Here is a 144,179-nt window from a genome sequence, read left to right on the forward strand (position 1 = left end):
TCTGAGGTGCATTTTGTTTGACACCTTTGTCTTTGAAAAAAAAAAAAGTCAGGTGCACAAAGAATAGAGGAAGAAGAAAATATCAAGTACAACGAAATAGAAATGCATCCTTATAGTGCAAAGCTGTCACCTTATAATAATCTATTTCAAGACCTTGAGTTATTTTTATTCATCAGACTCTCGTCAACTCAAAAACATTATACACTTTGGATCCTCTTGCATCATCTGTTTGCAAAAGGGTATTTACAGGCACACTCACACTGAGAGAGAAGGAGCGAATACATGTTCCACAAACACTTTGCTGATTCATTCGTCCGACAGTGAAGAGGATAAAAAGTCTGTCTTACCTAACTTCTGTGTGGTCTGCCTATGTCAACACTTGGCCACTGTAGTTTCCTCCAGGTCATACGCAAGACTATTATCACGTGCAACTAACAGTCAACAGGTCTGAGTCAGAATGCGTATGGAAACAAATATTTATCCTGCTCTGAGGGCTTTGTTAGAGTAGGAGAAGTAAAATAGAGAGTTGACAATGATGGGAAGTGTAAGTGTGCATTTTATCTATTGTTATTTGTAGCATAACTGTGTCCTTTCATATACATATAAAAAAACAATGGCAAAACTAGCACAATGCCTGACAGGAAGTTTGCTGTGCTTTCAGGACAACCCCCATCATTTTGAGAAGTTTAGCAGTGCCGGAGGCGAGCTCATTTCACTTCCTGTCTGTCTTGTGGTTTATCTCATGGATGATTCTTTCACCTGCGTCACAGAAGAGGCAAAGCAGCAGCCCCATCACTACTGACGGAGGGAGTCGAATGAGATGGAGGAAAGGGAAGATGATATATTGGGCACTGATTGGGTCACAATGGGACCTTTGTCCTTCTGTCTGCCCTGTGATGATGTCACATGGGCTCGTTAGAGGAAGTACATCTACTTAACTTCCCCTGCAGCTTCTGGTCTGCTCCTCCTGCATTATTGCCAGCTGCCTTGAAGCATGTTCTGTTCAGACTTCCTGTCAAGAGCTGCTGGGCCCAGAACTATGTAAACATATTTGTCAACCGACAGCAATAAAAAATACCTCACACACTTAGACCATTCAGGGATGGATGTTAACAGTTTGAAGCACTGGGCTCACAGGCCACCAAGCCTCTTCTTGTTTTCAGTAAGTGATGGAATAACTTTTGTGGCCCCAGGCAATTGAGCCATGTTTTATGTTGGAAACTGCTGTTGATTGTTTAGCTTGCAGACTTTCCCTACAAATAATTTTTCATATGCAGAAATATGAATACATTTCAGAATATTATAGACTATTCAGAAATTTCACTTTGCACAATGTCATCTCTTTGCTACACAACAGATTTACCACAAAACAAATTAATCTCAAAAGTGAACTCCTAATTGCACAATTATCCATCATTGAGATGATAATACCGCATGATTCATCCAGTAAAAGAGGCCGAGGATTTCCTACAGGCACACAAGAGCTGCGCAACACTGAGAAATCTCCTGAGTTACAAGATTATGAATGTCAGTTTGAAAAATCACTTATTTGGCTTTAATTTAGTTAAATAGCTTATGGAGTCTTTGGATGGAAATTGCATTGTCTGTAATAAGCAAATGACTGACTGCTGTGCATGGGGCAGGCAGCAGGATAGCCTGTAATGAGGGGAAACCAGACGAGGAGCTTGATATTTGATTTAACAGACCGCCAGAGAAGCAAGGTGTTTGCTGCTGTAGCACCTCTTCTGTCATACACTACAATTATTCTGGGGCAGTGGCTCTCTTTTTCTTGCCTACAGGCTTGTTATTATAACAGAGTTACTATACAGGAGCAAATCATTTTTTCCCACATTTCGCTCAACATTCCTGCTTGTGTCTCATGATGCACTAAAGGTCATGCATGTATGTATTTTCTCAGTGAGGCCTGCCTCTCAGGGGAGAGCTTGTTATCTGTTGTCTGATCAGGATATCTCAAGGAAATTCTGGTTTGGCGGAGGGACGATTTGTCTTCTGTTTCCACTCGTCCAAGAGATTCTATCAGCTCTAAAGAAGATTAGTGCACCGATTGAAAGACTGAATTTGACATTTATAGTCATCAAAATTAACTTTTTCGCAGATGGTCCAGTTATTTAGGACATTTGCCTACTCTGACAAGTGACACAAAGACATCACATATTCGACATGACAGGCCCAGCTGCTCACTTGGAGTCAGCAGATCCGCTCATCAGACAAGAAACCATTACATGAATGTGCGTTTGAGGTAAAAAGCGGGTTAAGCGTAGCTTTTACCTCCCTTAACAACCTTCTGTCTCTATTGCTGCTATTAGCCAGATTTTATTAGTCGCACGACCTTCTTTATTGATCATTCCTTCCGTCTGGTCACAGTGGAGCAACCTCACACAACCCCGAGAAGTTTTCTGCAAAACGGTGACGTGTGCCAAAATAAAAACTTTCCAAGAGCTCTTTTGTTTTGGATTTCTTTGTGTGTGTGGAGGGGGTGGGGGTTGCTGTAGCACAGCTCAGCTTACTCAGCATGTCTTTATGAGGCATTACTGCTTTATTGCAAGAAGCTCAGCATGGAGTTTTTCCACTGAAACCTGAAATCAGGGGGTATATATTCAGGAGAACTGGGTGTGGTCATGACTTTGTGGGTGTTTATTGTGAAAATGCATCGCATATGCTCAACATATTTCTCATAATCCTACCTCTTGATTTTATTCCCCCTTCTACTGCACAGCTGGAAATGCAGAGCACCAAGATTAAAGCCAAAAAGCGGATGAGTTATGGAACTCCTGGGCATCAACTTCCCATCTCCTTCTGCTTTTTCGTCTCTCCGTCTGGCTCCCTCTGACTTTCTGCTTCTCTCATTTCTGCCGGCTGTTATGATAGTTAGTTTTTACAGCTAGCAATGTAAGAAGTAAGTTCCCATCTCAGCTAAGACGAGACTTTACCTTCCCCCCTCCACCCCCCCGACCTCCAGCTCCCTCCCTCCTCTCAAACTGAGAAACTCTTCTGTACGAGGATATGAGTCAATACAGCTGGCAACATTTGACAACAGAATAAAAGAATCTTGTATGTGTAGGTAAGAGTTTTGGGGGCGTTCAGAGTGGGGGGAGGTATTGGATGGGAAGCCTCTTCCCCTCACTGGCTTGGCCCCTCATAGGTTTTGAATGTGTTTCCTGACACACACACGGATACACAAACACACTGAGTCATGAGGCATACTGTGGGCTAATTCAGTACTGGGCACTCATGTTACTGCCTCCTTTTTGTGGAAAGGGGAGAGGGGCTTGAGGGGTGTGGGCGGAGGATGGCTGGGGGAGGGAGGGGAAAGCAGAGAGGGTAGGCTGGGACTCTTTGGCGGGGGCGGAGAACAGAGGGAGCTTTGGGACAACGGTGGAGAGTAGCATTGTAAGTCTGGCTGTGTGAACACATGAGAAAAAAGCGAGACAGAAGATGGGTGGATCAAAGAGACATGACTTCAAGGAGTGAAGTAGTATGTGGAGCAACAAAAGATCGTTTCAGCTGACCTGGACACAAACAGGAAGAAAGGGAGGGCAGAGCCGTGGTGAAGAGAAGACAGAAAACTTGTCTGAACAAGAGGCAGAAAAAGAAAATAACTGAGGAGGCGTGCTCTCATTCACCCAAGGAGGGAGAGAGAGAGTCAAACCAGACAGAGAGAGAAACAGAAAGAGCAGAGGAGTGGGAGGAGGAGGAGGTGGGGTAAGGTAAGAAAGCAAAGAGGCAAAAGATTAACACTCCTGAGAGAGAAAGACAGAGAGAGTGAGCCGGGGACAATGAGCCGATGAGGGGGGAAGAAAATCTTGACAGAAAGCAGATAAGGGGTGATTGCTGAGGAAGGCGAAGCAAAGAGGGAGTAGAAGAGACAGAGGGTGAGGGAGCTAGTGGGTGAAGTTAGAAGGAGGGGAGAGGTATGAGGGGACAGCCCTTGAAGTCACTCTTCTCTTTGGTGTTAACTGTCTTCTTTCTGGGGAGCCTGCTGACCACACTCATCTGGTACATGGTCGACAACAAGTAAGTGTGAAGCTGCCTTTACCAGCCAACTATAGATACACACAAACACACACACATAGTTCATTCAATCTAATCTATCGCTTTTTGTGTTTTGGGTCCTGGAGGTGTGTCAGTGGGGATAAAAGATAAAGACGCATGCTGGGTTTTGACAAGACTACAAGACAAGGGTGGAGCAGTTGATAAGATTGGACAAAAATAGAAGCATTTTTGGTTTTCTGCACTTTCAAAGTCTTTTTTTCACTTCCACTTGTATTAACCCTTTATAGTTCTGTGTAGTTAGTGTTAAATGAGTCTGGAGTTGAAAAAAAAGTAGGTTTTTTTTGCTGAAACATCACACAAGGCACCATCTGTGCTTCAACATCATTATTCATCTCACAGTACTCAGCAATCGAAACAATCAGTGATGTGACAATGATGTTGTGTTGTTCCTTTCGAAAGTTTTCATGAGAAACATCTAAAGTACTTGTCACAGTCATACAAGCAACACATACCACAGATATTACAACATGTAGACGCAAAGAGACACAATTCTCCCCCTGAAATGTAACTGGGTAGCAAAGGTCTCTGCTCTTTCGTTTGTACACTGGTTGTTCATTTATGGCGTATGAAGCTGGCAGATTTACCACAGCTCTTCTCTATTGTCAATTGGAGATCCCATAATGCACAACTTGATTACTCTATTTACTTATTGATGTTTTAAATTTGTGTATACAGAACTTCTTGTTGAGCCACATTGTTATTTACAGAAAAGCATACACTGGTAAGATTGCTTTATTTAATGAATATATGGTTGTAACCAAACAATACAGCTTGCAAGTCAGTTTTATCTCTGGCATCAGCACTTAACTCACCTGTCCTGTTCTTTTCGTGCTGCTCCACAGCAATGTGGAACCTCAGAAGACGCCTCCTCAGAAGAAAAGCGCCCCTGAGTCCTCTGACCCTTGTAAAGGCTGCAGGTGAGAAAAAACACAGTCTCTGCTGGTTTTGTTTATGCCATGTCAGCGCTGCTGGGATTACACACTTGACTTTGTGTGCGCATGTGTATGTGTGTGTTTCACAGGGAGATCATTGACAAAGTATTAGAGCGTTACTCTCAAACCTGGAAAAAGCAGGAGGACAATTACCAAAAATTCAGGTAAAGTCTTACGTCGTTTATTTGATTTTTTCTTTCATTTTAGAACAACTAAACAAAAAACAACCATAATCCCAAGACGGCAAATAATTGTCCACACATGCACAGATACGTTAGAATTGTCTGTACATCATCACAGTCTAGGGATGTACTACGAGTGCAGTTTAAAAGGTTGTTTTAACTGTACATGAAGCCACGCTCAAGAGGGGCACACAAATGAACATTTTGGCAGTAGCAGAATCCATTTGCTTTCTGATAAAATCAAAAAAGAAGTCAGATCTCAAATTAAAGACAGGGCACCATCATTGCACCATCATTGCACCATCATTGCACCGCTTCTTAAAAAAAGTTAGATTTTCATTTTGTAACCCTTTTAGCTATAACAACATAAAACAAAGTGTGTTGGGTCCCATGGTCATTGAGTTTAATCTGGACCTCTCTCTCTCTCTCTCTTCTCTCTCTCTTTCATTTTCCTAACTGCCTGATTGCTCATTCAGCCTGAACCAGGACGTAGCACCGAATTCTGGGCCACCGCCCTTCCTCTCCGTATTCATACACCTTTTGAATTTTTCTTTACAGTGTCACTTTTCTTTCTTTCACGTGGCTCTAGCTGAGATGAGAGATGAATCCGAGTGCAGGGGCGGACTAAAGCCTTTAGACAGTTTTAAGAAGAAGGAGACATACTTTATTCACTCCTGGGAGGAAATACAAATTTGTTCACTCTGTTGTCACATACTCAGGCCCGAAATAGACACACATGCACAAACAGTGCCTATACATGTCATACATTAAATGGAGAAAATATGAGAGTGACAGTGTTGCCCCTGGACAGGTGCCCTGAGCAGTTGGGGGTTCAATGCCTTGCTCAAGGGCACCTCAGTAGTGCCAAGGAAGCAAAGTGGCACCTCTCCAGCTATCAGTTCATGTTCCATATTTAGCTCATATGGGGACTTGAACCTGTGACCAGTTGTTGCCATATTTCATTGTTTTAGATTGCTTCCTTTTTAGACTGTTTTTTTAATTGTTTGTACACAGTATGCAAATACACTGCACTAGCACTGACAAAGTTGTGTGATGTTGTATGTTGATTGTCATCGTAAGTAGTGATACTGAGATTGCTGAATCTCAGATGCTGAAATCGCTACTGGTTATTACCTTGGTTTCCAAAAAAAAAAGTGGCACTTCTTCTGCAACTACATGGCAATACCTGTGACCAATCACACCTGAAGCACTTTTTGCACTTACTAAGGGTTTTTTCCTTAAGTCTAAATTCTTGCTTGTGTTGTACATCGCTTTGGATAAAAGCGTCTGCTAAATGAAATTGTAGAATTGTAGAATTGTAGACACTGTTCACTAACCTTGCTGTTGCTTCTCTGATTAATATCTTATATTCTCTAGGACTATCTAACTATCTAGAGAACTTTCAGAACACATAATGTATCCAGGATGTCTTTGCTTTTTATATAGCTCAAAAGAAGAACAACTGAAGACATGGAAAGAGAAGTGGAAATGCAAACTTTGGTCATAGCAGAGGAACCTACATGCAGTTGTTAACCATGTGGTCTAAATATAACACATGTTAAGGCCATGTGAGTCATGGTAAAACAGAGGGACCTGAAGCATCCAGGACTGCTTTCAGTCAGCAAGGGCTTTTAATGGGAAAACTTTTTTTATAACCTAAACAAACTGCTTATTCAATTACCTGTTCAATCTATAAAGCTTTGTGTACAGCCATTCCGACCGTCTTATGTTAGTTAACAGCAGCCTTGTGGTTCCCCAGATCTCAGCTGAGCAACAAGTGCCATGGTTTTGAGAAGGCCATCGTTACCCAGGCAAACACTCCTGTGGGATCCAAGATTGTGTACGATGGGGAAAAGAGGAGGTCCTTGCAAGTGACCCCAGAGATTTTCAGCACCTTTGCAAAGGTATACTTCTCATTTGGGAAAATTACCACCATTACATCAGCTGTTTGTTTGCTGTCTTTATTGTTCCACTACTGAGATCATTTCACTGCTTTGCTCTTGCATGTTCTGCCAAAGGTCATGTGTCTACTCACATGTTGGCTCCTTGACACACACATTGCTGTTTTATTTTTGGTAAGGGGCTCACAAACTCAGACCAGATACTTTTCCTGAGCTGGTATCAACTGCTGAGCTGTACACACATAGATGCATAAAGAAATAGAATGATAAATGGGAATTGTTGTTAGTTTAATTTTGACAGCATGCACACATCAGTTGGGCTGTAAAGTGTGTCACACTCACTAGCTTGAGAAGTCTGTTTTGGCCTACTGTTGCCTTTCATGCGTTAAAATGTAAGGACATCTTTGTACAGTGAGTGGATGTATTTGGCAATGTTGAGGGTAACGCGTTACAAAGTTAGCACTCAGATTACTATTTTGTCATAACGCAAGTTTTGCGATAGTCAGTTATTTAATTACGTTTTCAAATAACCAATATCACAGCAATTCCCTGTTTCTCTTGTTGCCAATAATTGCATACTTGTTGAAACACGATGTAGGGCCTAACATTACTGTAGCTACTTCCGAATGAGGTTTTTTTTTGTTATTGTCAAGTTTGAATAAAGTGTATTTTAAAATCATGAGCAGTCCAATTAAATGGGAGTGCACAGATTGGCACACACAGCTGTCAATCATGCCGATAACCACATTTTTGTAGAATTTAATACCTCATTAAAACTGAATGTTTAAAAAAAAAAAACTATCACTTGAACAAAAACCAGGGTGATGAGAACTACCTTTAGTGATAGAAACCATCTATTGGAAAATTTTATTTGACGTACACTTTGAACTTTTAATTAGGCCTTTGTCCCATTCCCATTCAACATGGAGGAGTCGGGCTTTATTACCTATACTGCAGCCAGACACTAGGGGGCGATCGAGATTGAAAAGTTACACTTTGGGTGAGCCGTCATGTTTTCCATCTTTATATACAGTCTGTTGTTTAATCACAGGTATTATGAGTAAATGTCTTCAAATGGTTAATGTTATTCCTGCTAAGCTAAGCTTCGTCTGTAGTGGTCAGTATGTGGTGAGCCAGTTAAAGTGTACACTACAGAGAGCACTCCTGATGTGAACTGTACTTCTATATTCTTCCTACAGATAAGCTGACTACAGTAAACACCCTGGCAATAGAGTGGTGAAGGCATGACATATTTTTGTAGGCCAACCAGGAAGTTGGCATTGTACTGGTTCCTTCATCAAAAACCTAATGTGATTTTTGAATGGGATTTTCAATTATCGCTAAAAATAAACTCTATGACAAGTTTATGATACTTTTTTGTGATTTTGTTTAGCATGTAATCTTGTCCTGTTTTTTTCCACTTTTTTTTTCTTTTGTTAATTTACAATTTAAATTGTACGTAATTTTCTTGGAATTTTTTTAAAATTATTTTCTTGCTAATTTTTGGTTAATTTCATGTTCTTCTTTCCATATTTTTGAAAGAAATCAAGCCAATTTGCTCAGGTTTCAAAGGGTTAAATGGCCAAGAAGGGATCATAAAACTAAGCAACATAATATTCATATATGCTTTCCTATGAAAGAAAGACTTAAGAAAGGATTTAAAAGATGCTAATGATTTAGTAGATCTGATTTTAATATTTACTCAACAAACAGTCCAGTCTGAGCCACGTAACCTGCAGATTCTGGACTTCGCACTCTCTTACGTGCTCCCTCCTTTGACAGGAAGTCGCCCTCTAGTAGCTTCAGCTGTGTCTAACCGCAGAGCATCACCAGCTGAGTTTTTGTTTATCGTATTTGCTCGAAGAGTAAAGGACTATGTGAGGTAGTAGTTAAAGGTGTAGGAGCCAGTAGAGTAGATGTAGTGGTCAGTATGTGATGAGCGAGTTCAAGTGTGTGTGCTACCGAGAGCACTAAACTGTACTTTTATAATTTTCCGTCAGGAAATAAATGTGTTGCACTGAGAGTGAGCGGCTTATCATCCTCAAAAGTGTAACATACTGTATAGTCAGATTCAATCTTGCACTGCATTGCCTACAGTTTTCCAGGTGGCACCCAGATTTGAACTGGGGACCTCTTAATGTGCACGCAAATGCTCTTCCACTGAGTTGTACCTCGTGCTGATAATAAGCTTGTGAATCCTAGCATAGTGAGGGAATGGCCCATGTTGCTTTTGCCCTTAATGTGGCTCCTTCACACACATGCTATATCATAATCATGATAAATGTTGTTTTTTTAATACATTATGTTGACTACAGGAGCATCCGTTCCCAAATAAAACATGGGACACGTGTGCTGTCGTTGGGAATGGAGGGATTCTGGTCAACAGCAGCTGTGGACAGATGATCGATTCAGCTCAGTTTGTTATCAGGTGAGAACAGTTTCAAGTGTGGGCCGATGACAACCAACAAAATGAAAGTAATCTCTGTTTAAATTCTATATGACGATCCCTATAATCTCCTCTCTTACCTGTTTAGGTGTAACCTACCTCCTTTGAAAAATGGTTTTGAGAAACATGTGGGCATCAAGACAGACCTGGTGACAGCAAACCCAAGTATCCTCCTAGAGAAGTGAGCAGGAGGTTGAATCTTACTGCATGATGTAATGTTCCTTTTGTCTTGTTGCTTGACATAGGCTGTATATTTTCAGGTACGGGGCTCTAATGGGGCGTCGCCGTCCATTCGTGGAGAGTCTGCAAAGCTATGGCAACTCACTGCTGCTCCTTCCTGCCTTTTCCTATGGCCACAACACTCCTGTGTGCTTGCGTGCCGTCTACAGCATTGAGGACTTTAAAAGTCCCAGCCGGCCCATCTTCTTCAACCCTGCCTACCTCCAGAATCTGGCCCTCTTCTGGCGCTCCCAAGGCCTACGAGCAGTGCGGCTCAGCACCGGCATTATCATGGCAAGCCTGGCGCTGGAACACTGTGCCAACGTGCATCTGTATGGGTTCTGGCCCTTCAGTAATCATCCACATGGATTCCATGCCCTGACGAACCACTACTACGATGACAGACAAACTAAAACAAAATTTCATGCCATGCCGGCTGAGTTTGACCTCTTGTTGAAGCTGCACAGTCAGGGGGTGCTCAAGCTTCACCTGGGAGATTGTCAACCTGGTGAAAAGTAGTTCCAGACCCAGGGGCAGCTAACTGGACAGGAGCAAAGTGCCTTCATTGTAGTTGAATGAACAGACAGATATTTTATGCTGGTGACACAGTCAAGTGTGTCCAAGCCAAATGGACGCTTGGACTTAACTGTAAATGCTGAGTTGGCTCATGAGCAGCCAAGACATTTGCACTGAAATTAAGATGCAACAATCATAGGACTGTAAAGATTATGTAAACAGTCTTGTAGTGTATCTAAAATTGTATTTATTACCACAAATGTTCCAGCTGGAGTCTGGAAAGAGTTATTTTGAATTAAGTGGGAATCCTTTGTGGGGGTCAACATTATAGTGCCTTCTTTCAGATCAAACTGAATGTATTTTGAGGAAAATCAAATACCTCCTCTACGTGAAGATTGTCTGGCTAAAACACTTTTACATTTAAAGAAAAATAGCCACACACTGAATGCAATGAATCTTTTGACATTTAAAAAAAAAAGAAAACTACGTCAGACGATTAACCACTTTGAAGAAATATTCTGTGAGCTGGTCGAGGGGAGATGTATGGTTCTCACACACGATTGTTAAGGACAGGCTGCTGCTGGTTGTGGATGATTTCTTTTGTTCTCACTCCATGTCACTGGCAGAGCTGGATGTGAAGTGTCTGTAGGTGTAATGTCCCAGGTGCCTCATCTACCTCACCTCCATGGCTGCTGCCCTCTGGGGGCTGAGAGAACCTTAATGAGTGAGGCTCAGAGCCAAGGACTAAACAAAACAACTACAGAAAGAAACAGGAATAATAACACTACTAAAACCAGGAGGTCCCTCCTCACAAAGGTTACCACGGTGAGCCCGTGTAACAATGCGCAACCCCTCGTCACCACAGCGACCAGACATGGATATGCGCTGTCACAAAGTGGCAACATTCACATACTGGTACAATGGTAGTTTGGAAACCAGTACTTTTAAAGCTGAGAATGATCATGAATTGTGCATTATGCATGAAAATTGTTGAGTTTGGGTGAAGACTTTGGGTGAATTTGCATCAAGACTTGTGCAACTGGGAGTGATGTCTTTCATGCTGATACTTAAAAAGTCTTAAAAGTGATTTTTGTCATCTAGAGAAAAACTGAATAAGCTGTAGATGACCAAACTTGAGAACTCTTTGTGAGCCAGTTTTAAAATCTTGTGTTGTTGGTGAGGGAAAATGAAAATAAAGTGAATAAGTGAATAAATATTTATAACAAAAGAGTTTTTGGTTTGGAACTAGTGGCTGGAGTGCCATTCACTTGTCTAAGGCAACAGTTTTCCCACAGATGTCTCAACTTGCATAATTTAGTGTTTTTGAGCTATTAAGTGCCCAAAATGTCAAAATGTGTCATCAGAGAGCAGTATTTCTATATGCAAACTGCACATTTGGCTGGAACACCAAATGGTACAGTGATTTACTTGCATAGTTTTGTGAAGTGCCTTTATATGCATTTCTCTATTATTATTATTATTGTTATTATTTTTTTTTACACCTCAAACAGCATTTTTTTAAACCATATGTAAGCCACATGTCAGTGTAGTGTGCTTGCAAATATAGTAATGTAATCTTCCACTTCACTATTTTTGTTCTGCATGTTCTGCTGTTTGGCACCAGACAGTTACCAAGTGGACCACACATAAAAAACATCTGGATGATGCTTTCACAGACTGAAAAAAACATGGAAGCCTCGGAAAGTACTGGATTTTTTACCCTATTCTCTTTGTTTTTCACCGAGAACACAACAGAATAAAACTCTTTTGGGTATAAAAAAACAAAACAACTATTCTTTGAGGCCACAAAATCAGTCTTTCCTTCATTGTCTATGGTGCAGCTCCAGACTTTATACTTGATGACATCACAAGCTTGAGACTTAATTCTCTGGTTTCTGGCTTTGAGAGAGATTGGCCTATGTTCACAAATATTGATCGAACCTTGCTGCAAGCAACATCTTAATTTAGGTAGTGTTTCTCTTAACCCTTTAAATCCTGGATTGACATCAGTTTTCTTGTGCGTGTTCAGATGCCTTTTAAAAGCAATGACAAACAATAAATGATCATTTAAAAAAACATGGAGAAAAAAAAGACAATCAGCATTGTTAGAAAACTATTTCAAAAATAAGGAAAAAAATCAAGAAAAGTATTATTTTTCTAATTAAGTATTTAAAATAAGATTTAAATTAGGTTACAGGTTATTTCATTTCAGCACTTTTTTCAGGTCATGTCCTGTTTTTTTCTTTTGTTAATTTTAGGTAATTTTCTCAACACTTTTAAAGTTATTTTCTTTCTAATTTTTGGTCAATTTCTTGTTAATGTACTCATTGCCTTCTGTTCATATTTCTGAAAGAAGTCAAGCCATTTGCTCAGGTTTCAAAGGGTTAAATGGCCAAGAAGTGATGATAAAACTAAACAACATAATATTCATATATGCTTTCCTATGAAAGAAAGACTTAAGAAAGGATTTAAAAGATGCTAAGGATTTAGTAGATCTGATTTTAATATTTACTCAACAAACAGTCCAGTCTGAGCCACGTAACCTGCAGATTCTGGACTTCGCACTCTCTGACGTGCTCCCTCCTTTGACAGGAAGTCGCCCTCTAGTGGCCTCAGCTGTGTCTAACCGCAGAGCATCACCAGCTGCTTATTATCCATTTATACTTCAGTTTGTTCCCTTGTCTTTAACAAAGCACAATAAAGACTTAATTTGAGAAACTTTGTTCACAGGGGAAGAATTTAATGAGAGCTGATTGTCCTTCAGGGGAGGAGACTGACACTAACTGGGAAACTCTCAGTAAATCACCAGTGGCTTATTGGGATGGAGCGGAGCCAGTGTCAATCACTGCTCTGGAGAGCAGCTGACTGAAGTACTTCTGGTGATTTATGCTGCTGCTGCTGGCTGGCTTGTTGAACAGACATGTGGCGCCAAGTGGTGAAAAAACCAATCAGAAAGTCTTTCCCAGAAACATAGATTTAACCCCAAATATCCAGTGTGAGAGTTGGGCGCCAGACTGGAGAATTTTCACAGTCCCACCCTGTCACATTAAAAAATGTTAATTCAAACCAGTTGGAGAAATAACCCAGATAGCTTCAAGGATATTAAATTAAGGCTGGGATGTGGTGTCATATTGCATCATATCATTGGGGTACAGCACAGTAAAATCTGGTCTGCACTTGCAGAAAGGATCAACAGCAAATGCACTACCATAAAAAAATAAATGTGATTAGTTTCATTGAGGCATTCCAAGCCTCATCCCAATTAATAAGTATATGCTCATTGTAATGACCCAGCTCAAAGGGCCACAACAAAAAGGGAGGCACACCATAGCAAAATTGAACAAAATATATTTATTTAATCAAATTAACCAATCATACCAAATAAGACCAAATTAAAAGTAAACGTAAATATTTACAGCATGGAGTGTGGAAGTCAATAGTGTCAGTAGTGTGTGTGTGTGTGTGTGTGTGTGTGTGTGTGCACACGCGTGCGTGTGTGTGCACGCGTGCGTGTGTGTGTGTGTTGCATGAGTGTAAAATGTGCGCAGGTGCTGTAAAGGTGCATAAGTGGAAGGGGGAGATGCAGCAGTCAGAGACAAAGAAAAACCAAAAACCCTCTCAGGTATTCCTCGTTGCACTAACGATCACTTGCCTGAGAGGAGAGAACAGTAAAGTCAGAGATGACAACACAACAGCAGAGGTAGGAGTTATTTTAAAAAATCAGTTAGTAAGAAATGCTGAATGATTTCTAAACATTCAGTTTTTAAAATTAGTAGCTAATTGGAACAAACATTGAGCCCATAATGCATTGATGTAATTGAAAGCCTGACAGACTTAGATGATCTGTCATCATCACAAGCTGAAGTTCAGCTGTCACCAAATGAACTGCCAAAGTGACAAACGAAATAACACAGTGTTACATGAGTTAAAGCGGCATTTCTTCGGTCTCCTGAGTTGTTCCTGCCAGTGACACAACATCAGCCCATGTGACTGTAATTCTCCTGATAGCACTGCAGAGACCCCCTTACTCTCCACCAATCACAACCAAACACAGATCTCATACTGACAACAAGAACCAGACAATACTCAGCGATTCAACAATGAGAACAATTTCAACAACAATTTTCTCACGGCTCTGATTTACTTCAGTAGGAAAAGAAATCTTTTCCTGTGCAAGTGTTTTCATCAAAAAATATGAAAAATAGCTCTGCCAGGGATACAAGAATGGCACTCAAAGAAAGGCACATTTTGCAAAAGGAAAAAAAAATGTCAACACAAATCAGAATCAGTATGAATCAGAGTTTGTATTGGTAATACCTGTTTTTATTGTCACTTTTCACATATCTATAACCGTATGCAACTGATTTTAAATCAGAAAGGAAGAACTGTCTGAATGAGGGTGTTGTTTCAGCACACTACAACTAAAGAATTAAATAAACCTGTTGACAGCCAGGCCACATCTATTGAAAAACAGCCAAGAATACATTTTTCCAGGTACATTTTAGAGAGACATGGTTTCCTCAGAACTGCAAATATGCAGAGGAGAATAAATAAACCCAGATACAAGGAGTTGCAAAAGCTATTTCTGTGCAGTGAGCATACTGTTTTCTTTACCTTTTTTCCCCCCCAGTTACTCAAAAGACAGAAGAGAAAGGGGCGACACAAATGCATAACTGTGCGACAGACTCTTTTACCTGGATGGCTGCTCACATTTCTTTCTTTCTAATAAAACCAGACAAGTCTGAGCCACATAACCTAGAATACTTTTGGAGGTTTTAGGCCAAGCTGCCAGTCTCAGGAGCTGAAGCCTGTCAGTACCATGGCACAGTCTCAAAACAAACTTCCCTCGTCTCTTAAGTGCTTCCACCTTTGACAGGAAGTCGCCCTCTAGTGGCTTCAGCTGGCTCTAACAGCAGAGTGTCACCATCTGCCTGTTATTCATTACACATCCATGATTTACTTTAGTTTGTTTCTCTGTCATTTAAAAAAATGCAGTAAATACTTTGCTCACAGGGAAAGAATTTAAGGAGGGCCAATTGGCCTCCGGGAGAGACCGATTGGGAAACTCTCTCAGCTTAGTGGGGTGGAGCAGCCTAAACCCCGACAAACAATCAATGGGGTTTTTCCCCTTCTGAGCTTGAAACTTAACAGGGTTTATCAAAAGACACTTTTCCAGATATTCTTTTTGGAGAAGATATATGCAAAGACTGAAAGATCTATTGAGGTCAGAAAATATATAAAAACCCAGTAAATACATTTTTAAGGATATGGGTATTGTATACTATTAAAATTGACAACTGTACTATCACAAACACATGTTCTCCATGAGAGGGCCACCTACTCATTGGGGTTATTTTATTTGCCAATCTAAGCATGAACCTGTGAATCTCCTATTTGCATAACCCAAACATTGTCTCCAATGCAAATATATCCTCTTTTTATTATGTGCATGCTGAACTTTCGTGTCCCTCTTATTGGGTGGAGCTCTACTTTTGTAACTATGTTAGGGTTGTCAGTTTGTCTGTGTTAACAGAAGAAAAACACGGACAGACAGAGGATGGATATTAAGTGGATCAGAGAGACGTGACAAGGATTAAAGTCTGATGTGGAACAAGGGATGTTCAGTTTCACCGAGAAAGGAAAGACAAAGTCAAGGTGCACAGAAGACAGAGGCTGAACAAGAGGCAGAAGACTGAGGAGAAAGCAGAGAGGTCAAAGATTAGCACCATTACAGAGAGAGTGTGTAAGAAAAGAAGGTGAGTGGGCTTGCAGGTGGAGTTAGCAGGAGGGAAGAGTCATGAGGGGACAGCATTTGAAGCCACTGTCTTTGGTGTTCACTTTCCTCTGTTTTGGGAGTCTGCTGAGCACTCTCATCTGGTCCATGGTCAAGACCAAGTAAGTGTGTATACTTCCCAACCACCAAAAGAACACACGCGCATGCACACACACACACACACACACACACACACACACACACGCGCAAATGCAAATGCAAATGCAAATGCAAATGCAAACATTAAATGATGGAAACGTTTTTGAATTTTGGGTGCTGGAGGTGTGTTAGTGGGAGAAACACTTAAAGAAGCATGTTTTGACAAGACTACAAGACGAGAATTAAAAGAATATGTTGATGATGCTGTGGAGAAATAGATGCATTTTGCAGTTTTAACACTCGTGTCATTCTCTTTGTGAAGTTATACTGAGTGCGAAATGACTTTAACGTGGTGGATTAACTCTTTTTGCCCAGCTTTGAGCTAATACATCTCATATGGCACAGTGTATTTGTGCTTTAAAATCATGATTAATCTCATAATATCTAGAAATCTAAGAGGAAAGATACTAGCATATAATGGCAGAAACTCTCACACTGAAACCGAGTCAGTCATTGAACGTGATACGAGACGCAATCACAAGATTCATGCACTCAAAAAAGTATGGGTACAAAACATCCACTTATTCAGATAATTTCAAATTATACATTACAGTATATGATTATAAGAATATGGTTGAAAGTTTTAAATACCTCTGAGTGACACTGGCTGATACTCAGCTTCAATCAGCACACTGACATCCAAAAAAGATGTCATCTGCAAGTTTAAAGCTGGGGCAGGCAGTTTTGTTTGGGGGTCACTGGACAAAATCCCATATAACCATTCAGCATATTGTAATTCAAATGGTCTGGTAGAAAACTAGACTTCTCCATGTCTTTTTGGCTCTGTTTCCAGACTTTAGAAAATCTAGCCCATGATGAGACACTTGGCCAATCACAGGTAATTTCAGAGTTCCCATTGGCTGTCCTAAAAATGCAGATGCATGTCCCTTCAGATGCTGAAAGCCTACTTCAATGGCCAAACTCGTGCAGAAAAAGTTGCCATTTCAGCATCCCACAAAGGAAAAACAGACGAATTAAAAAGACTCTTAAAAGCAGTCTGACAATACACCCAAGAAAACTATCAGCAATGTGTTTCAGAGACAGAGAGAATGTTGCAGTTTACAGATTAACTCATTGCTAAAAGCAGCTAATTCAAATTAATATTTATGTAGCTAGCTAGAGCATTAAATTACAGTACAACGCTTTACTCCCCTTGTTACAGACCAATACACCTATGAGGGGTGGAAATAAGAAAAGTTAATTGTCAAAAATGGAGGTGATGATAATGAATGTGAAATTTTAAAAAAGTGGAACTTTAAAAATGAATGAAAAATGAAAAACGGTAAATTATTAAGTAGTTTGATTTTGAACAAAGCTAAGCTAAGGTTTGTTGAGCTTCAGTATTTTTGTTTCTTTCTTGTTCGCTCCACAGTAACAAACTTCACAAACCGCCTCGATACAAGAAAAGCCACCCACCGCCCGCTGATCTCTGTAAAGAATGCAAGTGAGCGCAAATGCCACCACTGCTTCTCCTTAAGTGACATTTTTATTCATGCCCTAAGCAGATCAAGTCTTGTTAATGTTACAGGGATTATACACCTGACAGTGTGCGCGCGCGTGTGTGTGTGTGTGTGTGTGTGTGTGTTACAGGGAGGTCATTGACAAAGTGAAAGAACGTTACTCACAAACTTGGAAGAAAAATGAGACCAATCACCAACAATTCAGGTAATTAGGGCCCGAGCACCGACTGGTGCGAGGACCCTCTTAGAATGCAATGAATTATTTTTTTTTTTACCAAATTACTTGCATTTTTGGAGGTCTAAACATGATTAAAAACTCATGAATCTTGGTACACATGTCCAGCCTGGTGAAAAATTGTGTATTTTGGTGGTTTTGGAAATGGGCCTGGCAAAATGGCTCCACAGCACCCCCTAACGTGTAGCCCCAATGGCCAGTTTCACCTACAATTACGAAATTCGGTACACTTATGAATCATGGTCAGACACACAAAAAAGCCACTTGGACCCACCCCCAAACCCAACAGGAAGTCGGCCATTTTTAATTTTGTGCTCATTTTTGGTGATTTCGGGCCTCATACTTTTGCCATCTTGTCCTACAGGATTCAACCAATTGACTTCAAATGTGGTGTGTGCATTCTTAACCTCTAGGTGATTAAAAGTTATCACAGGTCCGTGCAATACTTTTACGATTTTCCCGTAACTTGGAGTACAGTTTTGATGTCTCACCATAAAACAGGAAACTGTTGTAACTTTGGTGTCCATTGTCCGATCTTCCTGAAACTAGTGGCCACAGGAAATATCGATTTTTTAAAAATACTTTTATGAACTTGGCCTGCGTAAATAATCGGATCCAGTTGAAATTCTGTCTGTATGATCTTTAGACCTTTCCGACTGAATGTCATCATGAAATGTCCTTGCAAAATTTTTACGGTATTCCTGCAACAGGCATTGAATTTTGATGTTTCACAACAAAACAGGACATTGTTGTTACTTGTTGTACATTGTCCAATCTGCCTGAAACCTCATAGGTTTTATAAGGGTCCTGCCCTGAGCACATCTGTATGACAATATTCACTAGTCGTAATAGTGCTAGCTACTGGCAAGAGCAAGTAAACCTTGAGGTACAATGATCATTGGATTTACATGATATTTACATGGTTTGGTCTACAAATGATGTACACCAAGATAACATGGAATTTTTGTCCAATCCACTGCCACCTAGTGACCGCTGGAAGTACTACACCATGTGAAATAGCTCACTCCATGGTCCAAACTCTGCGTACACTGTCTGACTTTCACACAAATGAATGACCGCTTTGGCTGGAGTCCCACCAGTACCCGCGACATACTTGGGAGTGTGAGGGCCCTTTCACTGCTGCTTGCAGCTTTAATCTAATTATTATTTTATTTATTATGTATTATTTTCATTTTTTTTGCAAATAAACCATCAAAACAAACAAATAAAAAGGTTTCCAGAACTGCAAATAATTGCCCATGTATGCACAGATTTGCTGCATCTCTTTAGTCCATACAAGCAGGAATTTGTCTGTACATTGTCACTGTCCCGACATGTACATTGAATATGATTTTAAAAGGTATTTCAAATAAACTGTACATAAATCACATAACTAAGTCAATTTGCTTTCTGATATTATCTATATCAAATTCTAGAAAATATTACAGTTTAGGCTATGAGTTAGGTTGGGAGGACCGAATCCTGACAGAGGTCTGAATATATACATCTTTAGATAATAAGTTCAGGTAAAAAAGAGGGACTTCATCTGAAGCTGTAAGACTGCTTTCACTCACCTGTGTCTTTTTATGGAATTAAAATCCTGATATGAAAGAAGAAACTTTGTAAACCTGAACAAACTGCTGAAGCTCAGTGAGTGTCAACACTCCGCCCCAGATTACAGCTGAGCAACCAGTGCCAAGGCTCTGAGAAGGCCATCATAACCCAGGCCAATACTCCGGTGGGATCCAAGATTAGGTACGACGGGGAAAAGGGGAGGACCCTCGAGGTGAGCCCAGAGATTTTCAGCACTTTTGCAAAGGTATGTCATTCATAAAATGATTACAAATGTACAAATATGTGCATCATACTACAAAGTGTGTTAGGTATAAATGCAAGAATAGACTAATATACAAAATTTACCCTTGCACAATTGAATTATTTGCACAAATGAAGTACAGTTATCTCACTATAGTTGAACATACACATAATGAATTAGTAATGGGGTTATGGCTACTGATATAAGTCCAAGGGCCAGTCTATTGACTTGGTGTCTGACACTCTGATGGAGGAGTTTAATAGTCTGATGGCAACAGGCAGGAATGACTTGTGTGTGGCGCACCTTGTGGGGTGAGTTTCGCACTGAATGTACTCCATCACCTACTCTTCCTAAGATTTTACCTACTGAAAGAGTTAAAATTGAAATGGTCACAACTTATAAGTATATTGGATTACCATTGACCAGAACTTGTCATTCAGACCACACATTAAAAACCTTGTTTCCAAGCTGAAACTCAAATTAAGCTTTTTAAATATAAAAAAAAATAAATATCTACTTGGAATAGCTTAGAGAAGGCCATTTAACTGTCTGAACTGATCACTATGGGGGAATTTAATATGGTCCTTTGTCTTACACATGCAGTATATTATACTTGGAATAAATATTTTTCTAATTTTTTCTAATACAATTTCCGTTGGTGTTTATTCCAGGAGCATCCGTTTCAAAATAAAACATGGGACAGGTGCGCTGTTGTTGGGAATGGAGGGATCCTGCGTGACAGCGGCTGTGGAAAGAAGATTGATTCAGCTCAGTTTGTTATCAGGTGGGAAAAGTGGCTATTGTTGTGGTCTGAAAAGATGATGAGAATTTTAATCAACAAAATTTAGGTCATTTCTGTTTTTAATGATCTCAGTTGCCTTCAGGTATTTTGTATTTGTATTGTAATTGATATTTTTCCTCTTTTCCACATGCAAAGGGTTAAGGGTCACTAAAAAGATTTGTCAAAATACCTTCTAAGATGTAAATTTTTAAAAACTCTGTTTATGGATTAGCTATATGAACATGTAAAACAGAACGTATGGGAAACAATGACGTAATCTCCTAAATTTGCACGTCCATAGCTACTTTGTGTAATTAGCATAAACTGGAAACAACAACAACAGCCAACTTGTTTGCTATTGTTTTGAAGAAGTGCATGGACCAATGACTACTTAATTTTTTGCAGTGTCAGATTTTAAAAAAAAGCCCTAAAACTCAAGGTCCTAACATCAAAAAATGTCAGCTTCATAAAATCTGCTGTAAAAAAAAAAAAAAATATATATATACTGTATATATTAAAAATTTTTCCACTCGATGTCGCTTTGAGGTCGGTTATGGTGCCTGTGGAGTGGCAGACTGGGGCGGTGGTTCCCATTTTCAAAAAAGCCGACTGGAGGGTGTGCTCCAATTATCGGGGTATCACACTACTCAGCTTTCCAGGGAAAGTCTACTCCAGGATGCTGGAAAGGACGCTCCGTCCAATTGTCAAACCTCAGATTTGGGAGGAACAGTGCAAGTTCCATCCGGGCCTCGGAACAGTGGGTCAGCTCTTCACCCTAGCGGGGCTGCTGGAGGAGTCTGCTGATTGGTCTACATGTGCTTTGTGGACTTGGAGAAGGCCTACGACCACATCTCTCGGGGGGTCCTGTGGGGGGTACTGCAGTAGTACGGGGTGCCGGGCTCACTTTTGTGAGCCATCCAGTCTGGATGTCATAAAATAATTATATATTAATTATATATTTTATTATATTGTAGGAGTTTGGGGATTTTAACCCTTTAAAGGCCAGTATATTTACACAACTCCACAGTGTTTAATTGAACAAAATCACAAAAACAATGATTAGCAGCAGCATTGATTATTATTTTTTCTGCAGTGGCAGATTAAAGTCGTTGTTACTGAATTAGTTTATAACGCAGTGTGTGGCCTTCTAAGAGAAAAGACTTATAAAGTTGGATACACACACACACACACACACACACACACACACACACACACACACGGCAACATTCATTCACACATTATCCAACATCATTAGCGACACACACTTTTCATTTCAGCAAGGCACTCAAAAAAAAACCAGTAAAAATTCTGAAATTTTGCTGCATGCTTTGAATGGGGAAAAGTAGCACCATCTGGTGGACAAATGTAAAAATTAAAAATTGAAAGCCAGTAATCTAAAATGAAATCTTAACATAAAGGAATGCATTAGTTTATTGTAAGATAAATGTGGGATCAAAAATGGCATTTTCAATGATTTTCAATTGGACATTTTTTATCATTAGGATCAAATGTGTCGGTTTTTGTGTAGCTTAGCCATTTTAGGCTAATTTAAGGAACTGCGATTACAGTTCTAAAATCTTTTAGAAATGAACATTCTCTGGCAAATTTGAGCTATATTCATTCAACACAGCCAAAATGGCTTGAAAATAAAAACCTGAATGGCAGAAAATGTCCCTAAGATCTCTTAAGGGTTACTAAGTATTTCTGCACCACTTTACGGACGGACGGCGGCATCTGCTGCACCCAATGTCTTTGCTCCACATCAGTCTCCACAGGAACAACAGTGCTGTGTCAGGCCCAGTTGAAGAGGACAGGTTCATGAATAAGAATTTTATTTGCGAGCTCCTTCATCCTTATATTGGATGGGGATTCATGGTGGTGTGATCTCCTGGAGGTGTTTTAAAAAAGGTAGTTTGTACATGTTACTACCTTTGTGATGAAGGGAGACTGCTAAAAACAGCTAACATTGGTGAGCGTTTGGGGTTGTGTTTGCGTAGACAGATATAATCTATAAAACAAAGGTTGTGTGGACAGAATTATTATTATTATTTTTTTCGCTTGTTCAGGTGCAACCTACCTCCTTTGGAAAATGGCTATGAGGAAGATGTGGGCATCAAGACTGATCTGGTGACAGCAAACCCAACCATCTTCCAAAACAAGTGAGCTAGAGGATTAAGGGACCTACAATGTACCTTTTGTCTTGTTGCTTTACATATGCTGTTTATTTTCAGGTATAACTCTTTAATGAAGCATCGCCATTCTTTTGCGGAGAAGCTGCGTATCTACGGCAACTCTCTGCTGCTTTGTCCCGCCTTCTCCTATGGCTTTAACACTAATATATGCCAGCGAGCTGCCTACAGCGTTGAAGACTTTGAAATTCCCATGCAGACTGTGTACTTAAATCCTGAATACCTCCTGAGTCTGGTCCGCTTCTGGAGCTCTCAGGGCCTAAAAGAACATCGGCAAAGCACCGGCTTAATGATGGTTAGCTTGGCGCTGGAACTCTGTGATGACGTGCATCTGTACGGGTTCTGGCCCTACAGTAATCACCCACATGGACTCTACGCCCTGACTAACCACTACTACGATAACGTGATTCCTAAAAGAGTCCACAGCATGTCGCAGGAGTTTGACCTCTTGTTGAAGCTGCACAGTCAGGGGGTGCTCAGGCTTCACCTGGAGGATTGTTGATGGGATGAAATGTAGTTTCCAGACCCAGGGAACGGACAGAGATACTGTTGTAGCCCATTCACTCATGAAGTCTTTTCTTGCAGCAACCTCTGAGGCAAAAAAATGTGGAAGTGTGTGTGTGTATATATATATATATATATATATATATATATATATATATATATATATGCATTCAGACTTTTGGGAAGACTGCACTGAGTGTCTGTATAAGATTCATTTAACTTGCATGTATTAGTGTCTTTGTTTTCATTCATTTGATCAGTTTATTATTAAGAAGATTTATTATTTCTTGGTTTTGGGGTTTTTAGGATTCTGTGTTACATAGTTTTAAGGTCAGTCTAGTCTTTGTTGGATACTTGTTTTCGTCATGTGATTTTCTATTTGCTGTTTTACCTCCTTGGAGCTCCTGCATTTTGGGTCCATGTGCTCGGCATCTCACAACAGCAACCTCTGAGGCTGAAAAATGAAGCCGATGCAAAGTGCCAAAAATTGAATTTCATTGAATGACCACTTGAGGCAGGCTCCAGTGCAGAGTAGACCTTATAAATTTCCTTTGTGTTGTTACTTGACATCTGCTGTTTATATTCAGGTATGGGGCTCTAATGGGGCGTCGCCGTCCATTTGTGGAGAGTCTACGTAGCTATGGCAACTCACTTCTGCTCCTTCCTACCTTCTCCTATGGTCACAACACTCCTGTGTGCTTGCGTGCCGTCTACAGCATTGAGGACTTTAAAATTCCCATGCGGACTGTATTCTTAAATCCTGAATACCTCCTGAGTCTGGTCCGCTTCTGGAGCTCTCAGGGCCTAAAAGAACATCGGCAAAGCACCGGCTTAATGATGGTTAGCTTGGCGCTGGAACTCTGTGATGACGTGCATCTGTACGGGTTCTGGCCCTACAGTAATCACCCACATGGACTCTACGCCCTGACTAACCACTACTACGATAACGTGATGCCTAAAAGAGGAGTCCACACCATGTCGCAGGAGTTTGACCTCTTGTTGAAGCTGCACAGTCAGAGGGTGCTCAGGCTTCACCTGGAGGACTGTTCATCGGATGAAAAGTAGTTCCCAGACCCAGGGGCAGTGTAACGGACAAAGAATACTGTTGTAGCTCATTCACTCATGAAGTCTTTTCTAGCAGCAACCTTTGAGACTAAAAAATGCGGAAATGCCCAAAACTGCAGTTCATCGAAAAAGAGTCAGTCTCCAGAGACCCCCATGTTAAAATGCCCAATTTTACAAAAGAAATGTTTACAGCCTCGTACATAAATTAGTTTCAGTCTGTATAACGCATTTAAACATCATGACAACTATATATATATATTTATATATAACTTTATATTGATATTTAACATATATGGTGCAGCCTATTCGCTCATGTCTTTCCAAGCGGCTGACACAGTTTGCTGTGTCTTAATGCCTTCAGACTTTTGTAATGACTGCACTGAATGTCTGTATAACACTCATTTGACTTGCCTGTATTAATGTCTTTGTTTTCACTTGATACATAGTTTAAAGGTCAGTCTTTGTTGGATACTTGTTTTCGTCATGTGATTTGCTGTTTGCTGTTTTCTTGCTAGGAGCACCTGCATTTTGGGTCCATGTGCTCCGCATCTCATAACAGCAACCTCCGAGACTGAAAAATGAAGCCAATGCGAAGTGCCAAAAACTGAATTTAATTTAATGGCCACTTGAGGCAGGCTCCAGTGCAGAGTAGACCTTATAAATTTCCTTTGTGTTGTTACTTGACATCTGCTGTTTATATTCAGGTACGGGGCTCTAATGGGGCGTCGCCGTCCATTTGGGGAGAGTCTACTTAGCAATGGCAACTCACTGCTGCTCCTTCCCGCCTTCTCCTTCGGCTTCAGCACTCCCCTTTGCAGTAGGTTATCTACACCTTTGAGGACTTTGAAAGCCCCATGCGGCCTATCTTCTTCAACCATGCCTACCTCCAGAGTCTGGCCCTCTTCTGGTGCTCCCAAGGCCTAGGAGCAGCTCAGCACTGGGATAATGATGGGAAGCCTGGTGCTGGAATACTGTGTCAGTGTGTATCTGTAAGGGCACTGCCCCTTCAATTATCACCCACCTGGACTCTATGCCCAGATGAACCACTAGCATGATGACATAAAAACTAACTATGGATTTAACACCATGTTGGATGAGTTTGACCTTTCGTTATCACAGTCAGGGCATTCTCAGGCTGCACCTGGAAGATTGTCAACCAGGTAAAAGTAGTTCCCTGACCCAGGGGCAGCTGACTGAACGGGAACAATTGAAATGTTATAGATGGACTTGAAGTGAATGCTGAGCTGGCTCATCAGCAGCTAAAATATGTGCACTGAAAACAAAATGCAACAATTATAAGACTGTTAACATTCTGTAAAAAGTCTTGTAATGTTTCTAAAATGGTGTTTATCACCACTAATGTTTCAGCTGGAGTCTGCTGGGAGTGCCATTGATTTCTATGGGAATCCTGAGGTCTTTGTGGGTATAAGGATTGTAATGCCTTGTGTAAATCATTTATTAATAAAAGTTACATAACTGACCACAGGAACTTTGCATAAAAACTTGGGTGGATCTTGTGAACCTGGGCATATTGCCTTTCATAAGTCTTAACAGTGATTTTTGTCTCCCAGAGTAATAATGCACAAGTTGTAGATGACAAAACTCTTTGGGAGCTATCTTGAGAGGAGTTAACGTTGGACTGGATGGTCTGGAGGGGTGGAGGAATGTCTGAGAGACTCTTACACTGCTGTGATTGGCTGTTTCACTGGGAGGCAAAGAGTGTTGATCCTGACCACAGCCACATTTTTTTTTCCATCATTGCATTTCAGCAATGTGCATCAAGTCAAGTCAACTTTATTTAAAAAGCCCATTATCTAAAATCAATATTTGCCTCGGAGGGCTTTACAACATACAACATCCCTCTGTCCTTGAACCCTCAAAGTGCATAAAGAAAAACTCCCCCCAAAAAAGATGTCACAGGAGAATAAATAGTAGAAGGAAGAGCAAGTCCACAGCTCCACGTCCAGGTACCATGTGGACACTTGAAGTAAGCTGAGAGAGGGCCCACAGCTGTGGGCACGGATCCCAAAGGCTCCTTGCCCTCCCTTTGGTTCTCTGTTGGAGAAGCAGAGCACAGCCTGGGTCAGTGGTGCATACTGGAGGCTGCTTTGAGGCTGTGGAACAGAGCCAGGCAGCAGAGGGTCCAGTTAGGAGTCTGTGGTCTGTGCTTAGTGTACCCCTTAGTCTATGTCTTAGTCTCTGTTAAGCGTCCAACATAGTTGAGAAAGAAAACACATCCCTAGGGGGTGCTAGTGTTGATTGTCAGGGTGCTGGATGGGACCTATGGTGTCTGTCAGGTGGGCCAATACCAGTCTCTCAAAGGATTTTAGGATCAGGGTTGGTGCATCTGGCTAATTAGACCATTAATAGGATGAAATGTTTGGGACTGTGCATTTTATTTTTCAATACGTGATGACTGTGTATTCGCCTAATCAAAAATGTCTTCAGTTAGTTTCAGTATTCCCTCTCTAATTAGTACACAGCTGCTTGAACTTTGCCTTATCCAGAGAGAATCCCAAAATGGGTTCTGTGTCTGTCAGATGGTCTGAAGGGGGAACTAGGGCACAGAGCAATACAATATTGTATCCTAATGCACAACAAACTATAGGGCATATATGTATATATTTTTAAAACATTATAATTTTATTCACAATAAATGAAAAGCTTATTTTCATAATATTAAAACTATTTTTTTAATCAAATCTACATTTACTCTTGACTTCCTGGAGAATACAGATATGTGCAGTGTGTTTTGAATGTGCAGTAATGTGAAGTAATTTAATTAAACAAATTCATCATTGATGTGAATAGGTGCCACATCCACATTTAAAGAGGTCTGTCCGAAGAACAAAGGAAACAAAAGAGGATGAGAAACTTAAATATGCCTAAAGGTGTGTTGATTCAGCAAAGACAACATTAAATGAGAATGGTTGCAGGAGAATAAATATTTGAAAGCAACACATAATGTTTGAGATCCTTGCTGTATTATATTATATTTTTATATTTTGAATCATCACCTACTGCCTGAATTTTTTTTTTAACATAACTATAGACATTTCTACCATAAATGGATGCATTAAACTTAACCAGAATGTAGAAAATGAAGTGTTTGATGCTTCAAATTTAATCAGAACATAATTAAAGTAGCAAACCCTTATGCTATTTAAAGATATTTTGGAGTTGTGGTGTCTTGAGCAGAGACTGAAGTCAAGTCTATATTACTACTCTGAATGCTGCATACAGAACTTATTCCTTGTTTGCAGTTATGACACACCATCCTTGGATCAATAACAACCAGGCTGTGCTCACAAATGGTTTGTATGTTTTCCCATGAAAAATAAATGCATATCCCAAGTATTCTGAAAAGCTATGATCACGTAACCAAAGTGTTGATGGGAGTAAACAGTGAAGCTGTCCTGAGCAGTAACAAGGCAGGTTGGTGTGGTGGATTGGTCACAAAACACCAGACTTTCCTCTGGAGACATGTGTTTGGAGCCATGTGAACTTTAAGTAAACGTCTTTAAGGTACGTCCTTCTCACTATGTTTCTTGTCCTAAACCTAGCCACAGTTACTTTACTTGCCGAAACCTAAAGACACCCAACCATGCTTCTTTTCCTAAATCTTAAAATAGGACTGTTATTGCCTAAATCTAACCCCTATAACTGTACAATAATTATATAACTGTACGTCAAGGACATAATGCCATTTATGGGGCACTAATTCGTATGATATCATACAAACTGCTACACTGACACTGATTTCATACAAACTGGCCTATGGGAATATATTGAATAGAGTGCAAAAATATTCATTTTCATAATGTGGGGAACTCATTTATACTTCCTTTATGAACAGAAATATATATGTCCGAAGCAAATAAACTGTAAAGTAAACTGCCTCTGTCATCACCCCTATACTTCCATTCTTCCATGTCCTTGAGGACAGCATAGATACAGCCAACAGATGACACTAGAGGGCAGATTCAAAAGTTTCAGAGAACAACAAACAAATGACAGTGGAGGAGGTTGTTATAATGTAATTTTTTGTGCTTTTAAAAGTCTGTTTGATTGGTGAATAAAGTTATACATTATAATTCTTCTTATTATTACTCAGATCTAAAATGCTCTGTGGTTTAAGTTGTATTTTATTTTCTTCATAAACATTGAAATGGACATTGGACAGGTTTTAATTCTTGTGGCTTCATTGTCATCTTGCAGGTCTCATTATAGACAACAGATTTTTAATTTCTATAATGTATAATGTATAATTTATAATGTATGCATAGACAATATAGCCTTTGCAGCTCTGGGTATATTTGGTATGTCAATAATGCATCATAACTGACACACACTGAGGGACGGCATCACTTTCAAATAGCATTTACCTAAACGGTTTCTGTTTGCGTTATCAGTGAAAGAGAAGATCTGTGGGTGTGTTTGTGTGTTCAAGCATATGCTTGCACAAAAGAGAAAACAATGTGGTTGCAAAACCATCAGGCCTGTTCAAACAAAACACTCCTTTACAGACATTTTCCTGAGAGAACCAACACTTTGCTAAGTCCCACCCTCAAACGCAGACTTGCCTGTCATAGTGTAGCATTGGCCAACTCCAAATAGAGCCTGAAACTAAATGACAACGCTCCAAGACTTTCATTTTGACATTAAGGTTGTGTCTGGGGCATGTGTAATACGTATTCTCGTTACCTGGAGCAATTTGAGATATATGTCTGTTTCCCATTCCAAAGCCAAAGTCACAACCTGAAAAGTGTAGGGTTAGATAGCCAGCTACTTAAGGTGCACTGGATATATGAACATGGTGCTTTTGCTTTTCAGTGATTGTAACAGTGACTAAAGACCTATTCTTCTTTAAAGGAGCCAGTGAAGGTAAGCAGGGAAATATTGGCAATATTAAACCGTGTATCATTGCAGTTTGTGCAGATAAACGTTGGGACTGAACACTGCTCGACATCTGAATATATCCTTCACATGCATATTGTAGACCCATCTGTCTGCATGTTTTTATCGATTTTTCAATAAATCTTGTAATATTTCTTCAGGTAGTGCAAGAAGTGACAGTGTGGGCTTCATGCTAGCTCAGACTATGAGTTTTTGAACCATTTCTTACAGAGTTTCTCATTATCCTTTTTTCATGTGTTTTTAAAGAAATCACACCAGTTTGCTCAGGGGTAAAATGTTAAAATAGGCCTACTTTTGAAAGGCATCTGAAAGTAAGAAAAGTGATGTCGCTCCATGGTTCAAAGGTTTAAAAAACACCTCTTTAAAATGGAGATAGGGTAAATTAAAAAAAATGAACAACCCTTGAAAACAAAGCATAAACCCACCAGGCTCACAGTGGGTTTGGTTTGGTGAATGACTTGGTTCAATCATCTGTTTTCTGGTTGTAGCCTGTTATCTTGCGGACTTTGATTTTGGGGTTTCATTTTTTTTCCTTTTTTCATGCATTTATTTATGTTTAGTCTGTTTCCTGTTTTATGTGGGTTCCCCTTCTGATGCGTCACCTTGGGTTTTACTTCCTGCCACTGTGTGTTTTCCCGCCTTTTCGACGGTCGGCCCCTCCCTGATTAGTTTCACCTGTCCCTCATTAGTCCTACAGTCTACTTAACTGTTCTCACTCCCCTAATTAGTGTTTCCCCACACATACTACCCAACGTTTTTGTTCCTTGGACATCTGTTCATGTTGCTTGAGGTTTCCCTGAGTTGGCTTTTCCTGTTTACTGTTCTGCCTACCTGCCTGATCATCTCATCTGCCTGTAGCTTTTAACATTTGGCAGTTAAAATTGCAGGACGACTCCTTGTGTTCATACAGATCAAGGACATTTAATTCCTTTAATTTTTCATAGTTGTCCTTTGCATCCTTCTTTAGCTTCTCTTGTTAGAGTATGTTGCACATGCTCTTGGACTTCTTCGATGCCTTTTTGGGTGGATTGCAATACCAAGTTTTAGGTGCATACCATCATTTATTGTACTGGATTTCTGTCTCCATTGGAGAGGCATGTCCAAAAGAATGCCCAGAATACATTGCACCATGACACCGTTGCCTATTCTTCATTGTCCATGCAGAGAAAAGAAAGTGGACGCCAATTCCTAATGTCCTATAGATCTCTATTAAAAGTAATTTTTTAAAAATATTCTTTGCTCCATTTAAATTTAAAGTGGCAACTCTGAATCTATGTACTAAACTGGAGTCAGACCTTGCACTTTTCTAATTACTTGGTTCTCTTAAGTTGTCTTTAACCTGCTGCCACTCTTTTTGCTTGTGAACCAGTTATTGAGATTTTAGACTTAAGTCTGTGCTGATTCACCTTTAAGCTGTATTCTAATCCACCATGTTGACATCTACTTCTAACCCTTCCTCTACTCTGCATTCCTAAACATTATCAGTCCTTCCTGAACCCACTGGATTTGCAAGGACTGCTACCCCAATGACTATTTATATTATAATTAATGGCACAAACTTTTCCACTTGCACTTATCAGCCTCAGGTTCAACCATCAACATTCTGACCACATGGACATTTACCTCCCAGCACCTTTAGCAGCATCACGTCTTACAGCACTGCAGCCTTCGTCTGGACAAGACCTAATCAGGAGCTCTGTGTTCCACAGCCAAAACATTTCATGTTCTCTGTTGTTGCAAAAAAAGGTAGAATTAAACATCTCAACTGTCAGCCTGAAATCCAGCTTTAGCTCTTGCATGCCACTGATCAGGATCATATCTGCCTTCTGTGGGAAACATGTTGTAGATCAAGTGCTGATGACAGCTTCTTTGTTGCTGACACAATCTTCTCATACCTGGCCCACTCCTTAATTATAAGCTCCTCACTTATGAATGGAGAAATGTTAAATAACATCAGCTGTCTCGCTGGTGCAGGGAGAGGCATCACTGACGAGCATTTCCTTTACTTCAGTGTTGTTGTGATGAGAGTAGTTGCCTTCTCTTAATCTACAAAAAAATCACACATATTCATCCTCCTTGCAGCGGACTTGATGCTTGATGTCCCCCCTACCTTTGCTACTGTGATGTATGAAAAATAATTTAATGTTTTTCGAAAAAAGCACAAGACTTGGTTTGCTTTCAGTTTGGGGACATGAACATTTTGAGAAATCGCAAAAAAGCCTTGTTGTGGCCATTTTACTTTCTGCAATATATGAATTACATATTTTGCATCACATCCTCTGAAACAAACATGATGACACAGAATAGTTTATGTCTACTCCTATCTTTTAATGGATTATAATAATATAACTTACAGCATCATAAAGTGTTGAATGGTAAAGGGTGACTTCAGTGATGTGAAAAGAAAATCACCAATATCAATATTATCAATATCTGAGAACAAAGGCTAAACTTTATGACATCAAGTCTGTTGCTAAAAGTAAGTCGGAGTTTAAAAGGTGAATCCTTTTGTTTATTAACCTTGACAATACAGTGACTGTCAATAGGAGAGCAGTATTCAGTATGACATTAGCAACTAAAAAGAAAAACCCAAAAATTTTCTTTAAAAGAATGTATTTCAGAAACACCTTGGCTGTATTGTTGTTTTAAAAACAATTCCATCTCTTACTATATATCCCCCTTAATGCTTCACACTGGACCTTAAAGTGGCAGTGACATTGTTTTAGTGGCTCAGAGCCAATTAGATCATAATTTATTAATACAATTTTAATTAAGAAAAGAATGATTCATTTCTCATGACCACTGACAACACACACTAAGATGACTCAAAATTTGACGTGATATAACAAATAAATGTATAGAATTTTGTAATAAAGGCCACTCTGTTAAAGACAGATACAGATGAGATATAACAGTAGGCACAAAGGATGTAACTTTATTTGGAGTTGGCTTTGCTCCAAAAAAGAGTTCTTATCTTTACTGTAGCTATGTACATAACGTCACACAAGAGGAAATAGTTTCCAATGCAAATAAGAATAAGAACTCAGTACAACCACAAAAGACAGTAACAAATAGCTTCTAGTGTGCACAATTTAAAGTACAGTGAAGCAGCCATGTGATCTAAAAGAAACTGACAGTCTACAGCCATGTTAGTGGTCCTAATGCTAACAAGTACAACAGGGTTGCCAACTTTGGATTTCTGGTTGGAACAGTGGACATTTAACCCACCATGAACTGTAACCGTAACGTTACGCTGTGTGTATTCTGACAGAGACTGTTTGATCAGATCAATATTACTGTGCAGTTGATTTGATGTGTTGAGGGCACAATCTCATTCTTAAAGAGAGCTGGCAATCCTGTAATAATTACCATATTCACCATGAACAAGGATTAAGAGGAACTTTGCATATGTGCAGTCAGGCAACAGGATTCAGGACACACACACACACGCACAATTATGAATCAGAGTTTGTACTGATGATGTGGCTGCTTTTGTTGGCACACCCCATATGTGTGACTGTAAGAAACATGTACAGACACTCTACAGTCCTACCGAACACAAACATTGTTCTATGTAGACGGACAGATGTTCAGGGTGGATATTGTGGCAGATCTGTTTAAAAGGCCCACTAAAGACTTCTCATACAACTTGTTTTAGATCACAGGAAATTGCTGTCTAAATGTGGGCATTGTTTCAACACAATTAACTCAAAAATATAAACTTGTAAACAGCCACACCACATCTACAGTTTTGAAAAATACCCACAAGAGTTACATTTTCTTTCTCTTTCTTTCAGCTGTTTGGAATGAGATAATAAATCAGTTTCAAAGTACTTGACAAGATCATAAGGTGTTCTAGGTAGTCACCTTGTGACGCACTGCTAAACTGGTAAACCTGAAAGATCAGATGCTTGTCATGGGTTGAGAGCAAAAGCCTACCTAACCGGCCAACACCCTGCATTATCTTTATCTTCTAAATAAGTTGTCATGAAGCAGAAAACACATGCTGGCACATGTATGTAGGGGTACCTTATTCCTTGGTTTGCTTTAAATTTTTTGAAAGCCCCAGTGAAATTTTTTTTTCACACGACAGCAATATTCAGGGGAGAAAAAACTCTGAGACAGGTAGTTGTGTGCAGTGAGCATTCTTTTTTTCTATCTTATCATCTTTCTTTATCAATTCCTCAATAGACATAAGAGAACAAAATGGCACAAATACATTACTGTGCCACAGGATAAGACCTGGACAGCTGGTCAGATTCTCTCCTCTGAGCTACATAACATACAGTTCTTTTAGAGATGTAATACTAAGCTACTACTAACTACTCATTATGACACTACACTTTACTTCAGGGGACACAAAAGGGGTAACTAATGTTCAGGTAATAATAAGGTAATGATTCAGTACTCATTAAGTACTCAGTATGATATGACACTTTACTTCTGGGGACGCAAAAAAGGGTAACTGATGGTCAAATAATAATAAAGTAATGATTCAGGACTCATTAACTACTCATGTAATGCAGTCCTACACAAAAAACGATAACTAATGGTCATGTAATAATTAATTAATGTTTCAGTACTCAGTATCCACCTAGACATAGAGCAAAAAGGGAAATATTCAAGTAGTTATGATTTGGTTGTTATGTGTTGCTAGTTGTGTAGTTTTGTTTTTTACTTTTTAGTTTTTTGTGGAACGTTTGAGGTTTTGTCAAACTTTGACATCAGTGCAAACAGCTTGGTTAAGAGGATGAAGACCATCTTTGATCCAGACCGCATGAATGGGCAAGACCATCTCTGCATCCATCTCTGCATCTAGGGAAATGCTGGCGTGGACATAGAAGGACTAAACACTGGCTGTGGTTCTGGATCTTCTTGGGATTCTAAATGCCTTTCTCTGCCATGCTGCTCCGTGCACCTGGCTGGTGCTAAGGAGCTCAGGATTAGCTCCTACTCTCGGGCCACTGGGATCCCAAATAGGATCACTGCCCTGTGCATGCCCATGCATATATTGTTGCTAATTTGTTCATTAATTATAAGTGTTACTTATTGGGCTTCTTTGTTGCACAATAAGACATTTGGTCAATAAAGATTGATTTATTGGTTATTAGGTTGTTCCTCGTTTGTTCCGTCAGTCATTTTACTAATCAGCTAATTGTTGGAGTTACCAGAGATCTGATCATTAGCTAATAGTTAGCTCCTCATTCATCCCTTATTAGTTACAGCACTCATTTCTAAATTAACTCATCATTAACTAATGAGTAGCTGTCTGTACCACTGTCTGGTATCTGAATGGAAGTTACTCAAGAAATGACCATTAACTAATGATTAGTTCCTCTTTAGTTCCTCAGTAACTAGTATTTTTTTGTATACCTTATTATGGTTAGTTCCTCATTCCTTCCCCATGTTGCACGGGCTTTGTGTGGCTTCCGGGTACTCAAGCTCTGAGCACACTTCCTCACCTGCGCCTCATCTCCAATCACCTCCCCCGCAGCATATAAACTCCTGTTCCACTCTTCACCGGCGCCAGATTATTTCCCACCTCACCAGTGGTAGACAGGCTGTCTCTTATGAGATTTGTTACTATTGTTTTGTGTAACTTTGGATTTGGATTTTTGTGCTTATTGTGCCTTCTTGTGTGTTTTCTCCATAGCCTTCCATGGCCAAGCTCCAGCGCCTTGCTGCCCAGTCCCTCGCCTTTGTATTCAGCCACTCACCTCCCTCTCCACCTCAGACAATCCCCGCATTCTGCTCCACCAGCCTCATGCTTCCTTTCGCCTCACCACCGCCACCAATCCCTCCAGCCTTACCAGCTTCCTCTGCCCTCACGCTCCCTGGCTCCCGTCCCCCAACCTCCATTCCCTCCCTCATTCATTCCCTAAATCATTAAAAGCCTGCTGACTGTTCCCTCATTGTCTGTGTGTTTGCTCTTGGGTCCTCCCCTACCCCTTGGTACAGAGTTGCATAACACTATCAAGTAATGATTAGCTTTTGTATGACATTTGATTGGGAGTTACACTGACCATTAGTTCCGCATTCATTCCTCATTTGTTTCTTAGTAACTACTCATTTTTTGTGTACCTTATTTTGAAGTGTTACCATTAAGTTTATAAAACATAAGCCATTATTCAGGAAATTATGGTGTTCTCCCACTCTGGGGAGAGATTCTTTCAGAAAACATGCAAAACCCAGCCCATAATACAATCATTAAGGAACTTGCATATCAAAAAAGTCACTCTTGTTTGCATCACGTCATTCATTAGACATGAGAGGCTACGTACTGAAATTACAAGCCCTGCTATTCAGTCAAGGAATAATGACATGAAAAATTACGGTAAAATTACAGTGCTGTGCCATGTGCATAAATGCACACCTCTCTTAATTGGGTGAATGTGGCCACATGCAGCCCAGACAACCTCCGAATAAGGTCTGGGTGACCAGATGTACATCGGATGTTTTGGATGCATTCACACCTGTACCCAGAGCTCTCTACATGTGATCTTTTGTATTGGATGTAAAACTAAAAACAAAACACTAAAAGATTCTGATTATTCTTTTTTTTCCCGTTTTGGTCATAAATGGACAAATAAATAACCATGTCGTTTATTTGTTTTTTTCAGGTTTAATTTTGAAACGGAATAATCAAAGAATGATCCGTAGACAGATTTGATTCATAAGATTAAGTTAATTTTCAGCTATAAGTATCTTGAGGATGTGTTTAAGTATAAGAAAGAAAGAATAACTCTATTATACTGAATACATAATAATAATAATAGTTTAAAAATGAAAATGAAAATCAAAAGATACTGACTCTTCAGTGCTTTTCTCACAAAAATTCAAATTCTCTTTTTGCCACCTTCAGCAAGAGCAGGTGTAAACTGAGTCAAACCAGACTGGCAGGAATAGAAGGAGTAGGAGGAGGAGGAGGAGGAAGAGGAGGAGTAGAAAAGAAAGAAAGGGAGTAAAACATAAAACATCAGAGAGGCCAAATAGTTACGCTCTCTGGATACAGAGTGACAACAGAAGGTGAGGGAGCTAACAGGTGAAGGACTGCAGGAAAATAGAGTTATGAGGCGAAGGACACTGAAGTCACTCTTCTTTTTGGTAATCTTTCTCATCTGTTTGGCGAGCATGCTGAGAACTCTCATCTGGTCCATGGTTGACAATAAGTAAGTGTGAGGCGATCTTTCCCAGCCACCTATGGGACATGTAACTGTCAGGAAGGTTTTTGTACTTTGTGTGCTGATGTGGAGTGTGACAAGACTGTAAGACAAGAGCAGTGTCAGATGCTGGTTGAACAGTGGATTATGGAGGGGAGCTTTTGTCACTTTTCTCTACACACTTTTAGTTTATTTGTTCTCAAGGATAAATTGTTTTCCACAGCAGCATATCACAGACATGTACACAGAAGACAAAGACATGGATTACCATTTCATACACCACAGATCTGCTCTCTGACTCTATTGTGATAATCCTTGTTTTCCAACTACTTGTTTGACAGGTTTCCTCAGTGTCATTGTTTCTGTGCCAACTTCTGGCTCAGACCCAGTGAGACCATATGTTTTATTTCCGGCATTGGCATTTTACTTGCCTGTCCTGTTTCTCTTGTTTTTGCTCCACAGCACCATGGCACCTCTCAAGCCACCTCGCCACAAGAAACAACACCCTGGGCCTGCTGAACTCTGTGAAGGCTGCAAGTGAGAGCACACACCATGACTACTTCTCCCTAAGTGACATGATTTTGTACGACTTCATCAGAGCAAGTCATGGCTGCACTGCAGAGATTTTACACCTGACTGTGCTTTTCTTTATGTGTGTGTGTGTGTGTGTGTGTGTGTGTGTGTGTGTGTGTCACAGGGTGGCCATTGAAAAAGTAAAAAATGTAACCTCTCAAACCTGGAAGAAGAACGAGTACAATTTCGAAAAATTAAGGTAACTTATGTTTGATTTATTTTATTTTAATGTCGTGGATATGCTGTACATCCAGTGTCCTTAGTCCAAGCAAGCAAGAATTGTATATACATTGTCTTGGTCCAGGAGTGGACAATCAGTATCATTTAAAAGGTAGTTCAAATAAACTGTACATCAAGCCATGCTTGGAGGGTCACGTGATCATCGGGCATTACTTGGCTGCAGCTGAGTCCATTTGCTTTCTGATATAGGATAAAAATAATTTAAAAATCATATTCATTTTACATTATGCATCACATGAGGAGTACCTCAGCTCTAACTGTATTTTGAAAATTATAAATCTCAGTCAGTGTCAACACTCTTGACTGTCTTGTATTTATTGAACAAAGACCTTGTGTTTCCCCAGATTACAGCTGAAAAGCCAGTGCAATGGCTCTGAGAAGGCCATCATTACTCAGGCCAACACTCCGCTGGGATCCAAAATTAGGTACGACGGGGAACAGTCGAGGACTCATGAGGTGAAATTGAAGACTTTTAACACCTTTGTAAAGGTATGTTTGTCCTTCATGAACAACATCACCATTAACACCAGCTGCCTGTTTGCTGTCTTGATTGTTCCTGAAATGTTTTTAATCTCACTACTTTGATCTGGCAAGTTCTGACAAAGATCACATGCCTATTCACATTCTGGCTCAAAAAAAAGCAAAATAATACAGAGCAGCCACATCTTAGCTGGGGACCTCTTGAGCTATGATCAAATGTTTTACCCCCTCTGCAGATTACAATTGTTTCATACAATAAAATGTGCCTTCAACATACACAATTTGGTCCCCTTTCACATTCTGGTAGTTGTAGGTTTTCTACCTCAGGAGCAAAAAGGAATACCATAGCCCTTTGCCTCTGTTTGGTAGCACCAATTTTAAGCACAGAGACAATCTAGTTTTATGCAAGGACCCTTTTTAAATTGGCGAAATGCTGTAAATGTATGGAGAATGATTCATAAGTTTCACTGCATCCACTGTCTGTGATCTCTGGTGTGATTTGTTGCATTTGTTGTATGGTTTTGTTGTTTGGTTAAGATAAATTTTAAATTGTTTTTCTTTTGGCAACAATGCCTAATCAAATCATCATCAAATTACAATAATATGCTAAGAAGAGGATTAAAATACAAATTCAAATAAAGAAAGTACAACTTTCAATTTATTTTGACTACTGACAAAAGCAGCACATGTTAAGATGACTCAACCTGTGAAGTTATTGAATGAATAAATGAATGGAATTTAATAATAAAGAAAACTGTGTTAAAGGCAGACGCAGATAAATATGATGCTAGACACAGATCATAATAGTTTCTTTCACTTCACTCAGAAAACAGTTCTTTTGCTGACTTTTACCTCAGCAGTGCTTGAAGTACTTTTCTTTTCAGAAACATAAAAATATTAATTATTGCACAAAATAAAACACAAACCTCTTAACTCACCAAGACATGAATAACATCCCTTTCTGCCACAAATCCAATTTCACTGATACTAGTCAAAAACTGATTCATTGTAAAGCCCAGCAAGTTGAATTCAAAATTGATTTAAAATTAAAAAAAAAAACAAAAAAAAAACCTTTTCCATTGTTGTTGATTTCAGGTGCGTCCGTTTCAGCGTAAAACATATGAAACATGTGCTGTTGTTGGGAATGGCGGGATCCTGCGCGACAGCGGCTGTGGAGAGGAGATCAATTCAGCTCAGTTTGTTATCAGGTGAGAAAGGTGACCAACGTTGTGGACTGAAAGGCTGATGACAATCTTATTAAACAGAATTTAAGTGGTCTCTGTTGAAAATTCCCTTTAACCATTACTATTAACTATTTTAATTATGTCTTCATTTTCACTTGTTCAGGTGTAACCTACCTCCCTTGGACAACGGCTTTGAGGAAGATGTGGGCAACAAGACTGACCTGGTGACAGCAAACCCAAGCATCTTCGTACAGAGGTGAGCTAGAGTATTTAAAGGACCTCAATAATGTACCTTTTGTCTTATTGCTTGACATATGCTGTTTATTTTCAGGTATGCGTCTCTAATGGATCATCGCCGCTCTTTTGCCGAGAATCTGCGGATCTACGGCAACTCTCTGCTGCTTTGTCCCGCCTTCTCCTATGGCTTTAACACTAATATATGCCAGCGAGCTGCCTACAGCGTTGAAGACTTTGAAATTCCCATGCAGACTGTGTACTTAAATCCTGAATACCTCCTGAGTCTGGTCCGCTTCTGGAGCTCTCAGGGCCTAAAAGAACATCGGCAAAGCACCGGCTTAATGATGGTTAGCTTGGCGCTGGAACTCTGTGATGACGTGCATCTGTACGGGTTCTGGCCCTACAGTAATCACCCACATGGACTCTACGCCCTGACTAACCACTACTACGATAACGTGATGCCTAAAAGAGGAGTCCACACCATGTCGCAGGAGTTTGACCTCTTGTTGAAACTGCACAGTCAGGGGGTGCTCAGGCTTCACCTGGAGGATTGTTGATGGGATGAAATGTAGTTTCCAGACCCAGGGAACGGACAGAGATACTGTTGTAGCCCATTCACTCAAGTGCAAAAAACTGCAAGTCATTGAAAAAGAGTCAGTCTCCAGAGAACTTCTTGTTAAAATGCCCAGCTTTACAGAAGAAATGTTCAGAGGCTGGTACAGAAATTGGTTTTGGTCTTCATAATGTATTTCTTCATTCATGGCAACTATACGGGGCATTCATTTTTTTATAACTCATTTGTTTTACATTTCGTCAAGGCCCAAAGTTATGTGAATTTAAGGTTGGGGCCGCTTGAGTTGCAGGCTGTCCGTGAGTCAGATCCACCCTTTGCTCATCCACAGCTCCAATCTCTTATTCAAATATGATCACTCCTGGTGTCTAAAAAAACAAGACGGTTATTGTCGAAATGCCAAATTTGAGTCTTCAAGACAGCATTCCATAAACCAGTGGGTGATGTCAGGGTGGCTACGTCCATTATTTAAACAATCTGTGAATCTTTCACATACTTTTGAATGAACCTTCAGAGATAATTGGGTTGATAACACTGGCGGAGTCATGGAGGCTGCCCCTGGTGTCCTGACATTACAAAAGTGCACTCCTGAATGCATCTATGGTAGCTAACATGTGATGATGCACCCTTTACAGTGGCCCAGTGTGCAAGAAAATATGATGAAGTGTGCTGTAGGGTGAGCTTCCAAAGGAGAAAGTGATGTGGGAAGTCTAATCCTGATTCAATCTGATGGGAAACCCCTAAAATGGAGTAAACGTGTTTAAGTACCAAGTAGGCTGCCCTACATGCTCAAAACTTTCTGCACGCCTGTCCTCCACCACATGCAGCTGGTGCTCCTTTTATTTACTTTTGCCCCTGCCCCTCAGACAGCCTGAGTCAGTCACTGGCTCATGACATGGATTGAATGTGTCTAAGCAAAATGGATTTACAGAGAGTGCTGAGTTGGCTCATGAGCAGCCAAACAATTTGCACTGTAATCAAAGTGCAACGATTATAAGACTGTAAACATAATGTAAATAAACTTGTAGTGTATCTAAAATTATATTTATTACAACAATAGTTGGAGGCTGGGGGGAGATGTGTTTTTTTTAAATGAGGATCTTCTGTGAGGCCTCTGTTGGGAGTTTAATTTGTTTATATTTATTTATTAATGAATGAAAGTTTAATGGATGACCAAAGGATCTTTTGCTTCTGTATCAAGACTTGGGTGGGTCCTGTGTCTGCCTTCCATACTGTCATCCAGAGAAATAATGTACAAGCTGTAGATGAAAACCAGTTTTATATTTGTGAATGTTTGCATGAGGCAAGAGGGAAAATTAAGTTAAAGTGAATAAATATTTATAAACAAAAAAAAAAATTAATATGTATTTAGTGGCTGGAGCGGACTTCAAAAGCTTTTCCCCAGAGGTCTCAGGTCCCATGACTTTAGCGTCTGTGAGCCACAAAGTGCTCAAAACCTGCCAAGATTTATGCAACACTTCTTTAAAAACCACACGTTTGGCTGAAGCACCATGACTGATTTATTATCATAATTTAGCATAATTATATGCATTCCTCTACACATTCTCTCCTTGCTTTACATTTGGTATCACAAATCCTCCAAGATGATTTCTGTGGTAACTGAGGAGCTTTTACCCTCAGTGAGATGTGTGAGGCCTTTCTGCTGTTTATGGCAATAATCCCATAACATAACAAAATAACATAATAACAGAGAGGCTGAATAAACTAGTTAAAGTGGGACAGAGAAGCAGAGTGGACTGGGATGGAGGGACTAATTGGACTGGTTACAGTAGGACAGAGAATCTCGGTGAACTGGTCACAGTGGGACAAAAAGGCTGAGAGGACAGTCTCTCAAACAGAAAAAGTAAAAAACCAGGTGATCATGAAAGCAGGAACAATCAGCAGGCAAAACCAGCAACAGGGAAAACACAAGGGAACACGAACAGGTGATTTGACAAAGAACAAAGAACGTGGGCAGGTGTGTGTAGGGAAACAGTAATTGGAGAAGTGATAGCAGGTGAGTAGGCTGCAGGATTAAAGAGAGACAGGTGAAACTAATTAGGGCGGGTCAGGCAACCAAAAAGGCGGGAAAACACACAAAGACAGGAAGTAAAACCGGACATGACAAATGAGGAGTGGAGAGGAAAACAGACAAAACATGAAATTGCCTACATTTACATAAAGGGAAACAGAAAACATGAAAAAACAAAGTCCAAAAGATAACAGACGAACCACAGAAAACCCAGCACTGTTGATATTATGCTTTGAGAGCAGACGTGCACAGAAGTTGGACCTTATGATGGACTTCCTGGTGCTCAAGACTCACATTCAGACAGGTGAGTACAAAACCACATTCATTGAAATGTAACTCTGGCCAGAGGAGAACATCACTGTTGCCAGGCAACATAATGTGTGTGTGTGTGTGTGTCTGTGTGTGTGTGTGTGTGTGCGCGCGCGTGTGTGTGCGTGTGTGTGTGTGCACTACACATGCAAATGCTATATGGTTCTCCTGATGCTTTAATGTTTTAATATAGTCAGTGATTTCTGTTCAATTCTGTAAGTTTTGATTGCATTATAATAGACAATTTAGTTGTTTAAATTGGTGGTTAATTGGAACAAACATTGAGCCCGTAATGCGTTGATGTAATTTAAAGCCTGACAGACTCAGATGATCTGTCATCATCACAAGCTGAAGTTCAGCTGTCACCGAATGAACTGCCAAAGTGACAAACAAAATGACACAGTGTGACATGAGTTGAAGTGGCATTTCTTCGGTCTACTGAGTTGTTCCTGCCAGTGACACAACATCAGCCCATGTGACTGTGCTGCTGCTTGCTTTCAAAGCTGCTTTGGATAAAGCTTGGAATAGTTCGAATAATTTGGCACTTCGTGTACTCTCTCTGACTGACTCCCTCAGCCAGTTTGTCTTCTTTTCAGCACATCTCAGAACAATGTTGGAAAAGGAGTAACACTGTTTATTAAAATACAGCCCAGAGGTTGCTACATACATTAAATACTGATACTGTAACATACAGGGACAAGTCTGGCTTTTTTTCTTTACATCAATAAGTCATTTTCGCCGACATATTATAAAAATATACTATGTCATATTTCACATTTTTTACAATTGGAAGGCAATTTCAAACACAATAACCATAAATATCCATACAGCTAATGATTTGTTAACAGAACTTGCTGTTTATTTATTTTACAAAAACATTGTTGAAAAAATTGTTTTCATATGAAACACCAGCTCAAACACAGTTTTGGAGTTTGCAGTTTAAAACCGGCTCCAAAAAGCAATACTCATACTGCAATACAAAAAAAAAAAAAGACTTTTACAAAAGGGTTGGTCTCACGTAGGCATTATTCCACAATTGGAGTAGCATGGCCACAGTATTCCAAAGCTACAAACAACCAGGCTTGATGGCAGCCTGGCATAAAAACCTTGGCACTGACACTTGCATCACACAAACAGTGTTTGGTCTCACTATATTATAGTAATGGCTTTAAACCTTTTCCATTACAAAGTGGTGATATTGCAGCCTTGTGTATCTAACACTGAACACGTAGCGCTGAGAAGACTTGACTGCCACAAGATTTTCAATAGAAAAGAAACACTACAGCTGGTTAAGGTGTTGCTGGATGCAGGTAGCATTGGCAATTGGTAACTACTACCAATAAAGGAAGCCCAGTAGAAGATACCACCAGGGGGCAGTCAACTACAAGGCAGACGAGACACCATACAGTGCTGAGCAGCCTTGTTCAATAGCCATGAAGAGCCAGAAAAGAGAAACTGAGAGGTTAAAGAGTAAGGTATAAAAACTGGATTGCTTGTGCACCTTAATAAAAACATTTTTTTTCTTTACTCAGGAAATTTCAGATGTTGTCTGAATAAAAATCCACCTGCTGTACTCACCTGTTTCTGAGCAGCAGCTATTGTTGCAAAGTTGTTAAAAAAACAGCAAACATATACAAACACACTGTCAAATGCAAAATCACAGCAACGTAGCACTGTGATTGACACTGGAGAGGAAGCAGACACAGAGCATGACTGACAGGACACAGCCTTTGGGAAGGTGATGTTCTCACTGTATTACAAAGTCACCACTTAAGGTGCTGCTACTGAATTGTGTTTCATTTTATCTGGATGGGGACACCTGTACAATGTAAATAAACCATAAATCAATTCATTAAATGCACCTTTGTTCTGGATGTAAAACTAAAAACAAAACACTAAAAGATTCTCATTATTCATTTTTTTCCATTTTGGTTATAAAATGGACAAATAAAATAACCATGTCGTTTATTTGTTTTTTTCAGGTTTAGTTTTGAAACGGAATAATCAAAGAATGATCCATAGACAGATTTGATTCATAAGATTAAGTTAATTTTCAGCTATAAGTATCTTGAGGATGTGTTTAAGTATAAGAAAGAAAGAATAACTCTATTATACTGAATACATAATAATAATAACAGTTTAAAAATAAAAATGAAAATCAAAAGATACTGACTCTTCAGTGCTTTTTGTCACACAAACTCAGCAAGCAATTTTAAGAACTTCTTGAGATGGTGAGAAGATGCGAGAGCCCAAAAGTTCACGTCTCTTTTTGCCACCTTCAACAAGAGCATGTATAAAGTGAGTCAGACCAGACTGACAGGAATAGAAGGAGGAGTAGTAGAAAAGAAAGAAAGGAGGGAGGTAAATCAGACATAAAACATCAGAGAGGCCAAATAGTCACGCTCTCTGGATACAGAGTGACAACAGAAGGTGAGGGAGCTAACAGGTGAAGGACTGCAAGAAAGTAGAGTTATGATGCAAAGGACAGTGAAGTCACTCTTCTTTTTGGTAATCTTTCTCATCTGTTTGGCGAGCATGCTGAGAACTCTCATCTGGTCCATGGTTGACAATAAGTAAGTGTGAGGCGATCTTTCCCAGCCACCTATGGGACATGTAACTGTCAGGAAGGTTTTTGTACTTTGTGTGCTGATGTGGAGTGTGACAAGACTGTAAGACAAGAGCAGTGTCAGATGCTGGTTGAACAGTGGATTATGGAGGGGAGCTTTTGTCACTTTTTTCTACACACTTTTAGTTTATTTGTTCTCAAGGATAAATTGTTTTCCACAGCAGCATATCACAGACATGTACACAGAAGACAAAGAAAGACATGGATTACCATTTCATACACCACAGATAACTTTAACTTTTAACTTTCAAATCAATTGTCTTGACAGTTTTTCTCCACCTCCACTCACGCTTTGCCAAAAGTTATCCTGAGTGTGAAATGACTTTGACATTTAGAAAAAGAGGCTGATGTAGATCTTTTTGCTTTTGTGTATGAGTGAATACTTCTCAAAAGGCACCATGTGTATCTGTGCTTCAATATCATGATTCACCACACAATACTACACAATCTCAGGAGGGAGATACTAACTTTTTGAAAATTAATTTTGGAAAACATCACTTCAATAACTGATTGGCTAATTTCTTTTCAAAGTGCGTAATTTTTTTCTTTTCTTGTACTACATTGTCGGTTCTATAGGAAACGAAGAATGTGTGGATGGAAATTTGAAAAAAAGTGAAAAGGATTTTTTTCTCAAGTGATGTGAACAACTGAATGTCACTCTTAAACATCTACTTTCCCATAAATTATACATTTTAAGTATAGAATGAAAACTGTGCTTTAACATGTGCATATTATTCCATTTAATATTTTCGCTCAATTCAATATTTATTTCTTTGTAGTGTTGTATTTGTTTACAATTAAAAGAGACATTTGTACATAGAAATTGTAAGTTATTGGCAATTTTTTAAAAAATATAACAGTAGGGTCCAGGCTTCTTTAAATATTAAATTAAATAAATCTGAGACAAGTAGAGGTAGTTTTGTACTGAATTAACATGTGTTCTCAAACTCAGTCAATGTAGAATTTTAAGGCAGCCTGGACACTAACATTTTTAATTTAAAACATATAGTATCCTTTGAGGATGTACATATATTACAAACACAAAGGAGGAACAATCTGCTCTCCGACATTATCTCTTTTATGATACTTCTTGTTTACCAACCACTTGTTTGACAGGTTTCATCAGAGTGTCATTGTTTCTGTGCCAACTTCTGGCTCAGACCCAGTGAGACCATATGTTTTATTTCCGGCATTGGCATTTTACTTGTCTGTCCTGTTTCTCTTCTTTTTGCTCCACAGCACCATGGCACCTTTCAAGCCACCTCACCGCAAGAAACAACACCCTGGGCCTGCTGAACTCTGTGAAGGCTGCAAGTGAGAGTACACACCATGACTACTTCTCCCTAAGTGACATGATTTTGTACGACTTCATCAGAGCAAGTCATGGCTGCACTGCAGAGATTTTACACCTGACTGTGTGCTTTTCTTTATGTGTGTGTGTGTGTGTGTGTGTGTGTGTGTGTGTGTGTGTGTGTGTGTCACAGGGTGGCCATTGAAAAAGTAAAAAATGTAACCTCTCAAACCTTGAAGAAGAACGAGTACAATTTCCAAAAATTAAGGTAACTTATGTTTGATTTATTTTATTTTAATGTCGTGGATATGCTGTACATCCAGTGTCCTTAGTCCAAGCAAGCAAGAATTGTATATACATTGTCTTGGTCCAGGAGTGGACAATCAGTATCATTTAAAAGGTAGTTCAAATAAACTGTACATCAAGCCATGCTTGGAGGGTCACGTGATCATCGGGCATTACTTGGCTGCAGCTGAGTCCATTTGCTTTCTGATATAGGATAAAAATAATTTAAAAATCATATTCATTTTACATTATGCATCACATGAGGAGTACCTCAGCTCTAACTGTATTTTGAAAATTATAAATCTCAGTCAGTGTCAACACTCTTGACTGTCTTGTATTTATTGAACAAAGACCTTGTGTTTCCCCAGATTACAGCTGAAAAGCCAGTGCAATGGCTCTGAGAAGGCCATCATTACTCAGGCCAACACTCCGCTGGGATCCAAAATTAGGTACGACGGGGAACAGTCGAGGACTCATGAGGTGAAATTGAAGACTTTTAACACCTTTGTAAAGGTATGTTTGTCCTTCATGAACAACATCACCATTAACACCAGCTGCCTGTTTGCTGTCTTGATTGTTCCTGAAATGTTTTTAATCTCACTACTTTGATCTGGCAAGTTCTGACAAAGATCACATGCCTATTCACATTCTGGCTCAAAAAAAAGCAAAATAATACAGAGCAGCCACATCTTAGCTGGGGACCTCTTGAGCTATGATCAAATGTTTTACCCCCTCTGCAGATTACAATTGTTTCATACAATAAAATGTGCCTTCAACATACACAATTTGGTCCCCTTTCACATTCTGGTAGTTGTAGGTTTTCTACCTCAGGAGCAAAAAGGAATACCATAGCCCTTTGCCTCTGTTTGGTAGCACCAATTTTAAGCACAGAGACAATCTAGTTTTATGCAAGGACCCTTTTTAAATTGGCGAAATGCTGTAAATGTATGGAGAATGATTCATAAGTTTCACTGCATCCACTGTCTGTGATCTCTGGTGTGATTTGTTGCATTTGTTGTATGGTTTTGTTGTTTGGTTAAGATAAATTTTAAATTGTTTTTCTTTTGGCAACAATGCCTAATCAAATCATCATCAAATTACAATAATATGCTAAGAAGAGGATTAAAATACAAATTCAAATAAAGAAAGTACAACTTTCAATTTATTTTGACTACTGACAAAAGCAGCACATGTTAAGATGACTCAACCTGTGAAGTTATTGAATGAATAAATGAATGGAATTTAATAATAAAGAAAACTGTGTTAAAGGCAGACGCAGATAAATATGATGCTAGACACAGATCATAATAGTTTCTTTCACTTCACTCAGAAAACAGTTCTTTTGCTGACTTTTACCTCAGCAGTGCTTGAAGTACTTTTCTTTTCAGAAACATAAAAATATTAATTATTGCACAAAATAAAACACAAACCTCTTAACTCACCAAGACATGAATAACATCCCTTTCTGCCACAAATCCAATTTCACTGATACTAGTCAAAAACTGATTCATTGTAAAGCCCTCTGAGGCACATTTTTATTTCTGATATTGGGCTATATACAGAAAGTTGAATTCAAAATTGATTTAAAATTAAAAAAAAAAACAAAAAAAAAACCTTTTCCATTGTTGATTTCAGGTGCGTCCATTTCAGCGTAAAACATATGAAACATGTGCTGTTGTTGGGAATGGCGGGATCCTGCGCGACAGCGGCTGTGGAGAGGAGATCAATTCAGCTCAGTTTGTTATCAGGTGAGAAAGGTGACCAACGTTGTGGACTGAAAGGCTGATGACAATCTTATTAAACAGAATTTAAGTGGTCTCTGTTGAAAATTCCCTTTAACCATTACTATTAACTATTTTAATTATGTCTTCATTTTCACTTGTTCAGGTGTAACCTACCTCCCTTGGACAACGGCTTTGAGGAAGATGTGGGCAACAAGACTGACCTGGTGACAGCAAACCCAAGCATCTTCGTACAGAGGTGAGCTAGAGTATTTAAAGGACCTCAATAATGTTCCTTTTGTCTTGTTGCTTGACATATGCTGTTTATTTTCAGGTATAACTCTTTAATGAAGCATCGCCGCTCTTTTGCCGAGAATCTGCGTATCTACGGCAACTCTCTGCTGCTTTGTCCCGCCTTCTCCTATGGCATAAACACTAATTTATGCCAACGGGCCGCCGACAGCGTTAAAGAGTTTAAAATTCCCATGCAGACTGTGTACTTAAATCCTGAATACCTTCTGAGTCTGGTCCGCTTCTGGAGCTCTCAGGGCCTAAAAGAACATCGGCAAAGCACCGGCTTAATGATGGTTAGCTTGGCGCTGGAACTCTGTGATGACGTGCATCTGTACGGGTTCTGGCCCTACAGTAATCACCCACATGTACTCTGCGCCCTGACTAACCACTACTACGATAACGTGATGCCTAAAAGAGGAGTCCACAGCATGTCGCAGGAGTTTGACCTCTTGTTGAAGCTGCACAGTCAGGGGGTGCTCAGGCTTCACCTGGAGGATTGTTGATGGGATAAAATGTAGTTTCCAGACCCAGGGAACGGACAGAGATACTGTTGTAGCCCATTCACTCATGAAGTCTTTTCTTGCAGCAACCTCTGAGGCAAAAAAATGTGGAAGTCTGAATGCATTTATATGCATTCAGACTTTTGGGAAGACTGCACTGAGTGTCTGTATAAGATTCATTTAACTTGCATGTATTAGTGTCTTTGTTTTCATTCATTTGATCAGTTTATTATTAAGAAGATTTATTATTTCTTGGTTTTGGGGTTTTTAGGATTCTGTGTTACGTAGTTTTAAGGTCAGTCTAGTCTTTGTTGGATACTTGTTTTCGTCATGTGATTTTCTATTTGCTGTTTTACCTCCTTGGAGCTCCTGCATTTTGGGTCCATGTGCTCCGCATCTCATAACAGCAACCTCCGAGACTGAAAAATGAAGCCGATGCAAAGTGCCAAAAATTGAATTTCATTGAATGACCACTTGAGGCAGGCTCCAGTGCAGAGTAGACCTTATAAATTTCCTTTGTGTTGTTACTTGACATCTGCTGTTTATATTCAGGTATGGGGCTCTAATGGGGCGTCGCCGTCCATTTGTGGAGAGTCTACGTAGCTATGGCAACTCACTGCTGCTCCTTCCTACCTTCTCCTATGGTCACAACACTCCTGTGTGCTTGCGTGCCGTCTACAGCATTGAGGACTTTAAAATTCCCATGCAGACTGTATTCTTAAATCATGAATACCTCCTGAGTCTGGTCCACTTCTGGAGCTCTCAGGGCCTAAAAGAACATCGGCAAAGCACCGGCTTAATGATGGTGTGCTGTAGGGTGAGCTTCCAAAGGAGAAAGTGATGTGGGAAGTCTAATCCTGATTCAATCTGATGGGAAACCCCTAAAATGGAGTAAACGTGTTTAAGTACCAAGTAGGCTGCCCTACATGCTCAAAACTTTCTGCACGCCTGTCCTCCACCACATGCAGCTGGTGCTCCTTTTATTTACTTTTGCCCCTGCCCCTCAGACAGCCTGAGTCAGTCACTGGCTCATGACATGGATTGAATGTGTCAAAGCGAAATGGATTTACAGAGAGTGCTGAGTTGACTCATGAGCAGCCAAACAATTTGCACTGTAATCAAAGTGCAACGATTATAAGACTGTAAACATAATGTAAATAAACTTATAGTGTATCTAAAATTATATTTATTACAACAATAGTTGGAGGCTGGGGGGAGATGTGTTTTTTTTAAATGAGGATCTTCTGTGAGGCCTCTGTTGGGAGTTTAATTTGTTTATACTTATTAATGAATGAAAGTTTAATGGATGACCAAAGGATCTTTTGCTTCTGTATCAAGACTTGGGTGGGTCCTGTGTCTGCCTTCCATACTGTCATCCAGAGAAATAATGTACAAGCTGTAGATGAAAACCAGTTTTATATTTGTGAATGTTTGCGTCTTTGTTTTTTGTTTGTTGGTAAACAGCATGAGGCAAGAGGGAAAATTAAGTTAAAGTGAATAAATATTTATAAACAAAAAAAAAATTAATATGTATTTAGTGGCTGGAGCGGACTTCAAAAGCTTTTCCCCAGAGGTCTCAGCTCCCATGACTTTAGCGTCTGTGAGCCACAAAGTGCTCAAAACCTGCCAAGATTTATGCAACACTTCTTTAAAAACCACACGTTTGGCTGAAGCACCATGACTGATTTATTATCATAATTTAGCATAATTATATGCATTCCTCTACACATTCTCTCCTTGCTTTACATTTGGCATCACAAATCCTCCAAGATGATTTCTGTGGTAACTGAGGAGCTTTTACCCTCAGTGAGATGTGTGAGGCCTTTCTGCTGTTTATGGCAATAATCCCATAACATAACAAAATAACATAATAACAGAGAGGCTGAATAAACTAGTTAAAGTGGGACAGAGAAGCAGAGTGGACTGGGATGGAGGGACTAATTGGACTGGTTAAAGTAGGACAGAGAATCTCGGTGAACTGGTCACAGTGGGACAAAAAGGCTGAGAGGACAGTCTCTCAAACAGAAAAAATAAAAAACCAGGTGATCATGAAAGCAGGAACAATCAGCAGGCAAAACCAGCAACAGGGAAAACACAAGGGAACACGAACAGGTGATTTGACAAAGAACAAAGAACGTGGGCAGGTGTGTGTAGGGAAACAGTAATTGGAGAAGTGATAGCAGGTGAGTAGGCTGCAGGATTAAAGAGAGACAGATGAAACTAATTAGGGCGGGTCAGGCAACCAAAAAGGCGGGAAAACACACAAAGACAGGAAGTAAAACCGGACATGACAAATGAGGAGTGGAGAGGAAAACAGACAAAACATGAAATTGCCTACATTTACATAAAGGGAAACAGAAAACATGAAAAAACAAAGTCCAAAAGATAACAGACGAACCACAGAAAACCCAGCACTGTTGATATTATGCTTTGAGAGCAGACGTGCAGAGAAGTTGGACCTTATGATGGACTTCCTGGTGCTCAAGACTCACATTCAGACAGGTGAGTACAAAACCACATTCATTGAAATGTAACTCTGGCCAGAGGAGAACATCACTGTTGCCAGGCAACATAATGTGTGTGTGTGTGTGTCTGTGTGTGTGTGTGTGTGTGTGTGTGTGTGTGTGTGTGTGTGTGTGTGTGTGTGTGTGTGTGTGTGTGTGTGTGTGTGTGTGTGTGTGTGTGTGCATGTGTGTTTGTGTGCACTATACATGCAATTGCTATATTGTTTTCATGTTGCTGTAATATACGTATGTTTGGCTGCAGCTGCTCTGTTGTGTTTTAATCTGTTACTGATTGACAAGTTATTTAACCCTTTGAAACCTGAGCATATTGGCTTGAGTTCTTTCAAAAACATAGGAAGAGGGCAATGAGCAACCACAGAAAAAAATAGATAAATAAATAAATAAAAAGAAGTAATAAAAAAGATTTTTTTTTAAAAATAATAACCTGGAAAATGGCGTAAAAATTCTAATAATTTTCTAACATAATTTCAAATATTCTATTAATCTAATTTTCCCTTTCTTTGTTTTCTCTTTAGACATTTGTCCCTAGCTTTTGTTTTAAAATATAATTTTCTAAATTTACTAATTTCTTGCAATGTGTGGATCATTTCTTACAAACTTGCTAATTGCCTTCCCCCCATGTTTTTGAAAGAAATCACACCAATTTGCTTAGGGTTCAAAGATTTAAATACTTGTGAAAAGGCTTCTGAAGGCAGCTCAAGAACAGTAATGTTGCTCTAGGTAGTAAACAGGTTAGCTTATGTCGCTTGATAATGTTTGTTACACCCACTGACTTTTTATACATCGTCAGTCATTTCTGTTCAATTCTGTAAGTTTTGCCATCTCATCTAGTTAATTATGTTTAACTGAGGAAGTATAACATAATTAATGCATTAATCTCATTTAAAGCCTCACAGATTCAGATATTCCCTGATCAGAATTGAAAGATCTTTTCTCTCATGATTCAATTCATGAGAAGCATCGAATGATCTGAGTATTTTGGTTCATTTTGGTGATTGCATTATAAAGGACAATTTAGTTGTTTAAATTGGTGGTTAATTGGAACAAACATTGAGCCCCTAATATGTTCATGTAATTTAAAGCCTGACAGGCTCAAATGATCTGTCATCATCACAAGCTGAAGTTCAACTGTCACCAAATGAACTGCCAAAGTGACAAACAAAATGACACAGTGTGACATGAGTTGAAGTGGCATTTCTTCGGTCTCCTGAGTTGTTCCTGCCAGTGACACAACATCAGCCCATGTGACTGTAATTCTCCTGATAGGACTGCAGAGACCCCCTTACTCTCCACCAATCACAACCAAACACAGATCTCGTACCAACAACAAGAACAAGACAACGCTCAGTGTTGACAATGACAAGCCGTTTATTTCTTGACGTTTTCTCTCAGCTCTGGAGCCCAAACCAAAGATGCGAACACTTTATTTAATATGCATTTATGATTTATTTTTTTTTAGGAAAATAGGTCTTTTGACATGCAAATGTTTTCATCAAACAATATGAAAAAAAATTCTGCCTGGGGATACCAGAGTGGCACTCAAAGAAAGGTACATTTTGCAAAAGGCATAGAAAAACACACAGTTACACAAATGTATGTATGAATCAGAGTTTGTACTGGTAATACGACTGGTTTTATTGTCACATCCCACATGGGTGACTATAAGAAACATGTACGGAAACACTACAGTCCTTCTGAGCACAGACATTGTTTTACAAAGACAGACAGATGCTGAGGGTGGACATTGTGGTATCCCTGATTAATAGACCCACAAAAGACTTCTAATACAGTGTGAGGTGCTTCCGCTTAATTCCTTCAGCTGCCAAATTTGAGGGATGGTTAAATGGCTCCAAACTCTGAGGTGTTTTTCCGCCCTATGGTTTTTAGGTGCTGAAATATATTTCAATTTCAAATGAAACATATTTAAAATTTAAATGATGTCGTGTCATGTCATCTTTTTGCCACCTTTAAAAGAAGTGAATTCCTGCACACTGTCAGTGCTTTATTTCTACTATTTTCAAGCTGAAAATCCTCAAATAGTTGATTTACTTACACAACAAATAAGCATCCCAGAAAGAAACTAACATGGAAATACTGATGAACTGGTAAATCTGAAGGTTTAGATGCTCCTTATGGGATGGGCCAACACCTCTTATTATTATCTTGCAAATGCATTGTCACCAAGGTCAAATTAGACACACCTTTACCCTAGGCTTGCCCTGTGTTTTTTAGTGTTTCTAATTACATTTTGGAGGGACATGGTTTTCTCAGGACAGTGATAATGTGCAGAGACTTTCATACAAGTAGTTGTAAAAGCCATCTCTGTCCAATAAGCACACTGTCTTTCCACTCTGTTCTCTCTTTTTTTTTCTCAGTCACACAATAGACAAAAGAGAACAGGGTGACACTAATACGTAACTGTGCCACAGGGTAACTCTCTTGACCTGGATAGCTGCTGAAATCCCTTTCTTTCCCCTGCAAACAGACAACTCTGAGTCACATAACCTACAATACTTTTAGAGATGTTAGGCAAAGCTGCCAGTTGTGCCGACTGAGCAGATGGGGTCTTTCACTTCTCTCATGGCACCCTCTCAAAATGCCTCTTCCTCACTCTCTGAAGTGCTCCCTCCTTTGATAGGAAGTCGCCCTCTAGTGGCTTCAGCTGGCTCTAACAGCAGAGCATCACCAGCTGCCTGTGCATTTATACTTTAGTGTTTTTCCCTTGACTTCAACAAAATACAGTAAATACTTTAGTTGAGAAACTTTGCAAACAGGGTAAGAAATAAACGAGGGCCAATTGGCCTCCATGGTCAGTGAGGAGACTGACACTAACTGGGAAAGTCTGAGTGAGTCACCTGTTGTTTATCGGGATAGAGTGGCGTCAGTGGAGCCAGTGTCACTCACTGACCTGGAGAACAGCTGACTGAAGTACTTGGTGATTTATGACTGTCTGCTGCTGGCTGGCTGGTTGAACAAACATGGAGCCAAATGATGAACAAACCAATCAGAAACACTCTCTCCCTGTTGTATTGTGCATTGTGTTTATGTGAAGAAAGCCACGTCACTATGTCCAGCCTCACAGCATTCGTTTATTTCACTTTTCTCTGGGAAAAACTCAGTTCTTTCAGACAAGATTGATTATATCAAGAAGATAATGTGACGACTGTTTGGATTTGCTCCCTCCCTAATTTACCGTCGTGAAATGAACTGCTGCTTGTTTGGAGAGCTGATGTGGGCAAAGCTTGGAATGGTTTGAATAATTTGGCACTTCATGTCCTCTCCCCGACTGACTCCCTCAGCCAGTTTGTCTTCTTTTCAGCACATCTCAGAACAATGTTGGAAAAGGAGTAACACTGTTTATTAAAATACAGCCCAGAGGTTGCTACATACATTAAATACTGATACTGTAACATACAGGGACAAGTCTGGCTTTTTTTCTTTACATCAATAAGTCATTTTCGCCGACATATTATAAAAATATACTATGTCATATTTCACATTTTTTACAATTGGAAGGCAATTTCAAACACAATAACCATAAATATCCATACAGCTAATGATTTGTTAACAGAACTTGCTCTTTATTTATTTTACAAAAACATTGTTGAAAAAAAGTGTTTTCATATGAAACACTGGCTCAAACACAGTTTTGGAGATTGCGGTTTAAAACCGGCTCCAAAAAGCAATACACATACTGCAATACAAAAAAAAAAGACTTTTACAAAAGGGTTGGTCTCACGTAGGCATTATTCCACAATTGGAGTAGCATGGCCACAGTATTCCAAAGCTACAAACAACCAGGCTTGATGGCAGCCTGGCATAAAAACCTTGGCACTGACACTTGCATCACACAAACAGTGTTTGGTCTCACTATATTATAGTAATGGCTTTAAACCTTTTCCATTACAAAGTGGTGATATTGCAGCCTTGTGTATCTAACACTGAACACATAGCGCTGAGAAGACTTGACTGCCACAAGATTTTCAATAGAAAAGAAACACTACAGCTGGTTAAGGTGTTGCTGGATGCAGGTAGCATTGGCAATTGGTAACTACTACCAATAAAGGAAGCCCAGTAGAAGATACCACCAGGGGGCAGTCAACTACAAGGCAGACGAGACACCATATAGTGCTGAGCAGCCTTGTTCAATAGCCATGAAGAGCCAGAAAAGAGAAACTGAGAGGTTAAAGAGTAAGGTATAAAAACTGGATTGCTTGTGCACCTTAATAAAAACATTTTTTTTCTTTACTCAGGAAATTTCAGATGTTGTCTGAATAAAAATCCACCTGCTGTACTCACCTGTTTCTGAGCAGCAGCTATTGTTGCAAAGTTGTTAAAAAAACAGCAAACATATACAAACACACTGTCAAATGCAAAATCACAGCAACGTAGCACTGTGATTGACACTGGAGAGGAAGCAGACACAGAGCATGACTGACAGGACACAGCCTTTGGGAAGGTGATGTTCTCACTGTATTACAAAGTCACCACTTAAGGTGCTGCTACTGAATTGTGTTTCATTTTATTGCATTTTACATTGTTATGATATAATAATGCCATTACAATATGGTAACATACCTTTAGCTTGCCAAAATATACTAATGACATGGCATTATTTTACCTTTGTAATATGACAATACTTTATTTTGATGTCCAAAGAATTAGGATGCCAATGTATTAACGGTGCTTATGCAGAAGAGCAGCCAGAAAATGAGCTAAACCAAATCTAGGATCAATCTGATTTGCAACAGAAGTCATTATCATTCAGTAATTTTCCAAAATTCAAATCCTTAAGAGAAGATGAATGGGAAGAAAACAGAAGCCAATAATCTGTTTCAGGACGTGAGGAGAACAAGACATGTAAACGACAGACTACAGTCAATAGTTTGTGTTGGTGTGATGTTTCAAGTTAAACAGTGACAGCCCAGACAAAACAAATTGTCAGCTGCAACATCACATTTTTTTTTACACACCTTAGTACACAAACACACATCTTCTCCAGCTTGCAGGATTCTTTAAGGCACTGTGGTGTTTAAATATCCAAGGAAGATTGCAACAACTTGTCATCCAGTTTCCAATATATACATGGTTTCAATATGTGTCACTGTTTCTGGGGTTAAATCCATACAGAGGGCTTGCCCTCTCCTGATTTGCTGCTGCTGCTGTTGCTGCTGCTACCTCCTCCACTGCTGCCTCCCTTCCCGTGTTTGAATCTATGCTTGCGCTCCTTCTGAGGCTGAGGCTGCGGCTGAGGTTGGGCCTGGATGATGTTACTTTGGGGCTTGTCGTCATGGTTGTCCCCAAGCTGTTCCTCTGCTCGATGCTGCTGACTGTATGCCTGGATGGCCGCTTCCAGTTGCTCATGAGCTTGCTGGATCATGTCTTTGTTCAACGCTACGCGGGCTTCCCCTCCAGTTGGAAAATTGTCCTCATTGCTACCAAATTGTTGTTGCTCCTCTTGGGCAATGTTTGCCCTGTTCTGCTTGCATGCCATCTTAGCATTGCTAAGGTCCGTGTAGGGCATCTGCTCTGGCTTTACCACAATGTTATAGCCGGGTGGAGCTGATGGGGTGTTCCACGAGAAGGGGTAACCTACGTAATCTGCAGCCCCATCTCCACCCACCCCTCCTTCAGAGCCTGCCTCTGGACCTGTCCCTGCTACTGAGCCCTCCACACCCCCGTTGTTGCCTAGCAATCCCAACTGGTACTCATCCTCCTGAGGTGGGCAGCGCCGACGGCGAAGAATGTCACAGATGGTGCCAATCCCTAAATGGAGCATCTCCCAAACATTGAGTGTGAGACAAAGGACAGTGACACCATACATGATGCGCAGGAAGATGGTCTTCTCTGTAGGCCGTGACACAAAGCAGTCAACACTGTGGGGACAAGGTTTCCCCGAGCACACAAACACAGGCATCACACGGAACCCATACAGCAAATACTGGCCTGCAAGAAAGCCTGCTTCCAGCAGTGTACGAGTCACCAGCTGCAAAACGTAAACCCGCATCAGCCCCTCATCTCTTATACGCTTGCGTCCATCATGCCGGATTTTGGGTCTAGGTGTGGGTTGCAGTGGATCCCGCGGCCTTTTAGGGGGCTCGATCTCTGGCACTTCATAGATCATGGGATCATCCTCCTGGTCCTCCTCGGTCTCCTCAATGCCACGGTGCTGCCGTGCTCCAAAGCAGATTTTCCTGGGCTTCCTGTGTGTGTAGCCCCCTCCTCCTGTTCTAACTGCAGCAGAACCAGCACCTCCTTTGGCTTCATCCAATCGTGCAATCTTGTTGACAGCATAGCCCATGTACATGAGAGAGGGCATCGCCACCAGGATGATCTGGAAGACCCAGAAGCGAACGTGAGATAGAGGGGCAAAGGCATCATAGCAGACATTCTCGCAGCCCGGCTGGCCCGAGTTGCAGACAAACTTGCTCTGTTCATCATAGTAGATGGACTCTCCCCCAACGGCAGTGAGAACGATGCGGAAGACGATGAGCACGGTGAGCCACAGCTTCCCCACGAAGGTGGAGTGGTTGTGGATCTCCTCCAGCAGCCGCGTGAGGAAGCTCCAGCTCATGGTGTCGCTGGACAGTGGGGCAGACAGTGTCCCTCTCTCACCTGTTCACAGACTCTGTAAAAGGTAAAGGAGGAGCAAAGGGGAAGACAAAAAAGAATAAGAAAGACATGAGCTCAAAATAAATGCTAATTTGAAAATGAAATAAAGCAAGATTTGTTCAGACTTTTCTAGACTTTTACCTCTGTGGCATTAATTTTGCAAATTCAGTAGCAAGATAGGAGATAGGAAAAGTGGTGACACAATAATTGCCTTAATTAAAATAAGTGTTCCTCTCTTAGCTCAGGCAATCAATATATCCTTAATTTGATCTGTTGCTTTTCACAGCACAAATGAACACACTCTGAACTCGGAGCTCTGTGCCACAGTGAGGTTGCTGTCAAGTTCGAGCTCTTTTAGGGAATTAGGAGACCGAGTGGAAAGAGGATATCGGTATTAAAAAATACCATCAAGCAGCACTGAGAAGGAGGCAAAATAATCCAAATAGGGAATTTGCTATCGCCAAATACACACTCACTTTATTTAACAGCCTATCTCTTTTTGAAGAATAAATCCTCTTAGTGAGCCTTCTTCTGTGTGAGGTGCAGTTTTCAGGATTGTATTAACTTGACTGGTTTGTTCTGGTTGGGAGGTAAATAGCATTGTGCATGTGCGTCTGTGCATTTGTGTGTGTTTGTGTGTGTGTGTGTGTGTGTGTGTGTGTGTGTGTGTGTGTGTGTGAGTGCAGTTGAGCACAGTTTAGGAAAAGGGACATGTTGCCTATGTAGGTTAGGTCTGGGCTCCAGGCAGTCCATCCAAACCAGCAGAATCAGCAGGTGGCCAGGCACAAACCATTGGAGCGGGGAGTCAGACAGCAGACCCACATTAGCTCAGGCAGTGGAGCTGAACCCAAACACTGCTGTCCCTCAGGGCAGCTTTGGGGGATGAGTATGACACCTCCACAGAACTTTACCCCTTATGAAGCCGCAACAGCGCATGGCTTATTGTCAGCTAGACTGAGAGAAAAATCCAACCATGGATACTAGCTTAGTTTGGGGTTTAAAGGGCTTCCAGAGACTATATCCTTACCAAGCAGGTTGGGAGCTTAGTCGGAGCAAGCCACAGCTACAGCGAGAGGGGAAATTTAGCTGGAGGAGACGAGCAGGAGCTCCCAGCCCTCTGCTTTGTGTCTCCAGTTGGAGCAGAGAGGGCGGGAATGTTTTGAAGAAGCCTTGCGATGAAACGTGTCATATTGATCACTCTGACCATATAAGGACATGTCTGGGACACAGGAGGTAGTTGTCAGGAACCCTTTGTGTGTATTACTCATGTACAGTAAGAGGCCATAAATGCGTACAATCAGACTAAGCAGCAGAGTCCTTGGGATAGTGCTAACTGTGAGCGTCTGTGACCAACATGTATGAGTAAGCAGCAAATGGCCAGAGCGGAGCAAAAGGCTGCCACAAGCACACAGAGTCATAGCGGTGTCCTTCCATGGTCGAGATCTGTCTGACTTTTCCCGTATGACATCATTGCAATTCTTTACATAACTCTTACTGTGCTGCACAGTTGTCCTTTGGATAATAATAACAAGAATTAGTCACAGACAAACAGTTGGCTCCAAAGGTTAAACTGCTTTGATTTAATTTAGTGATGAGGTGATTCAGATGTTTAATGTTTTTAGGCTAAAAATATTTCATTATTAGTGCTGTTTCTGTTATTTTTCTACTTCAACTTTCCACTGTAACTGTCTCCTCAGTGTTGGACTCTATAATTTTTTTTCATGACATTTGTATACTTATTTGAATATGAATCTAACTGAGTTAATGTTGTAGATTACAAACTAAACAACTGGGTCTGTTAAGTTTTACTAATATTTTGAAGGCAAACTTTTACAGTAAGAATATGTTGACACATATAACTCTTATTTAGTTGCAATTATATGTTGATTGTAGGTATGATGCAATATTTATTATTTTAATTTTGATTATGATGATGATAATAACAACCTGGTTCGAAACCGGGTCGGAAGGGGGTTCGGTCCGTGGGCGGGGGCCCTTCTGTGTGGAGTTAGCATGTTCTGCCGTGTCTGCGTGGGTTCTCTCCGGGGTCTCCGGCTTCCTCCCACAGTCCAAAGACATGCAGGTCAGGTTGATTGGTGAGTCTAAATTGCCCTTAGGTGTGACTGTGAGCATGAAAGGTTGTCTGTCTATATGTGTCGGCCCTGCGATAGTCTGGCGACCTGTCCAGGGTGTACCTCGCCTTCCGCCCGATGACAGCTGGGATTGGCTCCAGCCCCCCCGCGACCATTACGAGGACGAGCGGTTACGGAAAATGAATGAATGAATAAATGAATATTATTATTATTATTATTATTATTATTGTTGTTGTTGTTGTTGTTGTTGTTGTTGTTGTTGTTGTTGTTGTTGTTGTTGTTGTTGTTGTTGTTGTTGTTGTTGTTAATAATAATAATAATATTAATAATAATAAAAACTTAAAAAGATTAGATTGGGAGATTGGGAGATTAGATGAGAGATAATAATAGAGATAAAACACTAATATTATTAATTTTATAATAATAATAAGAGTTATTATTATTATTGTTATAAGAAAGATCAAGTCAGACTAAAAATATACATAAGAGGATAAATAAAATTAACATTAAAATAAGAGGATAATGCAAGTCTATAAAATGGGTTTTAAGAAGTGATTGTAATGTCTCTTGTTCCGCAAACAAAATATTTTCCAGTGCTATCATCAACAACATAATTATAGCAAAAATATCTTGAAATATCATGATTTTATTTTAGGGCCTTATTGCCCAACCCTGTTTCCTGCTCTGGAGGTTGCACTCGATCTAAACCACTTATCACATAGTGTACCTGTTCATGAAATGTTTAAAAGCAGGATTTCATTGTCTGGGGTACACTATTAGCTCACATGGAAATCTTTGAGATGTCCTGTGCAATATATAATAATTATATATTGCCCAGCCCAGAGTCAGGCTTTAATTTCATAATCTTACTCAAATAAAGCCAGTTTTAAAATAATTTCCAAAGAGGACAGTGTTGGGTGTGATGTAACAGGGACTCTATGCAGTTTTGTGGCCAGTGACCCAGCTGTTAACAGTCCTTGCACATTCATAAGATATAGAGGAACTTCCCTTGAGAAAACCTTGTTTTTACTTTATAGAGTTCTTGGGTAGTTTGTACACCAGGAACTGTCACACTCCCTCCTGGCCAGGAGAGACGCTCCAGCCCCGGCACATGGCTGCCTGAGCTGAATACTCCTGCTACCTCAGCCACATATAACCTGGCATTTTGCTTTCTCATCCAATTTATGTCTGCGGGAGCTAGTGGGGCAGTTAGGGGTAAGAAGCTGACTCTGTGCATCAAGTTACTGGGGTGAGTCAGCCTCTGCACAGACACAGCAGGCAGGCTTTCTGTCTGTTGCTGTGATGTAAACGATGAACAGCAAATTGGTGGAAATCATGTCACACATGAAAACATCAAAAAGCATACCAGACTTACTAAAGTTGGAAAGGGAAACAAGGAAAACTCCCTTCAGTGTAATTACTGAAGAATCTCACTGTGATTTTATACACTGTAATAAGGGACTACTGATGATCTTTTAATGGGATCAGTGGCTCTAGCCATCAGCCTGAAAGGTCATGACCCTGTAATCTCAGGTCATAAACTATCAGCCTCTGATACATCTGAGCCCGTGATATAGCTCAAAGCCCTACCAGAACAGTGCAAGGTCAAAGGTCAACAAGATCACTTCCTAAGGGGTGAACTATCCACATCACGACATCAGGCGCAGATTCAATTGGACAGTTACAAATACAGTAAGCGTCACTTGAGGGGTCCCCTCAGTCTCTGGTTTTCACCCCTCGATATCCACAGAGACTCATATCCATTTATAGCATACACACACACACATGCACGTGCAAACCCATTTTAAAGCAGAGCAGAGCCACAATGTCCCTGTACACAAACACACCATGACTATGATGAGCACTGCATCAGGGTTAGCTGAGGTGCTCCTCTTTCACATTACTGACTCATCATGTGGACACACCACTCCAGCTGGAGGGTCCCAGGCTTGGGTGGGACACCAGGGGAAATGAACCCTCCATGGGACAAACCCCCGATCCTTGCAGGTGACCACTTTAGGTGAACAAGGCTTGTTATTGTGTAACTGAAAGATGTGCTGTAACTGCATGCATCATCGCGGGGAGTCCTGTGCAGCAACAGGTGTGCCAGGTCAGGGTTTCTGCATATCACATTTCAGCAGCACCATCAGTTACTGTCTGTTGACATAAGAATAGCAACTTCAATACTAGAGCACACAGTTTACTTAAATATTTAATAAGTTGCACATTTGCACTTTATTAAATATTCAAGTGCATTGTGTGCTCCAGTATTTTCTTTCGGTGCACTCCTTGTGAGGTGGCCCATGGTTATTGCTGTGATTTGTCCACTCTTTGAGCACCGACCTCCGTCTGTGGAGGGGCTGAAGTGCAAAAGATTCCTCCAACTCAATAAAAATAACTAGTTTCATGATCTGTTCAAGCAGCAATTTGTTGTTGGAAATGCAAGGCAGCTGTATTAAAAAGACTAGTGTGCAACAAACAAAATAGTAATAAGAGTTAAAAAAAAATAATAATCATGATTAAAAAAAAAAAGTATAAATTTATGTAATATAGGTATTTCTATTGTGAATTTTCACCATCGTGTAGATGGACTGGACAATTTTTCATATGAAAATTTAGCCTACCATGCAATAGAATTTTGTATGTGTGGGACTGCAAATGTGCAATACAAAGGATTCAAAGACAACAATATGCTAGACAAGGCAGATGTCTATCCATGTTCAGCTGTTAAAAAAATGCACTTTTAGAAGAAAAGTGCACTCAGCAGAATGCAGATCTCCGCCAGGCGACTGCTTTCAGGCTGCAGCCACCAGAGCTGATCACAGCCGCTCTATATAATTCTTGTAATTTCAGCAGATGCGTCGCAGCGCGTTATAGAATCATCCCAAAAGCTAATAAAAATCAGATCGAGTTCTCCTGTTCACAGGTACCACATTATAAAATGAAATATAAGAAAAGGCCTACAACATAATCATGAGAATGATTATATTTACAACAGCTAAAACACAGCCACAAATCTGTGATCCAAGTCATCTATAACTCAACTTTGAACAGTACTAACTATTTCTGTAGGCTACAGCACAACAAAGTGAGAAAACAAAGAAATAAGTACAATTAAATAGATTAAAACAGACATAAAATAAATTGTTTAACTACAACAGACTACGTAAGCATTGTTTTTACTCAAGGCAATTGCCAGAAATGCCTTTTAGCTATGTAATTGTGTTGATGACTTGTAACCCCTGATGGCTAGATCAAAAGAGTGAGGAGTCAGCAGTCAATGGCGGTGAAATAGTCAATAAAATAGGTTCTTCAAAATATGTAAATCAAGGCAACCATGAGAGATCTTTCAGCATACAGTCACAGATGTGCACACAAAATCAGAGGCGTATTGATCCAGTAGTTTGGGAGATTAGCTGTGGACAGACAGATATCTATACACACACACACACACACACACACACACACACAGACGCATGACCATGATCCCCTCTGGGCTTAAAAGTTACAAAAAACAAATAAACACACAAAAAAATCTGTCTTTCTCTCTCTGCCTCCAAACTGTTTGTCTACATATTATATATTCCTGGTTGGCTTTTTGCAGATACATGAATAAACACACACACAAATATACACAAAGCCAGATTAATATTAATAAACACAGGCCAAGAGCAGTTTAGATAATGAACATAATTTAAATGGTGGGAGAGAAGCTCTAATGGGTGAATGTACGGCTATTAGCTTCATTTACCTCTAGATGAACTTAAATCAAGTGAAGCATACTAACATGTACATTTATAGACAAATGAAACATTAAACTGCTACCGCAAACTATTCTTGTACTTACTGTATTATCAAGATTATGTGTTCACTGTATGTAAAGTAGGTAAAGTTAATTTCCCAGTTATTTATTTCATAGTTTTGGCCGTGCTTCTCTGCTAATCTCACACATGTAAACATCTGTACAGAGGCAGCAGCCTCTATCCATCAGCTCACAGAACAGGTGCACTTTTCCCCCTGAAGAGTATGACTGTCAGCTCGGGCTTGGTGTTAACATCAGTCTGCTTCATCATCATGCTAAGATTGCATTATCCTGCTGCTACCTTTAAAACAATCCTCATGCTGACTTAACACTTATAGGTGATTATAATAGCTGCTTTGTTCATGGAGAGTGCTGCTTTATGGGGTCTGAAACTTTGACTCAGATGATATGAAAAAGATTGTCGTCATTGTCACGATGGCACAAAGCACATCCTTACATGACCACTGAATTTTACATTAAGCCCATGCGACTATAGCAGCAATGAGTGCTTCAAGTAGTAAACAGACTCTTGTGTTCATGTTAAACATATTAAACTTGCTTAAACCCATGTTTATTTTTGCAACAATTTCAGATGTCCTTTATAGCTGTTCCCTGCCTACACTTTCATTAAAAAAATAAAAACAGCAATGATAAAAGCTATAATTTGTTTTGTCATACTGATCATACTTAATATCTGTTTTCATATGCAGTAGTGGCTAATGGCCACATATGAGAGTATTAGGTTCATATTTTGCCTTTGTGCTGCCACAAGTTTTCATGCTGTAACTCTGTTTTTTATTTTGCTATAGCCTAATCAAGCAATGGCATGAATGTGAACAGGAGGCTACATTGAGTTATGAGAGTTGTGAAAATGTTTTCATTAAGAAAAACAGGAGCAAAAGCAACACTGACATTATAACGCTCACTCTTCAATGGTATTACCAAGATAAATCTGGGCTGCAATTTCTGTCAAATGTGCAAGTTTTTTGGAACAGTGGCAAGATGCTAGAAAAGATATACAATATATATCTATTTTGCATAATATGGACTAACAAGTAAAACAGATCTGGAGTCAGTAAACCCAGAAGGTTGTTTATCTACTCCACTAAACTACATTTATTGCTAAAACTGACCATAATCAACACTTGTCTGGCAGCAAACAAATTAAGGAAAAATAGAGGATGTCTAATTACACTGCTTGCTCCACAAATATCTCTCTTTCTGTGTGAAGAAGCTATATTTTTACATTTTATATTAACAGAAATCCTCAACGAAATTTTAAGCAGCAAAGATTCAGACCAAAGCCAGTCGCAGACTGGTGGAGTTTGAAGCTGTCTTTAGGATCAACAATAAAGTTCTGCTGTGTGTGTGTGTGGATTTGATATGCTGCTGGCTTGTAAAGATTAATCACATAGTATGAGAAATCTTTATTCTGAAAAACCGAACAATGTAGCTTATAATTAACTGGGATGAGATAAAATTTCTAGCACAATGACGCCTATTGTCCAAGAGCCAACAAGAGATACTTGGATGATTCTGGTTTCTATAAAATTATCTCATTAATTCCACAATATAGCCAGTCACTAGAAACACTTGTTTAAATGAAAAACACAATGAAAGCATCAGAGAGCTACAAGACAAATGTCTGGGACCTCTGAGCGTGTTCTGTTAGTGCCGATGCTCCTCTGACTTTCCTTATTTGAGGGTCATTGCCACAATGCCCTCTCCCTCTGTTCAGTCGGTGGCATCCTCAGGCTCCACTGCTGCCCTCTGAGCCTCCACCTTGTCCCAAACAGACTGCACAGATCAAACTAATCTGCTCTCACAGTTGCTGGCCAGACAGCTGTCCATGATATGTGGGTTAAATCGTGGGCCATGAGACCTCAAATAAAACCGACAAATTTATGTCACACAAAGGTTGCCGGCCTGTGATTTCACCACATGGAAGATCGACTGTCAGCAAATGCTCTGTTTAAGTAGCACAGGGGGCTTTTTTATATTGTGGCTCCCCTTCTCCTCCTCCAACGGCTATATAAGCTCCTTTGTTGGGCACTCTGAGATATTCAAATAAAAAAAAAAGAAAGAAAGAAAGAAAAAAATCTAGCATAGCTAAAAATGGATTTCTTATCAACTTTACTGGTTGTCTTTTTTTTTCTGAGCAGCGACTTTGTTCAAAAAGTCCCTGAAGTGATTAAAAACATGCATGCAAACAGTGACTTTGCTTTACCCGCACGGAAGGTTATCAGAGCTGCTAATCGCATCCATTTCATACACTAATCTCTACCACATTTTGTGGTGCTTGTATTTACGCAGACACAAACACAGACATGAAACCTACTTGCAGAGTGATCAATGCACATGGCCCTGACACACAAATAAACTATAAATTCCAGTGGTTTGAGTAGGCAGGACACCCCAATTTGGGCCTTTGGCTCATAAAATGTGGAGCGGAAGACACAAGTGAGAGATAAAAATAGAAACTTCTCAACATTGTGGTCAAACATGGACCTCGGCCTTTGAGAGAATCTCGAGAAGTCTTTGCTGAGATGGATGGATGAGCTCTTCTTCATTTTGCAAGAGGGAGGCGGGTTCGGAAGGAGCGTTTATCTCTCAGTATTCGTGGTAAACTAAAAATTCCCTCATTAACAGTGTCCGAAGGGAAGAAACACAACGGCAAACTGGTTCCATATGTTACAGGATGAATCTCTGAGGCAGGAGCAGTCTCTCTGTGTGCATCTGTGCATGCAGAAAATTAATACATGGAAATTGTCTTTTTGGTGATATTAAGTTCCCCTAAAGAATATGAAAAAGTCCAGATAGATATGTTATTGTAAATATTTGTCCTTTGATCAAGATGTTTCCTGATAGAACTGATTAATTACAAATGAAACAAAATTTCGTTTTCCATCACTTAAAGTCACTTTAAACTGATTAAATACAAAAAACGAGCATACACAGACAACAAACAAGCAGCAAAGTAAAGTGATGAAGCAGCATACTCACTCTACTCCTCTCCCAGACACCAGGTACTGTGTCCTTTGTCCCTCAACATTAGGCCCCTCATGTCTGTCTCCTCGTCCCTCTTAGCCTCCTTTACATACCCCTTAACCTTGGCTGACATCAAACAGCCCTGACCTAAAATCAACAATCCAGAAAACAAAAAAACTCAAAAACAAAAACACTCGGCTCTGCGGCCGCTCTGTCATGAAGAGCCTCAGTGTGTGTGCTTAACCAAGTGTGAGCTCTTCCTGAAAGAGAGAGGAATGAGGGAGGCAGAGCATCTTGTCTCTCTCCCCGTGGTACTCAGAATGGTCCTCACTTTACCCCCTCATCCCCTCTCAAACTGGGTCATGGTTGGGGGTGGGTGTGTGTCTGTATGTGTGGTGATGATGATGAGGAGGAGGTGGTGGGGTTTTAATACCCCTTGGAGGGGTGAAGGGAGGGGAAGTCTGACTGACAGACATTGATAGGGTGGAAGTGGTTTTGGAGGTAAAAGATACTCAACTCAGTGACTGTGTGAGACTTCAGGCCGTCCCTGAGGGGCTCTTAACGGGGCGTTCAGGTCAGGGTAAGAGTAACAATCAGACATCCGGCTTTTATGCTTTCATAACACTTTCATGGTGCATCTAATAGTGATTCTATTGTGTTAAAAGTGATTTTTTGAGTCCCAATTAAATACCTTGAAGCTTGTATTTTCTCTACATAGATACACATTTTGTTTGCAAAAAAGAAAGAAAACAAGCACATAATGCATGCTGAAGTAACCAAGTTCTGGTGTGTTTGTCCAAATGTGATTCTAGTAGGAACAAACTACCAATAAAAACATTACTGAGAAGATTTTCAGCCTCTATAAACAGAAAGCAGGAGATGTAACAGCAGCTACGCAAATAGAGATAAACCTTTGTAACATGTTTATCCTTTGCAGCCTTTTACAAGGAAGAAACAACAGAGTGGATGGGAAATCAACTCAAAGGCACTTGCTGTTTTTAGTCACTTTAATGCATCATCTGACCGGGCATGTAAGGATCCTCTCATTCAAGGTAGGTGTGCTAAATTAGTCAAGCAGGGAAGATGCCAAGAGGATACACCTCCAACTAGTTGATCTTAGTTTTATTGTTTGATGAATTTGCTTATTCCCCCGTTGATTTTAACCTGTTATATTTACCTATAATTATATTTTGGGGAGTGTTTGTTTTGGATTTTGGATTTTTTTTTTTTTGATGCAACAGTCAGACAATCAGACTTGCTTCACCTGGCAACTCTGCAGTGCTCCAGATCATCAAATAAACAGTGAGTACAACTGCAATTCCACCTGCATTAGGACGCCACTGCTGCAAAAATTCACCACAACTTAGTTGTGTTTAGTTTACTGGCAAATGCTTCATTCTAAACAGTTGAGCTCAGTACACATCTTGGTCTTTTTTAAAAATATATAAAATACACTGCTGATGTTGGATTTTTCAAAATTCAATTTTCTGTATTTCATCAAAATCCCAGAATTATTCGGGCTTTACTCACAGTATTATTCAGACCACTGGCCATGAGTTTCATACTAAGCCCAATGAGTCAAAGCATAACAAATAATTGATGCCCAACATGCTGCCTGTTATGAATGCCAGTTGATTTTGGGGTTCTAGGAGGAATGAGCTACCAAATATCTCTCTCGCTCTCTCTCTCTCTCTCTCTCTATCTATCTATCTCTCTCTCAATCTATCTATCTATCACAGCAGTCGCTCACAGAGGAAGTTAGAAAAGTCTTGAAAGGATGCTGTGAACTCTTTGAGATAAAAGTAGGGAAATATCCAAATAATCATCTGACCGTGCTAAATGTTTAATGTCAACAACATATGATGCAGTGTCTTCTTGCAGATGTATGGAAACTTGTTCATAATCCTCCCCATCACTTTCAGCCTCTGCATGCCCTCCTGTCTCCATCACTGCGCTCCCTCCCTAATGCCCTCTCATGGAGTCATAATCATGCAACGCTACGAACAATAAAAGTTGTTCGTTTGATATTGTCCAAATCCACTCAGCAGCGGTGGTTGCTCAAATTAGCACTGCACGCCATCTCAGCCTCTTTTCTTATCTCTCTCCTCTGAGCGGACCAATTGCTATCACCAAATTTCACAGATCATGTGCTGAGAAATCAGAGGGTATAAATCCTCTTTAAATTCCCATCATGTCATTCAAAGTCCACAGCTTATGTTAAATATGTTTTTCTTTAATGTACAGCTATTGCTACTTTTTTTAAAAAAAAAGTGAAGTTGATAAGTGGTAAAATGTTGTTTATTTGGAGACATGTCATCTTGGTAATAACCTTGAATAATTTGACGTCGTCATCTGCTTTTGATGTGAGTAGTTTTATGGAGCACTTTCTTCAGTCGTACAGATTTTGACTGAAAACTGCGCTTGATGTGATGATGGTTTTGATGCTGCTGTGAAGGATGATGGTGATAATGATTATCCAAAACCATCACAGAAATATAATTATAGCTATAATGTCTATACCAAGGAGGAATGATAGCAGCTATTGACAATTTATCAGACTAAAGGCATTTCCCTGTAAGTGCTTGACAGCAAAATAAAAAGTCTCGACCCGTTCTGGGTAGGGTTCAAACTCTTACTTGTGAATAATACACTAACTTGCTATGTAAGCCACTTTTTTATGTGTGTGTGAGAGTGTTTGTTTATGCCATAGTCGAGGCCATCTTTGCAGAGCCAGCAAATGGGTAGAGATGATTTATTGCTACAATTTTCTGCTGACATAACTTGGAACAACTTGCTGTTACTGTCATTGACAGTTACTCACAGACAGGGGGTACAGCTCAGGGGCAGAGCATTTGACTTCAGATCAAGAGGTCCCTAATTCAACTCTTGGTGCCCCCTCCAAAAGACTACTTACAGTGAAAAAATACAGGCAGGTGCACATTACATAAGACATAAGCACTTCTACTTTGTGGCTTCTCCAGAAGTTCTCTTCACAGTTTCAGCTCAGCCAAACCAGTTCTCTTATCCTGATGGACTCTGCATTTCACTCAGTGTCTCTTAGAATTAGTCTAAATATGGGAGACACTGAGTTTATCCACAATAAATCTGGTTGAATTATGAGTGTGCTGTTGATGGGTACTATTCTCCCACAATGTAATATACAAAGGAAGTGTGGTACTATATCAGACTTTCACAACACAATTATTGTGGCCAAAGTTCACAATAACGTATCACAATATCTAAAACATAATAATAATAATAATAATAATAATAATAATAATAATAATATAAACAACGATAACAACAACAACAACAACAACAACAATAATAATAATGCTATCAGTCAAGTTAATCTTCCATAACCATAATTTATTTTTATTTGTACACTAACTGCTAACACACACACACACATATATGATGAACAGGATAGGCTTTTCTAGGTGTTGGCCATTTTATAGTGGTGTTCGAATTCTCAGCAGTTAATTTAAATATCTCTCTCTCTCTCTCTCTCTCTCTCTCTCTCTCTCTCTATATATATATATATATATATATATATACACACACACACATTGGGAATCAGTTGATATTACTATATCAGCATGACCTTCTGATATAATAATTTTTGAGTGATCTGTATCATGATTATCATGACTACTATTAATAATAATAATTAACTATTATTTTTATTGGGTTTATGATATCTCCAAAAACAGCATTTTCCCATGCATTCAGAGATAATGTAGGAAATACAGAAATCACACAAGCTGAACAGAACAATTATTCATAAATATTAACTGCAATTAATTATATTACAGTTTTCAATAAGCAACTATCTGCTGTTAGACGAGTGGATTTTTATGTGTGTAAGCTTAACTGTGCAGACCTATGAGATACATTAGAAGAAGTGAAACTGAAAAGCATCAGATGGTGAATGTACCTGTATCTAATTTAATTTTTGATTTATTTACTAGTTTATTCATTCTCTCTTTCTTCTGTGGTACAAACTTAGTTTTGCTTATCACTGCCCCCTAACCATGGATGTATTTTTTTTTGCATCACAGGCATAGCTGCAAAGCATTGTGGGTGATATAGACCTCTGAAGTGACCATCCAGGTTCACACACTTCCTCAGCCCTCCAAGGGTGGATCTCACCAAGCCCCACGGCCCTTAAGATGGCGGGGATTAATCCCGAGGGCAACAGATCCACGAGCAACCGCCGGGCGAAGTAAACGAGGGCATGTTGAACGACTTTTGAAACGCAGCCAGTGAGTGAATGAGGCAAAGTTTTCGAAAACAGCTGATAGGCGCGCCCTTATTTTGAAATTCCGTGTCACGATCACAGAGCGTCCGGCAGATGATGGCGAGCAGCCAAGAGAAAGATGTCACTTCACTATAACACATCCATGGAAAGATGATGAGGAGAATGCCTTTTAGTTGGGAATAAATTACCAGCGTGGAAATGTTTTGTTTTTGGAGAAACTGCGAGTCAACAGATGGCGCACCGCATATGTAAACAAAAGCTGTACTGAGGAAACATGACTACAGCTGGGCCACTTCACTGAATTCTTGCTAACATGATATTAGCTGCTCTGTCCCAGCAATGCTGACGGAAGAAACCTACATGTAGAGTGAAAACCATCCGTGCTGTTCTGTTGGGAGGTGCATGGACTTAAACCAGCGGTGAGTAAATCAAAGCATAAATAATAGTAAGTTGATTAAGTTATGAGAAGAGGAAAAGTCCGCTAGCCGCTAAGCTAATTTATGCAATGTAAAATGTCATAGGCTTAAGCTAATGACGTTAGCATGTTGTACATGGGAAATGTGGCCTACTAAAGACAGCTGTTTAGTCTTTGATGCTTGATGTTTAATGTGGATGCTTCTACTACTAGTAATACTAGAACTACTTCTGCTACTAATACCACTACTAACACTACTGCCACTCTTGCTACTGCTACTATCACTACTCCTAGTATTGATAGAAGTACTGCTGCTTCTTCTACTACCACTACTAGAACAAAAAAGTACTACTGCAACTTATACTACTATTTCCGCTACAACTACTGCTACTACTAGCATTACTGTTAATACTTGTAGTTGTGTACTGGAACTATTGCAACTGTTAATACACCTACTTCTACTACTACTCCAAGTGCTACTTCTACTGCTACTACAACTTCTTATACTATTACTACTCAGTGTAGAAATAGATGTACTGCTATTTTATTATACTTCCACGACTATAACTACTGCTACTGCTATTAATACTACTAGTAGTACTTCTCCTGTACTTTTTTTCTAACTTGCATACCTACATACCTACCTGGATACTTTCAGCTACAGAAACCATTCAAAAGTCAAAATGTTATGCCCTTGAAGGACATAGGATACCTCTCAATTTTTTTCTACATTTTATACCTTAAAATACTAAACATTTATTATTTTAACCATATCAATTAACACCAACTTCTTCATTTTACATTCTTCCAGTTCAGTTCCTAGCTTCTTCACTTGAAAGCAGTTCAGCTTCCATTTCTGCCAGTTTTGCAGATATTTCTGGCAATTTGTAAAACATTTATGCATTTTCAGCTCCATATTTCTGCATTTTCAGCCATGGTTTTAAACTGATTTAAACTTTAAGCATCTGTACGCATGTTCCGCAGGAAATGCATTCCCTAGTTATTCTTGAGATTTTTTTTAATGAAAAGATATTGTTGTTAATCTAGGTTTTTAGGATGTTGAAAGAAGTTTGTCGTCAAGTCAGCCCTGAAGTTTTAGGAAAACGATCATGGTTTGAATTAAATCTTCTTTTCCAGAGAGCGTTTTCAAACAGAATTAACCAGTTTTAATTATTTCCAATTATGTATATGTTGTTTTTATCTTTTCTGGCCGAAAGCAAAGAAAGGAGTGGCAGCTCCTCCTGTAACCAACTGTGATAAATGAGCAGATGAAATCGGCCCATATTGATCGCAGGCCCCTAAATTGAATCGAATCAAAATCGTATCGCGGAAGATTTTGTTATATTGGCAAATTTCTTATCGTTGTCCAAAGTATCGATAAAATATTGTATGGTGATGAAACCAGTGATTTACACCCTAAGAGTGCACATGGGATAATCTGCTGCTTCCGAACAGAAAGAATACATTTGGCAGAGACCAGAGTCGATGATGCAGTGGAAATCGACTGACTTTGATTGATACTGTAACGTATACTCTTTCCTCCTTACTCTTTGATCAGATCTCACTGAATAGGTTCCTATAGGTTTCCATAAGATTACAGGTATAAAAAGGTTTGAAAAAACAGTGGAGTGATACTTGTTTGGATACAGTCCCAGCCATATATTATCTCATTTGTATTTGTGTTAGTGGATCAAAATATTTAGTATAGAACCAGCTGTGGTAAATTATCCTTCCTGGTGAGGATAAACACTTTCGCAGCTTTACCGGACCTCAGTGTGTAAATCTGGGCTTTCATCCATGCTGTTCATCATGTACACACTTTGGTGACATAAAATAGTATTAAAATTATTTCATAAAGGTGTGTGTCATTAGATTACACTACATATAAATACATATAACAGTTCATGCAGTTTGACAACATGAGGATCATGTCAGATTATGTTGTAAAGAAACCTTTCATCTCTCGTGCCAATCCACAGCATAAGAGTTTTTCTACCTGACATTTGAACCAATTTATCAACACTCTCACAATCTTGTGCCTGAAATATAAGTGCCTAAAAACAACCTTCAAAAAATATGTCACTATGTCATTAAACAGACCAATCATAGATGGATTGAGGAGATTGGGGTTTCTTAACTCCCATAATCCTTCAGCCTGTCTGCATAAACCAAACTAATTTGGCTCATTTGATAGTGTATCATCCATGTAAACATCAAAGCACTTTAAAGAAGAGGCTTGAGTGACAGACTCGTCAGACGTCTTCTTGTCATTTTCTTTTTTCACAATATGGTTCCACTCAAGTCATCACAGACATTTCTCTATTTCTGAGTTGTAGACTGACGGGTTGCTATTAATGTGCGTTAAACTCGAGACAGCTGCGTCTTCATGAAATGGGGAATTCATGGAAATGTTTAACTTCCTGGGAAACTGGAAATCTTTATAGATCTTTAAAGGTCCTCATCAACATGTAAAGTCAGAAAATTCTGAGTTTTTCGCCATGAAAATTGATTATGAACATGTCCAAGCTTGTTGTTAAGTTAACATAACCAACTCAGTGTTGTGACAAGCATCATGTTTCAAGTACAAATATTTTGTTTCCACCTCTAGTTTCAACAAGCATCACAACAGTAAAAAATAATAATTTCAAGAAATACTTTACCCACAAAATTATAATTTCTATATTAATTATTCATACATTGTTACATTTAATTCATGAAGAAACCTCTGTTTTCTGACATGTTTCCACATTGAACAAAAAAAATCCATAAACTGAGAATATTCTTAAATAATTTATGTAAAGGGGAGCTGCATTTAACAACAGAAAATAAATATCTGTTTACAAACTCTCACACAACCTGTGCAGTATGATCCAAGTCTCATTTATCCAGTTGTATGCTCAGTGCTTCCCAAACACATGCACATGCTTGAGACTGTTTATGCAGATTTGTTAAGGCTTTAACAAAAATGCATGTATTTGGGAAGCATGAGCATACAGCTGGATGAGACTTGGATTATACTGCAGAGGTTGTGTGAGAGTTTGTCCATGATGCTCTGTTATAGCTCTGCTGTTGTTAAATGTGGCCCCCTTTTACTTGAATTAAACAAGAATTTTCTCTGTTTTTGGGTTTCTTTGTTCACCATGGAGGCATTAGACAAAGAGTTTTCTTTATGAATTCTACACAACATTGGGCGGGTAAATGATACACAAATGATAATTTTGTGGGTGAAGTATTCCTTATTTTAGGTCTTTACTCTAAGTCACCCCTCGCTCCAGTTCTAAAGTTTCGTCCCACAGTTACTGAACCTCTTGACCCTGCCTGTGGGGTCAGTCTCTTATTCAAACTTGGTGCAGATGTATTAGGATTGATGTTTTAGTGCTGCTTAGGAGGAGATGAACAGTAATTAATGACAGTGCGCCATTGCATCTCACTGGTTAAAGAGCTGAAATTAGCACACTCATCCAAGTGCTGTGCTCCTATCAATGCTGATCGGAGCTGGAGGCGATAAATACCCGCGTCTACTGCAGAGTCATTTGACCACGGTGTGAATGCTGATCATACACATTCTTATTGCATTACAAAGCCAGATGTTAGTGGGTGTTAGCAGGGTGTTTTTGCAGTGGGAATGATGCTTTGGTGTCACCAATTCAGTATCTGATCAAATGTCTCCCCTTCAGTTCCTGATTTATGATGTCGAGTAATGGCCAGAAAAGTGTCCTTGCATAACATTACAATGTCACAGTGAAGTTGACCATTGACCTTTTGAATATATAAAATGTCATAATTTTATATCATATTATAATTTCGCGTTTAATTTTTTCGTAATTAGTGTATGAATTCTTGAAAACAAAAACATGTTTTGCAAAGTCACAGTGACCTTACCTTTGATCACAAAATTTCAAACCTTTTATTCTCGAGTCAAAATGGACATTTGTGCCAAATTTGAAGATACTTGCTCAACGCATTTTCGAGGCGTTGTGTTCATGAGAATGGGCTGGACAGATAACCCAAAAGCATAATGCCTCCAGCCACAGCTATCATGGGTGCAGAGGCATAATTACATAGAAAGCAAGTTGGGTTGAGCCTCCTGATGTCTTTGTTCAATTATGTATGTGTGGATTTAAATCTCAGAGGCAGTTCATGATAAACAGGATTATTCAGAAAAGTCACCTTGAATGGTTTTCAAGATATTATGTTTATGTTGTTTATGAAGCCAGAGAAAGACAGATATCACGTGAGCCCTGTGCAGCATGGAGAGAGCAACACAGGAGCAAGAGGATTTCTTGGTGTTTGGGTCGGGTGAGCAGCTTCCATTAGAATGAATGTTGGGACACCATTTGGCCTAATTACATCTGCTGGTATAAGTCACAGGCCAAACATTTGACAGCAGGTCAGGAGGTCTGCTGTTCAACTTTGGATGTTTTTGTGTCAGTGCATCCAAATGAAAGTATAAGCAGACTCAGTGAGAAAGCACAGTAGGTCGTTAGGTTCATTGACTGACCGACACAAAACATCTTAATTTAAAGATGAAGGACTGAGGTCAAGAGCCAGCTCTGTCTCCAAGAAATTATGTTTATTTAGCACTAATCTGAAACAGAAACATTTTTAAGGAAATGTAATGGCTTTCAACATGGCGTGGAAGCTCTGGAATACATATAGTTTCCATCCCTGTTAAACAAATTTCACAAGGATTTACATGAGCCAGAATAAATGCACCAGAACAAGAAAAAATGCCTTCTTAACTGGGCTATCTGTAAGGCAACATTAATTCTATTACTCTTTATAGATCATCTTCTGTTTAAATGCAGGAGTATCTGCACAAAACTGTTACCTCAATACAAAACCACTTCAGTAGATCAATATTGATGCAAAGTGCTCTCTGCAAGGCGGAGGAAGAGGGGTGGGGGATTTATTAGTACAATTACCTGCAGTGAAGTGTGTGTGGTGTGTGCCCGGAACGGAAACCTGTGGACTCTCAGAGCAAACTAGTACACAGTTTGACACCTGTGGCTGTGATGTTATGTAATGTTCTGTGCTGTGTGCCAGCGGATCTCAATCTCAATGTCATTATTGAGATTCCTACTAGCTTCATTTGAGAAATTTATTACGCAAGGGACGATGAATAACAGATAACAGCATAAAGGATTTATACACTGTGTGTGCCTAATGTTGTCACAGGGGGCACCCGCGTTTAAACAGGGAATCTCTTAACATGAAGCTCTACCACTGGGCAATGCCTCCTCTAACTCTTTAACTTTGTGGAGGTGGTTTTGCTGTGTTTTGTCCATGCCATAAACGCTTAAATACAGAGAGGACAGAATAAAAAGGACCATGTCTGCATGTATAGATACTGACTTAAAGCTACAGTTGCTAACTTTTATTTTTTAAAAAAACAACACTTTTCAGATAGTACTATTCATATATTTCACATTTGAAACTGTCACTATAACCACACAGCACTAAATGAGACAGATAATCACCCTGCCTATTCTATTGCCTTGTAGCACTTTTAATGGCCTTAATGCACATGAACTAAAACAATGAATCAGAGCCGAAATGTCTTTAACGCAGCCGTCAATCACTGCTTGTGAACTGCGTTTTAACTGTCAAACTAGGCAGCTGTGAAATGAGAACATCTGTGACCCAGCCACCATGTTTGAATAGAGTTAAACAGAAGTACCAAGCATCACGCGCTAGCAGGACCATCTTTCTCATTTTACAGCTAAACAGTACTCTAAAATATGATTCTGAAAAATTAAGCAATGCAGTAACAGTATCTTGATCCATATTTGGTCAGTGCTGCCTAGTATGACAGTTTGACAGCCGCTCACAAAGCAATTGACATTTTTCCTACAGATTGTCCTTCTCATGTACTTCTTTTAGAATTTAGTGACAGTTTCAGCAAATATGACAGTTATTTTCATAAAAGTTACCAACTGTAGCTTTAATATATAGAGTTATAGTTGCATGGATGGATGGGTGGATGGTCTAAAGAGAGCATACTAGAAACAATGCACACTAAAAATAGTGTTTCACACCAAATAATGAATCATGCAGTTTATGGAAATACTCCTGCTCCGTAAGAGTAAGTAGTGAGAATGTATATTAAATGCATTGGTTTGTTCTTGTAGATTTGGTTACTTGAACAAGACGGTAAAAAAAGAGTAGGCTACAGTCTGTAAGATGTGACTTTACTGTGAGGTTAATGCATCTCCATCTCATGTACAGCAGTGTTCAAATACATTTCTCCCTTAAAAGTGCTTGGGAATATTAAATCCTTGTTGCTTTTTTGTCTGAAATTAGCATGGAACAGATTAATTAACACAGAAGTTACAGCATCTGCAAGCACATGTTCATTATCAAATACAAACATTCAGGATCTCCTGACTGAACCCACACATGATTTTATTTTATTTTATGTTTTATTTTTTGTCTCAGTAAGTGTTCCCGCTTTGCTGTTGCTCTGAGTTCAGGGGCTGTTGGTGAAATTCAGCATGAAATAGAGCTAAAAAAAAAAATGAAGTGGCTGCAATTTATTAGCGGGTATAGCTCATTGGTAGAGTGTTTGACTGCAGATCAGCAGCTCCCCATTTACGCTCTAGGTGCCCCCTCTGTTTATTACTAAAGTAAACAGTGCTCTCTATACATGTGACCTAGCTATATGGCATTGAAGAGGCAACAAAGTAGCACACAATAGAAAAAGCTTACGGCTCTGTGAAAAAGGCTTTAAAGCTTGCAGCTTTAAACCCCATAAAAGCGATAATGCACAGGCTGTATTCTATAGATCCCCAGCATGTTAGTACATCTTTTTGATCTCTGCTTCACTTTTTTCCCATATAGCTACGTCTTTTGGGTTTAATTTGTTGACCAACAACTCTACAAAATAATACTATAAGAGCCTTGTATTCCATCAACTTATACACATATCTTATATTGTTACTGTCATGTGGTTAGCTTGGTGTCAGAGACTTTCAATGAAAAAGACACAACAAAGAGTTGGAATAAAATCACTTTTTTTTTTTCAATTCCTTTGCTGTATTTATCTGTATAAAAAGTAAAACATCTGTCCGCTTTCAATCAGAATATTCGAATTCTTTAATAATAGTTTAAGCACTTATCTTTAATTATTTGAAATGTTTCTTACATATGTGGTTTTTGGCAGCTTTAGACTTTGTTTACTACATCATAACAAGCCATAAAGCTAGAATAGGGAGGTATTGCTCAAAAGCAAAGCATTTTACTGCACATCGTGACACATTCAAGTCTCCAATTCAACTTTCCCCCTCTATCAGAAATGGTGATCATTTTCTGGTATAATATTCAGAGAATGAATAACACTTTGATGTAACTTCGCCCTTAGTTTATGCATTTAATTTATTTCCCTATCCTTTTTGTTGAACTGCATCTGTTCTTTGAGATTTGTGGATCTCCATCACACTTACAGCAGCAGCACTGAGCCACACTTCATTTCTTGCTTTGCCATAAAAACTCTTCAACTCATCAGCCTTTAAGATTCTCATCTCTAATTAGCGGCGAGGAGATGAGTTAACCTGGGGTGAGCGGCAACTCCTTGAGCATGTGTACGTTATCATCACATAATCATGCGTGCCATGACACACATGCACACACGTGGAAGCCAGCAGCCATCACCTCCCCGGGCTCAGGCTCACCTGCACACTCAGAGACTCATTAGCAAAGGAAGAAGAGGAGAAGGAGCTGAGGAAGGGGGGCTGAAAGAGGTGGAGTCAGAGGCTCTATGTGTGAATGAAGTGTATGTGTGTATATTGACTAAGTAAGCATATATGATATATGATGAATTAGAGATAAACATTTGTCCCAGTAACCAAGTTAAAGGCTATTGGTAAAGCAGAGTGCTCCTGAGGGGAAAAAAGCAGTGCTGTGGATGTGTTGTGTGAGTGTTTGTGTGTATGTGTGTACGTATATGCGTGTGCCTGGGTGTGAGTCAGGCTGAGAGTGACTCAGAATGAGATGTTTCTTGTTGTGTCTTCAGGCGGGGATGGAGCATATTCGACGTGTGGGTGTGTGGGTGTGTGTGTGTGTGTGTGTGTGTGTCTACATGTGTAGGTGCATGTGCAGAGCACCTTTGCCTTTGGTGACAGGTTTAGAGGGCAGAGGGCGTGTGTGTGTGTGTGTGTGTTTATGTTTGTTGACTGACTGTGTGTGCTCCCAAACTACTGTACATGCGTGTAATTCTTATTCATATTATTCACATTCTCCAGGGAAGTGGCCAGTCTTTCATTACAGTGTGTGTTCACTCGTCTGACAGATCTGTTCCTGAGGCAGGGGCTGCTGCTAAATATCACACACCTGGATGCACAGTGTGTGCCGTTCTCTCTCTTTGTGTGTCTTTTAAGACCCTATTACCATGCTAATAATATCCAACAAATCACATAGCACTTTCACCTTTATGAGTCTTCGTCAGAAGGGCCGTACAGCACATACGGGATTAGGGATGACTTCATTTACAGCAGCGTATCTTTAATACCGCAGGAGCTGAAAAGCCGGGCAGAGGGAGGCACATGAAGGAGAAGAAGGTTTCTTTAAATAACACCCAAAATATGTATAAATACCACAGCTGGTTCCAAAATTATCACCATCTACTGTAACTGTTTGTACTGTGAAATTGAGTATGGGATTTCGAGAGTGCACATTGCATTTGGAATGCCTTTGCTTGTGTATGTGTGTGCACATCTTAAGCAGGAGTATGTCTGCATATTTCTTGACACATTTCATGACACAATAATGATTTAATAGTAAAAATGATAACAATTGTCAGTGGTGAGAAAAGTATTCAGATTGTTCACTTTACTAACCTAAAAGCAGAAATACTATAAAGTAAAAGTAATTAAAAGTACAAGTTTTACTTTTACAATTTTTAATTTGAGAATTTTAACCAGAAAAAAAGCCAAAAAACAAAGTTCTAAAAAGCAGAATAATTCATTTGAGAGTATTATATTGTTTTGTATATATTGTATGTATTGGATCATAATAAGTAATGCATTTAACTTTTAAGCTTTCAGTGTTGTAGTAATATTTAGGTGAAAATAAGTTAAAGATAACTGCAAATGCACTTTAAAGGAAATGTAATGCTGAGCATATTACACTTTATATAAACATAATTGCAAAAAGTCACAAAAATTTGAATACTGACACTATCAGCAAACTGTTCACTAGAATCGTACTTCGATAGTTTTCCACCAAAAGGCAATCTTGCAATATAGTAGCCACTCGTAGCGACTACAGCATCATTTTTTTTTATTAGTCTACCTTTTTTGTTAACATTTAGATGAAATCAAAATATTTACCTAACCTTTAACAGATTGCTTTTGTTGCCTAAACATAAGACAAGAGTCTGGACATAAACCAAGAGTTAGTACAGTTTCTTAACCCGCCATCCAGCCCAAAAACATCATTCCAAAGCCTGAGCAGTACATGAATCTGTGTTTCTTTACCTGAAACTAACATTTTCTCCGGATATAAGTGAAGCAGTGATTATTTTTGCAGCACAGTAATATACAAATGTAATTTCTAGAGAGATAGGGGTGACTAAAAGAGGGTTCCTTCGGATATGCAGTGGAGTCGTAGAAAAAAAAGAAAATCACTGCATGACATATATCAGATAACAATTATCACTTAGTGACACACAACCCAGTCTATGCAAATTTGTTAAGGTCTTGTGAGATGTTTATCTGCTAATTGAATTTTGGAAGGGAAACGGTTGCACATTCATTTTAACATCATTTTAGCATTTTAAAAAAAAAAAAAGCTATTTTCACATTGCTACTTTTTTTGCAGATCTTTCATGCTTAGTTAGAAAATCTGGCATTAGAATAAATGAAGTTGGCTGTATAGGCCGGCTGCATTAACTGTCCTCGCCTATGTGCTTGTAAAGGGCTCTGGTAACCCACTTATGCAGCTGGATTTGCATTGAGTGAATTGAAGCGAAAGATTTAAATGGCATCAGTCTTGCTATTAAAGCAAAGCAAAACATCAGACAAACAGGGAGGAGCAGCTCTCTCTCCCTCTCTCTCTGAATGTGTGTGTGTGTATGTATGTGTGTGTGTGTAGAGAAGCAGGGGGAGTGCTGTCCCTTGCCTCTGCTCAGTGTGTGCAGCAGCTGCAGCTTTCAGCCTCAGTCTACACTGTAGGGGCCATTCTGCTGTCTGAAAGACTGATAGATACAAAGAGCAGAATGGTGATGAGAGATGACTCCGAGGAGAGCGCTGATGGTGCGTTTCAAACACACTCATTCCCCAACTCTGCATCTTGCAATTCAACATTTGTATGAAGTGAAAACAAAAACCACGCTTCCGGGTCAAGGATTCTTCTCTAAAATAAGGGTCGCACTGTTAGGAGTTGTTTTTGGACGAACACGAGGGTAATGCGGCCATCAAAGCGTGTGTCGATTTCACAACAGGCCCGAGGGCGGGGAAATCTTGACTGAATTTGGAGAGAGTAGTCCCCTCCCTCCATCCCTGATATGAAGTCTTATCCTTTGTCGTCGTCTGTCCGTGACATGGGAGGAAAAAAAAGACCATGGATGCAGATGCTGGCCTACGCTTGATGCACACATATGTTACAGAGGAAAACCCTGCAAGCGAAGCAATCAATTCTCACACTCTATAGCAACACACAGGCATGCATGCACACCTAAACACACAAAGGGAGCTTAACACGCATGGCGCCCACAGTCTAATGAGACAAAATCAGAGAGAGTGCATGAATGGAGTGCCCTGTTTCAGCCCGTGGCACTGAGGGCTGTGCAGAGACAAAGCTCTCATGCAACTGTCCCATTCATAGTCTGGCACTAAGGGGAGAAAATAGAGCCAACTCATAGTATAGAGGTATTATAAGATCAGAATGGGGGGGACTCGGCACACTAGTATCCTTCCTCACCATCCCCCACCTCCCTCCCTTTGGGCCCTCGCTACCCGCCCCCACAAATCCCAGCACGCCCTCACCCTTCTGCTAACCTCCCTCATTCTGCTCTCACTACTGTTCCCCGTCCCCATCCCCCTCTCCAAAACCTCCACTTCCTCCTCCTCCTCATCAGCATCCACAAAGGACCATAAGGACAGACACTCACTCTTTACACATCACATACGCTGTATGCTACTGGATGAGAATAATGGTTCATTCCAAGCTGGAGGTCACCTATATACAGTACGATGCCTGTGGGCCAGTAACCAGTAATATAGTCCAACCGTAACACCTGGTGACAAAAATAAACTGTGATTTTTACAATATTGATGTATAGATGCGACTTTGTTTGCAGCATTTAATGTAGGACTTTTCATTTTTATTATTGATTAATCTGACAATTTTCTTATAATTAAATGTCTAGTTCAGAAAATGTCAGAAAATAGAAAGTCCAGAGTGATGTCTTACTTGTTTTGGCTAACAAAATCATCTAAAACCCAAAGGTAATAGGTGTACAGAAAAAGATGCAGCAAATCTCAACAGTGAGAGCTGAATGAGAAAAAAAAATCTGATAAAATTGTATTATTACTCATTGTTATAATCCTGGTAGCTGGCAATGTGTGCACCCTATATAGGATGAGTCTTTAGCAGTAGCTTGGGTTCAGTTCCAACACATGGCCCTTTGCTGCATGCTGAATTATCCATCCCTCTTCTCCTGTCTATCTTCAGTAGTTCTGTTCTTCATTTATTATATATATATGAAAGCAACATTTTTTAAAAAAATCTTTAAAATTGTCTGGCTTTTATTTTATTTTATTTTATTTTATTTTATATCTAACTGACCTCCCCAGGTGGTTGGGAACAAATGCTCTAGGTCATGATCAGGCAACCTGAAGACTCATCTTTTCCTTTCCCTGTTTTATTTAAATACATTTATTTTCTGGGGAAAAATATAGTAATTCAAATGAAAAAGTTAAGTTTAAGAAAACGTCCAAATATTATATATCACCTCCTATTCATATGGTTCATATGTTCTGTGGGAGAGAGGGTATAGCTCAGTGGCAGAGGATTTTACTGCAGATCAAGAGATCCCCCATTCAACTCTGGGTGCCCCCTGTCTCACTAACAATTTTCTTATTCTGTGCTAAAATCTAAAGCCAAAACTCCCAAACAGTCTGTGTGGAATGTGCTGCAGAGAAGTCACACTGTGAGAATAATACGTTTAGCTAAGTCTCAAACTTGGCATTATAGCCATTGCCATCTTCTTTTTTGGAGCCCGAAGTGACCATATTTAGACAAGAAGCTGGTGTTGTGGAGGAGTGAGGTCCTGACTGCAGGTTCGCAATTCATTCTAGGTTATGACCGGGCCACCCAAGAGTGATTTTATTCTTTCCATTTTGTATTTGAATACATTCTCCTTCAGGAAAAAGTAAGGATTAAAAAAAGGGAGAATCACTGGCACCTCCCTCATAATGATATGCATATTAGATTTCATCAATAGTGTTAAAGAGGGTATATCTCAGTGGCAGTGCATTTGACTGCAGATCAAGAGGTCCCCTGTTCAACTCTAGGTGCCCCCAGTTTCACATTACTCTTGTTCTGTGCTGAAGCCAAACTTTCTAGTTGTGTGTGTGGAATGAGATGTTGAGAAGTGATTGAAACTGCAGCTCTGACACTTAGTAGTTCAACTCTAGATGCCCCCTGAAACTGTATACATAACTCAAGTACCACTTTTACCTTGTCCTGTCTCACAGGCCAGCGGGTGAAGCTTTGCACTGGGAATGTTGTTAATGCACATAGCTCTGTTTTGAGTGTCAATGGCAGCCACTGAGAAGCAAACAGACGAGATAATGGTTTCCAAGCAAAGACTTGACTGTGCTGAACACCTCAGAGTGTTTGACAAGAGATCAGACTAGACTAAATTTTTAAACCTATACATCAGTAAATATGAGCATATATTTTGTGTGTGATTTTTTAAAACTCTCCCCCTTGTGACTGCATCTTCATGGAAAGTAGTGCCTACAATTTAAACCTTCTTTTCACAGGTGGCACCTGTTTCTCTAAACAAAGATTTTTTCTGCACTGTCATAACTCCAAAAAAGTATTAAAAAAGAAAAGTTAAAAAAAAAAAATAATAAAGGTGGTCTCATCATGCTTATTCTTGGTCTTTATGAAGGCTTTCAGAGCACCATTGCAGCTGCATTAATACAGCACATGCCACTTAATCATAATGTCAATAATATAGTTCCAGCCAGGAACCTTTGCTGCATGACATACCTCCCCTCTCTCTCCCTCTTTTGTTTCCTGTCTGCCTTTTCACTGTCAACTTTCCAATAAAGGTGAAATGCCAAATAATAGTCTAAAATAAATAAATGGTTTTAATTGTTTTATTAGCTGCAAGTGGCATTTTATTTTTACCACAAGCTTTTATTTTGAGAGGGGAATTTTTAAATGAAGGAATGAATTAACAAAGCCTTTATCTCTCACAGAAAAAGTAGAAAAGAAGTAGTACTTAATGTCTGTTTGGTGTCAACTTTATGCTGCAGACAATCTGGCTTTCAGCTTTTTGGGAACAAATGGTTGGGGGGCCCATCTTTTGTGCTTGTGAGGCCCAGTGCACACACATCATCCTGCTTTTATCTGATACAAGATATAGTATGCTCTCTGTGAAACCCAAAATTGATGTGAAACAAACTGTTAACAAACAGTGGATGGTAGGAGGAAGCCCCCCCACAGAGCAAAAGATTTACAGACTTTAACATGAGGGTCAATTATGCACACACACACACACACACACACACACACACACACACACACACACACACACCCACACACACACACACACACACAATTTCTTCACTTATGGATGGGATTGATTTCTCCTGCTCAGAAGTACTTCCCTGCCAGCTGATTAGATGGGTGATTTATGAGTGACCATGAATAATGGCTCTCTGAGCTCTGCTAGAATTGACCTGAGAGGAGAGACGCTGGGGGTGCATGTTGAAAAGACAAATGGGTTAAGCGAGGTAAAGCCGAACACAGGGAACGAGATGAAGGGGGACATAAGAGCATTAGGCTGCTCCTGTACAGAAGCCTGGCTTTGCTGTGAAGCTCATTGTCTCAAGCCAGAGCAGACCTGAGACCTGCCAACTGCGCTCATCCCCCTCTGCTTTGTCGGGCCTGACAATGTCAATGCGTACTATAGAGGTGACGAGCCGACTGAAAGCGATGTATTAATAGAATGTAAATCACAAAAAGGTCCCTGCGGATGTAATACAATGCAACAACACTAATGAGTGACTGATTAACAGCTGTCCCATTAAAGTCATCTCCTTCTTCACACCTGACATTTCACTTTAAACAAGTTAATAGCTTAACTTCCACCCCTGTAGCTAGCGTGAAATTGGCACTTAGAGCATCATGAGTCGTGGACATCTATTTAGGGTGTGACAATGAGTCAATCAGTTACAAACACGCATGACTTCCTGCTAAAATTAATTAGCATTGTGTAATGAAATGTGGCTTTCGCCCTGCGGCAGAGAGGCTGTTTAAATCAGACATCTTGGAGGAGCAACCATTGACTTCCAAGCTTCGTCCGATGGCAGCAGCTCTGCACTCACACACACACGCACACGTGCTGCCACGAAGGAGAGCACACAGAGGCCAAATGCCACTGCCAGCCACAGTTGAATTTGTTTATTCCAGATAAGCAGAGACATCCTTGCCATCACAGTGACTGAACGCTGAGAAGATGATTTTGGCTGAGCTCGTGTGGAGGAAGAGGCGGGGATGTCTGTGCGCTCAGGGCTCGTGTTGGCGCGAATGTGTGTGATTAAACACACATACATGCACCCTGACAATGCACAGAGCAACTTCATATCCTAATTAAAGTTTTATTTAGGTTAAACTGACATGAACCTTTGACAATCAGGAACTGAGTTTACCTGTTGACATGAATGCTTCACTCAACACCAATATTCCTGTCCACCTGTGGTTACTGGTCTGCAGATTGAGTAGTCTCTTTTTGCAGTGCCAGACCCAGTACATTCTGGGCCCTAGGCATGCTTCCTCCGTCCCCCCACTACCTCAAACAGTAAAAAAAACAAATGATCTTGTCTAACAAGCTAGAACAAGAGCTAATGAGAAATCTATCCAAATAAAAAACTTTCATCTCTTTGTTACTTTTTTTTGCACTGTGCCCTGAAAGGCTTTTGCCTTTTAATTTCTCTTTGATCCTCTCTACATTTGATCCTCTCCACATACACTTCACTCCACCGCACCCATCAATGCTCGAGCCTGGTCTGATTGTGTAATGGGTAGACCTGTATCATCCAGTTTTACACTGACTTGACTTAACATTGACACATGGGTATGGTGTCGTGTTTGTGAGTGCAGGGTGGAGGAAATTCACATTTGCTGTGAACCATGGGTTATGAATCAGGGTGTGATTGCAGGCAAGTGTGTCTGGGTGTGCCTCCTCACTCTGGGTATTTAAGCAGGTGGTGCCATTTTCTGTATGCTCCTATTCATGCAGGTGTGGATGTGACTGAATATTGTATTTAAATGGCCAAGCAATCTCTCATTCATTGTGTGCTTCTCTCTTTGCAGGCAAGGGTCTTCAAACAAAGGAAGAAATTGTAGCTTCTTGAAGTGTTGCAGTGTAGCCCTACGGTGTCGGCTGTAAGAGGACTGTCACTGAGCATGTAAAGCTGGTAGAAGCAAGAAACCTGCAGCGCTGCTGACCCTTGGCCCGCCCCCCCTCCTGTGGTAAGCAGGACTGACTTTTTATATGTAGAAAAGAGGTAACGGAGGAACAAGCATCATTTGTGTGTATGAGTTTGAACTGTATCATAAATCAGGTCATTTTAATAGAAATACCCTAAAGAAGGTGAGGAATGTAAATGTACTCAAGGCAAACCTAGGAACTTTTGCAGGCCTGAAACACAGAGATCTTGCCTCCCTGAGATGATTTACATGTCAGAGACAGGAACACAACATCCTCTGCACAACATCTTCTCTTTTTAGAACAGCTGTTTGTTCGTTCCCTTGGGGGGATAATTCACCCTCTGCTGGTCGGGGTTAAGCATCTTGCTCAAGGATGTTTAAGCAGATCCTTCCACTAGCGGGACACCCAATCAAAAAAACATACAAATGTGTTGGCAGACGCTGACCCTGACCCTCTTTCTTTTGACAAATCCACAGGACATCATTCATATTTATATCTGGCCATAGATGACAGGGGACAAGGATCTCTCAAGCTATTATACTTCTGGGTAATAACTCTGTGCCACTGGATAGCATCCATCAGCCATCATTCACTTTCATCCGACTGCTCCATGGACACTATCACTCCTCTGCCACTGTACTCGCCTGAAGGAGCGAAGCAGGCTGACTGAAGACCCCGGCTGCAGGAAGGGCCAAGGTTTATCAAACAACAATACTCAGAGACAGAGTTGAAGCAGAGTTCAGACCGAATTTATTAAAGTGATTCACAGAGAGCCGCCACATAGCGACACACATGTCATTGTAAATGACGGATTAACAGGTGAAAGTCAAGAGGTAAATGGATAATAGTGCAAAGCAGTAACCCTAATTGTAGCCATGCTGCCGACATAGATCTAGGGATGGCAGTGCCGGTGTGTCGTCAGGCTGAAATATCTAAACAACTTATGGATGGGTTGTCATGACATTTAACTCAGACATTTAACTCAGTTTCCCTCAGGATGAATGTTAAAAACTTTGGCATTCCCTTAACTTTTACTCTAGCTCCCTTATCAGGTCAAAATTTCAATTTGTCCAACACTTATGTTTATGACCCATATGCAAAATGGAAATTCCCATCAGCCTCAGCTGTACTGTGTGCCACAGTAACTGTTATTAGAAAAAGCTGCATGCTAACAAGCAATACCCATGATTAACAATAAGCTTGTCAACACTGTCATTCTGACCATGTTAGCTGTTGACGTCAGCTTTTAGCTCAAGTACCTAATTTAAGAGTCGGTACCATAAAGTTCCAATATGAATCCTTATTTCATTTAACACAACTTCTTCAAAGAACATGCAGCATTTTGCTCTCTCCATCTGCTGCTTAAAGTCGATTTTTTTTTAAAAAATTCAGAAACACACCCAGGCCTTTTCTCTGTTATTGGTGGTTGAAGTTTCCTCTTCCTTTATTCAGAGTCCTATATTAGACTGGTGTTTTGTCAAGTGTCTTTAGAGATCAAGAAAAGTCAGCGACCATGAAAAAGATGAAATAGAGGCCCAGTGAAATAGAGGAGGCAAGTGGATGCAAAGCTGCCGACATTAAGAATTGATTCACAGTTGCAGCCAAATTCAGCAGATGGTGAGTGAATGTAAACGGAACTGAGCAATCAAATTTCCAACAAAACACTTAAAGGATGCAGAGAAGGGGAAGAATGAAAAGATTGAAAAGGCATAAGAAGGCTGAAGGAGCAGAGAAGGCAACATACTGTCAGACTGGAGAACAAAAAGAGCCCTTTTGCAACAATATGTTCTCGCCTACGGTTACACTTGTTCTATTGCAACTTTAATCATCCAATCATGCTTGCCATGTCAACTGACAGGTCTGGTTGTGCAAAAATTGGATTTTGCTCACACTGATATTGGATCTAAATCCCAGAAATGAAAGATGCCAGGCTAGCATTGTCATCAACACGTTCCGGATGCCATCCAGTGACAAGGAAAGGAACAGAGAGAAAATAATGGAGGAACACATTTAAATAAGCACAGGAACTGCAGATTTTGAGGCCAGATTTAGACATATAGCAATGCTATGTTTATAAAATCCGATTTTTATGATCAGCTTTTGAAAATGGCACTGGAATACAATCACACACAAGCTAGAAAAAAATGTCTTATCAAGAATTGCTAGAAGAAAGAAACTACACATTCGCTAAGCCGAGCGCACGGTCTCCATAAATCGATTGTTGCCAGAGGCAAACCCTCCCGCATGCCTCACAGCCGAGGCGCGCACTGTTTACTGTAACATAATGAAATCTCCTACATCACATTAAAGACCACACAGCGCTGTGCTTACATTTCCCCACATCAACTTACAGAGCAGAGTCTCTTCTTGGTCACAGCTATGTATGGCTTCTGCTTTCATGAGAGATGAAATAAACACAATCTTACAGTAGTGTTGCCTTGTTTTGTATTCCGCTCACGTTTACATGCACAATAATATTCCACTTTTATTCCAGATATGACAATACTCTGAATTTTATGCGGGTCATGTAAACAGCATATTCTGTTTAGATATTCTAAATTTGGCCTTATTCAAATTGTAATTGTTAAAATTAATTGTATTATTTGGGTTTTAGGAGCATTCTTTGGACATTAATGCAGTGCATTCACAATATGCATCTCCATTGGGTTTTTATGGCGGATTACAACACATGGCCTCTTGTCCATTTACGGTCAGCTCTGTCATTGTTCATTTTACACAAACCAAACTAGCCAACAGTTTGCAAGGCTGTGGCACAGATGGTTGTCCAAAAGAAAAGCCCCACATTTTTGTTTGGAAGGAGAAACAAACTGACCCCTAAACAGCATGAAAGGCTTGCATATCAACAGTTTTTTTGGATATGCACAAATTTTGCAATATAAATCTTTTCAAGAAGGTGGTTAAAGGAATGAATAATGAAGGCTGTGTTTGCACAAGTCTGCCACAAGTGGAAAACTGGGGGGGGGGTGTGTTCCTATTTTGATGCAAAGAAGCAAAATGGGCCAAGTGGCTCCAGGCGTTCCATTTCTCCATATTTTGATGTGATAAATGACATGATAGGGCATGTAAATCAGATGGCTGTATATAAACTGGAATGTTAGTGGAATATTCATTTTCATTTAACAGCTTAGTATGAATATTGTCTTTTTCAGGGCAAAAACCTGAATTTTTGTGCATGTTAACATAGTCAGTGTTACATAAAAAGAGTCATCTGCTATCCAGCCAGTCTATAATGTGCTGTAAAATACAATCCTTACCATTTTCATGAAATCCAGCCCTATTTTCCTGATTTTTTATGTCAGCATTGTCAGCATTTTTACCAATAACCAATCAATGTTTTGCATTTAGTTATTACAGGGATAGTTTGGGTTTTTTGAAGTGAGGTTCCATGGGGTATTTATCCATAGTCAGTACATTAGATAGTGGATGTGTCAGCACGCCTCCAGTTTGGAGAAGCATGCAGGAGTCAAACACAGAAGCTAAATGATGTACTGCTGTGGAGAGTGGTCAGAAACAAAAATTGTTTTAGCCCAAAAAAAATATCAGGTTAAATGTTCTCTATATTGAGAGTATTTTCACTGGTTTATCTTTCCTTCAGAATGTCTGTTTCGACAGAGAAATCATTAATGGCTTCCCCCATCTCTGTTCTTGTCAAAACCACCAGATTTCATTGATAAAAACTGTAATTTTGGCTTGCTGAACATGGAAGGTGCAGGTTTGCCAAGTGTCTCCATCAGTTGGTCAGTTTGTGTTATTCTTTGACACTGGTGAACTAACCCTTTTGAATGCCAGAGTCACACAATTACACAAACTAACTAAGTGACTGAAGCAGCTGTAGACCAGCAGCTCTTGTGTTCAGTAATGTTATTTTTCTCAATGGACTCTGGCTTTGAAGATAGTGATAAAACACCCCTATTTTCCTGTTGGAAATCACTGTCTGACATTAAGGTAAAGTGGTGAAAACATTCCCAATATGGTGTACACTTAACCTTTTTTTTAGGTGGGACTTTTTGTAGGCTGACCCATCCACACCAGTAGATTACTTGGCTTTAAAGGCAGCTATAAGAAATGCAACACATTTGTCACTGTGGTTTGTCAAAAATGCATCTAAAAAAGCAAGCAATTTTTGACTCTTCTTTTTTTTGTCAGCAGACCAGTTTTTTGCAAAGGAGTAATGGAAGGAGTAGGAACCTCTCTAAGCACACGTCTAACACTCCAGCATGGTAAGTAACTGTGTCCTGCTGTTGTGTGGAAAACTATCTGCACTGTAAACCATTACACTTGTGGCTTTTCTGTTGTGCTCTGACAAATTAGCTTCTCAAGTACTGTTTGCTGTCGATTAAACCACAATGACTATTATCGAGATAACCACACGTGTCGCCAATTCTGAAATCAAGACAAAGCGAATAAGAATAAACCATCATGGTTAATGAACGAGACAGGCTCGCTGACCTCAGGGGGAAATGTGCGTGTGTGTGCCCTGAGGCTTAGACAGAAGTGGGCTGAAGCTGAGGGGTCACGACTGCTCCCGTGCTTTCATGCCAAACCAGAGACAGGAGCAGTGACGAGATCCAGAGACAAACACAGTGTGCCAGCCGAGGAAGCTGCTGCTGCTTTCCCCTACGGCCTGCACATACAATCACTAAGTCATTATCATCCTCAGAACAAACACGTTCTTTATGTAATCTTTATGTAAACGATCTGTCTTAAGGCTTCTTTAGGAGAGAGGTTTCAGTTCCCTCGACTACTAAAAACTGCATTCAAGACAGTCCCGTGCAGCAGAGGCCCAAACCAATAATAAACAGAGAATAGGAAAAAACAGAAACAGCACAGAGCTATTTAAAGTGAGGCCTTAAGCATTTCTGTCAAGTGGATCTTTTTTCCTCCTTTTTTTTGTTTTAGAGTCTCAAAGTGTTAGCCTGTAAGGCTATCATCAAGGCTACACTAGTAGCACGAGAGCATCTGTGCGCGCCTTTGGGCTTTTTCCTACCCATCACACCATGGTGGGCCATGGCTCTGATAATCCTGAGGCCTTGTGGCCATGGAAACCCACTCATGTATGAATGTTACTTTGTTTAAACATGACTCCAGGAGGAGAGGGAGAGGAAAGGACAGGACAGGACAGAGCTGTCCTGGGAGACACGTCACATGTTGGCGATGTAACAGGAAAGAGAAACAGTCACTGCTTTTGTGGTTTTCTTGCCCAAAAAACACGAGGAGGCTGACATGTTGTGTGTGAGGGAATTCCCTCGATTCACTGCCATCAAAACGTCTTTATTAAGATTGAATTATGTGAATCAATCACAGATCAATCAGTCTATAAAACAAGTAAACGCCGCAAGAAATTTCTTATATATGTTGTAAATATTAAAAGAAAAATCACAGATAGGGTTAGGCTTGAAATTTATTATTATACACTTATTGTTATAATATGAGCAAAAAAAGGGACTACAACTAACAGTTGTTTTCATTTTTTTGAAAATCAACCGATAAGTTAATCTTTTCATCGATTTTGCCCACATTCAGTGGGGTTCTCTTTGTCTGCCTTTTGTGCACGCTTTTCATGTTGCTGCTGTTTGCACCCTCTCAGGAAAAATAAAAAACAAAACAGGATTTGTTGGTTTTCCCGGTTTCATATGATTGTAAATAATTTACACTTTGCAGTCTTTTAACGTTTGGTCAGTTGAAATAGAATATTTGCAGATACTACTTTTGGCTCTGAGAGCTCATAGTGGCCATCTGTTATTGATTTTTATAGATAGAAATAAATTATCACTAAATAATGATCAAAATAGCTATTTACAATTAAAATGTGACTATGTGATAACCTTATAAAATTCATTTGTTTTAGTGGTAAATTAGTAGTGTAGAGATTGGTTTCCTAAGCAGTTAATCTGCCTCTTAGTCCCTTTTTAATCTTTTGTTCATGTTGTTTATAAATAATAAATAAACAAAACAAACAAAAAACATTTTCTGGAGCGTTAGTCCAAAACCCTGAGATATTAAGTTCAAATTTGACAAAAAAGTGTAGTAAATAGTGCAGTGTAGTATGTATTTAAGTGATTGACTAATTGATTAATCATTTGAGTTTATTTTCATTTTCAGTTCATTATTAAGGCACCAACAACCATTCAAAAAGTAGCTGTTTGCTTGGAATAAACTTTCCCAAAGATTCAAATATTGGATGTCCTCAGACAGACGGACCTTCTGTTATTATGAAACCATCTGTGCCACACAATCCATAAAACACTACTTGAAACATTTTGATAAAGTGTCACTTATTAGAGCGATAACACCTGTTGTGGTGATCATTTTGGGTAACACATGAGCTCATGAATATGATGATTAGTATTTGTGGATTTACAAAAACATAGAGCATACCTCAACTCTGCCTGCAACATCCCATAAAACCTACTCTACCGATTTGAAAGGCTCCAGTTAACTCTACTGTAGTCTTAGGTACGAGGTCTTCATAAGAGACTGTGTAAACAGTGAAGATGACCCCGGAGCATCTAGTGTCTGGAGGAACATGTTGTATATAGAACAGTGGCTAAAAATAACCCTTTGCTAGCTTGTCTCTTTCAAGCTTTTTATTAGTGTCCCCGCTTGTATTTGTTCAATTGAGTGACATTATTCTCTACAACAATTTAAGAGCCACCACTCTGTTGGCTGACGTGGTATAAACAGTTTCAAAACAAAGCACATTCAAAAAGAGACTCAGCTGATGGTATTTACATTCTAAGGGGCTGTACTTTATTTATCAGAGTAGGAGGGAGGCTGGGACTCCATTTTCTGTTTTATATCATGCTAAGCTAAAAATATTTTTCCTTTAGCCTCCCTGAGTGACTTGGAAAAAAATTGCATGACCCTTACTGCACCGTAAATAACCATATTTCACAGTTTATAGATATGATTAAAGGGTGTGATTTCAGAGATTTGGTGAATAAAACATGCCTTTCAAATCCACTTGTTGGTTTTGGGGTTCTAGGGGTCTTTAAAGCCTGGGTAAAGCTAAAACAAATATGTGTAATGAGTCTATCACACCATAAAAAACGTCTTATTAACCACTCATATTTAAATGATATAAAAAATCGTCAAGAAATGGAAATGGTGACAGTTAAAGGTCTAACTCCACAAATCAGTTTGACACAGTTCCCAGTCTTTTCACGTTTTCAACAAGTATTTTCAAACATTTATAATGTGATTAGAAAGAAATCACTGGTTTTACTTTACCTGTTTTGTAACACCTCTCCCCTCTCATAAATAATGAACAGTCCCTCACCCGACTCAATAGTTGTATTAGCAAAGGTGGAAATAAACTTAAAACAAAATTAAATTAATGACTTCACGATAAGCGTCCTACAAAAAACAAATTCCTATTTGTACTGGAAAACAAAATGTTCACACTCCTATGCATTTTTCATGAATAATTAATTAGCTATGTGAGTCAGTGGAGGTCGTGACCTTTTGCAGTGTGGTGAGTAGTGGCAGGGTGGAGAGTCTGCAACATCTGACACAACACTGATGAAATGGGAGTAATATGTGCATTTGGTTGTTCTGGTGAATCGTGATACCCCAAAAATGTCTCCTTTCCAGAATTACATTTTGGACTTCACGTGATCCTCCTTGTGTCCTCAACTACTTTTTAGTTTTCTCTGCTCTGTGGTAAAGCTTTCCTCAAATTCCTGCTCGTTTCTCTGTGTGTGTGTGTGTGTGTGTGTGTGTGTGTGTGTGTGTGTCTGTGTGTGTGCGTGCGTGCGCCTTAATGTGTGGCGGAGTGTGGCAGCAAGGCGGTGACAGGGTGTCGGCTGCGGTCTGTGAACCTGGCTGCTCGGTTGTTCTGCCAGTGACAGAGAGCAAGGGGGACGTCGCCCAACCATGGCTGCCCCAGCTGGGCCAATCAGGCGTGAGTGCTCGTGGCCGGATCAGCGCACGCCTTCCGCCATGTGCAGAGCTGTGTCACAGATCCCCGTATGGATTCTGATATGTTCTCCACAGTGTCAGCGGCACGCTGCTGATCACTCTTGTGTGTGTTTGTTCGGATAATGAAGCTGGCTCTGAGTGCTTAATGAAATCCCGGCAGCCTCCTTCACTGCACCTGTGCTGATAGTATTTCAGAGGATTACAGAGTCACATGGCTAAACACTAAGGGGCTGTTGAAAACTTTTGACTGCTGTTGGTTTTTGAAAGTTGAAACCAGTAAATGTAGGCCTTAAGCTAATTTTTTGTGTCACCTTAAAAATATCCCAAATAACACACATAATAAGGGGCTCCCCCAGGATGTTGTTCTTAGCAGGCTGGGAAAGTCTGTTCAACACTATTTAAACCTTTATGACATAAAAACTCTGGCTAATAAAGTTTTGATGGGAGTAGCAGTTCTGGCAAGTTTACCCACTGCTAGTGCAACTCTTACATCTCTGGGGCTTGTAAAGTGACACTAAATATCCAACTAGCTTTTCTTAAAAATTACCAATACGACATGAAAAGATTATTTCTTTTCTTTCCCTCTGTATTTCTTTTACCTGTTACCTGCCAAGGGGCTATGGATACAAATTATAAGTCATGTTAACTCTGGCCATAACTCTCTTTTAACAGCTTTAGTTACTATGTAGATTGTGGAAAAATCTACATGATGTGTTGTTACAGATGAAATTGCCCAAAGTGGTTTAAAAGGTAACTGTTTCAACTTGATCCCTATTTTCCCATGTTTTTGTGTTCAAGTGACTGATAGGACTAATTTTGTAAAGGTACTACAGGTTGCATTCCTCAGTCCCATTTCATCAAATAATCTCGGAAATTAATTTCAGGGTTTAAAATCAAGAGACTAAAGTCGGGTCTACAGTGAGAGCTAAACACTGGAAACAAACTCTAGTGGACTAAACTAGGAACCCATTACAAAGGCAAAACACAGAGGCTAAATTAATGGTTTGAACACACGAGGAAAACTAGGAATCTAAAAGAAGAAGAAGAAGAAAAAAAACTTAACTTGGGAAATAAACTAGGAAATTAAACTTGGGAACTAAACACAGGTATTAAATTTGGGAACTAAACAATGGGTGTAGTCTCAGGGACTAAACTAAAATCTGGAACCAAATTTAGAAGATAAACCCTGTAACCAAACTCTAAACTCTGGGACCATATGCGCCTTAAATATCAGTCTTTCTTTCAACATCTGGTTGTCTTGTTGGATGTAATGAAGTTTTCAGTTTAACTTAAGATCCATTAAAGTTGCGGTCTGCACAAGAAGTGATGTGTTTCTTGTTCATATTGAACCCAGCAGTTCAGTTTATTTATTGTCAGATGTTATTAAATGTTCAACAGACTGCAGCTGTTAATTGGGACCTTCCTTCAAGCTGTTGCTGCCATTGTGCTAAGCTACAGTATAACACAAAGCTGTAAAGGCACAGACTGTAATTTAAATGTCAACAAAAGTGTAGCCACATCACCACAAATGAACTGAACTCAAAACATCTGAGCAAATATAACTTCCAGTGTGATGATTTGTGATGTTTTCCGATGCTGATAAATGTTTGCTGACATCATTAAAACAGACATGATGATTTCAGCTAGGCTAAAAAAGTAGTGGAAGTTCACATTTATTAGCAGTCATTTTTTTTTGACAGCGTAAGAATTCTATTATTTTATTTGTCATATTGTTATATTAATTGAAAATCTTTTGGACTATTTGTCAAATAAAATGAGGAGTTTGAATCTGTTATATTGAGCTCTGGAAAATTCTGATTGCCAGTTCCCAATATTTTGTCACATGTTAAAGACAACATGATTAATAAACTAATTGAGACAATAGTCAGTCATTTAATTTATACTCAGAAGTTACATGCGAAATGTATTATGTAAATACTCGTGATTCATGGACTCAGAAAATACCGATTTGGCCTTAAACCACATGACTAGAGCAGCACTCAAACTGATATTCTGAATAAATTCAAGTCAGGAATACACTTAACCTACTCTGACAACACAAGATGAAAGTGAAACAACAGGTATGAGTCACATGAGCACAGTCAGCTGTGCAGGAGCCCAAATGTTACCTCACCACTACTGCAGCCAGCAATGTGACTAAAAACAGAGAGGAAGGTTGTGTCATTGGAGACTGACAGTGAATGAAAGGCATCTCTCTGCCTTCACTCCTGTCACGTTGTGACTCCGCCCCTCCTGTGACCCCGGGGAAGTGGCATAAGACCTGTCACCCCGAATCACGGCCCAGCCCACGACAGCCGAGCTCATATGTAAATGTGTCAGCATGCGCAGATTCACGAGTATGACATATCGGTTTGAATATGCATGTTCAACACTGACTGGAGCGTAAACATCCCTGTACGTGCAGGCCTCAGTGCATTTGTGTGTGTATGTGTGTGTGTATTTCCGGGCACACAGTGTGTATGTCTGAGTTGATCCTAGTATGTTATAGTGACATTCCCGGTGGGAAGGAAACTCGCGACTGTTTTCATTTGCTAGACTGCCCATATCTCTTCATGAGTACAGGCTGGGTCAAAGTGACATCTGATTTCATCCACACTCAGCGGGGTTCTCTATGTCTGTCTCCATCTTTTTCTCTTCCTGCACATGTCTGTGCAGCTTACACCTTCTCCAAGTGAGGATTCACCACTTTTCTCTGTTTCACATCATTGTAGATTATTTATACTCTTTTAGTTTGCTGGCTGATGGTAGGCCAAAATAGGCAATTTCACTTTGGGCTTTAGGAACATACGATCAAAATTTGTCCTATGGTCAAAAGTCCAGTGATCAGGACTAAGGGGCATGTATTGGCAATAATGATATATAATATTAGTAACTATATTTTTCTAAGTTTAATATCATCTTTCTGATACCTGAGAATGAGTCACTTATATCTTCATATGCAGCACATCCTCCTTCATGGAGTCAGCAATGTTGTTTCGCACTAGCCAGGATAGTTGTCCTACACACCTACATGCAGGAGAAGTTTCAGTTCTGCATCCTCACTGCGACAGTACATGACACTGATTCCTATGCACTGGACCTTTAATTTAAATAAGTTCTCACACTACAGTGAAAATTATTGTTAGTTCCAATGTGATCATTTCACATAATGTGGCAGAAAAGTTGAAATGTAAAGTGTTAAAATGTTAGCTTAGAGATGATAGCTTAGAGTAAACTTATGTCAGTGGTAAATTGGCAACTAACAATTGTTTTATTATCAGTTCATACTGTATGTCTTTTATTTAAATCCAGTCTTTACAAAACATAACAAAAAAGGTAAAAAATGTCAATCATGGCCTCTCAGTACCCAAAAATGATTCCTTAAAAGAGCTTGTTTTAAATGATCAACACTACCAAATCCAGAACAATTCAATTTTGGTATAAAAAAGAGAGAAAGCAGCATATTCTCGCATTTGAGAAGTTGAAACTGGCAATTTTTTGGCACTTTGCTTGATAAATATGTTAAATGGCATAATCAGTTACCACAATTGTTTCCCACTAATTTCCAGTTGACTTACAATCAATAAATTATCAACTGTTTATTACAGCTCTATGGTAAATACGTGAAATTGGAGTGTGTGCTCTTACTTTGAGTAAAACTTAAATGTTTGCAAATAGACAGTGGTAGTGCTAGACCACTCAGTATGGGGGCACCAGGCTGGTGGCCACATGTGATTTTAGGAGTATCACATATATTAAGCACAACTGTCACCAATCAGGAATAATTACAATTTCCGCTCCCTGTGGTTAAATGTCAGGTGAGAAGTGTAGGAAAACATTTGCCACAGTTAGGGGAACCAGAGTATTGGCCTGGCTTAATATTATGGGGGCATAGGCCTTACTTGCCCCCCTTAAGACTGCTGTTGCAATCCAACTATATAAAATGGAAGTATATATTTGCTGCATTGCTTTTGCAATGTGAACACATGTGTTGCACCACTCCTCACATGCAGCAGCAGTGCTACATGGATGACATGACTCATGGTGGTCAGGATTCCCTTTGTTGGACAAAATCAGACATTTCACTTTCATTTCTTGCAAATTAAAGACTCAGAGATCAGCTGTGGCATCACGGCAACACGTGCACTGCCACAACTGGAAAAACTCATTTAGCGAAGGGTCAGGGCCGACTGCAAGGCTCGTTTCCTGAGGAGTCATCGTGAGTCACAGAGAGCACGACATAACCCTCCGTTGCTCGTCCTTGTCTAATATTTGGAGTCTTCCCTAAAATATTTTCTCTTAAGACTATGATCGTCTAGCACAAAACTGATTCATCAAAATCAAGTCAGCTGACTAAATTAGGGAAAGTTAAAATCTTCATCATTTATGGCTCAAACTGTGAGGCTCATAATTTCTAAATTTAATGACAGTTTAATTACATTTTTAATCTTCACAATTATCTTAAGACAGCAGCCTGACCAATTATTTTCATACCAATGTTTCGGAACTAATTTCACCATATTCACTCAATCAAAAATGAGACAATTCTCCCAGAAAATTACTATTTGCTCATTGGAGATATTGTTCCATCACATGTCCAAATCTATTTACACTGTACTTCCCATGGCCCCATCAGTACAGCCAGACCAAAACGGGAAACTACGCTTAGGGAATGAAAGTGGGTGCATTCGATGACCTCTAACAATAATCGCCCGGTAATTACAAAGAGAGCCAAGCACCTTGCCTCTGCTCTTACTTTAATACTGTGTACAGGAACTGGCAACTGGAAAATGCAGAGCAGAGTACACAGTGTCAAGCAGAGGGAATCCAGACTCGTTGGCAGGCATAAAAACACAGTTTTCCCTCTGTGTGCTGCACTCTGAGGATTAGGCCTGGCAGCGTGCTCACGTCTGCTAAACAAGATATAGACATAATACCTTGATATTTCAGCCAGTTAGGGAAGGCTGCAGCGGTGACGGATCTCCCATCATCTCCGCATATTTCTCAACTCATCCACAACACCCCAGTCACCAATCACTCACTTTTTTGCCAGTAGTGTAACATGTTGACTGTTTGTGCTGCGAAACCTGCTCCTCATATATAAGTGGGTATGTTTTTGATGTAGTGGCTAAAAGCAGAAAATTTACCTCTTACTGTACTGGCTCCACATCACACATTCTGAAGGGAAGAATTGGGAAAAACAGGAAGTGAATTACTCCAATTATTCAAAATAGCTGCCTAAAAAGCATGTAATTGACTTATACAGATCCTGCAGACATTTAACCAGACAATTATCTTAATTGTAAATGACTGATTTAATTGCAAGTGATTAACATTTTAAAAAACCCATTAAAATAACAGCATAGAGGTAGAGAATTTGATACACGTAATGTTCTGGTGATGTTTGAGATTAAAGGGATTTTAATGGTAAGGCAATTCAGATTTCAAAACTGTATCGTCTAGGCCTGATGCTGGTGAATGCTGTGACTGTATTATGTAGTACATCTGGCAGAGAGTGGCGGAGCTTTGATGTTGATATTTTCTTGACTGGTTAGGAACAAGCACTGCAGTTTAACATGACATGAGATCATTTGTGCAACTTCCTGTTTGTATGGAAATAAGGACCTCTTTTGTTTTCATTTATATATCCGTAGTTAAATGTCAGATAAAATCATGATGCTCTATGCAAAGTCTCAAGCAAATGTGCTGCACTTAAATTCAATACACTATTATTGATTGCAACTCCCAGGAGTGTTAGTCTTGCTTTTAGCTATGAATTGAAGATGGACAGCATAATAGATTCTACAGTAAATGGCAATATGGATTTTCATTTTATCATAACACAAAAAAAAATTCAGTAGTATAGTATTTAAGCCAAAGCTCTATATTGAGCTGTGAAGCACTTCAAGACTAATAAAAACATTTAAATGTTAACAAACGAACCAAGTTCCATGAGTATGTGCTTTGCACATGGGTGGATTATGAGACAATGGGCTCCCAGGCACAGATATGCAAAAAGCCCCCATCACCTCTCCTCTCCACCAACTCTTTGTATACATTTTCTTTCTTTTTGGGGTCATTTTGTGTCTTTTTTTGCCATTTTGTGTCTCTGTGTAGTCATTTTAAGTTTTTTCGCAGTTCATTTGCATCTCTTTGTGGTCACTTTGAGTCTCTTCCTGGTCAATGCGTGATAATATGAGTGACATTTTGCAGTTGAAGGCCAGAGGGGCTCCTGACGCTTTTTGGCCTTTGCACAGGAGGACTGTTCAGTAATCCATCCATGGCTTTGCTATAGTGGAGTTAATTTAATCAAGCATACCATCCATAGCCAAATATTTTCAGTACCTGTCATTACATTTCATGCTACAATTCAAGGAACCTTTGAAACACATGATGAATTTCTAAAATTTGGTGCACGAACTGCTCAACAGTATTTGAAATAGTTCAAATTAGATCCACATTTACCAGCTACAGCAGTTAAGTGCCACTTAACACATCTGTAACAAAACAAAAATAAATAATAATAATAATAATAATAATAATAATAATAATTATTATTATTATTATTATTATTATTATTATTAGTAGTAGTAGTAGTAGTAGTAGTATTTTTATTATTAATATTTTTATTGTTATTATTATCTAGTATATAATAATAATAATAATAATAATTATGATGATAATTGTCATCATCATCATAACTGACTATTTTTTTAATTTAATTTAATAATACTTTTATTTTGCTATTAGGATTTGTGTATTTCAACCTAAGTGATATGTTTTAATGCAGGACTTGAAAACAAAGTATTGTTTCTGCAGTACTGGTGCTACCTTTTACTTAAGTAAAGGGTTTAAAAAAGCATGTAAAGTTGTGACATATGAATGTGCTTGAAATCTCATTCTTCCATCATTCAATTTTTAAGTCAAGACAGTGCTTTGCTGCATAGTTGATAGCCAGTTCTGTCAGTGTTGGTAATTATAGCATATTAAGGAGATCTTTTTGGGTACCTTTTCTTGGATGGACTTATTTTCTGAAGAAACACTGTAAAATGCTCTGTTTTTATATATTACTATTAGATATGTTATAAATCCAGCTGCCAACTAAGAAGCTAACGTTTCTCAGACTTTTCTAGGACGTCTTCTGATCATTTAATAAACAACCATGCACAATTTATCACTAAGATCTGCCAAGTCATGGCTTTTTTGGTAGCAGGAGTGTTTCTTTCCAAGCGTATAATAATACAGAAAAAAATGCTGTATATTTTAAATGAAAAGAGGACAGGGGCCCATTGGTCATGATACTAACTGAAGTGATGGGGCATTTCCTCGCTGCCACACAGAATCTGCTCCTCATCTCTCTCTCAGTGCTGGAGTGCACAGGGGTCGACTTTCCCCTGTCTTATATTCCTCCTCCAATGCACACGAAATAGTGGTCTTGGGGGGAAGGGTGCAGGGGTAACAAGGTGCAAGGGGTATCAGGCAAAAGAGATGGACTGCCTCGCAGGAATTATTTCACATACAGAAAATGTTAATTGCAAGGCTTTGAAATGCCAAAAGTGCACTTACAAGATGGAAATATAGAAGAATGAATGGAGGGCAAACTGAGGTAGATATGCTTCTATTGGCAGATTTCCCAAAAAAAAAAATTCTGCATAAATGCATAGCATCCATATGTTATACAGAAAGCAAGCATCACTCATGAGTACTAAGCTCTTTCAGCTGGCAATATCCCAAATCCATCACAGTGACTTAACATAGTGAGGCTTTTCTAAAGCACAGGGGAGAAACTCATTATGGTGGCTCATATTTGAGCTATTGCTGCTCTGGCGTTGACAAATACTCCACACGGGAACCAGTGTGGCATATTTCAAAGGCATCCAGCACCACAATGAAATGGTTTCTCATCACGGTGAATAATGCCGGGTGCTGGCTGCTCCCCAGGTTAGCCGCTCTGAGTGGGGGGTGTGTTTCTTTTGATTTATTGACTTAAAAAATGATGAGATAATCGCTGAATCAGGGGGTGTGTGCATGCAGGGGGATGTCAAAGCAGTTCTTACCAATTTCTTTTAGAAGAGAGGTAAAAGAGGGCTTGTGCACCATGGGTAACTGCATCATTGTGGATAAAATGTTTTTATATGCAGAGTTGCTAATTATTTGACGCTTAATTATGCAATTATTGATGGTAACTGTTATAAAAGTGGCATTATGGTGTTCTTTATTCAACTGCTTAGCAATGAGAATCTATTAAGCAACATACCTGTTTTATTATAATAAGCCCTGTAGCTCTAATTAGCGCTTTTGTCAAGGTATTTGAACTAATTTAGCTCTGTAGCTTTTGTTAATGTGAGCCTGCAGCACTATTAAATACAAATCACTACAAAACTAAAAAAGCTTTTCAACACTTGGGAAACATATTCATTATTAATGAATCTCAAGAGTTTGCGAATAACGTCATTACAAAGTCTGCCTGTACTTCCACTAATTTGAACAGCTCCTGCAGGATTTAACCAGATCCCGAGGAGATTCCCTGCACCGCCCATCTACACCATGTTCCTGCTGAAATGATTTGAGAACAAAAGATGAGACACTGTGGCTCAGTCTCCAAATGTGATCAGCATTGCTTTCTTTAAGGAAAATATTATATTTGATTCGAAACTGATGGGCGGGCATATGGACCCCAATTTATCAGGTTATGTCAATTAAACGCGCAGGCAGAAGCTGCTTCACAAAGCACGTTTGTACAGAGAAGTTGCTCTCTTGTTGCTCACAGCTTGGCCTTGGCCAACGTGTTACACTCGCAAAATAACATCCAGTGCAAAATAAAACAGACATAAACCACAAATTTGCAACCTTCGTCTGTGCGTTATGGTGCCAAACGGTGCGTCCATGACCCCCAACATCCACTCTCACCAGGGTTTTCATTGGAATAGAAATGAGCCACATTGTGAACAAAGATGAAAATTGTCACAGTACAGGGAATTATTAGATAATTTCTTACCGCTATGCGAGTCTGTGAAGATGCTTTAAGATGTAAGGTGGTCCTGTTTTTGGGAGGGGAAGGTCGTTTTGGACTTGCTGATGTCCAAACTTGAATCCCGCCGTTGATTATCTGCTCCACTTCTCAAGAGGAACCAGCAGGGTGTTTCACTGATTGTCTTTTTATCTCATAGCATCACTACGAGATGTCTGAGCATTATTTGTCCATGCCAGCCACGTTATTCAGTCTTCGGTCGAGCTACGTCGATTGAACTATGTGGTCTGCTGCGTAAAACCGGTGCCAAAATTCCTGCGGGCCCATTCCGTTACAGCGATGCTAGACAATAGTCTGGTCATTTTGGCACGGGCTGAACCTTCTCCGCTGCCAGGAGCAGTTGCGTCGGCTAATTACAACCAAATCTTGAGAGCTAGTTTGCTCATATCTCTGTGACTGGCCCGAGAATTTGGTAATAAATATCGCTCACATGTGCCAGCTGGCTCCGGTATTGTCTTTCGGGTTCCTCATCTTTTCCTTCCTCGCAGGAGGAGTGGACAGTGGAGTTGCCGATCTGTTGATCGCTGGAGGTCCACCTCCATCCAGCGGTGTCTCGTATTTATCAGGACCGGGCTTTTCCGCCGTGTACAGTGTGACACTGGCTGAACGGGGGTCTCGTTGAGTGACAGCTGGATTCTCTGACTGAAAGCCTGGCGACCCCTCTTTGCAGGGGAGCTGTAAAGCAGGATGTTGCGCGTCCGCGTCTTTGACAGTGCGCGCACCCGACAGGTCACACATCCTGGGTCCACAAACATCTGCCTCATAAAAAAAAGGGTAAATAAGCCAATTTACAAAAACCTGTACTTTGTGTTTATGTTGTGCAGCATCTTAGAAATCTTTATTATATTCCCAGAGTGTTCTGTTTTGTCTGTTACTATTAATAATGGCATAATCATACTAAAATGAATTTGTAATGGCTGAGTTGTCTTTTAAATCTCAATTCTGGAGACAAATATTTGTATAGTATTACAATGTAGGATTACTATGGTTTTATGGTAATTTCACATTTGCATTCTCAGAGTATCTCCATTAAAGCCTGTTTTGTCTGCTTAACAGTAAGGGCATAGGTTTTGTTTAAACATTGGGGGGGTTCACATATGAAACAAGGTTAGGTTTTAATGCACCAATTTGTGCATTTTCTGCATCAATTTATGGTGTAAATGTCTTAATTTTGTAAAATAAATACATAAATAAATAAATAATAATAATAATGAAATAAAAATAAATGAACATGCCCTCTGCAAATTTCTCATGCAGTATTTGTACATTTTCCAATGATAAGTAATTCACCAAAATTTGTAAATACATTTTTATAGTATTTCTTAAAATGTAGGATTACTATGGGTTTATGCATTTGTAATGTCATGCACAAAGCATAAAATAAAATGGGATGAAAACAAAAGCAATAAAACAGAAATAAAATACATGATAAAATAAATATAAATACTGATGTAACAGTGCAGTCATAACACAAGACTCTCTCTGAGCTGGCTCTGCGCGGGTCTGGTTTGGTCTGGTTTGTGGTGGACCCCAAAGATGCAACACTGGACAACACTGGACCCACAGTGTTTGGATAAAGTGCAGATCCATAGTTTAACTCACCGGATGGAAAACAGTGTGACACAGTCTGATGGCCCAGCACCAGGCCGCAAACCATATTCCAATGAAATGACCGAAGCACACAGGATCCTTCAGTGGATGATGTCTGTGATTCCGCACAGTGAAAAGAGCTTCCTGCTTACAAATTAGTGGAAATGATTTGGATGGTTTCAAGGTGCTTTAGAGTTTGTCACTGTGTGAGGGCCCACGTCTGGGGTCAATCTGCTTTTGTGGAAGGCCTCAAGCACGGGAACACATATGGCTCATTTGGCAAATTGAAACAGCTAGTTGCCTTGAGTTTGTAGCGTGATTGTTTGCTCACAAATTCCTCCTCCTTCCCCTCCTCTGTTGCTCAGCCCTCTCAGGCACCCATGCATGTGCAGCCTCAATCAGTCTGTGCAGCTAAACTCTGAGATGGATTGACTTCTGGATCCTCTGATCGCTGTGATTAGAGAATGAATCAGTATTGTGGGTCCTTCAGGGGCCCTGGGGTGCAGGAGTCACACAGTCATGTGCCTGTTTTTTTTTTCTTTTTTTTTTTCTTTGAGCAAGTCTGCTCACAGTTTCGACCTTGCCGGACCTCAGATTGTCACTGACCTGCTGGGCAGTGATGGCGCCCCCCTGTGTTTCTGCAGGATAAGCTACAGTTGACTATTCAAGAGGGAGATGTCAGAACACATGATGCTCTGTGGGAAATAAAGAAAGCAAGGAAATTTTAGGGACATGTTCAGAAAAGTTTTGAAAGGGCAAGTTTGTAAAATGAGTAAGAATGCGTTAAGACTCAAATTTCCAAGCCCTGCATCTTGGAAATAATAAACTGCATTACTGATCTGCCTAAGGATCTCTGGCTTGCTACATCACTATCTTCTTTTAAATCACTTTTGAAGACTTATTTCTATCAAAAGGTATTCGTTTAATTTCTCTTTAAATGATTATGTTATTAATATATTTTACTCCTGAAAATGTACTTAAGACTTGCACTGCTCTGTTTTTGTTTTGAAATTCAACCATTGTTTTTCATTTGTCCTCTTCATTGTATTTTTTGCTATTTAAAATGTTTCTTGTGTTATTTCTAAATTTTTCTTTTGTGCTTTAAAATTTTTCCAGTGTGTGTATTTTTGTGATTTTAGGTGTAAAGCACTTTGACATATTGGTTTTGATGGGTGAAAAATTAACTTTTTTAAAAAATTATCTTTATTTATTGTTACCAATAGTTGTAATTGGTTATTCAGTGCAATAAGCTAGACTTTGAATTCTTTACTTTAAACTCACGTCATAAATAGCTGTGATTAACACTCAGTCATCAAATTTTTGAGCAGCTCCGGATTACCGTCTGTATGTCTGTATTTTTTTTGGGGGGTCATTTTGTATCTCTTTTAAGTAATTTAACGTCCCATTTTGTACCCCATGTTGTACATCTTTCATCTTTACTATTCTTTGTCCTTTTTTTGCATCTTTTTTTAGTCATTTGATTGATTTTCCAACCTGAAATAATAACTGTCTCCTCAGAGATACCCCTTTTCTACTAAGCTCAGGTTCTTGAACCAATTCTGTTTAGGATTCTTGGAACCTTGCTACTATCTAGTTAACCTACCTGCGTTTCCACCAGTTTAAGTGGCACCTTTTTAATCAAGGATATGTCTTCAACAGACGGCATTTCATAATGCACAAGGAAAGTAAACACTAGTAGCAAAATGGCAGATGGCATTGGTTACCTTTGAGCTTTTGTTCTTTTATTACAAATATATGTTTTTATCCAAAAGACACACACGGTCCAATTATTTATAAGATCCCTGCATGCTCTTTTTTTCTGACAGTGTTTAACATACCATCTATATTGTTGCCTTCTGTATCCCCTCTTTCACCTCATGGTTCACACTTCATGTTAAGAAAAACCTGCCATGTTTGGTTTCAGTTGAGAACCAACTTTCGGAGTCTAAACCAATTTATTTTACGTTGAAATGCTGCAAACAATTCAAATTTAGGTGCAGGAACAAGAAAGAACATGTTCTATATCGGGGGAAAAACTGTAACAAAGGCTGTTGTTCTGGTAGGTCTGTTCAGAAATCAGTCTATGATACAAACAAGCCAACTACCAATCACCTTCTGGCCTTGGAGCCACTTGGCCTCATCCATGGATGTAATCTCACTTTACCTAAAGTCATTCACAACCTACCAATACTTTTTGGACTCATGAATTTGCTTGAAGGCTGACCTAACCTTCATCATATTCAGCCTGCAGATGTATTAATGATTTGTATAACTGGCCAGTACTTTGCTGTAAGCAGACTGTCAATATAAAAATCCTGACCGGGCTCCCCATGCCCATAGCTTCCTACTTTGGGCTGGATGTCATGGAGGAAAAGGTCTGCTCTTGATGTTAGCAGGAAGAGACAAGTGTGATTGAGTCATGGACACATGACAGAGCCAGAGAGGTGTGTAGGTACAGAGAGCCAGGACAAGATGAAGGAAAGGTAAGGGCAGAGGGCAGATTCATTGTAGGGAAAAGGTGACAAATGAGGGTCATAAAAAGGAAAGAGGAAAAGACCTGACTTGCAGGAGGAGGGTTCCGAGCCCTACACTGAGACAGAGTCTTGCTCCTGTCTATATTTAGCACAGGGACCACAGATTGTAACGGATGCTCCGGGGCCTTGTGTTCAGACCGGCAAGAACTGCTGCCATCCGTCTGACCGCCTCAGGCGAGGCACGATCCTAACTCACGCCAGCGCAGGGGAGGAGTGACAGGACCATGTCGTCTGAGTGCACATTTACTCAACACATGTGCGCAGTTGATCACATTCTGTTGGAGCAAATGCCTTCAGAGCAGAGGTTAGAGGATACAAACCCTCTAAGCATCTGCCTGTCGATACCTTGATGAGTTCATTAGTGTACTTAGCTCTTCCTAATGGTGCGTTCTGTTTACAGCAATTCCTGAATCTCTTTTCTCCTCCCCCTAAGCATCTGAAAAGGACACAGTATCCCCCCATCACCTTCTACCCACGTCTGCTGAAATAAAAAAAACATGCTTTTCTCGCTGGACAGGATTGACATTCAGTCCAAATGTCAAAGCAGCTCAAGCCATTTTTGACTCGTCCTGTCCCCATCCTTACCTTCCCCATCTCCATCACCTCCAGGACTGTTGGGAGGATTGTCGGTGGTGACTGATGAAGGACTGAGCCGTTCAGACACCACAGTCTTACGAAGGCATGTCAAGATTCGCATGTCAATCTATCATGAAGTGTAGTTAAATGCTGCTCTTGAGAGTGATTATCCGCATCACATTTAAGATCTAAAGATCAGATACTCATCACCTGTAGCCTTGAAATGTTGTCAGTTTCATCTTTAACAGAGTATGGTGACTGTGGTCAGTTTGATGTCATGTCAGTTGCAATGCATGGAGACAAGTCTCACAGCAAAGAGTACCTCTACAATTGTGTATTTGGAAAAAAATATTTTGGATGAAGTTAGACATTTGAGGCCCACTGTGCTTAATACTACTGCTACTACTACTTATGATATGTGCTTTATTTGTCCTTTTGGGGAAATTCATTTTTTTCATGCTGTTAATTTCTAGACTGGCACCTCTCTGGCAGCTACCAGTCAACAATCCAGTCCTGGTCCTTGTTGAACTTGAACCACTTCCCATCAGACTGATCTGCTGCCTCTAAAAAACAGTGACTCCTGAGTGGTGAGTTGCAAGCAGTGTTTCTTCATTTTTGCATTTCCATTCAGATTATGAATCAGAATTACTTTAGAAACTACCCTATAAAGTTGCACTTGTAAATATTGTATTTCACAAGTGCCTCTAGAGTTTTGAAGGTTTCTTGGGATTGTTTACATTGGACACGTAAAGCATTTTACCCCTGCTTTTGTGCAGAACATCAGGGAAATTATTCTTTCCATGCAAGGTCTTAAGCGGTAATTTTTGCTTGTAAATTTGAGATGTTTGCATCATATATATCTGCATCTTCACAATCAGAATCAAAGAACTGAGTTTGATGAGTTGCAAGAAACTGCTACTGGTCAAATATCAGAAAAGGTGATTAGTGATTGTAAAAAACAAAACAAAAAGCATGTCCTGCTGTGTTCAGAGGGATTGGTTGAATTTGCATTAACCATGTGATCACAACAACCACAAAAAAGGGCCGTCACACTCATTAATGTAACAATTTCCTAACAACATAAAAAGGCCTTAAAATGTAATCAAATTTGCACCAAACCTGATTAAAATGTAATAGAATGTCCTGTCTGATATTTTAATAATACTATCAAAGATAATAATGTATATATAGTAATACCTTTCATAGACATAGTATAGCATGTTATAAAAATGCTACAGAATAGTATGTAATAAAAAATACTACAATTTAGCATGCTGAAACAAATGCTATAGTATGTTAAAAAATGTCTTAGTATAATGTCTTAAAAAATGTCAAAATATACTATGTAATGGAAAACGTCATTGTATAGAGTGTCAAAAAACTCACAGTATAATTTGTCATAAAATTGTCATAGTGCAGGATGTTATATATAAAAAATATAATAATAATAATATGTCAAAAACCGTCACAAAATTGCATCATCTAATATGTCATCAAATTGATAGTATGTCAAAAAATGTCATGGTATATTGAAAAATGTCATCATATGGCATGTCATTGAAACTGTGATAGTAGTCATAGTCAGAAGTCATAGTATAGCATGTTAGACAACATTGCATAGTATATAGTAAGTCATAGAATTGTCATGATATAGCATGTTATTGAAAATTTCATAGTATATAGTATTTCATAAAATGTCAAACATTAGTTTGTTTTAAAAATGGGGCAGTATAGCACGTTAAAATGACATATTATAGTATGTTAAAAAAAAAAACAGTATGTTGGAAAATCTCATAGGATACTTTGTCATTTAAAATGTCATCGTTTAATATGTCAAAAAATGTCATAGTAAAGCATGTAAAAAAAAATGTAGTAAAGGATGTCAAAAATAGCATAGAATAGTATGTCGAAAAATGTCATACAAACATAACTACATAGAATAGTATTTTGTTACAAAGTTTACAAAAACATCATGAAATAGGTTGCTGCTCAAAAAGTCGTGGTGGTATGTCATTCTAAATGGCATTAAAAAGTCATAGTGAACATGTGATCATGAAAAATATCACAGTATAGTATGTCAACAAAACATCATGAAAAACGTCATACTACAGTGTGTCGTCCAATTGTCATGAAAAATGTCATATCATAGTATGTCGTCAAAAACACCATGGAAACTGTCATACTGTAATTGTAATATGTCAACCAAAAATCATGTATTTTATTTAGTATGTTGTCCAAAAACAATGAAAATCGTCCAAAAGAATGTGACCAAAACATCTTCTTCAGTATGTCGTCCAAACATCATAAAAAATGTCATAATTTGGTATGTCGTCCAAAAATGAAAAACATCACAGTAAAGTATGTTGTCCTAAAATCAAGAATAACATCATAGTTGAGTATGTTGTCCAAAAATCATCCAAAATGCCATAGTATAATATATTGTCGAAAAATCCTGAAAAACGTCATAGTATACTTTGTAGTCCAAAAAATGATAAAAAACATCACAGTGTGCTATGTCGAAAAAAAATCATGACAGCGCCATAGTATAGTATGTCGTCCAAAACTTGTAAAAAACATCATAGTTTAGTATGTCATCCAAAATATCATGAATAATGTCAGTTTAGTATGTCGTCCAGAAAATCATGAAAAAGTTCATGGTGTACTATATTGTCCAAAAATCATGGTCAGCACTATAGTAAAGTATGTCATCCCAAAATTATAAAAAAAAACTCATAGTATAGTATGCTGTCCAAAAATCATGAAATTCTTCCAAAAAATCATGCAAAACTTCATAGTATAGTATGTGGTCCAAAAATAATAAAAAACATCATGATATAGTGTGTCGTCCAAAAATCATGAGAAACTTCATAGTATGGTATATCATCCAAAAACCATGAAAAGTGTCATAGTGTACTACATCAAAGTATGCTACATCATAGTATACTGTACTATACTTGCAATATTTATTTAGCCTCTAGCTGCCGCAGTTCGTCAGAGCATTAACAAGACTATTTAAGACTATCACTCAACCCTACAAGAATGCCTGTCAGTCATAAAGTCAAAAATCTCCGGCTACTCGATGAACTGGTCTAAATCTACCATTTTACCCATTGGTATTAAAGGGATGCGGCAGCCCTGGTGTCCCCTTATCATCTCCCTACAGGCAATATTAAATATTTAGGCATCAATATACCTCCCAAGCTGACAGAGTTGTTCAACCTATATTTCACATCACTTCTCAAATCAATACAAGACAATTTAACTAGCTGGAATAATCTCCCAATTTAACTCTCTGAGAGCATAGCATCTATCAAATTGTCAGTTCTTTTAAAAATAAAGTATCTATTTTCATTGATACCCACCCATCATTCCCAACCCCTCCTGGCTTAAACCCCTAAACTCAGCCATTTTACAGGAAAAACAAAACACCAAGGATAAAACTCACCACTCTCTAGAAGCCCCAAATTTTGAACTATATCACCTGGCAAATCATTTCAAATATCTTCTAAAATTGCTCAGTCCCTTCAATCTTGACACCACCTGTTTAGTTACAGAACAATCACTATGCAATTATGTACTTTTATCAGACCTCCCGTTTATCAGCCAGACAATCAAGCATTTACAGTGTTTTCCAAACTTAACCATTGCATCAACTCTGTCAGCTTAGTGGAAAGCACTTCGAATAACTAACAGCACAACAGCACCTTCTCTACACCCACCTATTTGGAACAAACCAGATTTGACTATCAGCAAGATACACATCTCCACCACATAATACACAACAGTAACTTCGCTAATTTTCAACATCTGGTCCAGAAGTTTGGCGTTGGGAATACACAGTTTCTGGAATATCTACAATAAGAATCAGCCGTTTCATCAAAACTCAAAAGTACTCTCAACAACCTCTTCCATCCAACTCCAATAGATAGTATGTTGAAATTCTCAGGCCCACAGAAAATCCTTTCAAAAATTTACATATTTTTTAGCACGGCAGACTCTTCTATATCACTTCCAATTTCCAATTGGGAACATGACCTGTCCGTCAGTTCCAGCACCGACTTCTGGATCCAAATTAGCAAAAATAACATCAAAAAGATCAATAACAAGAATGTACAATTCATACAGTATAAGGTTACTCAAAGAACACACTGCATGGATGAGAAATTACATATAATGGGATATAAGGAATCAGACAGGTGCACTCATTGTCCACAAAACACAGCCAACACTTACCTGCATGCCACTTGGGATTGCGCACCTATCGGTCACTTCTGGCATCAGGTTACAGATCATTTATCTCACCTACTAGACTGCCACATCCCTGTCTTCCCTCAGGTCTGCATCTCAGGCGATTTTTCTGAACTACAACTTTGTTGCATAACTTCTTGTATCCTCCTCACAGCCCTAATTATCGCCAAGAAGACCATCCTTTTAAACTGGAAATCCAGATATAACCTCATTATCACGCACCGGAGGAATCTTCCAATAGATTATACTTTGCTTGAAAAAATATCAGCCACCCTAAACCATAACACGGCTCATTTCAACAAAACCTGGTCCACAGTCATCAATAAGTTAACCACTGCTTCTGCCTGATTCGCAGTTCCCTTCTACAATCTGTAAGACAATGAGAAATTATGAAATACACACACATATTCTCTGACTTACAATCACTCTCCCTCCTTTGCCCACATTCAACAACAAACTCACTCTTCAACATCACTTAACTTCAAAACTAAAAACTTTCTTATTCTTCCCCTCCACCCTTATTATTGTTGTTATTATTATTATTATTATTATTATTATTATTATTATTATTATTATTATTATTATTATGTATTTATTCTTTTCTTCTTTTTTCATCTATCATTGTTCCTGTTTACAAGCAACATTTGTGTGTCCTACTCTGAATGTGTTATTTTTGTATTTTGCTTCACATTTAATGTACTGATGTATTAATATTGAATCTTAAATTATTTATTATGATGACCAGTTTGCAAGTAACATTCTTGATCTTGATTTCATTTATTTTAATTAGGTTATTTAAATTATCAGGAATGACTGAAATACTTTGGTTGATTATGATAATGAGATTATTATTTCAGTTATACATAACGTTAGTGTTGTTGCTGTTGTTGTGTCCTTATATCATCATCATTATCTTCACACCATAGAAATACACTGTTTAAGGATTTGGATATTATTATTATTATTATTATTATTATTATTATTATTATTATTATTATTATTATTATTATTATTATTATTATTACTGTTACAATGACTAGAACATTAACATACTTATGAATGCTTTTATATATATAGTACCATAACTTGTTTTTAGAACAAGTATTATTGTGCTTAATAGTCAGATCACTATAATTAATTTTCTCTACTCTTTGTACAATGATGATGAAGGACAGCAAAGTGGAAGACATTCTACATTATTGTTTAACTTTATCTCATTCATGACCTCTAATACTACAATGTGTTGTTTCTTTTTGTATATTTGTCTTTTTATTTGCCTTCCTCAATTTATTACTGTTATTACTTTTCCCCACTATCATATTGTATTTTTTTCTTCTTTTCTGCATTATAGAAAAGAATTGTTATCCAATTACTATTATTATTGTTGTTATTTTTGTTGTTGTTGATTTATTAATTAATTTTATTTGTTACAGATATGTTGGAAAAGTAAAGTATTTCATTCATTACCTGACAACACACACAACAACATTCAAACTTTACAATCTTGAAGCTGCAGCACCAAAATGTCAATATAATCCACTCACTTCACCCCCTATTTATTTAGTTATTTATTTTATTATATTTTATTTAAGAGGGATAGGAGGGAGAGACAAATGAAAATTGAGAAGGAGGGATCAGAGAAAAAAATAGGGAAGTAGGAGGGAGGGAAGTAATGGATGGTGTTAAAGGAGGGTGAGGTTTAGGGGGAGAAGAAAGGGGGGAAAATAAAGAAAGGGAGACAAAAGGAAGGGCTTGTTTTCGTTTTTTTTTGTTTGTTTGTTTGTTTATTTATTTACTAAACGACCCCTCAAATTGGCCATAGAGGGTGGAGAGCTGGGTCGAGTTGATTGGTTTGGGGCAGCTTTAATCAGGGCTTTTGATCCCCACCAGGCAAGCTCTTTCGTGTAGCTGTTCATGCAGCTGTAGCTGCGGGAGATGTTCCGTATAGGTTGTGTACTGCCAGGCACCTCCTAAGGGTCTGGAGGAGTCTTTTAGCAAACCAACAGCAAGGCATACAAGCATCAGTAGGAAGCTTAGGCCTAATGCTTCAAATTAGGACCAAAATGGGCACAAGCACCAACAACACCAACTGACCTGACCAACACCTGATCCACCCCGCCACACCTCTCAATCCAAGAACCTTCCAAATACACCCCACAGTTTTTTTTCTTCCCATTTATTCATTATTATTATTATTATTATTATTATTATTATTATTATTACATTCAAATTTTTTCATTTATTTATTCATTTATTTATGTTTATCTCCTCCCCTTTAGATTAATTTATCTCTCTCTCTCTCCTCTCCATCACTCTCTTTCTCTCTTGCTTATCTTCATCTCATTAAGTCTTTTCTCAGTTCTCCTATTTGTTCTCTCCCAAAGATATTTTCATAGGATATTCATTCTACCCATTAACACACACACACACACACACACACACACACACACACACCACTCATATGCTTATGAACTAAGTTATATTTCTAATATCCCCTTGTTCCCCCACTTGTACTGTTCCCCGTGGTCTTTCCATGTTTGTCTCTCGTGTTACTTTATCGTTTTGTCACCTGTTTTGTGCTGTATATTTCCATGTTATTCACAAATAAAGGTTAAAAAAGTTCTCCAATAATCATGAAAAATGTTATTATACTACACCGTCCAAAAATCATGGAAAACATCATAGTTTAATATGTCGTCCAAAGGATCATGCAAAACATCATAGTTTGGTATGTTGCGTGAAAATAATGACAAATGTCCAAAAATCATAAAAAACGAACAGTTATAGCATGTTGTCGAAATATCATAAAAATCATTAAAGTATAGCATGTCGTCAAAAATATGAAACTTAGTACCGTAGTAGTCATAAGAAATGTGATTAAAACGTCATAGTACTTTAGTTAGTCATTCAAAAATCATCAAAAACATCATAGTATAATATTTCGTCCAAAAACCATGAAAAACGTCATAGTATGGTATGTCGTCCAATAAAAAAACATCATAGGATAGTGAACCAGGGATAGGATAGTGAGAGAAATATGCAAATATGTGAACAGTCGACGATTAACCTGCAAATTAATAAGGTTTACATCAGGTCATCAAGTATGAGCTCTTAAAAGTAACATAAACAACAAATCAGTTAAGCAGCAAAGACAAGCAAACTACGGTGAAGTCATCCCACATGCTCGAACATAAAAAAACAAACCTACGCAATCCCACAGAAATGTCCATCAAGAGTCATCAATATCAACTGTCAAACATGTTAAGAGCATCCAAAACTTAAAGCCATTTCTTTCGGAGGGATTCACAAGGAGGATTATGCATGATTGACAAGGAGAAACCATACAACTGCTATCATGCTCTTTTTACTGTTCTGTCAAGTTTTTCTCTGCTCATAGTATAGTATGTTGTCAAATATTACCCAAAATGACCCCAAAACATCATTATAGTACAGACCTGGGCATTACACTGCATTACATGATCCTATGCTATGGCATGTCTAGGCACGCTATTTTATGTGGTTTTCAGCTGTTTTTTGGACATGACATATTTTGACATTTTTTGCCATACTAAAGTGTTGCATTTTCAGTCATTTTTTCCACGTGCTATATTGTGGTATTTTTTGCCGCTTTTGCAACATCCTATGCTATGGTGTGTTTTGGCATGCTTTTATGTGGTTTCATGTGGTTTTGAGCTGTTTTTTTGGACATGTCATATTGACATTTTTCACCATACTGTAGTCTGGCATTTTTTCAGTTGTTTTTTCGACATGCTATATTATGGTGTTTTAATCCATTTTATGCTATTTTGAGGTGTTTTCAGCCTTTTCTTGGGATATATATTTATCATTTTTAGCCGTTTTGGTCATATTTTGGACATGAATTATTATGGTGTTTTTGGCCGTTTTAGTGAAATTCTATGCTAAAGTGTGTTTTGGCGTGCTATTTTATGCTGTTTACACGTGTTTTCAGCTGTTTTTGTAATATGTCCTTTTTGGACATTTGTAGCCATACTACAGCCTTACCTTTTTAAGCACTTTTTCAACATGCTATATCATGTTTTGTTTGGCCGTTTTTACAACATACTATGCTATGATGTTTCTTGGCACGCTATTTCATGCTATTTTGGGGTATTTTCAGCTGTTTTTGGGACATGTCATATTTTGAAGTTTTTAGCCATACTATAGCCTTGCCTTTTTGGTCATTTTTTCAACCTGCATTACTTGGGTGTTTTTGGCCATTTTTGCAAAATTCTATGTTATGGTGTGTCTCAGCACCAAATTTTATGCTGTTTTGAGGTGTTTTCAGCTGTTTTGGGGACATGTCATTTTTGGACATTTTTCAGCAGACTATAGCCTTGCCTTTTCTGTCATTTTTTTCAAAATGCTTTATTATGGTGTTTTTGCCCATTTTTGCAAAATTTTATACTGTAGCATGTCTCTCTACTCTATTTTATGCTGTTTTGAGGTGTTTTCAACTGGTTCTGGGACATGTCATATTTTGACATTTTTAGCCATACTATAGCCTTACCTTGTTGGTCATTTTTTCAATGTGCATTATTATGTTGTTTTAGGCCATTTTTGCAAAGTTCTATGCTATGACGTGTCTCTTCACACTATTTAATACTGTTTTAAGATGAATAAGGTGTCTATAGCCTTGCCTTTTCTGTCATTTTTTCAACATACTTTATTATGGTGTTTTGGGCAATTTTTGCAAAATTCTATGCTATGGCACGCATTGGCACGCTATTTTATGCTGTTTTGAGGTGTTTTCAGCTGTTTTGGGGACATGTCATTTTTGGACATTTTTCGCCTTTTCGGTCATTTTTTCAACATACTTTATTATGGTGTTTTGGGTAATTTTTGCAAAATTCTATGCTATGGCATGCCTTGGCGCGCTATTTTAAGCTGTTTTGAGGTGTTTTCGGTTGTTTTTGGGACATGTCATTTTTGGACATTTTTTGCCTTACTATATCCTTGCCTTTTTGGTCATTTTTTCAATATGATTTATTATGGTGTTTTTGGCTATTTTGTGCAAGATATTATACTATCACATGTCTTGGCACGCTATTTTAAACTGTTTTGAGGTGTTTTCATCCGTTTTGGGACATGACATTTTTGGAAATTTTTCGCCATACTATAGCCTTGCCTTTTCGGTCATTTTTTCAACATGATTTATTATGGTGTTTTTGGCAATTTTTGCAAGATATTATGCTATGGCATGTCTTGGCAAACTATTTTAAGCTGTTTTGAGGTGTTTTCAGTTGTTTTTGGGACATGACATTTTTGGACATTTTTCGCCTTACTATAGCCTTGCCTTTTTGGTCATTTTTTCAACATGCTATTTCATGGTGTTTTTGGCAATTTTTGCAATATATTATACTATGGCACGCCTTGCCGTACTATTTTAAACTATTTTGAGGTGTTTTCAGCTGTTTTGGAGACATGTCATTTTTGGACATTTTTCGCCATACTATATAGCCTTGCCTTTTCGGTCATTTTTTCAACATGCTATTTCATGGTGTTTTGGATATTTTTGCAATATATTATACTATGGCACACCTTGACACGCTGATTTAAACTGTTTAGAGGTGTGTTCAGCTGTTTTGGGGACATGCCATTTTTGGACATTTTTCGCCATACTATAGCCTTGCCTTTTCGGTCATTTTTTCAACATGCTATTTCATGGTGTTTTTGGCAATTTTTGCAACGTATTATACTATGGCGTGTCTTGGCACGCTATTTTAAGCTGTTTTGAGGTGTTTTCAGCTGTTTTGGGAACATGTCATTTTTGGACATTTTTTCGCCATACTATAGCCTTGCCTTTTCGGTCATTTTGACAACATGCTATTTCATGGTGTTTTTGGCAATTTTTGCAACATATTATACTATGGCGTGTCTTGGCACGCTATTTTAAGCTGTTTTGAGGTGTTTTCAGCTGTTTTGGGAACATGTCATTTTTGGACATTTTTTGCCTTACTATAGCCTTGCCTTTTCAGTCATTTTGACAACATGCTATTTCATGGTGTTTTTGGCCATTTTTGCAGTATATTATACTATGGAACACCTTGGTGTGCTATTTTAAACTGTTTTGAGGTGTTTTCAGCTGTTTTTGGGACATTTCATTTTTGGACATTTTTTGCCTTACTATAGCCTTGCCTTTTCAGTCATTTTGACAACATGCTATTTCATGGTGTTTTTGGCAATTTTTGCAACATATTATACTATGGCGTGTCTTGGCGTGCTATTTTAAACTGTTTTGAGGTGTTTTCAGCTGTTTTGGGAACATGTCATTTTTGGACATTTTTTCGCCATACTATAGCCTTGCCTTTTCGGTCATTTTTTCAACGTGCTATTTCATGGTGTTTTGGGCAATTTTTGCAATATATTATACTATGGAACGCCTTGGCGTGCTATTTTAAACTGTTTTGAGGTGTTTTCAGTTGTTTTGGGGACATGACATTTTTGAACATTTTTATAGCCTTGCCTTTTCGGTGATTTTTTTCAACATGATTTATTATGGTGTTTTTGGCAATTTTTGCAAGATATAGTGCTATGGCATGTCTTGGCACGCTATTTTAAGCTGTTTTGAGGTGTTTTCAGCTGTTTTTGGGACATGTCATTTTTGGACATGTTTCGCCTTGCTATAGCCTTGCCTTTTCGGTCATTTTTAGAACATGCTAGTTCATGGTGTTTTTGGCAATATTTGCAAGATATAGTGCTATGGCATATCATGGCATGATATTTTAAGCTGTTCTGAGAAGTTTTCAGTTGTTCTGGAAACATATCATTTTTGGACATTTTTTGCCTTACTATAGCCTTGCCTTTTCTGTCATTTTTTCAACATGATTTATTTACGGTGTTTTTGGCAATTTGTTGCAAGATATTATGCTATGGCATGTCTTGGCACGCTATTTTAAACTGTTTTGAGGTGTTTTCAGCTGTTTTGGAGACATGTCATTTTTCACATTTTTCGCCATACTATAGCCTTGCCTTTTCGGTGATTTTTTCAACATGATTTATTATGGGGTTTTTGGCAATTTTTTGCAAGATATAATGCTATGGCATGTCTTGGCACGCTATTTTAAGCTGTTTTGAGGTGTTTTCAGATTTTGTGGAGACGTGATTTTTCACATTTTTCGCCATACTATAGCCTTGCCTTTTCGGTCATTTTTTCAACATGATTTATTATGGTGTTTTTGGCAATTTTTGCAATATATTATACTATGGCATGCCTTGGCACGCTATTTTAAACTGTTTGGAGGTGTTTTCAGCTGTTTTTTGGACATGTCATTTTTCACATTTTTCGCCTTACTATAGCCTTGCCTTTTCGGTCATTTTTTCAACGTGCTATTCCATGGTGTTTTTGGCAATTTTTGCAATATATTATGCTATGGCATGTCTTGGCACGCTATTTTAAACTGTTTTCGGGTGTTTTCAGCTGTTTTGGAGACATGTCATTTTTCACATTTTTCGCCATACTATAGCCTTGCCTTTTCGGTCATTTTTTCAACATACTATTTCATGGTGTTTTTGGCAATTTTTGCAAGATATTATACTATGGCATGTCTTGGCATGCTATTTTAAACTGTTTTGAGGTGTTTTCAGCTGTTTTGGAGACATGTCATTTTTGACATTTTTCACCATACTATAGCCTTGCCTTTTCGGTGATTTTTTCAACATGATTTATTATGGTGTTTTTGGCAATTTTTTGCAAGAAATAATGATATAGAATGTCTTGGCAAGCTATTTAAAGATGTTTTGAGGTGTTTTCAGCTGTTTTGTGGACATGTCATTTTTGGATATTTTTTCGCCATACTATAGCCTTGCCTTTTCGGTCATTTTTCAACATGATTTATTATGGTGTTTTGGGCAATTTTTGCAATATATTACACTATGGAACGCATTGGCGTGCTATTTTAAGCTGTTTTGAGGTGTTTTCAGCTGTTTTGGAGACATGACATTTTTGAACATTTTTTACCTTACTATGGCCTTGCCTTTTCGGTCATTTTTAGAACATGCTATTTCATGGTGTTTTTGGCAATTTTTGCAACATATTATACTATTGCACGCATTGGCACGCTATTTTAAGCTGTTTTGAGGTGTTTTCAGCTGTTTTTTGGACATGTCATTTTTTACATTTTTCGCCTTACTATAGCCTTGCCTTTTCTGTCATTTTTTCAACATGCTATTTCATGGTGTTTTTGGCAATGTTTGCAACATATTATACTATGGCATGTCTTGGCATGATATTTTAAGCTGTTTTGAGAAGTTTTCAGTTGTTTTGGAGACATATCATTTTTGGATATTTTTTGCCTTACTATAGCCTTGCCTTTTCGGTCATTTTTTGAACATGCTATTTCATGGTGTTTTTGGCAATTTTTGCAGTATATTATACGATGACATGCCTTGGCACGCTATTTTAAACTGTTTTGAGGTGTTTTCAGTTGTTTTTGGGACATGTCATTTTTGGACATTTTTCGCCATACTATATAGCCTTGCCTTTTCGGTCATTTTTTCAACATGCTATTTCATGGTGTTTTGGGCAATTTTTGCAGTATATTATACTATGGCGTGTCTTGGCATGCTATTTTAAACTGTTTTGAGGTGTTTTCAGCTGTTTTGAGGATATGTCATTTTTGGACATTTTTCGCCATACTATAGCCTTGCCTTTTCGGTCATTTTTTCAACATGATTTATTATGGTGTTTTTGGCAATTTTTGCAAGATATTATACTATGGAATGCATTGGTCTGCTATTTTAAGCTGTTTTGAGGTGTTTTCAGTTGTTTTGGGGACATGACATTTTTGAACATTTTTCACCATACTATAGCCTTGCCTTTTCGGTCATTTTTTCAACATGATTTATTATGGTGTTTTTGGCAATTTTTGCAATATATTATACTATGGCATGCATTGAAGTGCTATTTTGAGCTTTTTTGAGGTGTTTTAAGCTGTTTTGGGGACATGTCATTTTTGACATTTTTCGCCATACTATAGCCTTGCCTTTTCGGTCATTTTTTCAACATGATTTATTATGGTGTTTTTGGCAATTTTTTGCAAGATATAATGCTATGGCATGTCTTGGCACGCTATTTTAAGCTGTTTTGAGGTGTTTTCAGTTGTTTTTGGAACATGTCATTTTTGGACATTTTTTCGCCATACTATAGCCTTGCCTTTTCGGTCATTTTTTCAACATGATTTATTATGGTGTTTTTGGCAATTTTTGCAATATATTAAACTATGGCACGCATTGGCGTGCTATTTTGAGCTTTTTTGAGGTGTTTTAAGCTGTTTTTGGGACATGTCATTTTTGGACATTTTTCGCCATACTATAGCCTTGCCTTTTCGGTCATTTTTTCAACATGCTATTCCATGGTGTTTTTGGCAATTTTTGCAATATATTATGCTATGGAATGCATTGGTCTGCTATTTTAAGCTGTTTTGAGGTGTTTTCAGTTGTTTTGGGGACATGACATTTTTGAACATTTTTCACCATACTATAGCCTTGCCTTTTCGGTCATTTTTTCAACATGATTTATTATGGTGTTTTTGGCAATTTTTGCAATATATTATACTATGGCACGCATTGGCGTGCTATTTTGAGCTTTTTTGAGGTGTTTTAAGCTGTTTTGGGGACATGTCATTTTTGGACATTTTTCGCCATACTATAGCCTTGCCTTTTCGGTCATTTTTTCAACATGATTTATTATGGTGTTTTTGGCAATTTTTTGCAAGATATAATGCTATGGCATGTCTTGGCACGCTATTTTAAGCTGTTTTGAGGTGTTTTCAGTTGTTTTTGGAACATGTCATTTTTGGACATTTTTTCGCCATACTATAGCCTTGCCTTTTCGGTCATTTTTTCAACATGATTTATTATGGTGTTTTTGGCAATTTTTGCAATATATTAAACTATGGCACGCATTGGCGTGCTATTTTGAGCTTTTTTGAGGTGTTTTAAGCTGTTTTTGGGACATGTCATTTTTGGACATTTTTCGCCTTACTATAGCCTTGCCTTTTCGGTCATTTTTTCAACATGCTATTCCATGGTGTTTTTGGCAATTTTTGCAATATATTATGCTATGGAATGCATTGGTCTGCTATTTTAAGCTGTTTTGAGGTGTTTTCAGTTGTTTTGGGGACATGACATTTTTGAACATTTTTCACCATACTATAGCCTTGCCTTTTCGGTCATTTTTTCAACGTGCTATTTCATGGTGTTTTGGGCAATTTTTGCAATATATTATACTATGGCACGCCTTGGCGTGCTATTTTAAACTGTTTTGAGGTGTTTTCAGCTGTTTTTGGGACATGTCATTTTTGGACATTTTTCGCCATACTATAGCCTTGCCTTTTCGGTCATTTTTTCAACATGCTATTTCATGGTGTTTTGGGCAATTTTTGCAGTATATTATACTATGGCGTGTCTTGGCATGCTATTTTAAACTGTTTTAAGGTGTTTTCAGCTGTTTTGGGGATATGTCATTTTTGGACATTTTTCGCCAAACTATAGCCTTGCCTTTTCGGTCATTTTTTCAACATGATTTATTATGGTGTTTTTGGCAATTTTTTGCAAGATATAATGCTATGGCATGTCTTGGCACGCTATTTTAAACTGTTTTGAGGTGTTTTCAGTTGTTTTTGGAACATGTCATTTTTGGACATTTTTTCGCCATACTATAGCCTTGCCTTTTCGGTCATTTTTTCAACATGATTTATTATGGTGTTTTTGGCAATTTTTGCAATATATTATGCTATGGCATGTCTTGGCACGCTATTTTAAACTGTTTTGAGGTGTTTTCAGCTGTTTTGGAGACATGTCATTTTTGACATTTTTCGCCATACTATAGCCTTGCCTTTTCGGTCATTTTTTCAACATGCTATTCCATGGTGTTTTTGGCAATTTTTGCAATATATTATGCTATGTCATGTCTTGGCACGCTATTTTAAGCTGTTTTGAGGTGTTTTCAGCTGTTTTGGAGACATGTCATTTTTGACATTTTTCGCCATACTATAGCCTTGCCTTTTCGGTCATTTTTTCAACATGATTTATTATGGTGTTTTTGGCAATTTTTTGCAAGATATAATGCTATGGCATGTCTTGGCACGCTATTTTAAGCTGTTTTGAGGTGTTTTCAGCTGTTTTGTGGACATGTCATTTTTGGATATTTTTCGCCATACTATAGCCTTGCCTTTTCGGTCATTTTTTCAACATGCTATTTCATGGTGTTTTGGGCAATTTTTGCAGTATATTATACTATGGCACGCCTTGGCGCGCTATTTTATGTTGTTTGAGGTGTTTTCAGTTGTTTTTGGAACATGTCATTTTTGGATATTTTTCACCTTACTATAGCCTTGCCTTTTCGGTCATTTTTTCAACATGCTATTTCATGGTGTTTTTGGCATTTTTTGCAAGATATAATGCTATGGCATGTCTTGGCACGCTATTTTAAGCTGTTTTGAGGTGTTTTCAGCTGTTTTGGAGACATGTCATTTTTCACATTTTTCGCCATACTATAGCCTTGCCTTTTCGGTCATTTTTTCAACATACTATTTCATGGTGTTTTTGGCAATATTTGCAAGATATTATACTATGGAATGCATTGGTCTGCTATTTTAAGCTGTTTTGAGGTGTTTTCAGTTGTTTTGGGGACATGACATTTTTGAACATTTTTCACCATACTATAGCCTTGCCTTTTCAGTCATTTTTTCAACATGATTTATTATGGTGTTTTTGGCAATTTTTGCAATATATTATACTATGGCACGCATTGGCGTGCTATTTTAAGCTGTTTTGAGGTGTTTTCAGCTGTTTTGGGGACATGTCATTTTTGGACATTTTTCGCCATACTATAGCCTTGCCTTTTCGGTCATTTTTTCAACATGATTTATTATGGTGTTTTTGGCAATTTTTTGCAAGATATAATGCTATGGCATGTCTTGGCACGCTATTTTAAGCTGTTTTGAGGTGTTTTCAGCTGTTTTTGGGACATGTCATTTTTGGACATTTTTCGCCATACTATAGCCTTGCCTTTTCGGTCATTTTCTCAACATGATTTATTATGGTGTTTTTGGCAATTTTTGCAATATATTATACTATGGCATGCCTTGGCACGCTATTTTAAACTGTTTGGAGGTGTTTTCAGCTGTTTTTTGGACATGTCATTTTTCACATTTTTCGCCTTACTATAGCCTTGCCTTTTCGGTCATTTTTTCAACGTGCTATTTCATGGTGTTTTGGGCAATTTTTGCAATATATTACACTATGGAACGCATTGGCGTGCTATTTTAAGCTGTTTTGAGGTGTTTTCAGCTGTTTTTGGGACATGTCATTTTTGGATATTTTTCGCCATACTATAGCCTTGCCTTTTCGGTCATTTTTTCAACATACTATTTCATGGTGTTTTTGGCAATTTTTGCAAGATATTATACTATGGCATGTCTTGGCACGCTATTTTAAGCTGTTTTGAGGTGTTTTCAGCTTTTTTTGAGACATGTCATTTTTCACATTTTTCGCCATACTATAGCCTTGCCTTTTCGGTCATTTTTTCAACATGATTTATTATGGTGTTTTTGGCAATTTTTTTGCAATATATTATGCTATGGCGTGTCTTGGCACGCTATTTTAAGCTGTTTTGAGGTGTTTTCAGCTGTTTTGGAGACATGTCATTTTTAACATTTTTCGCCATACTATAGCCTTGCCTTTTCGGTCATTTTTTCAACGTGCTATTTCATGGTGTTTTTGGCAATTTTTGCAGTATATTATACTATGGCACGCCTTGGCGTGCTATTTTAAACTGTTTGGAGGTGTTTTCAGCTGTTTTTTGGACATGTCATTTTTCACATTTTTCGCCATACTATAGCCTTGCCTTTTCGGTCATTTTTTCAACATGCTATTTCGTGGTGTTTTTGGCCATTTTTGCAAGATATTATGCTATGGCATGTCTTGGCATGCTATTTTAAGCTGTTTTGAGGTGTTTTCAGTTGTTTTGGGGACATGACATTTTTGAACATTTTTCACCATACTATAGCCTTGCCTTTTCGGTCATTTTTTCAACATGATTTATTATGGGGTTTTTGGCAATTTTTTGCAAGATATAATGCTATGGCATGTCTTGGCACGTTATTTTAAGCTGTTTTGAGGTGTTTTCAGCTGTTTTGGAGACATGACATTTTTGGACATTTTTCGCCATACTATAGCCTTGCCTTTTCGGTCATTTTTTCAACATGCTATTTCATGGTGTTTTTGGCAATTTTTTCCAGATATTATACTATGGCGTGTCTTGGCATGCTATTTTAAACTGTTTTGAGGTGTTTTCAGCTGTTTTGGGGATATGTCATTTTTGGACATTTTTCGCCATACTATAGCCTTGCCTTTTCGGTCATTTTTTCAATATGATTTATTGTGGTGTTTTTGGCAATTTTTTGCAATATATTATGCTATGGAATGTCTTGGCATGCTATTTTAAGCTATTTTGAGGTGTTTTCAGCTGTTTTTGGGACATGTCATTTTTGGACATTTTTCGCCATACTATAGCCTTGCCTTTTCGGTGATTTTTTTCAACATGATTTATTATGGGGTTTTTGGCAATTTTTGCAGTATATTATACTATGGCACGCATTGGCGTGCTATTTTAAGCTGTTTTGAGGTGTTTTCAGCTGTTTTTGGGACATGTCATTTTTGGACATTTTTCGCCATACTATAGCCTTGCCTTTTCGGTCATTTTTTCAACATGATTTATTATGGTGTTTTTGGCAATTTTTTGCAAGATATAATGCTATGGCATGTCTTGGCACGCTATTTTAAGCTGTTTTGAGGTGTTTTCAGCTGTTTTTGGGACATGTCATTTTTGGACATTTTTCGCCATACTATAGCCTTGCCTTTTCGGTCATTTTTTCAACATGCTATTTCGTGGTGTTTTTGGCCATTTTTGCAAGATATTATGCTATGGCATGTCTTGGCATGCTATTTTAAACTGTTTTGAGGTGTTTTCAGCTGTTTTGGAGACATGTCATTTTTCACATTTTTCGCCTTACTATAGCCTTGCCTTTTCAGTCATTTTTTCAACATGATTTATTATGGTGTTTTTGGCAATTTGTTGCAATATATTATGCTATGGCGTGTCTTGGCACGCTATTTTAAGCTGTTTTGAGGTGTTTTCAGCTGTTTTGGAGACATGTCATTTTTGACATTTTTCGCCATACTATAGCCTTGCCTTTTTGGTGATTTTTTTCAACATGATTTATTATGGTGTTTTTGGCAATTTTTGCAGTATATTATACTATGGCACGCCTTGGTGTGCTATTTTAAACTGTTTTGAGGTGCTTTCAGCTGTTTTTGGGACATGTCATTTTTGGACATTTTTCGCCATACTATAGCCTTGCCTTTTCAGTCATTTTTTCAACATGCTATTTCATGGTGTTTTTGGCAATTTTTGCAAGATATTACACTACGGCATGTCTTGGCATGCTATTTTAAGCTGTTTTGAGGTGTTTTCAGCTGTTTTGGAGACATGTCATTTCTGGATATTTTTCGCCATACTATAGCCTTGCCTTTTCGGTCATTTTTTCAACATGATTTATTATGGTGTTTTTGGCAATTTTTTGCAAGATATAATGCTATGGCATGTCTTGGCACGCTATTTTAAGCTGTTTTGAGGTGTTTTCAGCTGTTTTTGGGACATGTCATTTTTGGACATTTTTCGCCATACTATAGCCTTGCCTTTTTGGTCATTTTTTCAACATGATTTATTATGGTGTTTTTGGCAATTTTTGCAGTATATTATACTATGGCACGCCTTGGCGTGTTATTTTAAGCTGTTTTGAGGTGTTTTCAGCTGTTTTTGGGACATGTCATTTTTGGATATTTTTCGCCATACTATAGCCTTGCCTTTTTGGTGATTTTTTTCAACATGATTTATTATGGTGTTTTTGGCAATTTTTGCAGTATATTATACTATGGCACGCATTGGCGTGCTATTTTAAGCTGTTTTGAGGTGTTTTCAGCTGTTTTTGGGACATGTCATTTTTGGACATTTTTCGCCATACTATAGCCTTGCCTTTTCGGTGATTTTTTTCAACATGATTTATTATGGGGTTTTTGGCAATTTTTGCAGTATATTATACTATGGCACGCATTGGCGTGCTATTTTAAGCTGTTTTGAGGTGTTTTCAGCTGTTTTTGGGACATGTCATTTTTGGACATTTTTCGCCATACTATAGCCTTGCCTTTTCGGTGATTTTTTTCAACATGATTTATTATGGTGTTTTTGGCAATTTTTGCAATATATTATACTATGGCACGCATTGGCGTGTTATTTTAAACTGTTTTGAGGTGTTTTCAGCTGTTTTTGGGACATGTCATTTTTGGACATTTTTCGCCATACTATAGTCTTGCCTTTTCAGTCATTTTTTCAACATGCTATTTCATGGTGTTTTTGGCAATTTTTGCAAGATATTACACTACGGCATGTCTTGGCATGCTATTTTAAGCTGTTTTGAGGTGTTTTCAGCTGTTTTGGAGACATGTCATTTCTGGATATTTTTCGCCATACTATAGCCTTGCCTTTTCGGTCATTTTTTCAACATGATTTATTATGGTGTTTTTGGCAATTTTTTGCAAGATATAATGCTATGGCATGTCTTGGCACGCTATTTTAAGCTGTTTTGAGGTGTTTTCAGCTGTTTTTGGGACATGTCATTTTTGGACATTTTTCGCCATACTATAGCCTTGCCTTTTCAGTCATTTTTTCAACACGATTTATTATGGGGTTTTTGGCAATTTTTGCAAGATATTATGGTATGGCGTGTCTTGGCATACTATTTTAAGCTGTTTTGAGGTGTTTTCAGCTGTTTTGGAGACATGTCATTTTTGACATTTTTCGCCATACTATAGCCTTGCCTTTTCAGTCATTTTTTCAACATGATTTATTATGGTGTTTTTGGCAATTTTTTGCAAGATATAATGCTATGGCATGTCTTGGCACGCTATTTTAAACTATTTTGAGGTGTTTTCAGCTGTTTTTGGGACATGTCATTTCTGGATATTTTTCGCCATACTATAGCCTTGCCTTTTCGGTCATTTTTTCAACATGATTTATTATGGTGTTTTTGGCAATTTTTTGCAAGATATAATGCTATGGCATGTCTTGGCACGCTATTTTAAGCTGTTTTGAGGTGTTTTCAGCTGTTTTGGAGACATGTCATTTTTGACATTTTTCGCCATACTATAGCCTTGCCTTTTTGGTGATTTTTTTCAACATGATTTATTATGGTGTTTTTGGCAATTTTTGCAGTATATTACACTATGGCACGCCTTGGTGTGCTATTTTAAACTGTTTTGAGGTGCTTTCAGCTGTTTTTGGGACATGTCATTTTTGGACATTTTTCGCCATACTATAGCCTTGCCTTTTCAGTCATTTTTTCAACATGCTATTTCATGGTGTTTTTGGCAATTTTTGCAAGATATTACACTACGGCATGTCTTGGCGTGTTATTTTAAGCTGTTTTGAGGTGTTTTCAGCTGTTTTTGGGACATGTCATTTTTGGATATTTTTCGCCATACTATAGCCTTGCCTTTTTGGTGATTTTTTTCAACATGATTTATTATGGTGTTTTTGGCAATTTTGCAATATATTATACTATGGCGTGTCTTGGCACGCTATTTTAAGCTGTTTTGAGGTGTTTTCAGCTGTTTTGGAGACATGTCATTTTTCACATTTTTCACCATACTATAGCCTTGCCTTTTCAGTCATTTTTTTAACATGATTTATTATGGTGTTTTTGGCAATTTTTTGCAAGATATAATGCTATGGCATGTCTTGGCACGCTATTTTAAACTATTTTGAGGTGTTTTCAGCTGTTTTTGGGACATGTCATTTTTGGACATTTTTCGCCATACTATAGCCTTGCCTTTTCAGTCATTTTTTCAACACGATTTATTATGGGGTTTTTGGCAATTTTTGCAAGATATTATACTATGGCATGTCTTGGTGTGCTATTTTAAACTGTTTTGAGGTGTTTTCAGCTGTTTTTGGGACATGTCATTTTTGGACATTTTCGCCATACTATAGCCTTGCCTTTTCAGTCATTTTTCAACATGATTTATTGTGGTGTTTTTGGCAATTTTGCAAGATATAATGCTATGGCATGTCTTGGCACACTATTTTAAGCTGTTTTGAGGTGTTTTCAGCTGTTTTTGGGACATGTCATTTTTGGACATTTTTCGCCATACTATAGCCTTGCCTTTTTGGTCATTTTTTCAACATGATTTATTATGGTGTTTTTGGCAATTTTTGCAGTATATTATACTATGGCACGCCTTGGCGTGTTATTTTAAGCTGTTTTGAGGTGTTTTCAGCTGTTTTTGGGACATGTCATTTTTGGATATTTTTCGCCATACTATAGCCTTGCCTTTTCGGTGATTTTTTTCAACATGATTTATTATGGTGTTTTTGGCAATTTTTGCAGTATATTATACTATGGCACGCATTGGTGTGCTATTTTAAGCTGTTTTGAGGTGTTTTCAGTTGTTTTGGGACATGTCATTTTGAACATTTTTCACCATACTATAGCCTTGCCTTTTCGGTGATTTTTTCAACATGATTTATTATGGTGTTTTTGGCAATTTTTGCAATATATTATACTATGGCACGCATTGGCGTGTTATTTTAAACTGTTTTGAGGTGTTTTCAGCTGTTTTTGGGACATGTCATTTTTGGACATTTTTTGCCATACTATAGCCTTGCCTTTTCGGTCATTTTTTCAACATACTATTTCATGGTGTTTTTGGCAATTTTTGCAAGATATTACACTACGGCATGTCTTGGCATGCTATGTTAAGCTGTTTTGAGGTGTTTTCAGCTGTTTTGGAGACATGTCATTTTTCACATTTTTCGCCTTACTATAGCCTTGCTTTTTCGGTCATTTTTTCAACATGATTTATTATGGTGTTTTTGGCAATTTTTTGCAATATATTATGCTATGGCGTGTCTTGGCACGCTATTTTAAGCTGTTTTGAGGTGTTTTCAGCTGTTTTTGGGACATGTCATTTTTGGACATTTTTCGCCATACTATAGCCTTGCCTTTTTGGTCATTTTTTCAACATGATTTATTATGGTGTTTTTGGCAATTTTTGCAAGATATTATACTATGGCGTGTCTTGGCATACTATTTTAAGCTGTTTTGAGGTGTTTTCAGCTGTTTTTGGGGACATGACATTTTTGAACATTTTTCACCATACTATAGCCTTGCCTTTTCAGTCATTTTTTCAACATGATTTATTATGGTGTTTTTGGCAATTTTTTGCAAGATATAATGCTATGGCATGTCTTGGCACGCTATTTTAAGCTGTTTTGAGGTGTTTTCAGCTGTTTTTGGGACATGTCATTTCTGGATATTTTTCGCCATACTATAGCCTTGCCTTTTCGGTCATTTTTTCAACATGCTATTTTGTGGTGTTTCTGGCCATTTTTGCAAGATATTATGCTATGGCATGCCTTGGCATGCTATTTTAAACTGTTTTGAGGTGTTTTCAGCTTTTTTGGAGACATGTCATTTTTCACATTTTTCGCCATACTATAGCCTTGCCTTTTCGGTCATTTTTTCAACATACTATTTCATGGTGTTTTGGGCAATTTTTGCAGTATATTATACGATGGCACGCCTTGGTGTGCTATTTTAAACTGTTTTGAGGTGTTTTCAGCTGTTTTTGGGACATGTCATTTTTGGACATTTTTCGCCATACTATAGCCTTGCCTTTTCAGTCATTTTTTCAACATGCTATTTCATGGTGTTTTTGGCAATTTTTGCAAGATATTATGCTATGGCATGTCTTGGCGTGTTATTTTAAACTGTTTTGAGGTGTTTTCAGCTGTTTTGGAGACATGTCATTTTTGACATTTTTCGCCATACTATAGCCTTGCCTTTTCGGTGATTTTTTTCAACATGATTTATTATGGTGTTTTTGGCAATTTTTGCAGTATATTATACTATGGCACGCCTTGGCGTGTTATTTTAAGCTGTTTTGAGGTGTTTTCAGCTGTTTTTGGGACATGTCATTTTTGGATATTTTTCGCCATACTATAGCCTTGCCTTTTCGGTGATTTTTTTCAACATGATTTATTATGGTGTTTTTGGCAATTTTTGCAATATATTATACTATGGCACGCATTGGCGTGTTATTTTAAACTGTTTTGAGGTGTTTTCAGCTGTTTTTGGGACATGTCATTTTTGGACATTTTTCGCCATACTATAGCCTTGCCTTTTCAGTCATTTTTTCAACACGATTTATTATGGGGTTTTTGGCAATTTTTGCAAGATATTATACTACGGCGTGTCTTGGCATACTATTTTAAGCTGTTTTGAGGTGTTTTCAGCTGTTTTGGAGACATGTCATTTTTCACATTTTTCGCCATACTATAGCCTTGCCTTTTCAGTCATTTTTTCAACATGATTTATTATGGTGTTTTGGCAATTTTTGCAATATATTATGCTATGGCGTGTCTTGGCACGCTATTTTAAGCTGTTTTGAGGTGTTTTCAGCTGTTTTTGGGACATGTCATTTTTGGACATTTTTCGCCATACTATAGCCTTGCCTTTTCAGTCATTTTTTCAACATGCTATTTCATGGTGTTTTTGGCAATTTTTGCAATATATTACACTATGGCACGCATTGGCGTGCTATTTTAAGCTGTTTTGAGGTGTTTTCAGCTGTTTTTGGGACATGTCATTTTTGGACATTTTTCGCCATACTATAGCCTTGCCTTTTTGGTCATTTTTTCAACATGATTTATTATGGTGTTTTTGGCAATTTTTGCAGTATATTATACTATGGCACGCCTTGGCGTGTTATTTTAAGCTGTTTTGAGGTGTTTTCAGCTGTTTTTGGGACATGTCATTTTTGGATATTTTTCGCCATACTATAGCCTTGCCTTTTCGGTGATTTTTTTTAACATGATTTATTATGGTGTTTCTGGCCATTTTTGCAAGATATTATGCCATGGCATGCCTTGGCATGCTATTTTAAACTGTTTTGAGGTGTTTTCAGCTGTTTTTGGGACATGTCATTTTTGGACATTTTTCGCCATACTATAGCCTTGCCTTTTCGGTCATTTTTTGAACATGCTATTTCATGGTGTTTTTGGCAATTTTTGCAGTATATTATACGATGACATGCCTTGGCACGCTATTTTAAACTGTTTTGAGGTGTTTTCAGCTGTTTTTGGGACATGTCATTTTTGGACATTTTTCGCCATACTATAGCCTTGTCTTTTCGGTCATTTTTTCAACATGATTTATTATGGTGTTTTTGGCAATTTTTGCAATATATTATACTATGGCGCGTCTTGGCATACTATTTTCAGCTGTTTTGAGGTGTTTTACGCTGTTTTGGGGACATGTCATTTTTGGACATTTTTCGCCATACTATAGCCTTGCCTTTTCGGTCATTTTTTCAACATGCTATTCCATGGTGTTTTTGGCAATTTTTGCAATATATTATGCTATGGCATGTCTTGGCACGCTATTTTAAACTGTTTTCGGGTGTTTTCAGCTGTTTTGGAGACATGTCATTTTTGACATTTTTCGCCATACTATAGCCTTGCCTTTTCGGTCATTTTTTCAACATACTATTTCATGGTGTTTTTGGCAATTTTTGCAAGATATTATACTATGGAATGCATTGGTCTGCTATTTTAAGCTGTTTTGAGGTGTTTTCAGTTGTTTTGGGGACATGACATTTTTGAACATTTTTCACCATACTATAGCCTTGCCTTTTCGGTGATTTTTTTCAACATGATTTATTATGGTGTTTTTGGCAATTTTTGCAAGATATAGTGCTATGGCATGTCTTGGCACGCTATTTTAAACTGTTTTGAGGTGTTTTCAGCTGTTTTGTGGACATGTCATTTTTGGATATTTTTCGCCTTACTATAGCCTTGCCTTTTCGGTCATTTTTTCAACATGATTTATTATGGTGTTTTTGGCCATTTTTTGCAACATATTATACTATTGCACGCATTGGCGTGCTATTTTAAACTGTTTTGAGGTGTTTTCAGCTGTTTTTGGGACATGTCATTTTTGGACATTTTTCGCCATACTATAGCCTTGCCTTTTCGGTCATTTTTCAACATGATTTATTCCATGGTGTTTTTGGCAATTTTTGCAATATATTATGCTATGGCATGTCTTGGCACGCTATTTTAAACTGTTTTCGGGTGTTTTCAGCTGTTTTGGAGACATGTCATTTTTGACATTTTTCGCCATACTATAGCCTTGCCTTTTCGGTCATTTTTTCAACATGCTATTCCATGGGGTTTTGGCAATTTTTGCAATATATTATGCTACGTCATGTCTTGGCACGCTATTTTAAACTATTTTGAGGTGTTTTCAGCTGTTTTGGAGACATGTCATTTTTGACATTTTTCGCCATACTATAGCCTTGCCTTTTCGGCCATTTTTTCAACATGATTTATTATGGTGTTTTTGGCAATTTTTTGCAAGATATAATGCTATGGCATGTCTTGGCACGCTATTTTAAGCTGTTTTGAGGTGTTTTCAGCTGTTTTGTGGACATGTCATTTTTGGATATTTTTTGCCATACTATAGCCTTGCCTTTTCGGTCATTTTTTCAACATGCTATTTCATGGTGTTTTGGGCAATTTTTGCAGTATATTATACTATGGCATGTCTTGGCGGCGCTATTTTAATTGTTTTGAGGTGTTTTCAGTTGTTTTTGGAACATGTCATTTTTGGATATTTTTCACCTTACTATAGCCTTGCCTTTTCGGTCATTTTTTCAACATGCTATTTCATGGTGTTTTTGGCATTTTTTGCAAGATATAATGCTATGGCATGTCTTGGCACGCTATTTTAAGCTGTTTTGAGGTGTTTTCAGCTGTTTTGTGGACATGTCATTTTTGGATATTTTTCGCCTTACTATAGCCTTGCCTTTTCAGTCATTTTTTCAACATGATTTATTATGGTGTTTTTGGCAATTTTTGCAATATATTATACTATGGCACGCATTGGCGTGCTATTTTGAGCTTTTTTGAGGTGTTTTAAGCTGTTTTGGGGACATGTCATTTTTGGACATTTTTCGCCATACTATAGCCTTGCCTTTTCGGTCATTTTTTCAACATGATTTATTATGGTGTTTTGGGCAATTTTTTGCAAGATATAATGCTATGGCATGTCTTGGCACGCTATTTTAAGCTGTTTTGAGGTGTTTTCAGCTGTTTTTGGGACATGTCATTTTTGGACATTTTTCGCCATACTATAGCCTTGCCTTTTTCGGTCATTTTTCAACATGATTTATTATGGTGTTTTTGGCAATTTTTGCAATATATTATGCTACGTCATGTCTTGGCACGCTATTTTAAACTATTTTGAGGTGTTTTCAGCTGTTTTGGAGACATGTCATTTTTGACATTTTTCGCCATACTATAGCCTTGCCTTTTCGGTCATTTTTTCAACATGATTTATTATGGTGTTTTTGGCAATTTTTTGCAACATATAATGCTATGGCATGTCTTGGCACGCTATTTTAAGCTGTTTTGAGGTGTTTTCAGCTGTTTTGTGGACATGTCATTTTTGGATATTTTTCGCCATACTATAGCCTTGCCTTTTCGGTCATTTTTTCAACATGCTATTTCATGGTGTTTTGGGCAATTTTTGCAGTATATTATACTATGGCACGCCTTGGCGCGCTATTTTATGTTGTTTGAGGTGTTTTCAGTTGTTTTTGGAACATGTCATTTTTGGATATTTTTCACCTTACTATAGCCTTGCCTTTTCGGTCATTTTTTCAACATGATTTATTATGGTGTTTTTGGCAATTTTTTGCAAGATATAATGCTATGGCATGTCTTGGCACGCTATTTTAAGCTGTTTTGAGGTGTTTTCAGCTGTTTTGTGGACATGTCATTTTTGGATATTTTTCGCCTTACTATAGCCTTGCCTTTTCAGTCATTTTTTCAACATGATTTATTATGGTGTTTTTGGCAATTTTTGCAATATATTATACTATGGGCATTGGCGTGCTATTTTAAACTGTTTTGAGGTGTTTTCAGCTGTTTTGGGACATGTCATTTTTGGACATTTTTCGCCATACTATAGCCTTGCCTTTTCGGTCATTTTTCAACATGATTTATTATGGTGTTTTGGCATTTTTTGCAAGATATAATGCTATGGCATGTCTTGGCACGCTATTTTAAGCTGTTTTGAGGTGTTTTCAGCTGTTTTTGGGACATGTCATTTTTGGACATTTTTCGCCATACTAAAGCCTTGCCTTTTCGGTCATTTTTTCAACATGATTTATTATGGTGTTTTTGGCAATTTTTGCAATATATTATACTATGGCATGCCTTGGCACGCTATTTTAAACTGTTTTGAGGTGTTTTCAGCTGTTTTTGGAGACATGTCATTTTTCACATTTTTCGCCATACTATAGCCTTGCCTTTTCGGTCATTTTTTCAACATGATTTATTTCATGGTGTTTTGGGCAATTTTTGCAATATATTACACTATGGAACGCATTGGCGTGCTATTTTAAGCTGTTTTGAGGTGTTTTCAGCTGTTTTTGGGACATGTCATTTTTGGATATTTTTCGCCATACTATAGCCTTGCCTTTTCGGTCATTTTTTCAACATACTATTTCATGGTGTTTTTGGCAATTTTTGCAAGATATTATACTATGGCATGTCTTGGCATGCTATTTTAAACTGTTTTGAGGTGTTTTCAGCTTTTTTTGAGACATGTCATTTTTCACATTTTTCGCCATACTATAGCCTTGCCTTTTCGGTCATTTTTTCAACATGATTTATTATGGTGTTTTTGGCAATTTTTTTGCAATATATTATGCTATGGCGTGTCTTGGCACGCTATTTTAAGCTGTTTTGAGGTGTTTTCAGCTGTTTTGGAGACGTCATTTTTAACATTTTTCGCCATACTATAGCCTTGCCTTTTCGGTCATTTTTTCAACGTGCTATTTCATGGTGTTTTTGGCAATTTTTGCAAGATATTACACTACGGCATGTCTTGGCGTGTTATTTTAAGCTGTTTTGAGGTGTTTTCAGCTGTTTTTGGGACATGTCATTTTTGACATTTTCGCCATACTATAGCCTTGCCTTTTCGGTCATTTTTCAACGTGCTATTTCATGGTGTTTTTGGCAATTTTTGCAGTATATTATACTATGGCACGCCTTGGCGTGCTATTTTAAGCTGTTTTGAGGTGTTTTCAGCTGTTTTTTGGACATGTCATTTTTCACATTTTTCGCCTTACTATAGCCTTGCCTTTTCGGTCATTTTTTCAACATGCTATTTCATGGTGTTTTGGGCAATTTTTGCAATATATTACACTATGGAATGCATTGGTGTGCTATTTTAAGCTGTTTTGAGGTGTTTTCAGTTGTTTTGGGGACATGACATTTTTGAACATTTTTCACCATACTATAGCCTTGCCTTTTCGGTCATTTTTTCAACATGATTTATTATGGGGTTTTTGGCAATTTTTTGCAAGATATAATGCTATGGCATGTCTTGGCACGCTATTTTAAACTATTTTGAGGTGTTTTCAGCTGTTTTGGAAACATGTCATTTTTCACATTTTTCGCCATACTATAGCCTTGCCTTTTTGGTGATTTTTTTCAACATGATTTATTATGGTGTTTTTGGCAATTTTTGCAGTATATTATACTATGGCACGCATTGGCGTGCTATTTTAAGCTGTTTTGAGGTGTTTTCAGCTGTTTTGGAGACATGTCATTTTTGACATTTTTCGCCATACTATAGCCTTGCCTTTTCGGTGATTTTTTTCAACATGATTTTTTATGGTGTTTTTGGCATTTTTTTCAGTATATTATACACTATGGCATGTCTTGGCGTACTATTTTAAGCTGTTTTGAGGTGTTTTCAGCTGTTTTTTGGACATGTCATTTTTGGACATTTTTCGCCATACTATAGCCTTGCCTTTTCGGTCATTTTTTGAACATACTATTTCATGGTGTTTTTGGCATTTTTTGCAAGATATTATACTATGGAACGCATTGGTGTGCTATTTTAAGCTGTTTTGAGGTGTTTTCAGCTGTTTTGGAGACATGTAATTTTTCACATTTTTCGCCATACTATAGCCTTGCCTTTTCGGTCATTTTTTCAACATGATTTATTATGGTGTTTTTGGCAATTTTTGCAATATATTATACTATGGCATGCCTTGGCACGCTATTTTAAACTGTTTTGAGGTGTTTTCAGCTGTTTTGGAGACATGTCATTTTTCACATTTTTCGCCTTACTATAGCCTTGCCTTTTCGGTCATTTTTTCAACATGATTTATTATGGTGTTTTTGGCAATTTTTTGCAATATATTATGCTATGGCGTGTCTTGGCACGCTATTTTAAGCTGTTTTGAGGTGTTTTCAGCTGTTTTGGAGACATGTCATTTTTAACATTTTTCGCCATACTATAGCCTTGCCTTTTCGGTCATTTTTTCAACATGATTTATTATGGTGTTTTGGGCAATTTTTGCAATATATTACACTATGGAACGCATTGGCGTGCTATTTTAAGCTGTTTTGAGGTGTTTTCAGCTGTTTTTGGAGACATGTCATTTTTGGATATTTTTCGCCATACTATAGCCTTGCCTTTTCGGTCATTTTTTCAACATACTATTTCATGGTGTTTTGGGCAATTTTTGCAATATATTACACTATGGCACGCCTTGGCGTGCTATTTTAAGCTGTTTTGAGGTGTTTTCAGCTGTTTTGTGGACATGTCATTTTTCACATTTTTCGCCATACTATAGCCTTGCCTTTTCGGTCATTTTTTCAACATGCTATTTCATGGTGTTTTTGGCATTTTTTGCAAGATATAATGCTATGGCATGTCTTGGCATGCTATTTTAAGCTGTTTTGAGGTGTTTTCAGCTGTTTTGTGGACATGTCATTTTTGCATATTTTTCGCCATACTATAGCCTTGCCTTTTCGGTCATTTTTTCAACATGCTATTTCATGGTGTTTTGGGCAATTTTTGCAATATATTACACTATGGAACGCATTGGTGTGCTATTTTAAGCTGTTTTGAGGTGTTTTCAGTTGTTTTGGGGACATGACATTTTTGGACATTTTTCGCCATACTATAGCCTTGCCTTTTCGCTCATTTTTTCAACATGATTTATTATGGTGTTTTTGGCAGTTTTTGCAGTATATTATACTATGGCACGCATTGGCGTGCTATTTTAAGCTGTTTTGAGGTGTTTTCAGCTGTTTTGGAGACATGTCATTTTTGACATTTTTCGCCATACTATAGCCTTGCCTTTTCAGTCATTTTTTCAACATGCTTTTTCATGGTGTTTTTGGCAATTTTTGCAATATATTACACTATGGAACGCATTGGCGTACTATTTTAAGCTGTTTTGAGGTGTTTTCAGCTGTTTTTGGGACATGTCATTTTTGGACATTTTTCGCCATACTATAGCCTTGCCTTTTCGGTCATTTTTGAACATACTATTTCATGGTGTTTTTGGCAATTTTGCAAGATATTATACTATGGAACGCATTGGTGTGCTATTTTAAGCTGTTTTGAGGTGTTTTCAGCTGTTTTGGAGACATGTCATTTTTCACATTTTTCGCCATACTATAGCCTTGCCTTTTCGGTCATTTTTTCAACATGATTTATTATGGTGTTTTTGGCAATTTTTGCAATATATTATACTATGGCATGCCTTGGCACGCTATTTTAAACTGTTTTGAGGTGTTTTCAGCTTTTTTTGAGACATGTCATTTTTCACATTTTTCGCCATACTATAGCCTTGCCTTTTCGGTCATTTTTTCAACATGATTTATTATGGTGTTTTTGGCAATTTTTTTGCAATATATTATGCTATGGCGTGTCTTGGCACGCTATTTTAAGCTGTTTTGAGGTGTTTTCAGCTGTTTTGGAGACATGTCATTTTTAACATTTTTCGCCATACTATAGCCTTGCCTTTTCGGTCATTTTTCAACATGATTTATTATGGTGTTTTGGGCAATTTTTGCAATATATTACACTATGGAACGCATTGGCGTGCTATTTTAAACTGTTTTGAGGTGTTTTCAGCTGTTTTTGGGACATGACATTTTTGGAAATTTTTCGCCATACTATAGCCTTGCCTTTTCGGTAATTTCTCACCATGCTATTTCATGGTGTTTTTGGCAATTTTTGCAGTATATTATACTATGGCACGCCTTGGCGTGCTATTTTAAGCTGTTTTGAGGTGTTTTCAGCTGTTTTGTGGACATGTCATTTTTCACATTTTTCGCCATACTATAGCCTTGCCTTTTCGGTCATTTTTTCAACATGCTATTTCATGGTGTTTTTGGCATTTTTTGCAAGATATAATGCTATGGCATGTCTTGGCATGCTATTTTAAGCTGTTTTGAGGTGTTTTCAGCTGTTTTGTGGACATGTCATTTTTGCATATTTTTCGCCATACTATAGCCTTGCCTTTTCGGTCATTTTTTCAACATGCTATTTCATGGTGTTTTGGGCAATTTTTGCAATATATTACACTATGGAACGCATTGGTGTGCTATTTTAAGCTGTTTTGAGGTGTTTTCAGTTGTTTTGGGGACATGACATTTTTGGACATTTTTCGCCATACTATCGCCTTGCTTTTTCGGTCATTTTTTCAACATGATTTATTATGGTGTTTTTGGAAGTTTTGCAGTATATTATACTATGGCACGCATTGGCGTGCTATTTTAAACTGTTTTGAGGTGTTTTCAGCTGTTTTGGAGACATGTCATTTTTGACATTTTTCGCCATACTATAGCCTTGCCTTTTCAGTCATTTTTTCAACATGCTATTTCATGGTGTTTTTGGCAATTTTTGCAATATATTACACTATGGAACGCATTGGCGTGCTATTTTAAGCTGTTTTGAGGTGTTTTCAGCTGTTTTTTGGACATGTCATTTTTGGACATTTTTCGCCATACTATAGCCTTGCCTTTTCGGTCATTTTTTGAACATACTATTTCATGGTGTTTTTGGCATTTTTTGCAAGATATTATACTATGGAACGCATTGGTGTGCTATTTTAAGCTGTTTTGAGGTGTTTTCAGCTGTTTTGGAGACATGTCATTTTTCACATTTTTCGCCATACTATAGCCTTGCCTTTTCGCTCATTTTTTCAACATGATTTATTATGGTGTTTTTGGCAATTTTTGCAATATATTATACTATGGCATGCCTTGGCACGCTATTTTAAACTGTTTGGAGGTGTTTTCAGCTGTTTTTTGGACATGTCATTTTTCACATTTTTCGCCTTACTATAGCCTTGCCTTTTCGGTCATTTTTTCAACATGCTATTTCATGGTGTTTTGGGCAATTTTTGCAATATATTACACTATGGAACGCATTGGCGTGCTATTTTAAACTGTTTTGAGGTGTTTTCAGCTGTTTTGGAGACATGTCATTTTTGACATTTTTCACCATACTATAGCCTTGCCTTTTCGGTCATTTTTTCAACATGATTTATTATGGTGTTTTTGGCAATTTTTTGCAAGATATGATGCTATGGCATGTCTTGGCACGCTATTTTAAGCTGTTTTGAGGTGTTTTCAGCTTTTTTTGAGACATGTCATTTTTCACATTTTTCGCCATACTATAGCCTTGCCTTTTCTGTCATTTTTTCAACATGATTTATTATGGTGTTTTTGGCAATTTTTTGCAATATATTATGCTATGGCGTGTCTTGGCACGCTATTTTAAGCTATTTTGAGGTGTTTTCAGCTGTTTTGGAGACATGTCATTTTTGACATTTTTCGCCATACTATAGCCTTGCCTTTTCGGTGATTTTTTTCAACATGATTTATTATGGTGTTTTTGGCAATTTTTGCAGTATATTATACGATGGCACGCCTTGGCGTGCTATTTTAAGCTGTTTTGAGGTGTTTTCAGCTGTTTTTGGGACATGTCATTTTTGGACATTTTTCGCCATACTATAGCCTTGCCTTTTCGGTCATTTTTTCAACATGATTTATTATGGGGTTTTTGGCAATTTTTACAAGATATTATGGTATGGCGTGTCTTGGCATATTATTTTAAGCTGTTTTGAGGTGTTTTCAGCTGTTTTTGGGACATGTCATTTTTGGACATTTTTCGCCATACTATAGCCTTGCCTTTTCGGTCATTTTTTCAACATGATTTATTATGGGGTTTTTGGCAATTTTTACAAGATATTATGGTATGGCGTGTCTTGGCATATTATTTTAAGCTGTTTTGAGGTGTTTTCAGCTGTTTTTGGGACATGTCATTTTTGACATTTTTCGCCATACTATAGCCTTGCCTTTTCGGTCATTTTTTCAACATGATTTATTATGGTGTTTTGGGCAATTTTTGCAATATATTACACTATGGAACGCATTGGCGTGCTATTTTAAACTGTTTTGAGGTGTTTTCAGCTGTTTTGGAGACATGTCATTTTTGACATTTTTCACCATACTATAGCCTTGCCTTTTCGGTCATTTTTTCAACATGATTTATTATGGTGTTTTTGGCAATTTTTTGCAATATATTATGCTATGGCGTGTCTTGGCACGCTATTTTAAGCTGTTTTGAGGTGTTTTCAGCTGTTTTGGAGACATGTCATTTTTCACATTTTTCGCCATACTATAGCCTTGCCTTTTCGGTCATTTTTTCAACATGATTTATTATGGTGTTTTTGGCAATTTTTGCAGTATATTATACTATGGCACGCCTTGGCGTGCTATTTTAAGCTGTTTTGAGGTGTTTTCAGCTGTTTTTGGGACATGTCATTTTTGGACATTTTTCGCCATACTATAGCCTTGCCTTTTCGGTCATTTTTTCAACATGATTTATTATGGGGTTTTTGGCAATTTTTTGCAAGATATAATGCTATGGCATGTCTTGGCACGTTATTTTAAGCTGTTTTGAGGTGTTTTCAGCTGTTTTGGAGACATGTCATTTTTCACATTTTTCGCCATACTATAGCCTTGCCTTTTCGCTCATTTTTTCAACATGATTTATTATGGTGTTTTTGGCAATTTTTGCAATATATTATACTATGGCATGCCTTGGCACGCTATTTTAAACTGTTTGGAGGTGTTTTCAGCTGTTTTTTGGACATGTCATTTTTCACATTTTTCGCCTTACTATAGCCTTGCCTTTTCGGTCATTTTTTCAACATGCTATTTCATGGTGTTTTGGGCAATTTTTGCAATATATTACACTATGGAACGCATTGGCGTGCTATTTTAAACTGTTTTGAGGTGTTTTCAGCTGTTTTGGAGACATGTCATTTTTGACATTTTTCACCATACTATAGCCTTGCCTTTTCGGTCATTTTTTCAACATGATTTATTATGGTGTTTTTGGCAATTTTTTGCAATATATTATGCTATGGCGTGTCTTGGCACGCTATTTTAAGCTGTTTTGAGGTGTTTTCAGCTGTTTTGGAGACATGTCATTTTTCACATTTTTCACCATACTATAGCCTTGCCTTTTCAGTGATTTTTTCAACATGATTTATTATGGTGTTTTTGGCAATTTTTGCAGTATATTATACTATGGCACGCCTTGGTGTGCTATTTTAAACTGTTTTGAGGTGCTTTCAGCTGTTTTTGGGACATGTCATTTTTGGACATTTTTCGCCATACTATAGCCTTGCCTTTTCAGTCATTTTTTCAACATGATTTATTATGGTGTTTTTGGCAATTTTTTGCAAGATATAATGCTATGGCATGTCTTGGCACGCTATTTTAAACTATTTTGAGGTGTTTTCAGCTGTTTTTGGGACATGTCATTTTTGGACATTTTTCGCCATACTATAGCCTTGCCTTTTTCAGTCATTTTTTCAACATGCTATTTTGTAGTGTTTTGGGCCATTTTTGCAAGATATTATGCTATGGCATGTCTTGGCATGCTATTTTAAGCTGTTTTGAGGTGTTTTCAGCTGTTTTGGAGACATGTCATTTTTGGATATTTTTCGCCATACTATAGCCTTGCCTTTTTGGTGATTTTTTTCAACATGATTTATTATGGTGTTTTGGGCAATTTTTGCAGTATATTATACTATGGCACGCCTTGGTGTGCTATTTTAAACTGTTTTGAGGTGCTTTCAGCTGTTTTTGGGACATGTCATTTTGGGACATTTTTCGCCATACTATAGCCTTGCCTTTTCGGTCATTTTTTCAACATGATTTATTGTGGTGTTTTTGGCAATTTTTTGCAA

General features: G+C 38.5%; 5 protein-coding genes, 1 long non-coding RNA gene and 1 pseudogene across 10 annotated transcripts; 6 read left to right on the forward strand and 1 right to left on the reverse strand.

The window, feature by feature from the left end:
* Window positions 1-3,359: 3,359 nt before the first annotated feature.
* st8sia6 (ST8 alpha-N-acetyl-neuraminide alpha-2,8-sialyltransferase 6) lies at window positions 3,360-11,500 on the forward strand. Its single transcript, XM_042505093.2, has 7 exons — window positions 3,360-4,035; window positions 4,917-4,991; window positions 5,096-5,170; window positions 6,948-7,092; window positions 9,405-9,517; window positions 9,624-9,716; window positions 9,796-11,500. Exons 1-7 carry the CDS (start codon window positions 3,935-3,937, stop codon window positions 10,271-10,273), a joined length of 1,080 nt encoding a protein of 359 aa, XP_042361027.1. The 5' UTR covers window positions 3,360-3,934; the 3' UTR covers window positions 10,274-11,500.
* Window positions 11,501-15,767: 4,267 nt separating this feature from the next.
* Window positions 15,768-24,972, forward strand: LOC121957194 (alpha-2,8-sialyltransferase 8E-like). 2 transcript variants are annotated; one of them, XM_088069141.1, is made up of 7 exons: window positions 15,768-16,165; window positions 17,575-17,646; window positions 17,793-17,867; window positions 19,572-19,716; window positions 20,385-20,497; window positions 22,561-22,653; window positions 22,726-23,905. In XM_088069141.1, the coding sequence occupies exons 1-7, from the start codon at window positions 16,068-16,070 to the stop codon at window positions 23,183-23,185; spliced, it is 1,056 nt and encodes a 351-aa protein (XP_087925267.1). In that variant the 5' UTR covers window positions 15,768-16,067; the 3' UTR covers window positions 23,186-23,905. The 2 variants fall into 2 exon arrangements, with proteins under 2 accessions (XP_087925267.1, XP_087925266.1); XM_088069140.1 differs by having other exon boundaries at window positions 15,770-16,165; window positions 23,775-24,972.
* On the forward strand, window positions 24,937-25,741 carry LOC121956226 (alpha-2,8-sialyltransferase 8E-like; annotated as a pseudogene).
* A 10,404-nt stretch (window positions 25,742-36,145) lies between these two features.
* LOC121938434 (alpha-2,8-sialyltransferase 8E-like) lies at window positions 36,146-40,671 on the forward strand. Its single transcript, XM_088091356.1, has 7 exons — window positions 36,146-36,338; window positions 36,792-36,866; window positions 37,027-37,101; window positions 37,487-37,631; window positions 38,718-38,830; window positions 38,970-39,062; window positions 39,138-40,671. The coding sequence occupies exons 1-7, from the start codon at window positions 36,238-36,240 to the stop codon at window positions 39,598-39,600; spliced, it is 1,065 nt and encodes a 354-aa protein (XP_087947482.1). The 5' UTR covers window positions 36,146-36,237; the 3' UTR covers window positions 39,601-40,671.
* A 139-nt stretch (window positions 40,672-40,810) lies between these two features.
* Window positions 40,811-50,195, forward strand: LOC121956950 (alpha-2,8-sialyltransferase 8E-like). 2 transcript variants are annotated; one of them, XM_088091357.1, is made up of 7 exons: window positions 40,811-41,950; window positions 45,821-45,895; window positions 46,066-46,140; window positions 46,526-46,670; window positions 47,793-47,905; window positions 48,045-48,137; window positions 48,213-50,195. In XM_088091357.1, the coding sequence occupies exons 2-7, from the start codon at window positions 45,825-45,827 to the stop codon at window positions 48,673-48,675; spliced, it is 960 nt and encodes a 319-aa protein (XP_087947483.1). In that variant the 5' UTR covers window positions 40,811-41,950; window positions 45,821-45,824; the 3' UTR covers window positions 48,676-50,195. The 2 variants fall into 2 exon arrangements, with proteins under 2 accessions (XP_087947483.1, XP_042361337.2); XM_042505403.2 differs by lacking the exon at window positions 40,811-41,950 and adding an exon at window positions 44,061-44,528.
* A 2,348-nt stretch (window positions 50,196-52,543) lies between these two features.
* On the reverse strand, window positions 52,544-104,775 carry gjc1 (gap junction protein gamma 1). Of its 2 annotated transcripts, none has more exons than XM_088091008.1 (2): window positions 103,975-104,775; window positions 52,544-57,825 (listed from the first exon to the last, which is right to left on the reverse strand). In XM_088091008.1, exon 2 carries the CDS (start codon window positions 57,769-57,771, stop codon window positions 56,314-56,316), a length of 1,458 nt encoding a protein of 485 aa, XP_087947134.1. In that variant the 5' UTR covers window positions 57,772-57,825; window positions 103,975-104,775; the 3' UTR covers window positions 52,544-56,313. The 2 variants fall into 2 exon arrangements, with proteins under 2 accessions (XP_087947134.1, XP_087947135.1); XM_088091009.1 differs by lacking the exon at window positions 103,975-104,775 and adding an exon at window positions 66,708-66,971.
* On the forward strand, window positions 70,709-113,871 carry LOC148186439 (uncharacterized). Of its 2 annotated transcripts, none has more exons than XR_015779612.1 (5): window positions 70,709-71,372; window positions 86,918-87,076; window positions 91,203-91,276; window positions 109,181-109,294; window positions 113,110-113,871. It is a non-coding gene; the product is annotated as an uncharacterized LOC148186439 (long non-coding RNA). The 2 variants fall into 2 exon arrangements; XR_015779613.1 differs by having other exon boundaries at window positions 91,206-91,276.
* Window positions 113,872-144,179: the final 30,308 nt, after the last annotated feature.

Source organism: Plectropomus leopardus, chromosome 18, assembly GCF_026936395.1.
Source record: "Plectropomus leopardus strain MGB_pleo_1.0 chromosome 18, ASM2693639v1, whole genome shotgun sequence".
NCBI lineage: Eukaryota > Metazoa > Chordata > Actinopteri > Perciformes > Serranidae > Plectropomus > Plectropomus leopardus.

Bases quoted from the DNA above. Each gene is read 5' to 3' on its own strand.
- st8sia6 (XM_042505093.2), top strand. From the start codon at position 3,935: ATGAGGGGACAGCCCTTGAAGTCACTCTTCTCTTTGGTGTTAACTGTC. The intron at 4,992-5,095 runs GTGAGAAAAAAC...TGTGTTTCACAG, and splicing joins GACCCTTGTAAAGGCTGCAG to GGAGATCATTGACAAAGTAT. The intron at 9,717-9,795 runs GTGAGCAGGAGG...GTATATTTTCAG, and splicing joins CCAAGTATCCTCCTAGAGAA to GTACGGGGCTCTAATGGGGC.
- LOC121957194 (XM_088069140.1), top strand. From the start codon at position 16,068: ATGAGGGGACAGCATTTGAAGCCACTGTCTTTGGTGTTCACTTTCCTC. The intron at 17,647-17,792 runs GTGAGCGCAAAT...TGTGTGTTACAG, and splicing joins GATCTCTGTAAAGAATGCAA to GGAGGTCATTGACAAAGTGA. The intron at 22,654-23,774 runs GTGAGCTAGAGG...GTTTATATTCAG, and splicing joins CCAACCATCTTCCAAAACAA to GTATGGGGCTCTAATGGGGC.
- LOC121938434 (XM_088091356.1), top strand. From the start codon at position 36,238: ATGAGGCGAAGGACACTGAAGTCACTCTTCTTTTTGGTAATCTTTCTC. The intron at 36,867-37,026 runs GTGAGAGCACAC...TGTGTGTCACAG, and splicing joins GAACTCTGTGAAGGCTGCAA to GGTGGCCATTGAAAAAGTAA. The intron at 37,632-38,717 runs GTATGTTTGTCC...TGTTGATTTCAG, and splicing joins CTTTTAACACCTTTGTAAAG to GTGCGTCCGTTTCAGCGTAA.
- LOC121956950 (XM_042505403.2), top strand. From the start codon at position 44,428: ATGATGCAAAGGACAGTGAAGTCACTCTTCTTTTTGGTAATCTTTCTC. The intron at 44,529-45,820 runs GTAAGTGTGAGG...TTTGCTCCACAG, and splicing joins TGGTCCATGGTTGACAATAA to CACCATGGCACCTTTCAAGC. The intron at 46,671-47,792 runs GTATGTTTGTCC...TGTTGATTTCAG, and splicing joins CTTTTAACACCTTTGTAAAG to GTGCGTCCATTTCAGCGTAA.
- gjc1 (XM_088091008.1), bottom strand. From the start codon at position 57,771: ATGAGCTGGAGCTTCCTCACGCGGCTGCTGGAGGAGATCCACAACCAC.